The sequence below is a fragment of the Lepidochelys kempii genome, chromosome 21 (genome assembly GCF_965140265.1).
Source record: "Lepidochelys kempii isolate rLepKem1 chromosome 21, rLepKem1.hap2, whole genome shotgun sequence".
In the NCBI taxonomy this organism is placed as follows: domain Eukaryota; kingdom Metazoa; phylum Chordata; order Testudines; family Cheloniidae; genus Lepidochelys; species Lepidochelys kempii.
Genome location: NC_133276.1, coordinates 16,307,727 through 16,447,271, shown reverse-complemented (window position 1 = coordinate 16,447,271; position 139,545 = coordinate 16,307,727). Strand labels below are relative to the sequence as shown.

The 139,545-nt window shown below is 51.5% G+C and overlaps 4 protein-coding genes across 11 annotated transcripts; 1 reads left to right on the top strand and 3 right to left on the bottom strand.

Moving 5' to 3' along the window:
- The first annotated feature begins 2,949 nt into the window (after positions 1–2,949).
- Positions 2,950–30,535, top strand: EPS8L3 (EPS8 signaling adaptor L3). 3 transcript variants are annotated; one of them, XM_073320389.1, is made up of 20 exons: positions 2,950–3,191; positions 4,875–4,936; positions 5,392–5,465; positions 13,758–13,822; positions 14,199–14,357; positions 14,644–14,793; positions 15,171–15,247; positions 15,759–15,940; positions 16,309–16,394; positions 18,149–18,263; positions 19,247–19,311; positions 20,723–20,800; positions 22,003–22,151; positions 22,850–22,958; positions 23,980–24,014; positions 25,229–25,325; positions 27,181–27,300; positions 27,651–27,736; positions 28,445–28,577; positions 29,834–30,535. In XM_073320389.1, exons 2-20 carry the CDS (start codon positions 4,899–4,901, stop codon positions 29,849–29,851), a joined length of 1,836 nt encoding a protein of 611 aa, XP_073176490.1. In that variant the 5' UTR covers positions 2,950–3,191; positions 4,875–4,898; the 3' UTR covers positions 29,852–30,535. The 3 variants fall into 3 exon arrangements, 2 of the variants coding, with proteins under 2 accessions (XP_073176490.1, XP_073176489.1); XM_073320388.1 differs by lacking the exons at positions 2,950–3,191; positions 4,875–4,936; positions 5,392–5,465 and adding an exon at positions 12,515–12,688; XR_012155862.1 differs by lacking the exons at positions 27,651–27,736; positions 28,445–28,577; positions 29,834–30,535 and having other exon boundaries at positions 2,996–3,191; positions 25,229–26,547; positions 27,181–27,269.
- A 6,198-nt stretch (positions 30,536–36,733) lies between these two features.
- On the bottom strand, positions 36,734–58,731 carry LOC140901472 (glutathione S-transferase Mu 1-like). 5 transcript variants are annotated; one of them, XM_073320390.1, is made up of 9 exons: positions 58,565–58,731; positions 52,746–52,824; positions 51,186–51,250; positions 50,613–50,694; positions 50,273–50,373; positions 50,051–50,113; positions 49,540–49,635; positions 49,306–49,416; positions 47,836–48,154 (listed from the first exon to the last, which is right to left on the bottom strand). In XM_073320390.1, the coding sequence occupies exons 1-9, from the start codon at positions 58,598–58,600 to the stop codon at positions 48,059–48,061; spliced, it is 729 nt and encodes a 242-aa protein (XP_073176491.1). In that variant the 5' UTR covers positions 58,601–58,731; the 3' UTR covers positions 47,836–48,058. The 5 variants fall into 5 exon arrangements, with proteins under 5 accessions (XP_073176494.1, XP_073176493.1, XP_073176491.1 ...); XM_073320393.1 differs by lacking the exons at positions 47,836–48,154; positions 49,306–49,416; positions 49,540–49,635; ... (3 more) ...; positions 51,186–51,250; positions 52,746–52,824 and adding exons at positions 36,734–37,045; positions 38,431–38,541; positions 38,624–38,719; ... (2 more) ...; positions 39,937–40,001; positions 41,813–41,888 and having other exon boundaries at positions 58,565–58,704; XM_073320392.1 differs by lacking the exons at positions 47,836–48,154; positions 49,306–49,416; positions 49,540–49,635; ... (4 more) ...; positions 52,746–52,824; positions 58,565–58,731 and adding exons at positions 36,734–37,045; positions 38,431–38,541; positions 38,624–38,719; ... (3 more) ...; positions 41,813–41,888; positions 45,042–45,188.
- Positions 58,732–61,204: 2,473 nt separating this feature from the next.
- On the bottom strand, positions 61,205–78,807 carry LOC140901497 (glutathione S-transferase 2-like). Its single transcript, XM_073320423.1, has 11 exons — positions 78,742–78,807; positions 78,313–78,323; positions 76,887–77,002; positions 72,996–73,204; positions 69,788–69,866; positions 64,555–64,619; positions 63,982–64,063; positions 63,642–63,742; positions 62,907–63,002; positions 62,673–62,783; positions 61,205–61,521 (listed from the first exon to the last, which is right to left on the bottom strand). The coding sequence occupies exons 1-11, from the start codon at positions 78,805–78,807 to the stop codon at positions 61,426–61,428; spliced, it is 1,032 nt and encodes a 343-aa protein (XP_073176524.1). The 3' UTR covers positions 61,205–61,425.
- A 1,302-nt stretch (positions 78,808–80,109) lies between these two features.
- TMEM9 (transmembrane protein 9) lies at positions 80,110–100,986 on the bottom strand. 2 transcript variants are annotated; one of them, XM_073319868.1, is made up of 6 exons: positions 100,879–100,986; positions 96,297–96,398; positions 95,662–95,753; positions 90,708–90,816; positions 89,624–89,755; positions 80,110–82,096 (listed from the first exon to the last, which is right to left on the bottom strand). In XM_073319868.1, exons 2-6 carry the CDS (start codon positions 96,387–96,389, stop codon positions 81,947–81,949), a joined length of 576 nt encoding a protein of 191 aa, XP_073175969.1. In that variant the 5' UTR covers positions 96,390–96,398; positions 100,879–100,986; the 3' UTR covers positions 80,110–81,946. The 2 variants fall into 2 exon arrangements, with proteins under 2 accessions (XP_073175969.1, XP_073175967.1); XM_073319866.1 differs by lacking the exon at positions 100,879–100,986 and adding an exon at positions 100,456–100,769.
- Positions 100,987–139,545: the final 38,559 nt, after the last annotated feature.

The following is a 139,545-nucleotide window of genomic DNA, read 5'->3' as shown; positions in this document are numbered from 1 at the left end:
TACTGCGGAAAGGGATCTGGGGGTCATTGTGGATCACAAGCTAAATATTAGTCAACAGTGTAACGCTGTTGCAAAAAAAGCAAACCTCATTCTGGGCTGTATTAGCAGGAGTATGGTAAGCAAGACACGAGAAGTAATTATTCCACTCTACTCCGCGCTGATTAGGCCTCAGCTGGAGTATTGTGTCCAGTTCTGGGTGCCACATTTCAGGAAAGATGTGGACAAATTGGAGAAAGGCCAGAGAAGAGCAAAAAAATGATGAAAGGTCTAGAAAACATGACCTATGAGGGAAGATTGAAAAAATTGGGTTTGTTTAGTCTGGAGAAGAGAAGACTGAGAGGGGACATGAGAACAGTTTTCAAGTACATAAAAGGTTGTTACAAGGAGGAGGGAGAAAAATTGTTCTTCTTAACCGCTGAGGAAAGGACAAGACGAAATGAGCTTAAATTGCAGCAAGGGAGGTTTAGGTTGGACATCAGGAAAAACTTCCTAACTGTCAGGGTGGTTAAGCACTGGAATAAATTGCCTAGGGAGGTTGTGGAATCTCCAACATTGGACATTTTTAAGAGCAGGTTGGACAAACACCCGTCAGGGATGGTCTAGATAATACTTAGTCCTGCCATGAGTGCAGGCGACTGGACTAGATGATCTCTTGAGGTCCCTTCTAGTTCTATGATTTTTTACTATCAACTTCCCCTTTCTTCCATTTGTTGTTGGGTTTTTTGTTTTTTTGTTTTTTACAACTCCCTTCGCTTACCCTCTGTACCAGGTTGGTTTTTTAACCAGCACATCAGAAGAACCTTCTTCCTTCACTGTGGGATTGTGGCTTTTGGAGCATCTAGTAAGGTGTCCTTAAATGATTCGCAATTATCATTCACATTTTTCTGATTAAATCCTTCCTCCCAGCTGATTTAGCTCATAATTGTTTTCAGCTTTGTGAAACCGACCCTATTCAAGCGTCAAGTATTTATATATTACTGGTCTGGATTTTATTCTGCTTGTACATTATAAATCCGATGAAGTGAGCTGTAGCTCACGAAAGCTTATGCTCAAATAAATTGGTTAGTCTCTAAGGTGCCACAAGTCCTCCTTTTCCTTTTGCGAATACAGACTAACACGGCTGTTACTCTGAAACCTGTCATTATAAATGTGAACAAGTCTTGATCACTTGTACCTAAGCTACCATTAACTTTTAGTACTGTGATCAGTTCCTCTTTATCTGGCAGGACAAGGTCTAATGTAGAGTTCCCCCGTGTTGGCTGCAACACTTTTTGAGTTAGGAAATTGTCCTCTATAATGTTTAGAAATTCCAAGAATGTTTTCGTACTGACAGCATGAGACCTCCAGCAGATGTCACTCAAATTGAAGTCCCCATGGTTTTTTCCCTACACATTATAGATAGGTCTGTAAAGAGGTGGTCATCCTGTTCCCTGGTGTGATTTGATGATCTGTAGCAGACACTAATGAATACCCCATCTTGTGCTTTCTCTGTTAGAACATTGATCCATAAGCATTCAAGATCATTGTCTTCCCAGTGATCAGTGACTCGGAAACAGATAATACCATTTTTGACATAGAGTGCCACTCCCCCGCCGCTTCTGCCCACCTGATCCTTTCTAAAGAGGTTATAACAATTGGTTTTAACATTACAGTCATGTGAATCATCCCACCAGGTTTCAGTAATATTAACTAGATGGAATAAATGAACAGTTCCAATTCCTCTTGTTTGTTACCCAGGCTTCTAGCATCGGTGTATAGGCAAATTCAAGAATTTATTCTCTTCTGCCCTTTGGTGCCTTAATTCATTTTGTTCTCAACATTTTGATTTTTGTGCTGAGCACTCATATCTTTGCTCTTTTTACCCTTCCCTTTTGTGATTAGTTTAACCCTGTCCTGACTACTCTAGCCACAGGAGAGCGAGGGGGAAAGAATAGAGGGGCAAATAGGAGTGGGAAGGGGCAGGGACGGGGGAGGTGAGGGTGAGTGTTATGGGGAGGGACAGTGGGAGGAGAAGGAGAGAGGGTGTGGGACAGGGTCTGCAGTCTGAGGCCAGCCCTCCCCCCACTCTGCAGTGCTACTAAACCCCTGATGGAGAAGCCAAGGCTTCTGTATAATCTGCAGGCGCCCCTGTGGTGCTTTGCCCCTGCCTGTGCTGGGGTGCGGGGGAGGCTGAGTTGCTGGGATTTGTATTTGCTGGTTGTCAGGAGAACAAGGGAGGTGCTGTCCTCACAACTAAACCAAGAAGGTCTGTCCAAGGTCCACACTATCAACAAGGCATCTTTGTGGAGAAAGGAAGGCCAGGGAAGAGCCCTGGACGTGTCTTGAGGGGTGGAGACCAGGAGCCTGAGGGTAAACAGAGAGGGAGGGGTCCTATCCAGGACTGGAGACACTGGATTGCTGGGAGGTGACTGGGAAAGGCAGAGTGAGGAGCGAGCTGTGCTGAAGAACCAGCAGGCAGTGGGGCTGGGTTTGGTTTGGAGAAGCCCCCTCCCGCAGGGGTGAATAGCTTGCCAGGGAGGGGGCTGTGAGCCCGAATTCAGAATAAACCACAGGTGGAAGGGGTCTAGTGAATGAATCCCCGGCGGCGTCACAAAACCAGCATGTGATCCGCAAGCAGCCAGTGCTGGAGTGGCAAAGTGGGTCAGGCCACAGGGGCACTGGCAAAGCGATGCCGGGAGCTCAGCGCTGTGCGAGGAGGAAGCGCTGGAGGGCAGGATGTTCACAGGAGGGGGGCCGGCAGAGCTGTGCATGAGGGTCATGGCATTGTGGGAGGGGAGGGTCTGCTGTGTAGGGATCTCCGGAGCTGGGTTAGTCAGGGTGCTGACAATGAGGGTGGAGGTGCCTGGACAGAGCTGGGTGAGGGTCCGCTCTGAAGCTGCTGTAGCCTAGGATTACTATGCATCGGCAGGGGCCTGCAAGGTTGATGATTTCCCTATGCGAGAGAGCAAAGAGCAGCAGGCGTGGTCCCTGCGTCAGAAGCCAGACGAGATTATTATGATTCACTCCCTCTGGGTCCAGTTACCAAGAGAGTGAGTCCAGAGCTGGGGAGATCAAAGTCTGCAGTCGGAGCTGTAGATTGTCCAAGCCGCAGCTCCTGGCCCCCTCCTCTTCCCCTGAGTTTCTCCAGGAGAGAATGCCCCTGTGATCGCCCACTGGGAACTGGTAGGAGCCATCGCCCGACAACCTGCCAGGTAACCAACTTGCAGTATTCCCTGGACGCCAGCTTCCGGCTCCAAGCCTTAGCGAGGGAGGAGTAAGCAGCAGGCAGGTCCAGGTGATGATGGCTCCCCAGGGAGAAGACTCTGTGAGGAGCAGCTAAAATTGCTCGGGGAAAGGCCCTGGTCTCTGGGTCCGGCGGGCAGGCAGTGGTGGTGTGCTGCAACGTGCGGCTCTGGAAGGGGATCGATGTGAGCTGGGGTTAACCAGCAGCAACTCAGACACATGGTTACTAAGGGGGATCTCCCTCTCAAGCCAGGCGAGTTGCCCTCCCTCCAGCATTTCAAGCCCTGCAGGGAAAATGCCTGACCTGGGGCTTCTTAAAAGCAAGATGGCTGTCAAGGCCGTGACGCCACAAACTTCCTGGTGCTCTTCACCAGAGCCAGGGCGGTGGGGAGGCGGCTGGCCAGGAAGGGCTTGGATTGATCGCAGCGCTTGTCTGATAAGTGGCATTGGTGGCTGTGAGGAGACAGGGCGGGCGAGAATGGAAGCCTGATTAGCCACAGGGCTCAGTCGAGACCAAGATTTGTGACACAGGAGCACAGGGATCAGAGCAGGGGCCCATCTAGCCTAGTCTCATGGCTCTGGCCCTGCCCAGCGCCAGCTACTTCAGAGGAAGGTGCAAGAAAACCCCCCTCCCCAGTGGACAATTGTGAAATAGCCTGACCCCGTTTGTTAAAGGGTAGCTCATGCCCTGAGGCAGGAGAGTTTATAGTCCCTCCAAACATCCAGGGGATCTATTTTCAGGAGGGGAGGCATTTGGGGTAATTGCGGGAGCTGGCCTCGTATTGTCCCTGCCCCTGCGGGGCCGATCCAGCCCGCAATGCAGCAGGTAAGAGTTTGAGGCGTGGAAGCTGGGGAAGAAGACAGGGAGAGAGTTTAGCTGAAGCCCTTTAGTGAAGGCTAAATCATAAGCTTGCCTCCCTGGGCTCCCCCACTGGAAAATGGTGGTTCCAGCCTCCAACCCTCCCGGAGTCCCCAAACCTCACTCTTTGGAAGCCCCTTATTCCCTGCAGCAGGGCTGCATGACTGGGCAGGATCAGGGTGTGCCCATGTACTGAGGGAGGTGATCAGTGATTCGTGTGCATTGGAGCCGAGGGGACGGGGGGTGGGGGGGAAGGAAAGCCGTGCAATTAGGGCTCTGACACTGGAACCAGCACCCCTACTGTGTAGGTGACCATATTTCCCAACGGCAAAATGGGTCACCCTGTGGGGCTAGCCCGAGTCCTCTTGTGGCCCGAGCCACTTGCCCGAGACCCCCTCCCTGCATGGGGCTGGCGTCACTGCTCGCTGGAGCCCTGCCTGCCCCCCATCCGAGGCTGGGACTGGTGTCACTGCTCACTCTCCCCCTGCCTCTCCCCCTGCGTGGGGCTGGCCTCACCACTCACCGCCAGGCACGTTCCTCCGCACCCACGCTTTTGACAGAAGTGGGCATTTGGCCCATTTGCTCTTGCCAACTGATCGGCTTTGCAAGAGCAATTGAGACAAATGCCCACCCTGGCCAGAAAAGTCAGGACGGCTGGGACAGGGCTTACAAAAGGGGCTGTCCTGGCCACAATGGGACATATGATCATCCTACTACTTTCAGCTCCCTCTGCCTTGCCCTCCGGCAGCTGATCCCACCCTTGGGCATGGGCTCTGATGTTTCTGTTTTGCAGGGCCTGCCCTCTGGGACAACGGTGATGGAGCCCTTTGGCCACAGGACCGAGTCTGAGTACAAGTGAGTGCCCGTCTCTCTTAGGGCTCTGGGGGTGCCCCCTACCCTGCTGCGGTGAGCTCTGGGGGCTGTACTCCCCCACCCCACAGGCATACAGTACAATCAATGCTCCATCTGACAACTGCTTCTCTGACCATCCCCAGGGCTCTTGGGCAGAGCAGCCTACCTGGGAGACAGGGAGCATCTTCCAAACAGGGCCCAGGGACTGCTCTCTCTGCATCTCCCCATCTGGGTGAGGAGGCACCCCCTGAGATTCCTCACGGGCCAGTGGGGGCCAGGCAAAGGCCGACTGTCGTCAAACCCCACTCACCCAGCTCCGGAGCACAACCTGGCATGTGCCAGCAGGTCCCTGCACTGGGGAGCAAGGGCCCAAGCTCAGGGGGGAGGGAGGAGGGTCCTTGGGATCCTGGCAGATCTTATGACCCAGGTGTCTGTATGTTTGTCTGTCCTTTCTACAGTGAGTTCAGCAATGGCAGCCCAGACCTCATCAGAGCCAACAGCACATCCAGGCCCAGCAGCAAAGCCATTTACCGTAAGAACAGCGTCCCCCTCCCTTCAGCCTACCCATCCCCTTCCCCTCCCTCATGTCTCCACACCTCCCATCTAGGAGTGCAAGTAGGGTGGTACGCTCCAGTATGCTAGCAAGACTTTTAGCGGGTACGGGGTACCGGAAAGACTTAGCTAGCTAGCCTTAAAGGAGCAGAACGCAGCTAGGGAGAGCATTCATTCTTTATATGGGTTTAACAGCACAATACATATGCTAACAAACTTAAACAAAAGAAAAGGAGTACTTGTGGCAACTTAGAGACTAACCAATTTATTTGAGCGTAAGCTTTCGTGAGCTACAGCTCACTTCATCGGATGCCTACTGTGGAAAATACAGAAGATTGTTTTTATACACACAAATCATTAAAAAAATGGGTGTTTATCACTACAAAAGGTTTTCTCTCCTCTCACCCCACTCTCCTGCTGGTAATAGCTTATGTAAAGTGATCACTCTCCTTACAATGTGTATGATAATCAAGGTGGGCCATTTCTAGCACAAATCCAGGGTTTAACAAGAACTTCTGGGGGGGCAGGGCTTAGAAAAACAAGGGGAAATAGGTTACCTTGCATAATGACTTAGCCACTCCCAGTCTCTATTCAAGCCTAAGTTAATTGTATCCAATTTTCAAATGAATTCCAATTCAGCAGTCTCTCACTGGAGTCTGGATTTGAAGCCGTGACATTATCGGGGATAGTGTTCTTGACGGCTTGTAGTCCATCTTTGGGTGGAATGTTGGTGTAGAGGGGTTCTACATCCATCGTGGCCAGGATAATGTCACGGCTAACCTGGTGGCTGAAATTTGTGACTTTGTCCTTACCCATAACTATTTTACATTTGGGGACAATGTATACCTTTAAACCAGCGGCACTGCTATGGGTACCCGCATGGCCCCACAGTATGCCAACATTTTTATGGCTGACTAAGAACAACGCTTCCTCAGCTCTCGTCCCCTAACGCCCCTCCTCTACTTGCGAGATATTGATGACATCTTCATCATCTGGACCCATGGAAAAGAAGCTCTTGAGGAATTCCACCATGATTTCAACAATTTCCATCCCACCATCAACCTCAGCCTGGTCCAGTCCACACAAGAGATCCACTTCCTGGACACTACAGTGCTGATAAATGATGGTCACATAAACACCACCCTATACCAGAAACCTACTGACCGCTATTCCTACCTACATGCCTCCAGCTTTCACCCTGACCACACCACACGATCCATTGTCTACAGCCAAGCTCTGCGATACAACCGCATTTGCTCCAACCCCTCAGACAGAGACAAACACCTACAAGATCTCTGTCAAGCATTCTCACGACTACAATACCCACCTGCAGAAGTGAAAAAACAGATTGATAGAGCCAGAAGAGCTCCCAGAAGTCACCTACTACAGGACAGGCCTAACAAAGAAAATAACAGAACGCCACTAGCCGTCACCTTCAGCCCCCAACTAAAACCCCTCCAACGCATTATCAAGGATCTACAACCTATCCTGAAGGATGACCCAACACTCTCACAAATCTTGGGAGACAAACCAGTCCTTGCCTACAGACAGCCCCCCAACCTGAAGCGAATACTCACCAGCAACCACATACCACACAACAGAACCACTCACCCAGGAACCTATCCTTGCAACAAAGCCCGTTGCCAACTGTGTCCACGTATCTATTCAGGGGACACCATCACAGGGCCTAATCACATCAGCCACACTATCAGAGGCTCGTTCACCTGCACATCTACCAATGTGATATATGCCATCATGTGCCAGCAATGCCCCTCTGCCATATACATTGGTCAAACTGGACAGTCTCTACGTAAAAGAATAAATGGACACAAATCAGATGTCAAGAATTATAACATTCATAAACCAGTTGGAGAACACTTCAATCTCTCTGGTCACGCGATTACAGACATAGAATCATAGAATATCAGGGTTGGAAGGGACCTCAGGAGGTCATCTAGTCCAACCCCCTGCTCAAAAGCAGGACCAATCCCCAATTAAATCATCCCAGCCAGGGCTTTGTCAAGCCTGACCTTAAAAACTTCTAAGGAAGGAGATTCCACCACCTCCCTAGGTAACGCATTCCAGTGTTTCGCCACCCTCCTAGTGAAAAAGTTTTTCCTAATATCCAACCTAAACCTCCCCCACTGCAACTTGAGACCATTAATCCTTGTCCTGTCCTCTTCTAACACTGAGAACAGTCCAGAGCCATCCTCTCTGGAACCACCTTTCAGGTAGTTGAAAGCAGCTATCAAATCCCCCCTCATTCTTCTCTTCTGCAGACTAAACAATCCCAGTTTCCTCAGCCTCTCCTCATAAGTCATGTGTTCCAGACCCCTAATCATTTTTGTTGCCCTTTGCTGGACTCTTTCCAATTTATCCACATCCTTCTTGCAGTGTGGGGCCCAAAACTGGACACAGTACTCCAGATGAGGCCTCACCAATGTCGAATAGAGGGGGACGATCACGTCCCTCGATCTGCTGGCTATGCCCCTACTTATACATTCCAAAATGACATTGGCCTTCTTGGCAACAAGGGCACACTGCTGACTCATATCCAGCTTCTCGTCCACTGTCACCCCTAGGTCCTTTTCCGCAGAACTGCTGCCTAGCCATTCGGTCCCTATTCTGTAGCTGTGCATTGGGTTCTTCCGTCCTAAGTGCAGGACCCTGTACTTATCCTTATTGAACCTCATCAGATTTCTTTTGGCCCAATCCTCCAATTTGTCCAGGTCCCTCTGTATCCTATCCCTCCCCTCCAGCGTATCTACCACTCCTCCCAGTTTAGTATCATCTGCAAATTTGCTGAGAGTGCAATCCACACCATCCTCCAGATCATTTATGAAGATATTGAACAAAACCGGCCCCAGGACCAACCCCTGGGGCACTGCACTTGACACCGGCTGCCAACTAGACATGGAGCCATTGATCACTACCCGTTGAGCCCGACAATCTAGCCAACTTTCTACCCACCTTATAGTGCATTCATCCAGCCCATACTTCTTTAACTTGCTGACAAGAATACTGTGGGAGACAGTGTCAAAAGCTTTGCTAAAGTCAAGAAACAATACATCCACTGCTTTCCCTTCATCCACAGAACCAGTAATCTCATCATAGAAGGCGATTAGATTAGTCAGGCATGACCTTCCCTTGGTGAATCCATGCTGGCTGTTCCTGATCACTTTCCTCTCATGCAAGTGCTTCAGGATTGATTCTTTGAGGACCTGCTCCATGATTTTTCCGGGGACTGAAGTGAGGCTGACTGGCCTGTAGTTCCCAGGATCTTCCTTCTTCCCTTTTTTAAAGATTGGCACTACATTAGGCTTTTTCCAGTCATCTGAGACTTCCCCCGTTCGCCACGAGTTTTCAAAGATAATGGCCAATGGCTCTGCACTCACAGCCGCCAGTTCCTTTAGCACTCTCGGATGCAACTCGTCCGGCCCCATGGACTTGTGCACGTCCAGCTTTTCTAAATAGTCCCTAACCACCTCTTTCTCCACAGAGGGCTGGCCATCTCTTCCCCATTTTGTGATGCCCAGCGCAGCAGTCTGGTAGCTGACCTTGTTAGTGAAGACCAAGGCAAAAAAAGCATTGAGTACATTAGCTTTTTCCACATCCTCTGTCACTAGGTTGCCTCCCTCATTCAGTAAGGGGCCCACACTTTCCTTGGCTTTCTTCTTGTTGCCAACATACCTGAAGAAACCCTTCTTGTTACTCTTAACATCTCTCGCTAGCTGCAGCTCCAGGTGCGATTTGGCCCTCCTGATTTCATTCCTACATGCCCGAGCAATATTTTTATACTCTTCCCTGGTCATATGTCCAACCTTCCACTTCTTGTAAGCTTCTTTTTTATGTTTAAGATCCGCTAGGATTTCACCGTTAAGCCAAGCTGGTCACCTGCCATATTTACTATTCTTTCAACACATCAGGATGGTTTGTCCCTGTAACCTCAACAGGGATTCCTTGAAATACAGCCAGCTCTCCTGGACTCCTTTCCCCTTCATGTTAGTCCCCCAGGGGATCCTACCCATCTGTTCCCTGAAGGAGTCGAAGTCTGCTTTCCTGAAGTCCAGGGTCCGTATCCTGCTGCTTACCTTTCTTCCCTGTGTCAGGATCCTGACCTCAGCCAACTCATGGTCACTGCCTCCCAGATTCCCATCCACTTTTGCTTTCCCCACTAATTCTACCCGGTTTGTGAGCAGGAGGTCAAGAAAAGCGCCCCCACAGTTGGCTCCTCTAGCACTTGCGCCAGGAAATTGTCCCCTACGCTTTCCAAAAACTTCCTGGATTGTCTATGCACTGCTGTATTGCTCTCCCAGCAGATATCAGGAAAATTAAAGTCACCCATGAGAACCAGGGCGTGCGATCTAGTAGCTTCCGCGAGCTGCTTGAAGAAAGCCTCATCCACCTCATCCCCCTGGTCCGGTGGTCTATAGCAGACTCCCACCACTACATCACTCTTGTTGCTCACACTTCTAAACTTAATCCAGAGACACTCAGGTTTTTCTGCAGTTTCATACCAGAGCTCTGAGCAGTCATACTGCTCCCTTACATACATTGCTACTCCCCCACCTTTTCCGCCCTGCCTGTCCTTCCTGAACAGTTTATAACCATCCATGACAGTACTCCAGTCATGTGAGTTATCCCACCAAGTCTCTGTTATTCCAATCACGTCATAATTCCTTGACATCACCAGGACCTCCAGTTCTCCCTGCTTGTTTCCAAGGCTTTGTGCATTCGTATATAAGCGCTTGAGATAACCTGCTGATTGCCCCTCATTCTCAGTATGAGGCAGGAGCCCTCCCCTCACAGACATTCCTGCCTGTGCTTCCTCCCGGTATCCTGCTTTCCCACTTACCTCAGGAAAGTTGCGATATTACAACAGAAAAACTTCAAATCCAGACTCCAGCGAGGGACTGCTGAATTGGAATTCATTTGCAAATTGGATACAATTAACTTAGGCTTGAATAGAGACTGGGAGTGGCTAAGTCATTATACAAGGTAACCTATTTCCCCTTGTTTTCCTAACCCCCCCCCCCCCAGACGTTCTTGTTAAACCCTGGATTTGTGCTGGAAATGGCCCACCTTGATTATCATACACATTGTAAGGAGAGTGATCACTTTACATAAGCTAATACCAGCAGAAGAGTGGAGTGGGGGAGAGAAAACCTTTTGTAGTGATAAACACCCATTTTTTCATGATTTGTGTGTATAAAAACAAACATTTTCTGTATTTTCCACAGTATGCATCCGATGAAGTGAGCTGTATCTCATGAAAGCTCATGCTCAAATAAATTGGTTAGTCTCTAAGGTGCCACAAGTCCTCCTTTTCTTTTTGCGAATACAGACTAACAGGGCTGTTACTCTGAAACCTGTCATTAAACAAAAGCTTTGTTTAAGTTTGTTAGCATATGTATTGTGCTGTTAAGTTGGTCAGGAGTCATAGAATCATAGAATATCAGGGTTGGAAGGGACCTCAGGAGGTCATCTAGTCCAACCCCCTGCTCAAAGCAGGACCGATCCCCAATTAAATCATCCCAGCCAGGGCTTTGTCAAGCCTGACCTTAAAAACTTCTAAGGAAGGAGATTCCACCACCTCCCTAGGTAACGCATTCCAGTGTTTCACCACCCTCCTAGTGAAAAGGTTTTTCCTAATATCCAACCTAAATCTCCCCCACTGCAACTTGAGACCATTACTCCTTATTCTGTCATCAGCTACCACTGAGAACAGTCTAGATCCATCCTCTTTGGAACCCCCTTCCAGGTAGATAAAAGCAGCTATCAAATCCCCCCTCATTCTTCTTTTCCGTAGACTAAACATCCCCAGTTCCCTCAGCCTCTCCTCATAACTTATGTGTTCCAGTCCCCTCATCATTTTTGTTGCCCTCCACTGGACTCTCTCCAATTTCTCCACATCCTTCTTGTAGTGTGGGCCTCAAAACTGGACACAGTACTCCAGATGAGGCCTCCCCAGTGTCGAATAGAGCGGAATGATCACGTCTCTCAATCTGCTGGCAATGCCCCTACGTATACATCCCAAAATGCCATTGGCCTTCTTGGCAACAAGGGCACACTGCTGACTCATATCCAGCTTCTCGTCCACTGTAACCCCTAGGTCCTTTTCTGCAGAACTGCTGCCGAGCCATTCGGTCCCTAGTCTGTAGCGGTGCATGGGATTCTTCCGTCCTAAGTGCAGGACTCTGCACTTGTCCTTGTTGAACCTCATCAGATTTCTTTTGGCCCAATCCTCCAATATGTCTAGGTCCCTCTGTATCCTATCCCTGCCCTCCAGCGTATCTACCTCTCCTCCCAGTTTAGTGTCATCTGCAAACTTGCTGAGAGTGCAATCCACACCATCCTCCAGATCATTTATGAAGATATTGAACAAAACCGGCCCCAGGACCGACCCTTGGGGCACTCCACTTGATACTGGCTGCCAACTAGACATGGAGCCATTGATCACTACCCGCTGAGCCCGACAATCTAGCCAGCTTTCTATCCACCTTATAGTCCATTCATCCAGCCCATACTTGTTTAACTTGCTGGCAAGAATACTGTGGGAGACGGTGTCAAAAGCTTTGCTAAAGTCAAGGAACAATATGTCCACTGTTTTCCCTTCATCCACAGAACCAGTTATCTCGTCATAGAAGGCAATTAGATTAGTCAGGCATGACTTGCCCTTGATGAATCCATGCTGACTGTTCCTGATCACTTTCCTCTCCTCTAAGTGCTTCAGAATTGATTCCTTGAGGACCTGCTCCATGATTTTTCCAGGGACTGAGGTGAGGCTGACTGGCCTGTAATTCCCAGGATCCTCCTCCTTCTCTTTTTTAAAGATGGGCACTACATTAGCCTTTTTCCAGTCGTCCGGGACTTCCCCCGATCGCCATGAGTTTTCAAAGATAATGGCCAATGGCTCTGCAATCACAACCGCCAACTCCTTTAGCACTCTCAGATGCAGCCCATCCGGCCCCATGGACTTGTGCACGTCCAGCTTTTCTAAATAGTCCCGAACCACTTCTTTCTCCACAGAGGGCTGGTCACCTCCTCCCCATGCTGTGCTGCCCAGTGCAGTAGTCTGGGAGCTGAGGGGAAAGGTGAGGGGACGGAAGGTGTTTAGACAGTGTTTTTGATTCCTGCTCCAGCCTCTGGACTATGAACATATACTGATGGGAGCATTCTAACCAAGGGACTGAGGACTTTAAGGTAATCTGGAGCCTTCATATTTCCTTGATCCTTTGCAGATGGACTTATGAGTTGGATATGGTACAGAGACTGTTCTAGCCTCATTGATTGCTGATTTCTCCCTTGCAATGGACAAAGATCAGATCTCTGCTGACTTTCTCACATGAGTCAGCAGCCTTTGACAGCTGTGATATAAGCAACATAGCCCTTGCTTGAGTGATTTTGTTCTTTCCTCTCCAAATGTCAAAGCCTGTTCCCATTGAACTCAATAGCAAAACTCCTTTTGATTTCAGTGGGAACAGGATTTGGTCCCAAGAGATTAGAGAATGTACTTTTGATCAATTGCTTATCTGTCCAGAGATAGTTCTCATGCACGTCCTGCCAGGCTGATTTTGATTGCCCATCCTGTACGTCATGCTGAGGAAAATAATAAAACAATTTGGGCTGTAGCTCTATCAAGATGTACGTGGCACACAGAGTTCTGTGCCTCTTTTGCATCACACCCAGATGGTGCAGCATCTTTGCTTGCCTAGTGCCTGGCAGAGAGCAATACTTAGGCCTTGTCTACGCTGCCACTTTACAGCGCTGAAAATTTCTCACTCGGGAGTGTGAAAAAACACCCCCCACGAGCGATGTAACGTAGACAGTGCACCAGCGCTGGAAGCTACTCCCCCGCAACTACCCAGCCACGTTAAAGTCACATTAAAGGGAAAGTGGGTGATTGTCCTTCCTATCCTTCTTTCATTAAAAAAGTTTTCAGTTTGGGGTGCTGCTGGAAGTACAGGGGGCACCAGCGGCCCAAAGCATCATTTTACAATCGCATCTGTTTAATGGAGTTGTAAAATTTTAGACAAGTAAGGGGGGTGTCGGAGGGGACGGGGAGAGCGTGGGGGCCCCGGGCTGGGGGTGGGGTGGGGAGGAGTCACATGGAGGGTGTTACGTGGGGAGGTCACGTGACACCCCCGTTGTGTCCCTCCCATGAGTGCAAGAAATGCTTTCTCCTTGCACCACGTCTCCTGTCAGCCAGCCCCTTCTTCTCCCCAGATTTCTGCCTCACCCTTTCATTCCTCTTGCCCCTCTCCGCCTGCAGGCCAGCGCAAACATTACACCCTCTCCACACTGAAGCAGCAAAGCAATTTCCAGCACCGCGTGGAGGTAGGAGAAGCCCAAGCGGCCTGTTTTCCCTCCCTGGAGAAAATGCCCCGTGCACCCCTGCTCATCAGAGCCCGACCAGCTGCCCCCGCGCTGTCACCTCCCCTCAGCGGGGAAGGGCCTTCCCAGCATGCTCCGGTGCGCCAGGATGGGCAATGCAGCTGCATGCTGCTTCCTCTGGGCTTGCACCGTGGCTGGGTTCCCCACCGCCCAGCAAAGCCCTGATTGCCGACGAGACATCCCAGCCTCGTGCTCTGCACGGGCCAGTACCACCCACCGCCACCTCGCTCAGCCACGTCACGCGGTCCCCTCTCCTGTGGTCAGGGGCCGGGGTCGGGGGCACTGGGGAAGGCCTGGACTCTGTACTGTGTGTCCCCAGCACCTGCTCACCGCCCACGTGGACTCCAAGGACATCTGTGGCGTGGACGACTGTGTGGCACAGCTGAAGATGATGGATGCGCAGGGACGGGTCTGGGGACAGGACATGGTCCTGCAAGTGAAGGGCCCCGAGCTGCTGTTGAGCGACATCGAGACCAAGGTGCATGGGGGTCTCCCAGCCCATCTCAGCCTCCCCTCCTCCCAGCAGGGCCCCGCCCCACCCTGCAGCATGCACTCTCTTTAGGGTCCTGGGGGAGATAGCAGAGTGCATCGGGGGGCTTGCTCTTTTCCTGCAAGCCCTATGGGAGGGGATATGCTGCCTCTGGCCCATTGGGTTCCCCTCACACCCCATGTTCATGGGAGAGGAGCTTGGATCCCCAGCAGAGCAGAGACACCCACTGTCCTGCTGATCGGCCCCTGTTTCCTCCCCCTCCCCTCCGCTGCAGGAGGAGTTGGAGAGCTACCCCCTTGAGAGCGTCCAGGCGTGCGCTGCCATACTCAGCCCCTGTGTCTACAACTCCATCCTGGCCGTCACCGTGAGGGAGCAGAGCCAGCATGGGAGCAGCATCCTCCTCTTCCAGTGCGAGCAGCTTGGGGTGAGCAGCATGGGCCGGCTACACAGAACCACCTCGGGGGGGCGGCGGAATGGCCTAAGGACGGCTTCAGCCAGCGGCTTGGCCCCCTCCTCGCAGCACGGGAATGGGAGACTCGTTAGCATGGGGTGCCATGTGACACTGCAGCCCTGTGCTGGATGGAATCAGGACGGCGTTTCATTGTCCCCACACTGCTAGGGAGAGTCTCCTATAGCTCCAGTAGCCGTTGCTTTCAGAACTGGATGCTCTGGGGTCTAATCCCCACTATTGGCAGGAAGTTCTGCGTGGCTGCGGCATGCAGCGTAGGGACTGCAGCTCTCGACTGCAGGGCTGTGGAGGGGAACTCACGGTTCTGCTGTTTCCTCTTCCCTTCCCACCAGGCAGAGCTGATGAAAGCCAACCTGGAGAAGGCCATCAAGGAGTGGAAAGGGGAACGGGAGAGTCAGGACATGCTCAGGTAATGGGGTGCAGAGAGCCTGTCTCCAGCAGGGTAAGTTAGGTGCAACCCTCCAACCACTGTCTCTTGATGGGGCACTTCCAGGTCTGACACAGTCCCACAACCCTGGATTCCCAGGAGCCCCCCTCTCCCCTTCCACACACCCCTGGATTTCCAGTAAGGATCCCCCCATAAAGGTACAAAAAAATTCCCCACCTTCTGAGGTCCCCAAGGGATACAGCCCACACCCCAGCTCTAGACAGGGGCCCTCAGTCCTTCCATAGAGTTGGGGTGCTCCTAGGGTTGAGCCACACAGAGCCCTCGTGGATGGGATGTATCCCCCCCCCACCCCTCTTCCTCGGGGACACCAGGGATTTCTCTTCCAGTGTCCCCAGGGGGTGTAATGCAGTCCCTTCTCTATGGCAGAAGAAGCCTTCTCCCAGCCCCCAGTGACCTGATCCCCCACCCCGTCTGCAGGGATAGCACTCAGTGCTGCATGACTAGAAGACGCCCTCCTTGTTCCCTTTCTCAGGAGCAGTTTGGAGACCATGCTGTCCCAGCAGAGCCGAGGGTCCTTCCACAGCAGCCTCCCACAGATCAGCCAGGATAGGTGGGCTGGACTGTCAGACCCAAACCCCGTTATTCCTCCCACACCACAGGAGTGGCAGAGCCAAGACCAGGTGCCCCGGAATCCTCCAGCCTTCATGGATTATGGTAAACAGGCTCAGGTGTGGCAGGGAGGGGGTGGTGAGTGGGGGAGGGTTGGCGTGGAGGAGGGGCAGGCCAGGGAGGTATAGGTTCGGAGCAGGATTTGGACTCAGGACTCCTGGATTCCCTTCCCAGCTCTGCCACTGACTCTCTGTAACATGGGGCTCCTGATACTGGCTCCCCTTAGCCAAGCTGTATTCACTGATGTCTGCAGAGCGCTGGAGGTGCTGTGGGAGGGTGCAGAGGGCAATGGAGGGGGACAGGGTTGGGGGAGGAGCTGTAAGTCTGAGCCCTGACGGAGGGGGCCATGGAATGGAAACCCCACCACAAACCCCTGCCTGCTGTGACTGACCTCAGCCTCCTGGGTATTGCAGGGCCTGGCCAGCCGCAGCCCCCAAAGCCGAGAGATGAGTGGACGGATCCCAGCTTGCAGGCAATGCAGGACTTGGACAAAGACACTGTAAGTGCCCCAGGACTGCTCCAGCTGCTTCCCTGACACCAGCTTTTCCTGGGACTGCTGCAGCCCCCCTCATCGCCTGGTGGAGCCTGCCCCCAAGGATAGGCTTGGCCCCTGGTGCATCACCAGGCAAACGTGCAGTAGGGCAGAGCTTGTTTGGGTTTGGTATTGACACGCTTCTGACCCTCTCGGGGGCTGCGGTGCTGGGCTGGGACCTGCATGGGAAGGAACTCTCCAAGCACCCTGCCAGACCCGAGAAGAATGGCCTCTGCCTTAGAAAGGCCTAGAGAGCAGCTGGCAGAAGAGGGAGAGGAAGTAGCTGCCAGGGGGTAGCTGGGTGGATTTTTAGCCTCTGCAGTTCTGCTAGCTGGCTTAGGGGACAAGATGTGTCCCAGCCCTGCCCAGAAGGAGCTGTGGGCCGGCCAGCGAGTGGAAGTGGGGATACAGCCAAAGGAGGAGCTGGGGAGATCAGGTTTGCTCGCCTCAGAGGTTCACAGCAGCCCTCAGTTTGGCCACTTTTGCTAGTGGCTCAAACCTGCCATTCACTCAGCTAACCTCATCACTGGCCAGCATAGGGAAACAGAAGGAGAACAATCCCCACAGTCTCTGCTGATCCACCTAGTAGGTTGGGGGACAGGCCAGGGACCTTCCCCTCTGGTGGGACCCACAGTCCAGGAGAACTCCTCCTCTATCCAATAGGGGGAAGGGGGGAACCCAGGCCCACCCTCTACTCCGGGTTCCAGCCCAGGGCCCTGTGGATCACAGATATCTACAGTGTTTCTTGTAACAGCTGTGTGACAGCTACAACTCCCTGGGCTACTTCCCCATGGCCTTCCCCCCAACACCTTCTGTATCCTCACTGCAGGAACTTCCTCCTGACGCCAGATAGCATTTGTACTCCTCAGTCCTCCAGCAGCACGCCCTCTCACTCTCAGCTCCTTGCGTGCCCCTCACTGGCTGGGGTGAGATCCTTTTCAAACCAGATGCCCTGATTAGTCTGCCTGTCTTAATTGATTCTAGCAATCTCCTGATTGTTCTGGAACCGCCCCTGTTACCTTATCCAGGGAAAAAGGACCTGCTTAACCTGGAGCTAATATATCTCCCTCTGTCACTCTCCTGTAGCCATCTGGCCTGACCCTGTCACAAGCTGATCACTCTTGGCTATGGGTGGTGTTCCGTCCAGGGAGCTCACAATGCAATTAGACTGCTTCAGTATTTTGGATATCAATCAAGGACTTATTACTAGAATTGGTCTGATAATTGCTGAGCTGGATGTGTGCAGGCATGGGTTCATTAACATCTGGAGCAGAGATCCCCCAGGATGCAGTGCTTCCCTGCTTTTCTGGTCCCAGAGTTCAGTGCAATTCTTGTCTTGGAATCTCCGTTCTCCATTCTGTATGCTAATGAGGATGCCTCCCTGTCCCATCTTTGATGCAGATGAGGCTGGGGGAGTTGCCTTAATCTTGTCACCCTTGTCAGGAGGGGTCTAGGTGTGTCTCCCACCGCCCTTCACTGCTCTCTGTAAGTCTTTTCTCTGATCGGTTTTGGTTCCAGCAGAGGCTTGGGGGGGGGGTGTCCTTTCATGAGTCAGATAGGCTGGATACTGTGCCCTGGTTCCCCAAGAACACAGAGCAGACTGGTATCACCTTGCTCTGTGCTCTGGCTGCAGTTAGGCCTGGGCGTTCTCCCCAGAGATAGAGGCTGGCCTGGGGCCCTGCCATGGCTCAGATACATCCCGGCTGCTTCTGTGTCGGCAGGAAATCCTGAACCATGTGCTGAGTGACATCGAGCTCTTTGTGGGGAAGCTGAAGGAGACGAGCGGCTCGGTGAGCAGCAAGAAGAAGTCGAAGAAAAAGGACAAGGAGAGAGGAGGTGAGGGAGGGAGGGAGAAAGGTTCTGTGGAAAGAAGGGGGCCTGGGACTCCTAGGAGAAGCAGGGTCAGTCTCTGCGTGGTCCCTCCAGGGGAAAGGTGACCTGGGGAGGTCTCTGAGGGGACATCTCCGCAGCTGTGGAGTGAGCCTCCCAGCCTCGGTAGGCAGATGCACGAGCTCTGCTTCAGCGAATGCGCTTCAGAGTAGCCATGTGCATGTTGTGGCATGAGCATGGCACAGGTTGCTCACCCTATCGTGGAGCCAGGGGCTCGGGCAGGCTTGGACTCCATGTCCCGCCTGTGCTGAGCATCCACAATGCTATTCATGTGGTATGTGTCCGTCTACCCGGGGTGGGACACTCACTCCCAGCTGTAGTGAGTGTAGACACACCCTGTGATGGGAGAGGAGGGTCTGGGGGACAGGTCTCTGTGGGGGCCCCCAGGGGAAGGAAGTGTCTCATGAGGCTAGGATCTGTGCCCCTGGCTAGCATATCCATATCTCCAGCCTGCGGTGGGCAGCGGAGAGCATGCGGCTTTCATGACATTGGGGCGGGCGAGGAATTACCCCATGAACAGAGCTCCGTGCCCTTTAGCACAGTCTCTGCCCCTTCCGAATGGCTAGGTGGGGTCCCGAGGCCTGGGCTGCTCCTGCCCTGGCTCAGTCCCCAGGCCTGTTCTGCCTCTCTGAGAGCCAGTTCCAAAGCTGGGGCTGGGGCCCATCTCTTGAGGCTCTCTGCTGTTCTCAGCTGTTAGGAGGTGGGATGGGGAGGGAGGCGGGACAGTGGATGGATGGATGGATGGATGGACAGGGCCCACTCCTGAGAGCAAAGCTGCCTGCCCTGAGAGGCGTGGGTGGAGAGGCTGATCTGTCTCTGGGCATCTGGCTGTCTGCTTGCTGTGGTGTGGGAGAGATGGGCGAAGCGCCCAGCTACCAGGCTGACAGCTCCCTCCTGTCTCTCCCGTCTCTCCCTCCCATCTCTCCCAGTGCTGCCCCCAGAGCCTGAGTGGGAGGCCTGCTTCCAGAAGATCAAATACGCCTTAAACCTGCTGGTAGGTCAGGGCTACTGGCTGGGTGGGCAGAGCTGGCTGGGGATTGAAGAGGGGTGCCCATGGCAGCACCACACAGGGCCCATTGACACCGCCCGGCCCAATTAGCAGAGGGCACAAAGCCAGCGGGGGGACCTATCCCCTCCCCGCAAGAGGCTGAGCACTGGGATACAGTGGAGATGAGCATGGTATAAATGCCTGGATGCAGAGACCCTGTGCACCCAACCCCCTGTGGCCCACTCCCCTCAGCGCCGCCAGGGAATCACGTTAGTTATTGAAACAAAACAGGATCTGGGATGGAGGGATCTGGGGGTGGAGGGTGGGGTCAGAGGGCCTATAACGCCGGGATAAATCTATGGCTACTTGGCAGCCTCCTGGAGCCAGGAAATCCCTGGCGCTGCTCGGGCCCTATCGCTTGAGTCGAAGAAGTTTCTGTCAGCCGCCATGGGACTAGCGGGGTCATTGGTCTGACCTGGCACAAGCAGTGAGGGCCAGGGGACTGGTCTGGTCTTGCAAGGCAGTTCCCGTGGGGTTCCTCTGCTGAGGCGCTCAGAAACGTTGGTGATGAGTGTGGCATGAGAACCGATATAGAGAAGAGTATCTGGAGCTGACTGTGTTGTATGTCCCTGGCTGTCCCTCCTGCAGGATCGTAAGCCAGGGCGGTGGGGGTATGGTCGGGGGGTGCATATGTAGGCTTGGCAGAATTCAGGTTTTATTGTCTCTAATTTTGAAGATTAATAATGATTTTTTTCTATTTTTAGTTATTTTAATTGTTACGGTTGCTGTAAATTAAGTGGGGGGCCTGGCTGGAGCTAGGGCTAGGGTAGTGCTGGCAGTGGGGCTGCAGGGGGCTCCCCACACAGCCAAGGGGCCCAAGACGCCAGAGCACAAGGTGCTGGAGAGGCTGCAGTCATCTTGGCCTGGAGGGGCAGAGATCCCCAGCCAGGCCTACAAGGAGGAAGAAGAGTCCCCAGCCGTAGGGCAGGCCATCTGGTTGCTGAATGGCTCCTACCTGGGACAGACCATTGGGTGGACTCCCCCATGGCTGGGGTACTCATCCTCTAGTCCTCACAGTCCTGGCCAGGCCTCTCTGCTCTGCCCTGCCAAGATCGCAGCCTCCCCCACACTTTGCACCTGCAGGGGTCAGGTGTCTCAAAGAACACTGCATATGGCATAGGTACGGGTTTGTCCTATCCATGCAGCAGGGAGATCCTGGGTGCTGGGGGCTCTGCGGCCAACTCCCCTGCTCTACCAGGGCCAGCCACACTTGTTACAGAGCACATGCTGCAGCCAAGTTTGCAACCTCTCTGCATTGCTCCTCCTTGCGTTAGCCGCCCAGGGTGCAGCTACCTCCCTGGCGGTGGGGCCAAGGCAGAGAGGTGAAAAGCTTCACCTGTGTTTTGTCTCTGCCCAGGGGAAGCTGAGACCTAAGCTGCAGCAGCAGCCCAGTGCCCCGGAACTGGTTCGACTCGTCTTCTCCACCCTCTCCTTTGTGAGTATCCCAGACCGTTCGGATCCATCTCATTGACCCCCTTTGTATCCATGCAGCCAATGGGCTGGCAGGCTGGGCAATACCAGGATGCGAATTGTAGTCTCCGAATGACACCATTGTTCCAAACTGATCCTGCTCTCCTTGGGAAGTGCCTACGGGAATGCAGGCCAGATCCGCAACTGGTGTCAGCTGGTAGAGCTTCATCAGCTTTGGGGGAGCTGCCTCCATCTCCACGACTTCAACGGCACTAAACCAGCTCATCCCAGGTGAAGAACTGCCCCCGAAACTCCTACTCTGGGAGTTGGATTGAGGGCTCCAGAAAACCTGATCGTTGGCTGAGCCCAAAGCCCAGGTCTCTGAGCCTCACCAAATAAGGAAAGCTCATACGCACAGTGCTTTCCTCAGCTGCAAACCTCCACAAAGGGAAGGATCTGTTTTCTCTTTGCTGTATCCCACATGCGCATTGCAGCAGCAAAGAGAAACCTTGGGAGACAGAGTGCCAAACACTCAGCCTAGGGGACGATCAGATCCTTCAGCAAGCAGCAGCATTCTTCAGGGGTAGGTGTAACGACTGCCATTGTGGCTTCTGCCAGAAATTCCAGATCTAAGCCCCTTTGTCCTATGTGGGCACAGAGTGGGATCGGCTCACAGTGGACAATGGGTTGCAGGCAGATTTTTCCCCACCACAGGAATCTGAGAGACCCCAGATTTTCTCTGGCAGTAAAATTCTCAGGACATAGCCTTGTGGCTACCAGGAGAGGGCATGGGCTAGTGATTCAAGCACAGGCCTGGGAGTCAGGACTCCTGGCTTTTGTTCCCACCTTTGCCACTGGCTCGCTTTGTGACCTTGAGCAAGTCACTTCCCCTCTCTGTGGTTCCATGTCCTGACCTGTAAAACTGGCATCCGCCCGCCACCCCCAAGGGCTGTGTGGATGGGCTCTGTTCATAGAGCACTTTGGAGCTCCGCTGCACAGTGATCGTGTGAATCGTTCTCCTGCACCCAGCGCTGTGCGCTTCAGAGTTGCAGATCCCCCTGCAAACATCTGACCACCAGTGACTCATCACCCCCAGCTGCACCCAAAGCTGGTGTGAGCAGGGCACCCTGACAACGCAGCTGCCCTCGGACATGACCGCCAGAGCGGGGAGGTACTGGGCTGACCTGACTTATCACTGTCATTCCTCCCCATCTGCCCAATATCCAGATTTTGTCCAACTGTCCCTGGCCCAGCCTGGCCTCCTCCATTGTTTCCCCTCTGCTGACCGAGGCAGCCATCGACCTGGTGGACGAGTCTTTGGAGAAAAAGGATTATGACACCTGGAAGAGTCTGGGCAAGGCTTGGCACACCACGAGGTGAGGAGAATCCCTCGGCCATCCAGGCCATTCCCTCTGCCAAGCCGGCAGGGCGTGGAGCAGCCGCTTGGAACGTGCACCGTCCGTTGCTGTTAATGGGGAGGATCTTAAGCCGGCGAATGTGGAAAGAACTTGAACTGGGATCCAGTGGAGCCATCTCCCCCTTTAGCGTTAATCCAGATTGTGGTTGCTGGTCTGAAGTCTACTCTTTAGCCCCAGGCAGCAGCTTCCCCGCATTACCCAGCCCTGTCTGGATCTGAGAGGAGATCTCGAGCCCCATTGGGCTGAGATGGGGAGAGAAGCTGTGCTGAGGGCTTCTGTGTCAGCTCCTCCCAGACGGACATCAGACACCCAGGAATGCTGTCTGTCTCGCTTCCAGCCCGAGCCGGATCCGAACCAGCAGCCTCCACTGGGGTTGTAAGAGACTGTTCTCCCCTTACCAAGTCACTGAGCTTTCCATCGTCCCCTCCACCCCCACATGTACCTTCCCGCAGGGCTATGACTGGTACCTCCCTTCCCAGCCTGAGCCCCTTGACCTGTTCTTTGCTCGCTGCAGCCATTGCTTGTTGTCAGAGCTATGGATCCCCCTTCGAGTCGCTTCTACCCACCCTGTGCAGCTGCCGGTGGTTAGAGAGACGTGTTTATGGTCCTGTCTGGAGACCAGCATTGCAAAGTCTTCTCTTTCTTCCCCACCCCAGGGCAGAGTACCCAGACAGACAGTTCATCCCTCCCTACATCCCCATCTTCTCAGATGGGTGGGTGCCCCCCCTGCCGACCCAGAGGGCGACTGCCACTCATGTGGAGAGGGTGAGTCTTGACTGCCAGTCTGTTCGTGGCGGCACAAATTAAAATTTGAGCTGGGTGGCTGAGGGGCGCACTTTAAATACTGTCTTCCCAAAGCTGCTGCTCCCTGATTATGATTGATTCCCCTCACATCACTAAGACCACTTTAAGCACTATCACTGGGAATGGGGAATAGCACAAGGGACATCTAATGGGCTCATCTCACAGAAGCAAAGCTAATGAGGCAGTTTGGCCCCAGACCCCTTGTAAGAGAGGGAGGGTTGTCTAGTGGTTAGAGCACTAGCCTGGGCCCTGGGAGACCCAGGTTCAAGCTTCTGCTCTGCCACTGACTGCCTATATGATCTTGGGCAAGTTACTTAGGCACAGAGGCTCAAAGGTATTCAGGTACTTAACTTCCATAGGTGTTAGGTGCCTAAATACCTTTGAGGACCTGTGTCTTCATTTTCCATCTGCAAAATGGGATAGTAGCACTGCTCGGTCTCACCATGGGAGTCTTAGGACAGCCTCATTAATGGTTATCAGGCACTCAGATGTTATAGGGATGGGTGCCATAGACAGACATCGGAACTCCGAGTCCAGGGGAGGGGAAGATGATTTGCACTGCTGTAAGCCCATCCTTCCCTTGAAACACTGAACAGTTGGTTGTAGCCAGGCCGTGACTTGGCCCTTTGTGCAATCTGGGAAAGGATTACGTCCCCTACCAGGGGATTTAGTGCATGCAGACTTTGCTGTGTGTGGACTGCTTCCTCCTGCCTCCCCCAGGGTCTAGCAGTGATAAAAGCCCTACCATTGCTAACAGGTGAGGGAGATTCTTCTGTAACTTGGAAAGACAGGCTTATGTTTGCAGAGCAGAAGCTGCTGGGGTCACACGTGCTGCGTCGCCTCTCCAGGGTGTCTCTCTGGCTCTGGGGGTTATCACCCGTCTGTTCAGTGGGAGCCATGAAGGGCTCTTGTGCCACCCTCAGCTTCCCTGGAATGCCCCCCTCGGATGTAACTAAAGCATGTTTGTCTTCTCTCCATGCAGCAGCCCCTGGGAAGCCAGAACCATGCCACGTCCAGGTACGTGCTCCTGTCTCCAGGCTGGCCTGGCTTCCTACTGGGGTTCTGAGAAATGTCCCAATGTGCTGTATGCAGGGAGGCCCCTTGGACTTCAGTGTGCATGAATGAACATGGGCAGCACAGGGTCCGTGGCTATGAGGGGCAAATAACTCCTGCTCAGAACTTGCTGGGATCCCCTCTTGAGACCGCACGTGCTCAACACAGTCCCTGTTCCCCAAATCCTACACACGCTACACACATACTCCCACTGCTGTTGCTACACACACAAGGTTCTTTCTGACCTACCAGCAGAAGAATCTGCCACAGCTGACTGGTTTCAGCCTGCCAGCAGAGCCGGGCTTCCATTCTGGGATGTCTCTGAGCCCGTGGGTGGGGGCAAGGGCAGCTCATTACAAAGGGGCCCTGTTGTCAGCCCTGCTGGCACAGGCTGCAGTGATGCCAGGGAGAGAAACCCAAGGTGGGGGCTTTGGCCACCATTGGGTTCAGCAGTTCACACTGTGTCAGAAGTGGGGGAAGCATCCCTGGAACAAAAGGGGGTCTGTGTGAGACAGGAAGGTCAAACCCGCTGGAGACAGCAAATGAGTAGCTCATTTGGCTCCCTTGTCAAGTATCTTAATTGCTCACTGCATTATTGCCTCTGAAAGTGGGTCACCCTGTCCTGTCCCCCACATATGGTCTGAGAGCTCTCTCCATGCCAGCCTGCCACTCCTGACTGCTGTCTATGCCATCTCTGTGGGCACAGCCCCTCCCAAGCCCCTGCTGTTCACCTTTGGGCCACCTGGCCCCAGCCGGTTGCTCTTTCCCCTTGAGTGTGTCAGGGTAGCCGAGTGGCTCTGTTCTCCCAACAGTAACAGACTATGGGCCTGACCCTGCAAGGCGCTGAGCACTTCCTGGGGGCGGGTGGGGGCAGCACCCGCAACTCCCATGGCGAGAGTGACGAGAGCTGAGGGTGCTCAGCGCCCTTCAGGATCAGGCCCTCTCGCTGTGTCTAGACAAAAATCCTATGGGACTAGACCTGCTCTTGGTGACTGGAGTAGTACTGAAATCAACAGTTACCTGCCCTGCAGAGCTTTGTGAGAGAGGTCAGGATGGGGTTCTCTTTTTGTAAGCAGCAGCTGGATCTCTTAGCTGGGTCCCTAGGGATCTAGGACTGAGATGGTCACAGATCTCCATTCTCCTGGGCTCTAACTCCATACATGGTCTCCTCCTTCCAGAGCTCCTTCTAGTCCCCCGCAGCTCATGCAAGCCATGTACGAATTCCAGGCCAGGAACAACAAGGAGCTGACTGTCATGAAAGGGGAATTGCTGGAGGTAAGGCAGGAACTGTCCTATGAAGCCAGGGAATTGTTCACAGTCTCTGCTAGGCGATCTCAGCACCAAAACTTAGATACCTTTGGGAGGAAACTGGGTCTCCATTCTCTCTATAAAGCACAGTGCATTCCTCTGGGACTATTTACAGATATAGAGGGAGGGCGGCTACTAGGGACTGGTGGATCAAGGTGAATGGAGATTGGACAACAGGCAGAGAGGGCTAAAAGCACCAAGGCACAGAAGGACCTTTGATTGCTGACTATGGCTAAATGCCACCAGCCCAGAGGCTGCACAGTGATCAAAGCACAGCAGTGGCATATGGCTGGGAACAAGGACTAAATATCATGCACAGGATCGGCCTGTGGGGGGTTGCTTCTACCGACGGTACTGTGCCCAGTAGAAGAGTTGGGTTTTCAGACATCTACTAAAATGAAGCCCGCTAATAATGCCCATACTGTAATGATGCATGCTCAGGTCTCACGAGAGTGGAAGTTAGATGTCACAGATTTTGGGAAGGTAGGCAGGGGATAGGAAGGAAATGTCGCCCCCTCGCTGGGCACGTCTGGCTAGATGCAATCTTGGGGGAGGCTCTTTGTTTTCATCTGGAAACAGAACACTGGACTTGATGGCTGTGACGAAGTGGGACTGTTCTTAATGTTTCCTCTGAATAGTGTGGGGGTGCCTCAGTTTCCCCTATGCAGTTCTTAAGTATCTAGGTGGGGGGATAAGGGTGTATGATCATTGCAGAGCCCTAGAGGGCAGGTGTGTGCAGGGGTCGGGACATAGAGAATGGCCGACACCCTGTTTCCTGGCAACTGATGGCCTGGGCCCCTCCCCCCTGCAAGGTGAGAGCTAAAGGGTTGGAGAACAAAGGAATCAGGTGACCTCCTGGCCCGGGAAAGGGACAAAGCCCAGAGGAGGAGGGGCTGGAGGGTGAGTCAGTTTGGGGCGGGCCGGGGACCAGAAGTGATGTGCAGATGTGGTTGTCTGGCTCACTGCCCCCCAAAATGGACCCAGCTGAGGGGTCCTGTTCTCTGCACCTGCAAGCTCTGTGTTAGACCATGTTCCTGTCGTCTAATAAACCTCTGTTTTACTGTCTGGCTGAGAGTCATGTCTGACTGTGAAGTTGGGATGCAGGACCCTCTGGCTTCCCTAGGAGCCCGCCTGAGTGGACGCGCTGTGGGAAGCGCACGGAGGGGCAGAGGATGCTGAATGCTCCGAGGTCAGACCCAGGAAGGTGGAAGCTGTGTGAGCCGTGTGTCCTGCAGACAGGCTGCTCCCAGAAAGGCGACTGCCCCAGAGTCCTGACTGGCTTCATGGGGAGCAGTTCCAGAGCCCAGGGACTCCATGACAATGGCCCAGTAGTGTGACACATTACAGCAGGGACTAGACACTGTGCACAATTCTCTGGGCTGGGCTACGAAGGAGGTCAGACGATGGTGAGAGGGGGCCTTTCTGGCCTTCGGATTGATGGATCTATATAGCACACAGTGTCATGTGTGGGACGATAGCACTGCATTACACAGCAGGCACCTGGAGTCGTCTCCCCAGGAACCCAGTCCAATCAGTCCAGAATCTTGTGTGATATTTATTTAATTTGATCCTCAGCTGGTGTCAGCCAGGAATCAGGGGGTGACCCTCTCTGGCCTGTGCTCTGCAGGAGATCAGATTGGGTGATCAGAATGGTCCTGTCTGGCCTTAGTCTCTAGGACTCTAATTGCCAAGAGATGCCCTAGACAGTCCCCGTGCCATGAGGGTGATCCCCTGCTCTGGTAGCCAGAGTGATGGCTTTCACACATTTCACCTCCTCAGCTTCTGGGGGCGGATTTGAATTATGCTGTGTCCTTTGGCTCAGATTCTAGACCAGCGGAAGAAGTGGTGGCTTGCTAGAAACAGAGCAGGTGAGAGGGGCTATATCCCGAACAACATCGTGGGGCCAGTGGATCAGAAGCCTGCAGAGAACAGCATGAACCAAGTAGGTCACCCTGTTCCACTCCAAGATGCAGCAACGCACTGACCTGGCTGGGCCTTTGCCCCCCCTGAGCTGGGGATGGGGTTATGGGAACTAGCTTGCTCTCAGTTCAGCGCATGCCGGCTGTAGAATAAAGGTTTACTGATCTCATCCCCTGCACTGAGCTAACGGCTCCTGATCTCCCAGACACCAGCTCTGAGATGAAAGCTTGTCCCCTGCAGGCAGTGGCTTGCGGGGTGGCTGGGAGGGGGAAGAGGGAAGTGTTCCCTTGTCTGTTTTGGGGGATCGGTGGTTTGATTAGCGCTCTCATTTGCCGTGAGACGCCTCAGTCCCCTCCTCTCTTTTGGATCTAGGCGCCAAGCAGCTCCCCTGGTCTCCAGCAGAAGTCCACGCCGGCGGAGGTGACGGCCTGGCTGAGGAACATGGGCTTCTCCAAGATGTAGGTCACCTCAGTCGTTAACCCTGGAAACTGGCCTCTCTCTGAGAAAGGCCCTTCCCTGCCATCACCCCCTGGTCTCCCTGAGTCACATCGGCCCAATCCTGAAGCCCTGGGGGCTGATCCTGTGCCCATGGACTACAATGGCACAGAATTGGTAAAGCCACCGTTGGGCAGTTTGGAGTTAGGCCCAGAGCTGTGTGGGTCAAGGACACTGATACCTAGCCAGGGCGGGGGGGGGGGGGGGAGGAGGAACAACCCCCCCCCCCTTCCAACCCAGGGGAAGGAAGCACGATCAAAGAAAATATTCTCTTCTTATGCCCTAGAAGGGGCAGGTGGCCACTCCCAGGCATGAAACTGACTAGTGCCTCTTGCCCCAATGAGTGCTTCCCTGTGGTCCTGGTACCAGCTCGCCACATCTTGGATCGTACATTTCAGCAAACGCCCCCTCCCCCCACACCGTCAATCTGCATCTCCCCTGGTGCAGATCTGCCTGTGTCCAGCTCCAGCTGCTGCTAAAACAGAGACCGCGCCCACCAGGCCAGTCTCCCCTGCTGATGGTCTGACTGGGGAGCAGATGCCATTTCTTCAGTCCATGGTTTTTCTTTGCAATCCCGCCCTTCACCAGGGAGCTGATCTCCAGGGGTTACTTCCCCTGAGCACCCATTGACCCCTCCCTCACCATCTGTCTGTCTGTCTGTCTCCCCGCAGCACCGTGAAGTGCCTTGGCGTGCTCAGTGGCAACCAGCTGCTGGGGATGAGCCAGGAGGACATGAAAACTGTCTGCCCGGAAGAGGGGAGACGTGTCTTCTTCAAGCTCTCTGCTGTTAAATCGTCCCTGGGGGTGAGTCTGCTACAGGCTTGCTAGATACATAGCCAGCATCCCAGGGCCCTGCCTGGGCCATCACTGAACACTCTGTAGGGGTCTCCCCAAACATACAGAGGGCTAGTGTGCGGGGGAGAGATGAGCATAGGGGGGCCTAGCTCAGGTATTCATATCTGACTTATGGGAAGGCCACAGTCTTCCAAGGTTGGGTGCTTTGGGGTTCCTTTTGAGACCCTTCAGCCCAGATCATAGAATCATAGAAGGTTAGGGTTGGAAGGGACCTCAGGAGGTCATCTAGTCCAACCCCCTGCTTGAAGCAGGACCAATCCCCAATTTTTGCCCCAGATCCCTAAATGGCCCCCTCAAGGATTGAACTCACAACCCTGGGTTTAGCAGGCCAATGCTCAAACCACTGAGCTATCCCTCCCCCCCAAAGGTACTTATTGCCCAGATCCACAAAGGTACTTATTGCCCAGTTTTAGGCACCACTGCACTTTACAAAACCCTGCTTGGCAGCCACCGAACCCCATAGGCACCTAAACTCAGAGCCTAAATTTTTGCTGTAAAAGTTCCCTAGGCCTTTAAGTTTCTGCCTCTGGGCATATGCACTGGTGTCTCCCTCTAAGCTCTGGCCTAGCTCCTGCCTGCACCCCGGTGCCATCTGCAGACCCGGGGAAGGCAGGCAGAGGAGTACCTAGCATAGGGGGCGGTGAGGATACTCTAAGGAGTGCGAGGTGCTTAGAGTCTCTGCTGCTAGGGGCTAGGGAAGTACCAGAGCTAGCTGCCTGAAAGCTACTGAAGATCAGCAGCATGGAACTGAGCAAAAATGTTCAAACACTATTTGTCAGAAAAGGGCTTTTCAAACCCCTGAACAAGTTTCCATTTAGAAAATTAATTTTGATAAACTAGAAAAAAAACGAGCAGCTTTTCCAGTTGTTTGAAATGGGGGAGGGGGAAATCCAGTGGTAAAATGCAGTTGGTGGGGGGGACGGAAAACCAAAAAAAGAGACAAAACTGGGGAGCGGGGTGAAGGAAGTTTCCCAAAATGTGCAGGGGAGGAGAGGGGCACATCCGTGAAAGGTTCCCCCTGAAAACTGGAGAGTAGCACCGACTGACCTTTTCTTCCCACTCTGCTAGCTCTGCGGGGACCAGTCCCGCTGCGCGGAGCGCTAGCCTGGCCCCTGGGCTCCGCAGGGCACAGCCTGAGGCCCAAGGTTTGTCCATCCAGCCGCCTCTGGAACCTCAGCACCCTGCACTTCTCTTCCTTGTTGCAGATTGGCCCTCATGATTAGCTGGCTCCCTTCCACACCATCTCCGATCTGGCAGAAGCAGCACAGGGACCAGAGACTGAACAGTGGGACAGCAGGTCTCTCCCAGCATTAGCCCTCCTGCTCTTCTGGGAGTCTTCTGAGTCTCTTCCCCTGCCTCTTGTGCCCAGTGCAGAGAGTGGGTGCAGTGATCCCCGAAAGCCATGTGTCACCTACTTGTCATGGACTGTTTTTGTTCAGTGTTTGTACAGCACCTCACACAGAGGGGTCCTGGTCCATGACTGGGGCTCCTAGATACTCCTGCACTACAAATCATGCTATTTATTCTTAGAGCTACATACGCTCCAACTAAGCATGGACTTCAGCAGTCTGGTCAAAGGCAGATAAGTTTAGCTCCCCAACAGGCTTTGTCCGATTCTCCCAGTTGTACAGCATCTGCACTAGAGTTTAAATCATATCACCCCAGAAGATACACCCCCTAGCATGCTTGGCTTTCTTTCCCTACTATTCTTCCTTTGCAAGTCTCACGTAGAAAGTTTTTCTTGTAGGTGCAATAAGATCAAGCCTGCAGAGCCAAGATGCTCCCCAAAAGCATGTACTGTTCTCCCAGGTTCTTCTAGCCAGGAGCAATGTAAGCAGTTATTAGGTAAAGGTTGTTTAATGGTCTGTAAAGAAAGTTCTTGACTACAAATAAAGTGATTGAATCAACAGCTCTTTCCTAGCCCCTTTTAGGAGCTGACTTTGGAAGAGTCTTGGGACTAGGGGACAGCCTCTTACCCTCCCTCTTCCACGGACACTGGGGATGGTAAAATGGTTTTGATGCAGTGGAGATTACGATGAGGAAGGGGAGATGGGCATGTGTGTGTCAAGTTGTTTGGCACCCATCAAGCTGAACATTTCAGTTTGGGGAAAATTCACAACCTAGTGAAGTGACTGACACTGAGCTAGCCACTAAAGAACTGGGTTATGAACTGCACAGAACCAGAAGTCCTCAAGCCTTGAGTAGCTTACGCTCTACATTGTATGTGAAGCACTTTGTATTGGATGAGTGACCTCCCTCCCCGTTGGCTCTGTGTGTATGGTGGCTGGTGGACAGCAGCCTCTTTAAAGAGGGCATTTGTCTGTGCAACCTTAATCCATGCAGCTACTTAGGGTATGTCTACACTATGAAATTAGGTTGAATTTATAGAAGTCGTTTTTTTAGAAATCGTTTTTATATAGTCAATTGTGTGTCCCCACACAAAATGCTCTAAGTGCATTAACTTGGTTGAGTGCTTCCACAGGACCAAGGTTAGCGTTGACTTCTGGAGCATTGCATTGTGGGTAGCTATCCCACAGTTCCCGCAGTCTCCGCTGCCCATTGGTGCTAATGGGGCAGGTTCATGTGGTGGAACGCTGATTCTGTGCCTGGGAAACAAGCACAGACTGGTGGGACCGCATAATGTTGTAGGTCTGGGACGATTCCCAGTGGCTGCAAAACTTTCACATGTGTAAGGGCACTTTCATGGAACTTTGTGACTTGCTTTCCCCTGCCCTGAAGCACCAGAATACCAAGATGAGAGCAGCCCTCACAGTTGAGAAGCGAGTAGCGATAGCCCTGTGGAAGCTTGCAATGCCAAACAGCTATCTGGTCAGTCAGGAATCAGTTTGGAGTGGGCAAATCAACTGTGGGGCTGCTGTGATGCAAGTAGCCCATGCAATCAAAGATCTGCTGCTATCAAGGGTAGTGACCCTGGGAAATGTGCAGGTCACAGTGGATGGCTTTGCTGCAATGGGATTCCCTAACCGTGGTGGGGCCATAGATAGAACCCATATCCCTGTCTTGGCACCGGAGCACCAAGCTGGCGAGTACATAAACCGCAAGGGGTACTTTCCAGTAGTGCTGCAGGCTCTGGTGGAGCACCAGGGACGTTTCACCAACATCAACGTGGGATGGCCGGGAAAGGTGCATGACGCTCAGGGCTTGAGGAACTCTGGTCTGTTTCAAAAGCTGCAGCAAGGGACTTTCTTCCCAGACCAGAAAATAACCATTGGGGATGTTGAAATGCCTATAGTTCCCCTTAGGGACCCAGCCTACCCCTTAATGCCATGGCTCATGAAGCCGTACACAGGCAGCCTGGACAGTAGTCAGGAGCTGTTCAACTACAGGCCTAGCAAGTGCAGATTGGTGGTAGAATGTGCATTTGGATGTTTAAAAGCGCGCTGGCACAGTTTACTGACTCGCTTAGACCTCAGCGAAACCAATATTCCCACTGTTATTACTGCTTGCTGTGCGCTCCACAATATCCACACCTAGGGAGGTGGTGGAATCTCCTTCCTTAGAAGTTTTTAAGGTCAGGCTTGACAAAGCCCTGGCTGGGAAGATTTAATTGGGGGTGGGTCCTGCTTTTGAGCAGGGGGTTGGACTAGATGACCTCCTGAGGTTTCTTCCAACCCTGATATTCTATGATCTGTGAGAGTAAGGGGGAGATGTTTATGGCGGGGTGGGAGGTTGAGGCAAATCGCCTGGCCACTAGTTACGTGCAGCCAGACACGAGGGTGGTTAGAGGGCACAGTGCACATCAGAGAAGCTTTGAAAACCAGTTTCATGACTGGCCAGGCTACGGTGTGAAAGTTCAGTTTGTTTCTCCTTGATTAACCCCCCCGCCCCTTGGTTCACTCTACTTCCCTGTAAGCTAGCCACCCTCCCCTCCCCCCTTCGATCACCGCTTGCAGAGGCAATAAAGTCATTGTTGCGTCACATTCATGCATCCTTTATTAATTCATCACACAAATAGGGGGATAACTGCCAAGGTAGCCAGGGAGGGGTGGTGAAGGAGGGAAGCACCGGGTGGGGTGGTGGAGGAGAGAAGGACAAGGCCACACAGCACTTTAAAAACTTATTGAATGCCAGCCTTCTCTTGCTTAGGCAATCCTCTGGGGTGGAGTGGCTGGGTGGTCGGTGGCCCCCCCCCCACTGCATTCTTGGGCATCTGGGTGAGGAGGCTATGGAACTTGGGGAGGAGGGTGGTTGGTTACACAGGGGCTGTACAAGCGGTCTGTGCTCTAGCTGCCTTTCCTGCAGCTCAACCATACACTGGAGCATATTAGTTTGATCCTCCAGCAGCCTCAGCATTGAATCCTGCCTCCTCTCATCACACTGCAGCTGCCTATCATCTTCAGCCCACCACCTCTCCTCTCGTTCATTTTGTGCTTTCCTGCACTCTGACGTCTGCCTCCATGCATTCCTCTGTGCTCAGTATGGGAGGACAGCATGAGGTCAGAGAATATTTCATCACGAGTGCGGTTTTTTTTGCCTTCTAATCTTTGCTAGCCTCTGGGAAGGAGAAGATCCTGTGATCCTTGAAACACATGCAGCTGGTGGAGAAAAAAAAGGGACAGTGGTATTTAAAAAGACATTTTATAGAACAATGGGTACACTTTCACAGTAAACCTGGCTGTTAACATTACATACATAGCACATGTGCTTTCGTTCCAAGGTCACATTTTGCCTCCCCACACCACATGGCTAACCCCTCCCACCACTGCGTGGCTAACAGCGGTGAACATTTCTGTTCAGCCACAGGCAAACAGCCCAGAAGGAACAGGCACCTCTGAATGTCCCCTTAAGCAAAGCACCCTATTTCAACCAGGTGACCATGAATGATATCACTCTCCTGAGGATAGAGAGATAAAGAATGGATGTTGTTTGAACGCCAGCAAACATACACTGCAATGCTTTGTTCTGCAATGATTCCTGACTACGTGGAACTGGCCTGGCATGGTAAAAAGTGTCCTACCATCGTGGACGGAATAAGGCTGCCCTCCCCAGAAACCTTTTGCAAAGGCTTTGGGAGTACTCCATGAAGCTCTCCTGGATGATGTCCGCTCCATCCCCAGACATGTTAACAGACTTTTCCAGTAGCTGTACTGGCCGTGAATGCCAGGGCAAATTAATCATTAAACATGCTTGCTTTTAAACCATGTATACTATTTAAAAAGGTACACTCACCAGAGGTCCCTTTTCTGCCTGGCAGGTCTGGGAGGCAGTCTTGGGTGGGTTCGAGGGGTACTGGCTCCAGGTCCAGGATGAGAAACAGTTCCTGGCTGTCCGGAAAACTGGTTTCTCTGCTTGCTTGCTGTGAGCTATCATCTTCCTCGTCCCCAAAACCTGCTTCCATGTTGCCTCCCCCTCCATTGACAGAGTAAAAGCACATGGCTGGGGTAGTGGTGGCTGAACCCCCTAAAATGGCATGCAGTTCATCATAGAAGCGGCATGTTTGGGGCTTTGACCTGGAGTGGCCGTTTGCCTCTCTGGTAGGCTTCCCTCAGCTCCTTAAGTTTCATGCAGCACTGCTTTGGGTCCCTGTTATGGCCTCTGTCCTTCATGCCCTGGGAGATTTTGACAAATGTTTTGGCATTTCGAAAACTGGAACATAGTTCTGATAGCACGGATTCCTCTCCCCATACAGCGATCAGATCCTGTACCTCCCATTGGGTCCATGCTGGACCTCTTTTGCAATTCTGGGACTCCATCATGGTCACCTCTGCTGATGAACTCCGCACTCACCTGCAGCTTGCCATGCTGGCCAAACAGGAAATGAGATTCAAAAGTTCACGGGCCTTTTCCTGTCTACCTGGACAGCGCATCTGAGTTGAGAGTGCTGTCCAGAGTGGTCACAATGGAGCACTCTGGGTTAGCTCCCGGAGGCCAATACCATCGAATTGCATCCACATTACCCAAAAGTCGACCCAGCAAGGCCAATTTCAGTGCTAATCCCCTTGTCGGGGGTGGAGTAAAGAAATCGATTTTAAGAGCCCTTTAAGTTGAAAAAAATGGCTGTGTCATGTGGACGGGTGCAGGGTTAAATCGATCTAATGCTGCTAAATTCAACCTCAACTCCTAGTGTAGACCAGGGCTTAGAGCCTTGATGCAAAACAAGGCCATGCCCAATGCCTTATCTCTGGCTGCTTGTTAAGCCAGTTGCATGATTCTAGAGAATTAGGGTGAAGCTATGTAATCAGGCCACTTGATGTTTCCTAGACAGGGTGGATAAAAATCAATGATTAAAAAAACCTTTTGATTTAAATCAGCTTTTTTTTGATAAAATGCTTTTTTTTGAGGGGGAGGGGGCGGAAACTATCTCAAGATAATATTAACTAAGATACATTAGAGTTCATATCTCATCATGGAAGAGGGATTATAAATTCTAATTCTAGAGTATGAGACAATATATTCATGTAATGTTTAAGAAGAGTTTTGTAAATGAGTTCCAATAGATCGTGGATTAGAGACCCAATTTTATGGGGTTCCAGGAGCTTCTGTATAGAAAGATTAACCTAAATCATTTATCAACCCAATGGGACTCAGTGCTCAGTCTAGAAGATACCATCAGAGATGCTTAGTTTTGCAGTTCTCAAACTGGATTTGTGTCTCCAGAGGTAACATGCTTTTTAACAGCAAAAATGTTTTTAAATAGAGAGGTGAGAAATAACAGACCTCAACTCTATTTGTCCCTCTGCAAATTTGTGTACAAAGAGTCAGTCCTTTACCTATCTCTAAAAGGTGCAAAGTTTCAAAAAGTTCAATGAATAGAAGATTGTTGGGGGCAGAATAGATCTGGACAAGGAGAAGAAGTCTGGATATAAATGTGAGAAGCGAGGGACTTATGCTTGTTTTGTTAAATTATATATCTGCTGTTGAAGAAAAAATCCAGAATACTTAATGTTGTTTTAGTTAAATAAAACAATTTAAATGTCTGGTGATGTTCTCCTCCTAATACAGCATGGCAAGAAAATCCTCCAAATATTAATAATTAACCTGTTGAATTGGAGATATTTATGAAGTCATTGGGAGGTGAACTATCTGCTTCAATTACTTTTGGTAAAGGAAATAACCAAACAATCGTTCGTTTTCTGACCCAGTATAGCTGTAAAAAACTAACCTGAAAAGTTTTCAAAATAAATTACTGTTTAAAAATGTAAACATTTTTACCTTCTAAAAATGAAACCACAAGTCAGATTGTAGAAGAATATGTGTGAAGGTTATAACCACCAACAAGAATGCACTTATGTAGAAAACCATGATTAAATCAAGCCTTCCTGACTAGTGGTTTAAATCAAATCCACCCTGTTCCTAGACCAGTTCATCTACACCCAGGCTAGACATAGCTTCCCTTCTTCCAGAACATTAAAGCAGATCTAGATCACTGGGGCCTTGACAACCTGTTTACTATGTAGTATTAAGTCTTTCACCAACAGCTGGACTTTCCCAAACCCCCAGTTTACTAAAGCTACCTAATGCTATTTAAACTAAGTATCTGCAGAGGAATTGATGGGGCACAGGAAACCTCCCCTGCAAGTTCAGATGATGCTGGTCCTTGAGTTGCCAGAGCCATGGCAACCCAGCCTGCGGCATCACTCCCCCACATAACCTCTAAGGCCAGGGACATCAGGGCAGAGTACCGCAGGAAAGTGGTTGGTTGCCAGGAGACAAGGCTTTTAAGCACCAACAAGGATGGAATGGGAAACAGGCCAGAGCCTCTTCCCTTGGAGAGGATCTACAGTAACAGCAGCCCCCTAAATCCACTAAGCAACACGGATCGGCACCAAATGAGTCTCAGGCGGTTAGCTTGGTTCAGACACCTCTCGGCCTAAAGTTCACCCTTGCCACCCAGGCAGGTGTATCACCAACACAATTCTCCCATGAGCAGGGGTTGGAGGAAATGGGGTCGTGTTCCACCTCTGCCACTCCACTGACAACTGCAGAAGCATAAAAGCCAAGGCAGAATTTGGTCTTAATGCCCTGTAGGAGACGTGATGGGGTGCTGGGTACGTGGCTATTCCCAGCTGTGTTAACTGAACAGACACGGGGAAGAGGCTGGTTTCCTCCCAGGGAGGCTACAGCAGTTCAGCAAGAGGGAGCCATTGTGCAATTACTAAACATTTTATTGGCTGGGCGTTTCAGAGTAGGGTTACTACACACGTTTAGAGATGGTTCTACTGAGAGCAATTCACTAAAGCTGCCACTTAACAGAGTCAACCGTTCACCCCCTCACAACATCCGATCTGAGGGAGTCCATACACAAACAGCAAGTGGGGGCTCTGGATTATTCCTCTCCAGCCCCTCCCCTCCACACAAATCTACTTCTTCTGGTTGCTCCATTTGGCCATCCTGTTGTTGATGGGAGTCTTCATGAAGCGGCTAGAGCTCATATAGACTGCAATCTTCTCCAGGGCCTGGGGGGGGAGGAGAGAGCAGAGGAAGAGCCCTGAGCAGAGGGAAGACACAGTCTGCTTCCCAGACCACCTCACAACACAGCCTCAACCCCCTGAAACATGAACATGAAGCCTAAGCCTCTTCTGGGCCACACCAAAGGAGGTTCCCTTTGCCCCCGGGTCAGGAGTCTGATCAGTGTTATGTCTAGCAAGCCTCTGAGGAACCAGTTATACCTGATGGCATGGTTGGACATTTTCTGCCCTACTCCCTTTGTGCTGCTCAAGGAGTGACCACACGCCTAACTAGATAGGGTTTCCTCCAGCACTGAAGAGTGGTGAACCTCTGAGTGCAAAGTTGGCTCCTGTACTTCCCCCCTACAGTCCCCAGGGCAGGAGTGGCCAGAGCACGTCCTCTGTTTTAAGATAACCTTTTAGGGACTATTGCCTCCTGCCACAGGTTAGAGAAGCCCCAGTGCTGCTCTCTGCTCTGGCCAGGCCAAAGGTAGGAATCCATAACCAGCTCCTGGATACTGCCTTGTACCTTGGCAGGCTGGAGGCTGGCCCATTGCTCCTGATCCACATACGAGGACTCTCTTGCTTCACCAAAGCTATGGCTGAAGTCAGGCAGGAATAATACAGCAAACTACTAATGGCAGGTATGGACTTTCTGTCCCAGCGCCTATTTCCCCCTGGAGCCAGTGCCTGCCACTTCAGCCATTTCTAGAGCAGCTCATGACCAACAACCTACGGAGCAAGGGCTAAGCAGAACAGGAGCAAGTGCGCTTTGGGAATCCCACGAGACATTGCTTAGGAGAGCTCACAGGGTAGGAGTGTCCTGTCCCAGCTTGCCAGTGCCACCTGAAGAGTGTCTGCCAAGATCACCAAGCAAGCAGGGCACCAAGAAGTGGCTACCTCTCCATTAGAGAAGGAGGTAGCCAGTCCTCAGAGGCCAGCAGAGAGGCCAGCAGATACATGGCCAAGGAGAGAGACTCCCTTTCTCTCAGAGGAAGGCCTCAGAGTCAGGGCTGAAGCACATCTATAGAGCACTGGGGAGGGGGAGAAACCTGTGTGGCTACAGAGCAGAGGGGACTTCACTCTCTCCAGAGTTGTCAGACTGCCCCTCTCTGGCACCAATAGAGCAGACATCTCGATTACCACCAGAAGCACTAACAAGTACTTGATAGCAATAACTCCGGCAGCTGCTGTATCTGTTAGAGAATGAACTCTTTGCCTGTTGCTAGAAGCTTGGGAGGCCAAGTTCTCTGCAAAGGAGTTAATGTTTGCAGCTGGAATGGAGAAACTGGTCACACCAAGCGGAATGGGTCACAGCCCCATGCCCCCGCGGCAAGCTGGGCGTTCCCTGGGTAACCAGAGTCGTGCATTACAGGAGTCAGGGCAAACCTCACCTCAAAGCGGTCTAGAAAATCCTTCAGGTTTTGGAACTGATCCAGGCACTTGGGCTCAAGCATGCGGTTCTGGTCCAGGACGTCGTACATGAGAAAGTCAACAAAAGTGATCTGGAGACAGAGAGACAGAGGTGATACAGGGCAGTAGAGTTTGTTCCCATGCCCCTCCCCCAATCACACCCCCACCATGTACCTTCTCCCCAGCAAACCACTTCCTCTTCCCCAGGAACTGGGAGAACAGCTTCAGCTTCCCGGGCAGCTGCTCCAAGTAGCCAGGCTTCAGTTTCTCCTGCAGAGAGGAAGAGGGAAAGATTTCAGAGACAGCTGTGGATTAGACCAAGGCAACCCTGTGCCCACCCAAGCTACAGTAAATTCTTCTGGTGGGAAGGGCACCTAGAGTTTGCCATTGTCATAATAGGAATCTAAGGCCCGGTCTACACTGGGGGGGGATCGACCTAAGATACGCAACTTCAGCTACGAGAATAGCGTAGCTGAAGTCGACGCATCTTAGGTCGACTTCCCTCGTGTCCTCCCAGCGCAGGGTCGACGGGCCGTCTCTCCCCCGTCGACTCTGCTTCCGCCTCTCGCCGCGGTGGAGTACAGGAGTCCACGGCAGAGCAATCAGGGATTGATTTATCGTGTCTACACTAGACGCGATAAATAGATCCCCGATAGATCGATCACTACCTGCCGATCCAACGGCTAGTGTAGACGTACCCTAAGGGTGAGCAGCATCAAGCTTCAGGGCAGGTCACCTGGGAGGGCCAGGAAGGAATCCTCCAGGTACAGCATTATGCAAGTGACAGAGACCATTATTCACTTTCCCTGAAGGATTAAGTATTGGACCAGAAAAAGAATACCAGCTAAAGGGACCCGATCTAGTAAGGAAAACCCTGTGGTGCCAATAGCATTGTGCTGGAGTGGGATTTGCGTGGCATCAACAGGGTCTTGTTGCAGCCCCCCAGGACACCATGGATGAACTCACAAAGTCGGGATTGTAGCAGATCATTACGAGGCTCATACGGAAATCCATAGCCTGGTTCTCCAGCATGTCCACTCGCAGCATCTCCTCCTCTGTCTCGCCACCTGTGAGACGAAACAAATGTCAGTGCTCACTGGCAGCTACCCAGCCAAATCCCAGCCCCTTGATCATTAGTGAGGTCCAGACCTCCCCCACTGATACTCACACAACTTGTGCTTGCGGGCAATGTACCGGAGGATGGCATTGCTCTGCGTAAGCTTGTTCTTGCCATCAATGAGGTAGGGCAGCTGGAAGGGCAGTCAGAGGCAGGGTTAGTAAGCAACCTCTTCCCACTTCTCCGGCTTCCACACTCCCCATCTGGACACACTCCCTGACTCTTCATTGCCTCCCTGCTACAGCTGCACAAGAACCCCACTGATACCCCGGCATTGGTCCCCACCCAGAATCCATCTTGATCAGTGAAATCCCCAAACCCACCACACCCCCAGGGTGCCTGCCCACCCACCCAGAGCAATTCTACATACATTTGGGAAATCCAGTCCCAGCTTCTCCTTCTCATTAATCCACTGGCTTTTGTCATAGTCTGGAGCTGGAAGGAGAACAGAAGGTCGATCACAGGCCACTGCCAAAATATCCACCTAATTCCTTCCCCTGGCATCTTAGGGCAGCATGCCACACACTTGTGGTGCAGATTCTTTGTGGTGCTGAGCAACATCAGCTCACTGAAGGTGGAGAACATACCAGGGGCTCAGCACTCGTGAAAGTCAGGTCCTAAGTCAAAGATGGCCTGAGCCTGAATCCTTCCAGGCCAGCTCTCTTCTAGCCACTTGCGGTTTAACCTGGTGTAGGTTAAACTGGTGCAAAAAGCTGCGTGGCTCCCCTTTACTTTGGTTTAAGTCAGGTATATTTCATTTTAGCATAACTATAAGCCTGGTCTGAACTGAAGTCAGAAGGTCTACATAGCCCTTTGCACCAGTTTAGCTAAGCCAGTTTAAAAAAATTGCACCCTAAGACAGATACAGTTTTCTTTAGAACAGGTGCACAGTTTCAGGACCTGTTGTAATTTGAACCGGCTGCCAATTAACTTGAGTCCACCCTGTTTATTATTTACAACTCTGTCAATAACTTAACTCAAAGTCCACTGTCAGCCAAACTCAACTTGCAGTGCATCCAAAAACTCTGGCCTGGATAACAAGCGTGGAACTACACCTGCTGGGAATACAGGTTAAAAGAGCCTACACCAGATAAGAGGAAATAAGCCTTCTCGGTTTCTAGAGGGCAATGTTGAGTACAAAACCTCACAGCCAATTGGGGCTTTATTTGGCAGATAAGAGCACTCATCCATGCACACTTACTGCCCCTAGCGTGAGATGGGGCAGCCCCATGAGCTCTCCACAACCCTATGCAACATGTTAGAGCACAATGCAGGGCATTCTCCATCTAGTTGGTTGTCCTCTGCGGTTTCAGCTTGGTAGAATGTGGAGACGAGTTAGAATTTGGCCAGGGCAAGAGGAGAACACGAAAGGTGTTTTCACACCAAGAGAAAGTGTTCTTACCACAAGTTAAAATCCTAGTGACGACAGACATGGCAGTTGTAGTTTTAACTCAACCTGTCGACCAATGGTAAAGACTAGAGGGGAGTCTGGTGTTTAAGTCTATTTGTTACTTTACATTAGGACGACAACTGCCTTAACTAGGAAGTGAAGGCAACTAGAGTTAGCCAACCCAGACAAACACTTTTTGCAGGGTGACATGCCCAAATCACTACTGGCACTCAGTGGAGCACTTGGGATTTGCTGAGAGCTAGGAGTAGGTGTTTGAGCAGAATGGTAAAACAGGACGCAGTCCTGAAATTAATGAATTAAGAGTCATCTCTAATGACCTAGCCACTAGGAAACACCAGGCTAGACATCAGAGGATTAGCAGCTCTACGCTGGCTCAGGCCTCATTGGTACATTGGTTAATCCAGCCCTGACTACATGGTTTGTCAGATACCAATCCAACAGCCAAGGACTGTGGGATCCACTCCCTACTTCCTTAGCGTAAACATTACCCCATCAAACACCAGGTCAGCATGTTGCAGCACACGACCCTCTGGAATGCATGGCACGCCACTGAAGGAGATTCATGCTAAGAATTTCTTGTGGGACCAGGAAGCCCCTTTACTCTCTGGAAACTCAGACTGCACAGAGCTGGGACTAGTCCAAGTCAGCCTGGCAAAAAGCCCTCAAAGCTACCAGCAGGCTCACTACAGCCTTTTGCCTAGGCAAGGGAAAGGGGTGCCTCTGTAGAGCCAGGAACAGAACTCCTACACAAACCAGCAATTCCTGGCCCCTTCGCCTGCTTTCCACTCAGTGAGCCAGGGGAGGGCTAGCTTTGCTCCCTGCCTGCAGCACTCACCTTCCCCACAGCTGTACATCTTGTCCTCATATGCTGTGCCCGTGTATTCCAGCAGCAGTCGGATGGAGTGAGCAAGCTGCAGGGAGAAGACCATGGCAACGTGAGAGCCTGCATGTATCCGTGTTAGAGCAGGGAGGTTCTGACCTCAGGGGTCCAGGAGTCAAGTTAGCCATCAGCTTTACCCAGAAGAGCCACAGGGGTGTGAATGCATGATTTCATATACTACAGTACTAGAGAGTCATACTGAGACAGTGTGACAGGAAACATCTCGTGACTATATTAGTCTCACAGCAAAATGACGGTGCAAGTATTAATTTATCGACTACAATTGGCTACCATAGCAGGAGCACCCTGATTGGTTAATAATTAAATCGGTGTTTTAATAATGTGCTGCAAAGAGCCACAGAAGACACGACAAAGAGTCACTGGCAGCCTGCAAGCCTGAGTCTGAGTCTTACTGGTCTAAAGTAATTAGACTAATAGAAGATTAGGGTTGGAAGAGGCCTGAAGAGGTCATCTAGGCCACCATCCCCACAGACTCAGATCTGGCTCCCTGAGCTAGGGTCTCTGCAGCTTATAACATCCCACCACTTTCATCAAAGGAATCTCTTGGGGTTGAATTTCCAAGCTTTTTGGGGGGTGGGGTACAGGAGGCAAGGACCCATCACAGAGGGCAGCACTCATGTCACCCCTTGGTTTGTCTTTCAGGAGCCAGGTCACTGTGGTTGCAGCAACGAACGGGGAGCAGTGACTTCTCCTCTTTAACCTGTCAGTACCCTCCCTGGTGACAGTCACTACAGCTCTTGTCCTCAAGTGCCTTAGACACCTCTTAGCCCATACAAAAGGCAGGTCAGTCTCACACACCCTTTACAGAAAGGAAAACTGAGGCACAGATTAAGATCTAGTGTCTAAAGAATGGTCTCTAATTTTGGGTGCCCAACGGGCATCACCTGAAGACCAGACCCCAGCCGTCACAAATCGGGAACTCAAACAATGGGAAAAACCCTGCATGAAGCCAACATTCCTGCCTGAGGACATGTCGTCAGTGAGAGGAGCCAGATTAGAACTCAGCACCCTGAGCAGCACCCTGCCCGCAGAGACAGGCTGCTCCACATTCCTGTCAGCTGCCCAGAAACATTACACCAGTTCCACCAACACTGAAGAGGCTGCATAACTCGCGGAGCTGTAGTAAGATGAAGCCCTGAAACAGAAACCCTTGGTATCAGAGGCCCAGTGGGAGGCCTAAAGCCTGAGCTAAAGGAATGGTCAAGACTCTGCTGACATACAGCAAAGTTAAGCTGGGAGCCAGAGGCGGGCCCTGCTCACAGATGCTGGCAAGGAAAGGGCTGATGCTGCAAGAAGATACAGACCTAGAACGTCCTGGAGGCTAGATACCAGAACACTCTGATACTTGCACGTTCCACACACATAACAAGGAACAGGCCGACCCATCCTACAGACAGGGGCAAAAGGGTACTATGATGGATGGGGTTATTTTGTTCAAACCAACATGTACAAGGTGAGAGGCGGCACCTTGCTACGTAGAGGGGATGCACCTCAATACGTCAGGAATTATGTATAACTTGTTTGTACCTATGTATAAGATGCATCCCTGGGGCAGTGTCTTTGTCTGGCCTAGGGGGCAGTGGAGAGTCCCACCACTGACTGAGCCGGTCCACTGTCAGGGGGCACATATTCATAGTATGTCCTGTAGAGTCTACGGGGAACTATTACTGTGCTTTGTTTGACAATAAACCTGGCTAGGTGCCTTCGTACCTTATTGGAGTCTGTGGTCATTGGGGGTTCTCTCGGGGTCTGCTGGGTCAGCTATCTGCAGAGCCAGGGCAGCACACAGAGGGAACACACGCATGCAGCCAACTGTTATCAACACTGAACAGAGCAGAACACCACACCGGTGGTGTCTGACAACACAAGGCAGGCTCAAACAAGCCCAGGCAGAGCAGTTTGGTGCCCAGTGCCAACCAAGCCTCAAAACCTACCACCCCCAGCTGCACGCAGGGCTTGTACGTGTAACAGTTTTGCAATCCAGCCCTTCCCACATGGACACCGTGCAAGGCACGAGGGCTACAGCGCACGGCGCCACGTGCATGGGAGCAGGAGATGGCATGCTCAGGGGTAAGGCCGTTTCTGCCTTCCAGTGGTGTGGAACAGCTTGAGACCATCCCTGTTGTGAGCAGCCAGTTGTCCCCTTGGGGTGGGAAGGGAAATAGATAATGGCGCGAGATCTACCCAACCTCCAATCTTGAGTCAGGTGCTTTGGCCCTCTACTTGCCCCTTCCTCACTCTTCACTGTGGCGAGCGAACAGAGGCCACTTCCCCAACACCTGTCTCACTGCTCTGAAGCCGCCTATAGATCCCGAGAGACCCCTGGGCCAAAAGTGCAGGGCAACCTTATTTGGTTTTTCTGGGTGCTCATCTACAGAGACTCTTGCAAAAGCAGAGGGCTCTGTTGAAAGCCATGCAGGAAAGCAGTGGGGCCCACAGGCTGCGTTCGCTGCAAGGAGGGGCAGGTGGGCTTCAGGGCATAATTCACAAGCAGGGGCAGCATCAGCTCCATCAAGAGGGCCCAGCCAAATTCACAGCCCATTTTGGTCAATTTCACAGTGCTAGGATTTTTAAAAACTGCAAGTTTCATGATTCCAGCTGTTTAAATCTGAAATGTCACAATGTTGTAGGGGTCCTGATCCAACAAGGGGGGGGGGCAGTGGCTGTCACAAGGTTATGGTGGGGTACTACTTCTTCAGAGCTAGACAGCAGCCCAGAAGCAAGCATGGCACAGTAGGGCATGGCCACCCCTCGGTCTGCACCGCTGCTGGCAGGGGGCTGCCTTCAGAGCTGGGTGCCCAGCAAACAGCCCCCGCTCTCCGGCCACCCAGCTCTGCAGGCGGCTCAGAAGCAAGGGTGGCCATACCGTAACCCCTAAAGTTCCCTTGTGACCCCCCCTGCAACTCCCCTTTGGGTCGGGGCCCCCAGGTTGAGACGCGCTGGTCTCCCAGCGAGATCTGTGGCGTGCAGGGGAACAGCAAGCGCACACAGTGACACGCTTTTCCTGGCGGTGAATTTGGCGGGGCCCCACGCAGAGACAGGACCCGGAGAGTCAGGCCCGGGGGGCCCATGGTTGCCCAGGGGAGGGAGAAGTGAAATCAGCAGCTTTTGCTAGACAGCCCCCCCGGAGCCGGAGCCTGGGCTGCGGCACGGACTGACTCACCCCGCGGATGTCCCAGTACCCGAGAACCGCCGGCATCCTGCACTGCGCTGCGCTGCCCTCCCTGGCGCTTCACGCTGCTGCGCCGGCGGCTGCACCTGGCAGAGAACCGCTCACACGGGCGCCGCGGCACGTTTAGAGCCTGCCCAGCAAGGGGCGCGGCTGCGGAGCAAAACCGAATTGGGCGGAAGGAGGGGGAGGGGTTTAAAGGGGACGCGCCGCCCGAATCGTTCTCGCCCGGCTTTTGTTTTACACGGGGCAGTACCTTTTTAAATGAACCAACCCCCGGCAGGGGGGAGCCTGGGCAGAAAGGGAGGAGGAGGGAGCGGCTGGAAAACGGCTCGAGCCGCTGGCAGAGGAGATGGGGCTCGAAGCAAGGGGACTGCACGGAGAGTTAATCCGAAGCCGAGCTCGCGCTCAGCCTCCCGGAAAACAGCGGGCCCGAGTCTCCTCTTGTTCACCCAGTTTAGCACCAAGGCAGCTCCCCTGACCTAAATGGAGTTACTCCTGGCTTCCCCCTGGGTGAGTGAGAGGGGAATGGGGCCCAGCGGGGTTACTCCTGACTTCCCCCTGGGTGAGTGAGAGGGGAATGGGGCCCAGCGGGGTTACTCCTGGCTTCCCCCTGGGTGAGTGAGAGGGGAATGGGGCCCAGCGGGGTTACTCCTGGCTTCCCCCGGGTGAGTGAGAGGGGAATGGGGCCCAGCGGGGTTACTCCTGGCTTCCCCCTGGGTGAGTGAGAGGGGAATGGGGCCCAGCGGGGTTACTCCTGGCTTCCCCCTGGGTGAGTGAGAGGGGAATGGGGCCCAGCGGGGTTACTCCTGGCTTCCCCCTGGGTGAGTGAGAGGGGAATGGGGCCCAGCGGGGTTACTCCTGACTTCCCCCTGGGTGAGTGAGAGGGGAATGGGGCCCAGCGGGGTTACTCCTGACTTCCCCCTGGGTGAGTGAGAGGGGAATGGGGCCCAGCGGGGTTACTCCTGGCTTCCCCCTGGGTGAGTGAGAGGGGAATGGGGCCCAGCGGGGTTACTCCTGGCTTCCCCCTGGGTGAGTGAGAGGGGAATGGGGCCCAGCGGGGTTACTCCTGGCTTCCCCCTGGGTGAGTGAGAGGGGAATGGGGCCCAGCGGGGTTACTCCTGACTTACCCCTGGGTCTGATCAGAATCAGGCCCCTGCTTCCCAGCTAGGGGAGATGTCTCTACTGTGTGCTGCAAGCGTGAGAAGCAAGAGGAAGAAAATAAGCGCCCCTGAAATTGAGAGGGGCACGGCCCGTGGCACCAGTGGACCTCAGCCATGGTTGCACTGAGCATCAACTGCCAGGGCAAAGAGGGGATTGGGCCGAGCTGGCATCCTTCCAATGCAGTACTCCAGGAACAGAACTCTGGGCAGGCAATCGATACCTCCCCATCCCCACGCAGGGGTTTCCAAAAGGCCCAGGCCCCACTTACCTCCCCCAAGGTTTTTTTCTCCTCCCACCAGCATCACTTCTTCCCTGCTGCTCCCCCTCTCCTTCCCCATTGGCACCTCACCCCCTGCCCCCCTGGGGTCACCATTTCTCCATGCTAGTGTCAGGGTAGCTGGCCCTTGTCTTTAGGCACAGGGGAGAGCCATGTTGTGTGATCATTGCAGGGAACAAAGGGCGTACACTCCTAGTTTGCTAGAGATTGGAGGAAGAAACACAGGGAGCCCCTGGCTCACACGGTGCTCAGCAAGGGAGCTATAGTCACAAACGTTGCCATGAACACTGGCGCTCACTGTGTAAGGTACTGGCTCTGTGTACCCAGGAGCAAGTGTGTGATGGTGTCCTCGAGTAGCTGAGCCCAAAGGAAGATAAAGGACCTATTACATCTGCCAGCCAGGGGAGATCTCCTTTAGCTTAAGCAGCAGAGGCCTGTGGCTTTGGAGGTTGAAAGGTCAGGCACTTATGTCAGCCTCAAACCCTCCACCTGATTGGAATGACTGGGTCCCTCTCTGCTACTCCCCACAAATTCCCTGTGCGTTCTTTGCAGTTGCACAAATCCAGACTTCTTCCTAACCCTGCTCACAACTGTGGCTCCCAGTACATACAAGCATTGCATTACTTGTTCTCACAGCTGTGTGCAAGCCGGCAGCAGTTCAGTGCTTTGGACCCCAGCTTCCAGACAGCTCAGCTCTGTTGCAGGCACCTAAAGGAGGGCCCAGACTGAGTTCTCTTGGGGATCTGGCCCTCTGTGTCAGACAGGGGCTGCAGTACACTTAGAAACCTGATTGGGTGCGTCCCGCTTTCTCTCCCCTCTACCTGGCTGAGCTGTCCTGTCAGAGGGGAGGATCATGATTTAATTAGTACCTTGATTATGCATTGGATATGACAACAGGGCTTTCTCACAATGGCCCCCAGGAACTAGCCAACTTTTTATACGTCTCTAGTCACAAAAGGGACTGAAGATTTCCCCTTTGGAACATCATGTTCTTTCTGTGTGTGTGATCACAAGCCGGCGTGTGTAGGGTGGCTCCAGGAGAGAGCAGGTGTAAGGGGATGGGAGAATTATCCTTCTATTTATATTTTCAAATGCTCATGGGCTCAAAGGAGTGATGGGTGTTCAACACCTCTGAAATTCAAAGCCCTTTGTCAGAGAGCCACTTGGCCATCTGGAGAGCACCAGTGGAAGCAGGAATTGGCCTGCATGCTGGGATAAATGCTGAAACTCAGAAGAGGTTCAAAAGTAGAACTAAGGCTTGATGAGTACCTGCTAATCAGAACTCCCGAGAGAGCTACTTGTTTTTAAAAAATAGAAACCAGGAGAGTCAATAAGCGGAGACGACTCTACAGTCACCAAAATGTTTTCATTAGCCAGTAACTGGGAAGTCGCACAGCTAGCTTAGCGGGAAGGATTATGACAGGGCTTGGGGATTTCAGCTATTGCTGATTTGCTGTTCAATGGGACTTTGCAAGCTAGAGGGATTCCAGGGGTCTCCAGCTCCTTCTCAGATGCTGCAGTGGGTCCATGCCAAGAGACTTGTTTGACATTTGCTGAGCTCCAGTTGAGCCTACTCCTTTCTGTTGCTCCACTGGGCAGTTCTCCAGAAAACGGGAGCCTTCATGTACCGGCCAGAACTCATGTAGGCAGCGATCTTCTCCAGGGCCTACAGGGAAAGCAAAAGAAGATCCATCAACGTAGAGAGACATCATCAGTGCCTCACGTGCCCCCTACCTGTCGTCACAGCCAGAAATACAGCAAAGGCCGCAGCCAAACAGCTCCTTGGGAATCGCTCCCCATGGCAAACCAGAAAGGCATGCAGCCACGGCTTGTCAGACATGTCCCTATGGCCCAGTTCAAAGAATCATACAATATCAGGGTTGGAAGGGACCTCAGGAGGTCATCTAGTCCAACCCCCTGCTCAAAGCAGGGCCAATCCCCAACTAAATCATCCCAGCCAGGGCTTTGTCAAGCCTGACCTTAAAAATATCTAAGGAAGGAGATTCCACCACCTCCCTAGGTAATGCATTCCAGTGTTTCGCCACCCTCCTAGTGGAAAAGTTTTTCCTAATTTTCCTCCCCCACTGCAACAGTTCTTCTGGGGCCTGAGCCAAAGGGTGCTGAAATCAATGGGAGTCTTGACACAGACTTCACAAGGCTTTGGATCAGGTCCCGAGCATGTGGTTTTTCAAAGCTGTTGACCATTCACATCTCCGATTGATTTCACTCGGAACTTCTAAAAGCCAGGCCCTTATGTTGCTGAGCTGCTCTAGGTTTAGGAGCCCATAAAGCACTTTCTAAGAGCAGGAAGTCCTGTAACTTCTCAAAGCTCCATCTCTCAAAAACAGTTTGTCTGGTTCCAACCTCACTCTGCTCTTCAAAATCTCCTCTGCCCAAGATCCAAGCTTGAGAAATTCAGGACTGTAAATGATGTGCACTTGCAATATATTATTCAGCTATTAGCTGTTCACCAGTTCCCTGTCTGGAGTGCTTCACAAGGGAGACAATGCTGGAATTTGAGCTGTGTGGAAACTTGTTTATGTGTCTTTAGTGCGTGATTGTCTTCTATCGTGAACACCTCCTTTTTAAGGTGAACTCTGATTCCATATATTGTGAAAAGGACCAAGAGGTGGGTTATTGTTTTGACAAGACAAAGGGTGCAGAAGGCTTAGAATGGAAACCGTTTATTAATCTTAATTGGGAAAAGTAACTTGACCAAAGGGCACGTGCTGCAGACACTGCAGACCTGGAACTAGCTTGGCCAGCCCTGGAGATCCAGAGAGCAGCATGTCACAGGGGAGTCAGGGCCAAGCTCACCTCAAATCGGTCAAGAAAATCCTTCAGGTTCTTCAGCTGATCCAGGCACTTGGGCGCAAACATGCGGTGCTGATCCAGGACGTCGTACGCAAGGAAGTCGACGTAGGTGAGCTGGGAAATTAGAATGAAAATAAGCAGAGCGTCAGATCAGAACCATCCAGATCTGCACTTCCCATCTCTGGCCTCTCTCTAACACGGAGCAGCTCCGTCCTCAGTCCCTCTGTAGCCACATACCTTCTCCCCAGCAAACCACTTCCTGTCCCCCAGGAACTGGGAGAACAGCTTCAGCTTCCCGGGCAGCTCCTCCAAGTACTCCAGCTTCAGTTTCTCCTGCCAAAGGGAAAATAGAAGCAAGGGAGCTGTGGGTCAAATCCTCACAATCCTCACCACCCTGGAGCAACTCAGAGTTTCGGCTTCCTAGTGCGGCCGAAGGCAGCGACAAGGGTAATTCAGTCCCAGCCTTTGGGGCAAACTGATCATCTGAAGGGATCTCCCATCCCAGACGCTCTCTTCCCTCCCATGTCAGTATCGGGTAACTAGTCAGGTGCACGATAGAAATTATTCACCTTCCTTTAAAGGAAGAGGCTGTGGCTAAAGATGGGCCGCGGGTAATAGACTTCCCAGACTGGTCTGCTCTGACACAATCCCTGTGACCAGCAATCCCACCTCTCTTGGTCTGTGAGGCACCGTGGGTTGGGGGAACAGGCAGTGTTGAATCTAGGGAGGTCTCAAATTCTAATCCTACCTCTGCTACTGGTTTACTGTGGGTCCTCAGGCAAGTCACGTCACCTCTCTCTCTCCCCCGCCTCTGTAAAATGGGGATAACAACACTTCTTCCCAGGTAATTAATGGAGGCTTGTAAAGCTCTGGATTATATCTACACCTGTTATCCCCATGTGACCCTCCAGAGCCATTTGTTGCACTCCAGCTCTGACCCACACCCCCAGGGGAGCAGGGATGCACTCACAAAGTCAGGGTTGTAGCACACCCTTGCAAAGGCCAGGCGGAAATCCATCACCTGGTTCTCCAGCATGTCCACTCTCTGTATCTCCTCCTCGCTCTCGCCAGCTGGGAGTCAGAAAACACACAGGGGCAGAGAGGCTCAGCAACCCTGGTTTAAATCCCAACTAGCCTCTAAGGGCTTGTCTTCACCAGAGGGAATTGTCCAGCACAGCTATTCTGGAATGACCTAGGTCTTCTAGAATAATGGCCCATCACTTTTACTCTGGACTAGGGACCTATTCCAGAAGAGCTGGTCCTGTCAACTTCCCCGTGCAGACAAGCCTTCGACTTGCAGCGATACTCACCCATCTTGTGTTTGCGCGCTATGTAACGGAGGATAGCATTGCTCTGCGTGAGCTTTGTCTGGCCATCAAAGAGATAGGGGAGCTGGGAGGGCAAAGACAGGGTGTCAGGGGATAAGTTCTCCCCACCCATTTATCCTGCTCTCGGAGGGCACTGCAGCCACCAAGTTACTTGTGCCGCCTAGTCGGCGGGAGGTCAAAGAGCAGAGCCAAGTGTCTCATGAGCAGGCCCTGCACATTGCTGGAGTCCACCTGTGCTCAGAGACAGCCTCTCCCTGCCCCTTTTTACCCTGCTTGGGAGAGCAGGTGGACACCAGGGCCCCAGATTCCCTGTTCAGTGCCTCACGGCCATGCACAACCACTGATCCCACTGAGGCTGGGCACGGCTGCCGCCGCGAAGACCGCAAGGCCTGAGACTCCTGCGCCAGCCAAGGGGGCACTGGAGAGCCGGGAGCTCTTCTCCAGCCAACAGCCTGGCTCCACCTGAGAGCCAGCTGCTAGTCTCCAACCACGTCCCCCTCTGACCCTGTCCTCCCTGGTGACACACGGGTGAGGGCAGAGGAGGCTGCTACATACGTTCGGGAAATCCAGCCCCAGCTTCTCTTTCTCGTTAGTCCACTGGCTTATATCATAATCAGGACCTGGAGGTAAAGAACAGGATGGTAAGTCCTATGGCACGGAGACCTGCCCCTCACCCCCCCACACACACACTGCATCTCCCTCACCACCAACCCCCCGCCCCACTGCATCTCCTAATCACATCACCTCCCCACCACTGCATCTCCCATCCCACTCCCCACACCCACTCACTGCATCCCAACCCCTTCACTGCATCTCCACCCAGCACTGCCATCCACAAACAAAAAAAGGTGGGAACTTAGTCCAAGCCAAGAGAGTCACAGACTCTCTCTGAAGCCACCGAAGAGTTAACCCAAGCCCATGGGAGAGCGGAGATAGGAAGTGGCTCTTACAAAGCTGCCTTCTAGAAACAGGCTGGTGAAGGTTGAGCAACACCCCCAGCTCCCATTGACTCCAGCTGGCATTGGGCCCCTCAAAGTCCATCCCTTACCGGCACAAAGGCCAGCTCGGAGAGAGGGCACTGTCCCAATACAGGGCAGATCCCTGCTCTCGCTGAAAGCAAGGGGAGTTCTCCTATCAACTGCCGCAGGAGCAGGACCAGGCCCTGTAAGCAACAGCAAATAGAAGCCGATACAGGCCAGGCCGAACCAGACTTTGGAGGAGGAGCGACCTAAGGCAGGAGGGAGAAGAGGGTCTGACCCTCCTCCCCATTAATGCACCTCCCTTCCAGCCATCCTGCCCCACTCCGCATCATTCCCCCACCCCCACTGCACGCGCACACGCCACCTTCTTGAGTCTAACAGCCCAAGAGCCAAATACTTCACCCAGTCCCCCCAGTGCTGACTGTAAAAGTGGCACTGGGGTAATCCCGGAGGGGCTGTACAGACGGGCCTCCAGAACTGACCTCGCTAGCTGACAAATCCTCACCTCCCATTCCCAGCTAGAGAGTAAAAGGCAGTTTCTAACACAGCTGCTGAAACCTGAGCACCTCCAGGGAGCTCATTGCTAACAACAAGTCTAAGGATACAGCCTGCTCAGAACTGGTTTCTACCCCTAGCCCGGCAGAGTTCTCCTGCCTGGTGCGATCTGCAAACTGCAACTTGATCGATTTTTGCCGTGGAAAAAATCTGGCCTGTGTCAATGATTTCCTTGCAATTTCTAGCAGCGATCTGGGCTTGATCCAGCATCAGCCTCTCTATTGCCTTCAACAAGTTTAGACCCCAAGTCAAGGGCCTGCTCAAAGGTGACTCGGGATCCAAGATGGCATCATTCAGTGCTGTTAAAGGACCTGGACACTTATTGCTATTTAACACAGTTCAGCATGGATCTTAAAGCATTCCCTAGCCCTAACGATAACAGCGCAGCCCTCTCTCACAATGTGATCTCCAGTGCACTGATACAGACCCAACTACTTCTGTATCCTTCCCCAACACCAGTTCTGATCACCACACAGGTTCCCTGCCAAGACTGCAAAAGACAATGCACGTTGCAAGTGCCCGTCTCATACACCACAGGCCAAGGCAGCCCGGGGTGTGATCTCCACCCATGACACCTTACCTTCCCCACTGGCGCAGTATTTCTTGTCCTCATAGGGAGTGTTCGTGTATTCCAACAGCAGTCGGATGGCGTGAGCAAGCTGCAGAGAGGAGCAAGAGAGCATTTACATCCCAGGACCCCTCCAGTTCCATTGGGTGAGCCCAGAGCTTGCCCCTCTCCAAGAAAGCAAGATAAATTGACCTTCCTCCCAATTCTACTCACAGCTGCTGGAGCCTAGAACTATACACAGATCAATCATGACGGCTTCTATCTTAGCCAATGCACCAAACAGGATTGAACCAGGGAACCTCCGTTGCTCAGACTTGAAGACCAGAAGGGACCATCACGATTATCTAGTCTGACCTCCTGCACATCGCAGGCCACAGAACCTCACCCACCCACTCCTGTAACAGACCCCTAACCTCTGGCTGAGTAACTGAAGTCCTCTAATCATGATTTAAAGACTTCAAGTTACTGAGAATCCACCATTGATACTAGTTTAAACTTGCAAGTGACCCATGCCCCATGCTGCAGAGGAAGGTAAAAAGAACCACAGGGTCTCTGCTAATCTGACCTGGGGGGAAATTCCTTCTTGCCCCCCAAATATGGTGATCTGTTGAACCCTGAGTATGCGGTAAGACCCACCAGCCAGTCACCTGGGAAAGAATCCTCTGGAGTAACTCACAGCCCTCCGCATCTAGCGTCCCATCTCCAGCCATTGTGGATTTTTGCTACTAGCAGTTTCAGATGGGCCACTGTAGTCAGCCTCATCACATCATCCCCTCCATAAACTCATCAGGCTCAGTCTTGAAGTCAGTTCGGTGTTTTGCCCCCACTGCTCCCCTTGGGAGGCTGCTCCAGAACTTCACTCCTCTGATGGTCAGAAACCTCCATCTAGTTTCAAGGCTCAGCTTGTTGATGGGCAATTTATAGCCATTTCTTCTTGTGTCCACATTGGCGCTTAACTTAAATAACTCCTCTCCCTCCCCAAATGTATTAATAGAGAACGATCCTATCTCCCCTCAGCCTTCGTTTGGTCAGACTCAACAAGCCACGGTCCTTGAGTCGCCTCTTGTACAGTGAGTTTTCCATTTCTCTGATTATCCTAGTAGCCCTTCTCTGCCCCTATTTCAGTTTGAATTTATCCTTCTTAACCACGGGAGACCAGACCTGCACAGTGTTCCAGGGGAGGTCTCCCCAGTGTCGTGTCGAATGGCACTGAGACTTCCCTGTCTCTACGGGGAATACCTCACCTGATGCATCCTAGGACTGCACTAGCCTTTTTCACAGCCACATCACATCGGGGGGCTCATAGTCATCCTGGGATCAAGCAATATACTCAGGACTTTTAGTTCCTCTGTTGATTCCAGCAGATAAACATCCCCAGCTTATAGCAAATATTCTTGTTGTTAGTCCCTAAATTCATGACCTTGCACTATTAAATTTCATCCCGTTTCTATTCCTTCAGTTTTCAAGGTCCTCCAGATCTTCTTGTGCGATATTCCGGTCCGCCTCCATATTGGCAATACCTCCCAGCTTTGTGTCGCTCACACATTTTATTAGCACACTCCCGCTTTTTGTGCCAAGGTCATGAATGAAAATGTTAAATAAGATCAGTCCCAAGACCGATCCCTGAGTGGGACACCCCTAGTCACCTCCTGGCAGTTCACCTTTCAGTATGGCCAGTTCTAGACTCCCCTTTAACCAGTTTTTTATCCACCTTTCAATTAATCCCCATCTTCTCCAATTTAATGAATAATGTTCCCATGTGGAACTGTAAAAGCACAAGTGGCTGTAGCTTGAGCTAAAGCTCTATCAGACTCAAATCCACCATGGAGCGCATATGTATGTGTGAGGGGAGACTGACAACACACCTGCCCCACGCCGTTAACATGCTCCGGGGAGTTTCAGTTGCCTGAATTTGTTTCTATTCATTGGCTCTGGGGTTTCAGGAGCCTGCGTTAGGTGCTGCCAAGCTTGGAACCCTGCGTTGCACTGTGGACCCCAAGAGGGACTTTTTTGATGAGACCATGTGGCAACTAATGCAAAATTGCAATGGGGCTCCTTTCCTCAAGCCCCTGGGGGGACTATACCCACCAGTGACGTTCCTCCCCTCCCCCAAGACACCTGCTACTCAGAAACAAAACTTTTTGGGAAACAAAAAACAAAACAAAAAATTCTCAAACCAATTTATCTGAGCATAAGCTTTCGTGAGCTACATCCGATGAAGTGAGCTGTAGCTCACGAAAGCTGATGCTCAAATAAATTTGTTTGTCTCTAAGGTGCCACAAGTCCTCCTGTTCTTTCTGCAGATACAGACTAACACGGCTGCTCCTCTGAAAACTTTGAAAGACTGTTAGAAATGAAGCGCGCAGTCAGGGCCTGGCAGTGGTACGGGTCCATCAGGGTTTCCCTGCAGAGAGGGGCAGGAATGTGAAGGGCTTTCTGCAGGGACGCACATAGGCACTGGCTGGGGCAGTGTCCCCAGCCTTGCTGTGGGAATAGCATATTCCTATTCCTAGGAGACTGTGGTGGATGCCAGACACCCCGCTGCAGAGAAACAGCAACGCATTCCAGCGGGCGGTTCTGCAGGGGCCACGCCTGGTGGCAGCCTTGCGGTGTCCTGCTGTCTCACACAACGGCCCCAGCGACCACCTTGGGGACCCCTGGGCTAGCGTGACCAGACAGCAAATGTGAAAAACCGGGAGGAGGGTGGGGGTTAATAGGAGCCTATACAAGACAAAGACCCAGAAATTGGGACATCTGGTCACCCTAGCACTGGCTGCCCTGCAGGGACGACTCTCCCCCAGCCCCACCCTTGGGGAGGGGATGAGGGTGGGGGAGGGACCGGTTCACAGGATGGAGCCCTGCTCTGCTAGGGCTCACAGCAAAAAGTCAACTGACCTGCTTGCCAGAGCGCATTCCCCTCTCCCAGGGAAATCTTGGCTACCATGACACGTGACCCCAAGGAAACCTGATAGAGCCAACCCATACATTCCGCTACAGAGACCTCCCCCATAGCTAGGGGGCTGCCTGCCCCTCTCTTTTACCCCTCCCGCATAACTAGGGCCGCCTGCCCCACTCCTGCACCCTCACCACTCCCCTATAGCTAGGGCTGCCTGCCCCAGTCCTTTACCCTTCCTCCATAGCTGGGGGGCTACTTGCCCCGCTCCGGCACCCCAGCTTCTCCCCCATAGCTGGGGGGCCGCCTGCCCCACTCCTGCAGCCACACCCCTCCCCACGGCTGGGGGGCCGCCCGCACTCACCCCGCGGATGTCCCAGTAGCCCAGCGTGACCCCCAAGCTGCCCCTGCTCCGCTCCCGCTGCGGCTGCCTCGACGCGATGCGCTCGGGTGGGGACGCAGGGGCGGGGATCCGAGTCCAGCCCCGGAACCCGGTTACTTGCCCGTCCGGCCAAACTCGCTTTCCCAAGCCCCAGCCGGTCGCGCAGGGGGGACGACGATGGATCCTGAATCCTGTGGACCCCCTGTTAACCCTGCCCTGGCGGCCTGCACTCCGGGCAGCCCCCCAGGCCCCTCCCCTGGCCCCCCAGGGGGACCGACCCCCCCACTATCTCTGGGGGGCTGGGCTTAATTTAGCTGGTCGCTGAGCTGGCAGCACATATTCATAGTATGTCCTGTAGAGTCTACGGGGAACTATTACTGTGCTTTGTTTGACAATAAACCTGGCTAGGTGCCTTTGTACCTTATCGGAGTCTGTGGTCATTGGGGGTTCTCTCGGGGTCTGCTGGGTCAGCTATCTGCAGAGCCAGGGCAGCACACAGAGGGAACACACGCAAGCAGCCAACTGTTACCAACACTGAACAGAGCAGAACACCACACCGGTGGTGTCTGACAACACAAGGCAGGCTCAAACAAGCCCAGGCAGAGCAGTTTGGTGCCCAGTGCCAACCAAGCCTCAAAACCTACCACCCCCAGCTGCACGCAGGGCTTGTACGTGTAACAGTTTTGCAATCCAGCCCTTCCCACATGGACACCGTGCAAGGCACGAGGGCTACAGCGCACAGCACCACGTGCATGGGAGCAGGAGATGGCATGCTCAGGGGTAAGGCCGTTTCTGCCTTCCAGTGGCGTGGAACAGCTTGAGACCATCCCTGTTGTGAGCAGCCAGTTGTCCCCTTGGGGTGGGAAGGGAAATAGATAATAGAGCGAGATCTCCCCCACCTCCAATCTTGAGTCAGGTGCTTTGGCCCTCTACTTGCCCCTTCCTCACTCTTCACTGTGGCGAGCGAACAGAGGCCACTTCCCCAACACCTGTCCCACTGCTCTGAAGCCGCCTATAGATCCCTAGAGACCCCTGGGCCAAAAGTGCGGGGCAACCTTATTTGGTTTTTCTGGGTGCTCATCTACAGAGACTCTTGCAAAAGCAGAGGGCTCTGTTGAAAGCCATGCAGGAAAGCAGTGGGGCCCACAGGCTGCGTTCGCTGCAAGGAGGGGCAGGTGGGCTTCAGGGCATAATTCACAAGCAGGGGCAGCATCAGCTCCATCAAGAGGGCCCAGCCAAATTCACAGCCCATTTTGGTCAATTTCACAGTCCTAGGATTTTTAAAAACTGCAAGTTTCATGATTCCAGCTGTTTAAATCTGAAATGTCACAAGGACCTAGGGGTGACAGTGGACGAGAAGCTGGATATGAGTCAGCAGTGTGCCCTTGTTGCCAAGAAGGCCAATGGCATTTTGGGATGTATAAGTAGGGGCATAGCGAGCAGATCGAGGGACGTGATCGTTCCCCTCTATTCGACATTGGTGAGGCCTCATCTGGAGTACTGTGTCCAGTTTTGGGCCCCACACTTCAAGAAGGATGTGGATAAATTGGAGAGAGTCCAGCGAAGGGCAACAAAAATGATTAGGGGACTGGAACACATGAGTTATGAGGAGAGGCTGAGGGAGCTGGGATTGTTTAGCCTGCAGAAGAGAAGAATGAGGGGGGATTTGATAGCTGCTTTCAACTACCTGAAAGGGGGTTCCAAAGAGGATGGCTCTAGACTGTTCTCAATGGTAGCAGATGACAGAACGAGGAGTAATGGTCTCAAGTTGCAGTGGGGGAGGTTTAGATTGGATATTAGGAAAAACTTTTTCACTAAGAGGGTGGTGAAACACTGGAATGCGTTACCTAGGGAGGTGGTAGAATCTCCTTCCTTAGAGGTTTTTAAGGTCAGGCTTGACAAAGCCCTGGCTGGGATGATTTAACTGGGAATTGGTCCTGCTTTGAGCAGGGGGTTGGACTAGATGACCTTCTGGGGTCCCTTCCAACCCTGATATTCTATGATTCTATGATTCAATGTTGTAGGGGTCCTGATCCAACAAGGGGGGTGGGCAGTGGCAGTCACAAGGTTATGGTGGGGTACTACTTCTTCAGAGCTAGACAGCAGCCCAGAAGTAAGCATGGCACAGTAGGGCATGGCCACCCCTCGGTCTGCACCGCTGCTGGCAGGGGGCTGCCTTCAGAGCTGGGTGCCCAGCAAACAGCCCCCGCTCTCCGGCCACCCAGCTCTGCAGGCGGCTCAGAAGCAAGGGTGGCCATACCGTAACCCCTAAAGTTCCCTTGTGACCCCCCTGCAACTCCCCTTTGGGTCGGGGCCCCCAGGTTGAGACGCGCTGGTCTCCCAGCGAGATCTGTGGCGTGCAGGGGAACAGCAAGCGCACACAGTGACACGCTTTTCCTGGCGGTGAATTTGGCGGGGCCCCACGCAGAGACAGGACCCGGAGAGTCAGGCCCGGGGGGCCCATGGTTGCCCAGGGGAGGGAGAAGTGAAATCAGCAGCTTTTGCTAGACAGCCCCCCCGGAGCCGGAGCCTGGGCTGCGGCACGGACTGACTCACCCCGCGGATGTCCCAGTACCCGAGAACCGCCGGCATCCTGCGCTGCGATGCGCTGCCCTCCCTGGCGCTTCACGCTGCTGCGCCGGCGGCTGCACCTGGCAGAGAACCGCTCACACGGGCGCCGCGGCACGTTTAGAGCCTGCCCAACAAGGGGCGCGGCTGCGGAGCAAAACCGAATTGGGCGGAAGGAGGGGGAGGGGTTTAAAGGGGACGCGCCGCCCGAATCGTTCTCGCCCGGCTTTTGTTTTACACGGGGCAGTACCTTTTTAAATGAACCAACCCCCGGCAGGGGGGAGCCTGGGCAGAAAGGGAGGAGGAGGGAGCAGCTGGAAAACGGCTCGAGCCGCTGGCAGAGGAGATGGGGCTCGAAGCAAGGGGACTGCACGGAGAGTTAATCCGAAGCCGAGCTCGCGCTCAGCCTCCCGGAAAACAGCGGGCCCGAGTCTCCTCTTGTTCACCCAGTTTAGCACCAAGGCAGCTCCCCTGACCTAAATGGAGTTACTCCTGGCTTCCCCCCGGGTGAGTGAGAGGGGAATGGGGCCCAGCGGGGTTACTCCTGGCTTCCCCCCGGGTGAGTGAGAGGGGAATGGGGCCCAGCGGGGTTACTCCTGACTTCCCCCTGGGTGAGTGAGAGGGGAATGGGGCCCAGCGGGGTTACTCCTGGCTTCCCCCTGGGTGAGTGAGAGGGGAATGGGGCCCAGCGGGGTTACTCCTGGCTTCCCCCTGGGTGAGTGAGAGGGGAATGGGGCCCAGCGGGGTTACTCCTGGCTTCCCCCTGGGTGAGTGAGAGGGGAATGGGGCCCAGCGGGGTTACTCCTGACTTCCCCCTGGGTGAGTGAGAGGGGAATGGGGCCCAGCGGGGTTACTCCTGGCTTCCCCCTGGGTGAGTGAGAGGGGAATGGGGCCCAGCGGGGTTACTCCTGGCTTCCCCCGGGTGAGTGAGAGGGGAATGGGGCCCAGCGGGGTTACTCCTGGCTTCCCCCTGGGTCTGATCAGAATCAGGCCCCTGCTTCCCAGCTAGGGGAGATGTCTCTACTGTGTGCTGCAAGCGTGAGAAGCAAGAGGAAGAAAATAAGCACCCCTGAAATTGAGAGGGGCACGGCCCGTGGCACCAGCGGGCCTCAGCCATGGCTGCACTGAGCATCAACTGCCAGGGCAAAGAGGGGATTGGGCCGAGCTGGCATCCTTCCAATGCAGTACTCCAGGAACAGAACTCTGGGCAGGCAATCGATACCTCCCCCTCCCCACGCAGGGGTTTCCAAAAGGCCCAAGCCCCACTTACCTCCCCCAAGGTTTTTTTCTCCTCCCCCCAGCATCACTTCTTCCCTGCTGCTCCCCCTCTCCTTCCCCATTGGCACCTCACCCTCTGCCCCCCTGGGGTCACCATTTCTCCATGCTAGTGTCAGGGTAGCTGGCCCTTGTGTTTAGGCACAGGGGAGAGCCATGTTGTGTGATCATTGCAGGGAACAAAGGGCGTACACTCCTAGTTTGCTAGAGATTGGAGGAAGAAACACAGGGACCCCCTGGCTCACACGGTGCTCAGCAAGGGAGTTATAGTCACAAACGTTGCCATGAACACTGGCGCTCACTGTGTAAGGTACTGGCTCTGTGTACCCAGGAGCAAGTGTGTGATGGTGTCCTCGAGTAGCTGAGCCCAAAGGAAGATAAAGGACCTATTACATCTGCCAGCCAGGGGAGATCTCCTTTAGCTTAAGCAGCAGAGGCCTGTGGCTTTGGAGGTTGAAAGGTCTGGGATTTACATTAGTCTCAAACCCTCCACCTGATTGGAATGACTGGGTCCCTCTCTGCTACTCCCCACAAATTCCCTGTGCGTTCTTTGCAGTTGCACAAATCCAGACTTCTTCCTAACCCTGCTCACAACTGTGGCTCCCAGTACATACAAGCATTGCATTACTTGTTCTCACAGCTGTGTGCAAGCCGGCAGCAGTTCAGTGCTTTGGACCCCAGCTTCCAGACAGCTCAGCTCTGTTGCAGGCACCTAAAGGAGGGCCCAGACTGAGTTCTCTTGGGGATCTGGCCCTCTGTGTCAGACAGGGGCTGCAGCACACTTAGAAACCTGATTGGGTGCGTCCCGCTTTCTCTCCCCTCTACCTGGCTGAGCTGTCCTGTCAGAGGGGAGGATCATGATTTAATTAGTACCTTGATTATGCATTGGATATGACAACAGGGCTTTCTCACAATGGCCCCCAGGAACTAGCCAACTTTTTATACGTCTCTAGTCACAAAAGGGACTGAAGATTTCCCCTTTGGAACATCATGTTCTTTCTGTGTGTGTGATCACAAGCCGGCGTGTGTAGGGTGGCTCCAGGAGAGAGCAGGTGTAAGGGGATGGGAGAATTATCCTTCTATTTATATTTTCAAATGCTCATGGGCTCAAAGGAGTGATGGGTGTTCAACACCTCTGAAATTCAAAGCCCTTTGTCAGAGAGCCACTTGGCCATCTGGAGAGCACCAGTGGAAGCAGGAATTGGCCTGCATGCTGGGATAAATGCTGAAACTCAGAAGAGGTTCAAAAGTAGAACTAAGGCTTGATGAGTACCTGCTAATCAGAACTCCCGAGAGAGCTACTTGTTTTTAAAAAATAGAAACCAGGAGAGTCAATAAGCGGAGACGACTCTACAGTCACCAAAATGTTTTCATTAGCCAGTAACTGGGAAATCGCACAGCTAGCTTAGCGGGAAGGATTACGACAGGGCTTGGGGATTTCAGCTATTGCTGATTTGCTGTTCAATGGGACTTTGCAAGCTAGAGAGGTCCCAGGGGTCTCCAGCTCCTTCTCAGATGCTGCAGTGGGTCCATGCCAAGAGACTTGTTTGACGTTTGCTGAGCTCCAGTTGAGCCTACTCCTTTCTGTTGCTCCACTGGGCAGTTCTCCAGAAAACAGGAGCCTTCATGTACCGGCCAGAACTCATGTAGGCAGCGATCTTCTCCAGGGCCTACAGGGAAAGCAAAAGAAGATCCATCAACCTAAAGAGACATCATCAGCTCCTCACGTGCCCCCTACCTGTCGTCACAGCCAGAAATTCAGCAAAGGCCGCAGCCAAACAGCTCCTTGGGAATCGCTCCCCATGGCAAACCAGAAAGGCATGCAGCCACGGCTTGTCAGACGTGTCCCTATGGCCCAGTTCAAAGAATCATACAATATCAGGGTTGGAAGGGACCTCAGGAGGTCATCTAGTCCAACCCCCTGCTCAAAGCAGGGCCAATCCCCAACTAAATCATCCCAGCCAGGGCTTTGTCAAGCCTGACCTTAAAAATATCTAAGGAAGGAGATTCCACCACCTCCCTAGGTAATGCATTCCAGTGTTTCGCCACCCTCCTAGTGGAAAAGTTTTTCCTAATTTTCCTCCCCCACTGCAACAGTTCTTCTGGGGCCTGAGCCAAAGGGTGCTGAAATCAATGGGAGTCTTGACACAGACTTCACAAGGCTTTGGATCAGGTCCCGAGCATGTGGTTTTTCAAAGCTGTTGACCATTCACATCTCCGATTGATTTCACTCGGAACTTCTAAAAGCCAGGCCCTTATGTTGCTGAGCTGCTCTAGGTTTAGGAGCCCATAAAGCACTTTCTAAGAGCAGGAAGTCCTGTAACTTCTCAAAGCTCCATCTCTCAAAAACAGTTTGTCTGGTTCCAACCTCACTCTGCTCTTCAAAATCTCCTCTGCCCAAGATCCAAGCTTGAGAAATTCAGGACTGTAAATGATGTGCACTTGCAATATATTATTCAGCTATTAGCTGTTCACCAGTTCCCTGTCTGGAGTGCTTCACAAGGGAGACAATGCTGGAATTTGAGCTGTGTGGAAACTTGTTTATGTGTCTTTAGTGCGTGATTGTCTTCTATCGTGAACACCTCCTTTTTAAGGTGAACTCTGATTCCATATATTGTGAAAAGGACCAAGAGGTGGGTTATTGTTTTGACAAGACAAAGGGTGCAGAAGGCTTAGAATGGAAACCGTTTATTAATCTTAATTGGGAAAAGTAACTTGACCAAAGGGCACGTGCTGCAGACACTGCAGACCTGGAACTAGCTTGGCCAGCCCTGGAGATCCAGAGAGCAGCATGTCACAGGGGAGTCAGGGCCAAGCTCACCTCAAATCGGTCAAGAAAATCCTTCAGGTTCTTCAGCTGATCCAGGCACTTGGGCGCAAACATGCGGTGCTGATCCAGGACGTCGTACGCAAGGAAGTCGACGTAGGTGAGCTGGGAAATTAGAATGAAAATAAGCAGAGCGTCAGATCAGAACCATCCAGATCTGCACTTCCCATCTCTGGCCTCTCTCTAACACGGAGCAGCTCCGTCCTCAGTCCCTCTGTAGCCACATACCTTCTCCCCAGCAAACCACTTCCTGTCCCCCAGGAACTGGGAGAACAGCTTCAGCTTCCCGGGCAGCTCCTCCAAGTACTCCAGCTTCAGTTTCTCCTGCCAAAGGGAAAATAGAAGCAAGGGAGCTGTGGGTCAAATCCTCACAATCCCCACCACCCTGGAGCAACTCAGAGTTTCGGCTTCCTAGTGCGGCCGAAGGCAGCGACAAGGGTAATTCAGTCCCAGCCATTGGGGCATAAACTGATCATCTGAAGGGATCTCCCATCCCAGACGCTCTCTTCCCTCCCATGTCAGTATCGGGTAACTAGTCAGGTGCACGATAGAAATTATTCACCTTCCTTTAAAGGAAGAGGCTGTGGCTAAAGATGGGCCGCGGGTAATAGACTTCCCAGACTGGTCTGCTCTGACACAATCCCTGTGACCAGCAATCCCACCTCTCTTGGTCTGTGAAGCACCGTGGGTTGGGGGAACAGGCAGTGTTGAATCTAGGGAGGTCTCAAATTCTAATCCTACCTCTGCTACTGGTTTACTGTGGGACCTCAGGCAAGTCACGTCACCTCTCTCTCTCCCCCGCCTCTGTAAAATGGGGATAACAACACTTCTTCCCAGGTAATTAATGGAGGCTTGTAAAGCTCTGGATTATATCTACACCTGTTATCCCCATGTGACCCTCCAGAGCCATTTGTTGCACTCCAGCTCTGACCCACACCCCCAGGGGAGCAGGGATGCACTCACAAAGTCAGGGTTGTAGCACACCCTTGCAAAGGCCAGGCGGAAATCCATCACCTGGTTCTCCAGCATGTCCACTCTCTGTATCTCCTCCTCGCTCTCGCCAGCTGGGAGTCAGAAAACACACAGGGGCAGAGAGGCTCAGCAACCCTGGTTTAAATCCCAACTAGCCTCTAAGGGCTTGTCTTCACCAGAGGGAATTGTCCAGCACAGCTATTCTGGAATGACCTAGGTCTTCTAGAATAATGGCCCATCACTTTTACTCTGGACTAGGGACCTATTCCAGAAGAGCTGGTCCTGTCAACTTCCCCGTGCAGACAAGCCTTCGACTCGCAGCGATACTCACCCATCTTGTGTTTGCGCGCTATGTAACGGAGGATAGCATTGCTCTGCGTGAGCTTTGTCTGGCCATCAAAGAGATAGGGGAGCTGGGAGGGCAAAGACAGGGTGTCAGGGGATAAGTTCTCCCCACCCATTTATCCTGCTCTCGGAGGGCACTGCAGCCACCAAGTTACTTGTGCCGCCTAGTCGGCCGGAGGTCAAAGAGCAGAGCCAAGTGTCTCATGAGCAGGCCCTGCACATTGCTGGAGTCCACCTGTGCTCAGAGACAGCCTCTCCCTGCCCCTTTTTACCCTGCTTGGGAGAGCAGGTGGACACCAGAGCCCCAGATTCCCTGTTCAGTGCCTCACGGCCATGCACAACCACTGATCCCACTGAGGCTGGGCACGGCTGCCGCCGCGAAGACCGCAAGGCCTGAGACTCCTGCGCCAGCCAAGGGGGCACTGGAGAGCCGGGAGCTCTTCTCCAGCCAAGAGCCTGGCTCCACCTGAGAGCCAGTTGCTAGTCTCCAACCACGTCCCCCTCTGACCCTGTCCTCCCTGGTGACACACGGGTGAGGGCAGAGGAGGCTGCTACATACGTTCGGGAAATCCAGCCCCAGCTTCTCTTTCTCGTTAGTCCACTGGCTTATATCATAATCAGGACCTGGAGGTAAAGAACAGGATGGTAAGTCCTATGGCACGGAGACCTGCCCCTCACCCCCCCACACACACACTGCATCTCCCTCACCACCAACCCCCCGCCCCACTGCATCTCCTAATCACATCACCTCCCCACCACTGCATCTCCCATCCCACTCCCCACACCCACTCACTGCATCTTCACCCAGCACTGCCACCCCACAAACACCCTCACCACTGCATCTCTCCCCTGCCAGCCACCCACTCACTGTATTCCTTTCCCTCCCATCCTCTTCACCCCGACCCTCCATCTTCCCTTCCCCTCGTCTCCTTCCCTCCCCATCCCCCACCGCGGCTGTAGGCCGAGAGTCCTCACTTTTAGTCAGATGGGCAATTGGAGATTGAGTCTTTCTTCCAGTGCAGAGCTTCCCTGCTCTCTCCCTCTCCCCACACCCCAGGAGCGGAGGGGAGAAGGCCCTGGCCCATGACTCGCCTCTAACCAACACTTCTCCAAGTCCAGGGCTAGAAAAAGACTTAGGTCCCCAAGCTGGCCCCTTTTCACCACTTGAGCAGCAGAAAAGGGCCAGAACCCAGACAGAGCTTCCCACCAGGGAAACCCCTGGACAGCTCTATGCTTGGGACAGCAGGTTTGTATAATTTTTGGTGGTGCCCAGAATGGGTCCAAGTCCCACCCCCACCCTACCCCTACCTAAGGCTCTGGGAGGGAGTTTGGGTGCGGGAGGGGTGCTGGCTCCGGGAGGGGGTTTGGGTGCAGGCTCTGGGCTGGGGCAAGGGTGCAGGAGAGGGTGAGGGGTCTGGCCAATGGGAGGTGCCGAGTCTGCGCTCGGGGCCGGGGCAGCGCACGGAGACACCATCCCTCCCCTCCCAGGATCATAGGGCCATGCCAGCCGCTTCCAGGAGTGCAAGGAGCGAGGCCGGGCAGGAAGCCCCACTGCACGGCTGATGGTGGTGGCAGCAGCCGCCAGGGTCCCCCAGACCCTTTTAAATCGTCCGGGGGCAGCAGGCAGGGCCAGGGGAGAGACCCGGCCCCAAACATTGGTGGAGCACAGCCACCATGGGCCCTGAATATTCCTGGAGCCCGGGCACCACGGGCCCACACAACTCATCACCCCTGCCCTATACCACACTTCTGCTCAGCTCCTGGCACGGGGCATGCCTGTTCTGACATAACAGAGCAGCCACTCAAGGCTGTGGCAGATCAGAGCACCCTCTGGGCTGCTCTAACACTGTGGGCCAGGCCACTTTGAAAGTCACCTGTGTTCCCCCTCCCATTCCTGAGCTGTGCCATTCCAGACATGCAGCTTGGCATCTGGGCCTAGAAAAAACAGGGAAAAGCCCCAGGACATCTAAGCATGAAGGAGCAGTGCTGCAGCGATAGATACTTAACGGCCACAATTTTCACCACTGGCCTCTGATTTTCAGAAGTACTGAGCACCCCTTGCTCCCATCGAAATCCCAGGGAGTTGCAGCTGCTCTGAGAAAAGTCACGCTCCTCATTTACGTGCCTAACATCAAGCCCCACATCTGATCCTTTCGGCCAACACTCCCGCCCACGCTGGCCTCTCGTTCCCTGACAGTGCCATTTACCAACCTTCCAGAAACAGAATGAAATGGCTCAGTGCCAAGGCTAGACACCATGATCACAATATGGTGCTTCTTACTTGAGTGTCTGAGGCTAGCTGAGAATGGAGGTGGTGGGGGAGTGGTTCCATACAAACACAGAACCAAAGCCCTTCTCTAATAAGATGGTCCAGTAGTTAACAGCATGAGCCTGGGGAGACTGAAGTTCAAATCTCTGCTCTGCTCCAGACTCCCTGGGTTCCCTTGGGGAAATCACAAAGCCGCTCTGAGCCTGAGTTCCCCATCTGTAACACACAGATCCAAGACTTGCCGCAGTTCCCTACCACACTGGGGGATTGTGAGGCTAAATACGGTCAAAACTGTGAGGTACTCAGATACTGTGATTCTGGGGGCCATATAGGCCCCCAGGATAGGTGGTATTAACAGGGATTTTCTATGGATCCTACAGAAACCTCAGCTGTATTTGGATCCCATAGAAACCTTGCTCTAGGCCGCCTTAAAACTGCACTTTCCTCCTAGGACTTGGCAGCTAGTATGAATAGTCCAGCTCACCGTGCTCTGCTCTGCGTCTGGATTTAACCGCTTCCCTGCTGGCTCAGGTCCCCTTTAAAATCAGGCAGGGTGCCCGCAAGCCCGAATGATATGAAACCCTCACCACTTAGTCTGACATGGGGCGATAAGTAAAGCATAACTGGCCACATGCAATCCAGCTTTGCTTATCAGTGCTCAAAGGTCTATTTACCTGCAGGTGCCAGCTATGAAATAAAACACGCAGCAAATCCATCCCTACCAGTGCAGCCTGAACTGGGATATAAGCTGGCTGTCCTCCAACCCCTGGGACATAGGGTCTGTCTGGAGCGCAATCTAGGGCTGTAACTGCAACACATGTAGACACAGCCGAACTAGCTCTGATCTAGATAGTGCGGGTACCGATAGCGGAAAAGCTGTGTCAGCATGGGCCAGCTGCCCAAGTACCTACCCAGGGTCCCAGGGGAGCTTCTATAGCTGGCACTGCTATTGGCATGCAAACTAGCCAGAGGCACATGCTGCAGTTACACCTCCAACTGCAGACTGCAGCGTAGACAGACCCTGAGAGGATTTACTGGGAGGGCAGGGGGAGCATAAGACCAGCCGAATCAGAGGGGAGAGGCAAGGCACGAGTTCCTGAGAATACTCATAGGGCCCCATGGGCCACTTACCCTGATACAAACCTACGGTCTTACCCTCAGCTTCTGTAAATCCATGCAGATTCGTTTACACCAGCTGAGAATCTCCCTCTCCCCAGCCATGAAAGGCAGGTATTGTAATTCTTACGGTCGTGAATCAAGACAAATGATGCTTGTGCTTGTGACAAGCCCCTCCTGGTACAGGTTCCAGCCAGGGTCCCGCGTCCCAGCCAGAGGATGGGCTCTGTGATTGTTCTTATACTGAGGACTATCTGCAAGAACTGGATTTCCCTGTCCAGTGCACAGCTAGTTCTCTTCCAAAAAGAGAGCACAGTCTAGTGGTTAGAGCACAGACTTGGAGTGAGGACACCTGGGTTCCATGCCCAGCTCTGTCACTCACTCACTGTGGCTTGGTCTTCACTGCAAGAAAGGGTGTTTTTACACAGCGATAGCTGTCTTGATGCAATATTCTGGTGGAGCCAAGGCACTGCGGTTCTTACCTGGATGGAGCTCAGTGGTTCTCAACCTGTGGCTCAATCAGCACAGAGCTGCGGCCCATGTGCCATCCTCAGGGCCATACAGGTAGCTTTGGGATGTGGCCCACCATGGTAAACAGGGTGAGAACGGCTGATTGAGGCCTAGGTGGACTACAGGGCAGACCTTAACTAGCTGCATCAAGGTAAAAACTCCAGGCTCTTGTCTCCGCCCTGAGTTTACAGCGAGTGAAATAACTATGTAAAAACCACACCTTTTTGTAGTGAGGACAAAGCCGCGATGACCTTAACGCAAAGTCACTCGCCCTTTCTGAGTCTCAGTTGAAAGGGGAATTTTACTTTCATGGTGCCCCGGGAAGTTGTGAGGGGGAATTTTATCGTGGTTCTAAAGGGTCAGAAATGTGGAATGTCATTGTAATAAAGCATCCGTGCCCAAAAGTAACCTGACTTCATCACTCCTCACCTCGCCACTCCCTGCCCCTGCACTAAGCCAGCTCGGGGAGAACATGTGGCTTTGACACAACTGGGGTTTCTTATCGCTCACTGTGACAAAGAGCAGCCCTGTGACCTTCAGAATTATATAACCAAATCTGGGGATGCGTGACTCAGCAAAAAAAAAAAAAAGGTGGGAACTTAGTCCAAGCCAGGAGAGTCACAGACTCTCTCTGAAGCCACCTAAGAGTTAACCCAAGCCCATGGGAGAGCGGAGATAGGAAGTGGCTCTTACAAAGCTGCCTTCTAGAAACAGGCTGGTGAAGGTTGAGCAACACCCCCAGCTCCCATTGACTCCAGCTGGCGTTGGGCCCCTCAAAGTCCGTCCCTTACAGCGGCACAAAGGCCAGCTCGGAGAGAGGGCACTGTCCCAATACAGGGCAGATCCCTGCTCTCGCTGAAAGCAAGGGGAGTTCTCCTATCAACTGCCGCAGGAGCAGGACGGGGCCCTATAAGCAACAGCAAATAGAAGCCGATACAGGCCAGGCCGAACCAGACTTTGGAGGAGGAGCGACCTAAGGCAGGAGGGAGAAGAGGGTCTGACCCTCCTCCCCATTAATGCACCTCCCTTCCAGCCATCCTGCCCCACTCCGCATCATTCCCCCACCCCCACTGCACGCGCACACGCCACCTTCTTGAGTCTAACAGCCCAAGAGCCAAATACTTCACCCAGTCCCCCCAGTGCTGACTGTAAAAGTGGCACTGGGGTAATCCCGGAGGGGCTGTACAGACGGGCCTCCAGAACTGACCTCGCTAGCTGACAAATCCTCACCTCCCATTCCCAGCTAGAGAGTAAAAGGCAGTTTCTAACACAGCTGCTGAAACCTGAGCACCTCCAGGGAGCTCATTGCTAACAAGTCTAAGGATACAGCCTGCTCAGAACTGGTTTCTACCCCTAGCCCAGCAGAGTTCTCCTGCTTAACTTCAGAGGTGGCAGCAAAAGCTGCTGTTCTCCTGCCTGGTGCGATCTGCAAACTGCAACTTGATCGATTTTTGCCGTGGAAAAAATCTGGCCTGTGTCAATGATTTCCTTGCAATTTCCAGCAGCGATCTGGGCTTGATCCAGCATCAGCCTCTCTATTGCCTTCAACAAGTTTAGACCCCAAGTCAAGGGCCTGCTCAAAGGTGACTCGGGATCCAAGATGGCATCATTCAGTGCTGTTAAAGGACCTGGACACTTATTGCTATTTAACACAGTTCAGCATGGATCTTAAAGCATTCCCTAGCCCTAACGATAACAGCGCACCCCTCTCTCACAGTGTGATCTCCAGTGCACTGATACAGACCCAACTACTTCTGTATCCTTCCCCAACACCAGTTCTGATCTCCACACAGGTTCCCTGCCAAGACTGCAAAAGACAATGCACGTTGCAAGTGCCCGTCTCACACACCACAGGCCAAGGCAGCCCGGGGTGTGATCTCCACCCATGACACCTTACCTTCCCCGCTGGCGCAGTATTTCTTGTCCTCATAGGGAGTGTTCGTGTATTCCAACAGCAGTCGGATGGCGTGAGCAAGCTGCAGAGAGGAGCAAGAGAGCATTTACATCCCAGGACCCCTCCAGTTCCATTGGGTGAGCCCAGAGCTTGCCCCTCTCCAAGAAAGCAAGATAAATTGACCTTCCTCCCAATTCTGCTCACAGCTGCTGGAGCCTAGAACTATAACAGATCGAGCATGACGGCTTCTATCTTAGCCAATGCACCAAACAGGATTGAACCAGGGAACCTCCTTTGCTCAGACTTGAAGACCAGAAGGGACCATCACGATTATCTAGTCTGACCTCCTGCACATCGCAGGCCACAGAACCTCACCCACCCACTCCTGTAACAGACCCCTAACCTCTGGCTGAGTAACTGAAGTCCTCAAATCATGATTTAAAGACTTCAAGTTACTGAGAATCCACCATTGATACTAGTTTAAACTTGCAAGTGACCCATGCCCCATGCTGCAGAGGAAGGTAAAAAGAACCACAGGGTCTCTGCTAATCTGACCTGGGGGGAAATTCCTTCTTGCCCCCCAAATATGGTGATCTGTTGAACCCTGAGTATGTGGCAAGACCCACCAGCCAGTCACCTGGGAAAGAATCCGCTGGAGTAACTCACAGCCCTCTGCATCTAGTGTCCCATCTCCAGCCATTGTGGATTTTTGCTACTAGCAGTTTCAGATGGGCCACTGTAGTCAGCCTCATCACATCATCCCCTCCATAAACTCATCAGGCTCAGTCTTGAAGTCAGTTCGGTGTTTTGCCCCCACTGCTCCCCTTGGGAGGCTGCTCCAGAACTTCACTCCTCTGATGGTCAGAAACCTCCATCTAGTTTCAAGGCTCAGCTTGTTGATGGGCAATTTATAGCCATTTCTTCTTGTGTCCACATTGGCGCTTAACTTAAATAACTCCTCTCCCTCCCCAAATGTATTAATAGAGAACGATCCTATCTCCCCTCAGCCTTCGTTTGGTCAGACTCAACAAGCCACGATCCTTGAGTCGCCTCTTGTACAGTGAGTTTTCCATTTCTCTGATTATCCTAGTAGCCCTTCTCTGCCCCTATTTCAGTTTGAATTTATCCTTCTTAACCACGGGAGACCAGACCTGCACAGTGTTCCAGGGGAGGTCTCCCCAGTGCCGTGTCGAATGGCACTGAGACTTCCCTGTCTCTACGGGGAATACCTCACCTGATGCATCCTAGGACTGCACTAGCCTTTTTCACAGCCACGTCACATCGGGGGGCTCATAGTCATCCTGGGATCAAGCAATATACTCAGGACTTTTAGTTCCTCTGTTGCTTCCAGCAGATAAACATCCCCAGCTTATAGCAAATATTCTTCTTGTTAGTCCCTAAATTCATGACCTTGCACTATTAAATTTCATCCCGTTTCTATTCCTTCAGTTTTCAAGGTCCTCCAGATCTTCTTGTGCGATATTCCGGTCCGCCTCCATATTGGCAATACCTCCCAGCTTTGTGTCGCTCACACATTTTATTAGCACACTCCCACTTTTTGTGCCAAGGTCATGAATGAAAATGTTAAATAAGATCAGTCCCAAGACCGATCCCTGAGTGGGACACCCCTAGTCACCTCCTGGCAGTTCACCTTTCAGTATGGCCAGTTCTAGACTCCCCTTTAACCAGTTTTTTATCCACCTTTCAATTAATCCCCATCTTCTCCAATTTAATGAATAATGTTCCCATGTGGACCTGTAAAAGCACAAGCGGCTGTAGCTTGAGCTAAAGCTCTATCAGACTCAAATCCACCATGGAGCGCATATGTATGTGTGAGGGGAGACTGACAACACACCTGCCCCACGGCGTTAACATGCTCCGGGGAGTTTCAGTTGCCTGAATTTGTTTCTATTCATTGGCTCTGGGGTTTCAGGAGCCTGCGTTAGGTGCTGCCAAGCTTGGAACCCTGCGTTGCACTGTGGACCCCAAGAGGGACTTTTTTGATGAGACCATGTGGCAACTAATGCAAAATTGCAATGGGGCTCCTTTCCTCAAGCCCCTGGGGGGACTACACCCACCAGTGACGTTCCTCCCCTCCCCCAAGACACCTGCTATTGGGAAACAAAACAAAACAAAAAATTCCCAAACCAATTTATCTGAGCATAAGCTTTCGTGAGCTACATCCGATGAAGTGAGCTGTAGCTCACGAAAGCTGATGCTCAAATAAATTTGTTTGTCTCTAAGGGGTCACAAGTCCTCCTGTTCTTTCTGCAGATACAGACTAACACGGCTGCTACTCTGAAAACTTTGAAAGACTGTTAGAAATGAAGCGCACAGTCAGGGCCTGGCAGTGGTACGGGTCCATCAGGGTTTCCCTGCAGAGAGGGGCAGGAATGTGAAGGGCTTTCTGCAGGGACGCACATAGGCACTGGCTGGGGCAGTAGCATATTCCTATTCCCAGGAGACTGTGGTGGATGCCAGACACCCCGCTGCAGAGAAAGGGCAACGCATTCCAGCGGGCGGTTCTGCGGGGGCCGCGCCCGGTGGCAGCCTTGCGGTGTCCTGCTGGCTCACACAACGGCCCCAGCGACCGCCTTGGGGACCCCTGGGCTGGCGTGACCAGACAGCAAATGTGAAAAATAGGGATGGGGGTGGGGGGTAATAGGAACCTATACAAGACAAAGACCCAGAAATTGGGACATCTGGTCACCCTAGCACTGGCTGCCCTGCAGGGACGACTCTCCCCCAGCCCCACCCTTGGGGAGGGGATGAGGGTGGGGGAGGGACCGGTTCACAGGATGGAGCCCTGCTCTGCTAGGGCTCACAGCAAAAAGTCAACTGACCTGCTTGCCAGAGCCCATTCCCCTCTCCCAGGGAAATCTTGGCTACCATGACATGTGACCCCAAGGAAACCTGATAGAGCCAACCCATACATTCCGCTACAGAGACCTCCCCCATAGCTAGGGGGCTGCCTGCCCCACTCCTGCAGCCCCACCCCTCCCGCATAACTGGGGCCGCCTGCCCCACTCCTGCACCCTCACCACTCCCCCATAGCTAGGGCTGCCTGCCCCAGTCCTTTACCCTTCCTCCATAGCTGGGGGGCTACTTGCCCCGCTCCGGCACCCCAGCTTCTCCCCCATAGCTGGAGGGCCGCCCGCCCCACTCCTGCACCCGCGCCCCTCCCCAGGGCTTGGGGGCCGCCCGCGCTCACCCCGCGGATGTCCCAGTAGCCCAGCGTGACCCCCAAGCTGCCCCTGCTCCGCTCCCGCTGCGGCTGCCTCGACGCGATGCGCTCAGGTGGGGACGCGGGGGCAGGGATCCGAGTCCAGCCCCGGAACCCGGTTACTTGCCCGTCCGGCCAAACTCGCTTTCCCAAGCCCCAGCCGGTCGCGGGGGGGGAGGGGGGGCGGATCCTGAATCCTGCGGACCCCGTTAACCTTCCTCTGGCAGCCTGCACTCCGGGCAGTCCCCCAGACCCCTCCTCTGGCCCCCCAAGCTCCCTGCCCCCCCGGGGGGACCGACTCCCCCATCTCTGGGGGGCTGGGGTTAATTTAGCTGGTCGCTGAGCTGGCGGCTCCCTGCAGTTTTATGCCCTGGTGCTGGCCAACCTGCGGAGCTCCCTGCAGCAGGATGGCGCTCTCTCCATCGCGTCCTGATTGTCAGTGGGGCAGTGTGTGTGTTGTGGGGGAGGGGTTGACTTGGCAGGACTCTGAGCTGGGTTACTGACCCTTCCTTCCCTGGTCACCTGGGCCCCTTCATTCGCACCCTGCCCATCCAGCTTCGGGCAGTCGCTTTGCTCAGCTCCGCTGGGTGCAGAAAATAGAGCCCAGGAGACAGCGGAGGTGGCTCTGGCATCCATAACCACTGTCCCCTCCTGTCGCAGATAGGGGGACAGTGGTGAGACTGGGACCAGAGAAGAGGGGGCACCAGAGGCACTAGGTCCTTACCTCCTGCTGAAAAGGGCCTGAGTGTAGCCGTTGAAGGGATCTGGTGGTCTGGAGCCCCTGAGAGGGACTTTTTGTTACTTTACTTGTTCATTTCTGTTGGGTCCATATTGAAGGTGTGGGTGTACCATGGATTTATACAGAGGCATTATGATATTTACTGTTTTATTATCTATCCCTTTCCTAATGGTTCCCGACATTGTGTTAGCTTTTTGGACTGCTGCTGCACACTGAGTGGATGTTTGCAGAGAACTATCCACAGTGACTCCAAGATCTCTTTCTCGCATGGTAACAGCTAATTTAGACCCCGTCATTTTATATGTATCGTTGGGATTATGGTTTCCAATGTGCCTTACTTTGCATTTATCAACCCAGTCCTTTCGCCAGGGATGCATGGAAGAACATGCAGCCTCTGGGCCAGGGCCAGAAGACGCTTTTTTCTGCTTTAAATGAAATGGAGACAGAACATGTAGAAAATCCAAGGGTATTTGACGTGGAGCCTGGACTCTCTGTGGACATGGATGAATGAAGGGGACCCCTGCTTACCCCTTCCTGAGGTTAGAACTTCATCTGTTTGGCTTTGACTCAGTTTCTGCCGTGAGAAATGTAAGGCCTTGCTATGTCCACTGAGCCCCGACACTGGTGTCTGTCCTAGCCAGCCATCAGCGGAAGATGTCACAATAATCAGATTTGCCCCAGTGCCAACTACATCTGAAATAATACAGGTTTCCCTAATACTCACCTTCTAGGGTTTTAAAATCTCATTCCCCCTCCCCACTTTCTGCCTAAAACTCCTACCCCCCTGTCACGGAGTGTGGGGGAGTCCAGGCCCTGCACCCCTCTTCCTGGGATTCACTGAGACTCTCAGCCAGCCAGTAAAACAGAAGGTTTATTGGACAACAGGAACACAGTCCAAAACAGAGCTTGTGGGTACAACCAGGACCACTCAGTCACGTCCTTCTGGGGGAGCAGGGAGCTTAGACCCCAGCCCTGGGGTTCCCTGCGTTCCTCCACCCAGCCCCAAACTGAAAACTAAACCCACCCAGCAGGTTCCCTGCTGCAGCCTCCCTCCACATTCCTGGGCAGAGGTGTTACCTCCCCCTCCTGGCTCAGGTGACAGGCTCTCAGGTCTCCCATCTCTAGTCTCATATTCTCTGTGTATATATAAAGTCTGCTGTAGTTTCCACGATATGCATCTGATGAAGTGAGCTGTAGCTCACGAAAGCTTATGCTCTAATAAATTGGTTAGTCTCTAAGGTGCCACAAGTCCTCCTGTTCTTTTTGCGAATACAGACTAACACGGCTGTTACTCTGAAACATCTCTAGTCTGCAGAAGAGAAGAATGAGGGGGGATTTGATAGCTGCTTTCAACTACCTGAAAGGGGGTTCCAAAGAGGATGGATCTAGACTGTTCTCAATGGTAGCAGATGACAGAACGAGGAGTAATGGTCTCAAGTTGCAGTGGGGGAGGTTTAGATTGGATATTAGGAAAAACTTTTTCACTATGAGGGCGGTGAAACACTGGAATGCGTTACTTAGGGAGGTGGTAGAATCTCCTTCCTTAGAGGTTTTTAAGGTCAGGCTTGACAAAGCCCTGGCTGGGATGATTTAACTGGGAATTGGTCCTGCTTCGAGCAGGGGGTTGGACTAGATGACCTTCTGGGGTCCCTTCCAACCCTGATATTCTATGATTCTATGATCTCCAGGGCACATTCCCAGGTCAACACTCCCCCCTCCGTGCTGCGTCACATCGTCACCCCCCCCACCCACACTTTTTAAAATGATTATTGAAAGGCATGAAATGTAAAACTGAGTGAAGGAAATAGTCTTTTTACACTGTGCATAATGAGACCCTGCAACTCATTGCCACAATATGCAATTGAGGCCAAGACTGCAGAAGGACCCAAACCAGGATTATCCGTTTTTGTGGCTAGTGAGACCATCCACAGTTACATTACACAGGGTGACTACCTCCTGCTTCTGGGCACAGACCATCCTCTGACTGAGGGGGTTTAGGAAGGAGAAGCTGCCTCTAGAGCAATTCTGGAACTGCTCAGCTCAGGATTCTCTCCCCTTTGCTCGGAAATGTCTGGTGTTGGCTAGCGTCACAGACAGGACACTAGCTCAGATGGCTCACGGGTCTGATCCTGCCCGCTGGACAATCCCTACACTAGAAGCCCTTCTGGGGAAGTGGTAGAAAACCCCACATCCTAGTGCACCCTTCTGCCCTGACCCAGGATTTCCAAGGCAAGGAGTGGAAGGGTCCTGAGAACAACAACAACTATAAAACCAAGAGCCAGGGGAACACTGGAGAACTCGGACTTTCATCCAAAGGGTGCTTCTATTGTATATGGAAAGGAAATCAAATAGTACAACCTCCAAAGCCAAGGATCTTTGACCTGGAGTCCGGGTTCCGTAGATGGCAGTGAGCTTCCTATTCCAAACTCTAGAGCTCTAACTAACTCTGCTCAGACTCTAAAACTCTGCAGACTTGAAGGTATTTAGTTCTCGCCAAGCTCTCTGGGACTCAATTCCTTGGCTCAGCTTCCTCCAGAGACAAATCCAAGCCCCCTGCTCTGTCAGAGTCAAACCTGACACAGACATTGTTGCCACACGAAGCCCCTGTCGTGGGTCGTACTGTAATAGACGGCTTGCTACAGCTGACCTGAAAACTAGCTAATGATTCTCCCAAGGGAGAAGAATTGACCGAGTTTGGAGTAAATCAAGTTTCCCTAATACTGAATTTTACTGGATGGTTCAAATCCCATAGGTGCTGGAAGTAGGGGTGCTGGGGGTGCTGCAGCGCCCCTGATTTTAAGTGGTTTCCATTCTATCCAGGGTTTACAGTTTGGTTCAACGACTCTCAGCGTCCACACTATAAAAAACGTGCCAGTACCACTGTCAGATCCTGTCCTACCCTAGGGCAGCCTTCTAAGACCTTCAGGGGTCACAGGAAGCCCTTTTATTCCCAGCGGTTTCTCTGGTTCCCATTTGCAGTGCTGCTGACAGGGTTAGTAGGACTGTCAGAGGATCCTATTGATTCACATTCCTCCATCTTTTGCAAGGGTAGAGCAGGGGTTCCCAAACTGTCTCCATGTGTGATCCCAGAACCATCCAATAGTGAGGATTCCATGGCCCACAATCCTCTGCACCCTTACTCCAAAGTTTCTCACACATCCAGAGAGCATTAATGCACTTCACCCTCCACCTCTTCCTCTCTTTCCTCTTCTGCATGAAGGAAAGTTCAAAGGTGTAGTCGTAGACCCCAAAATGCCTGTAGAAAGGGACCCAAGAGAGCTTACTGCAATAAGTGTCAGAATAGGCTGAGTCAGTGTTGATGGGGTGGAACCAGACCAGGATGCTGGGTCAAAGCTGGGCTGAAGGAAGATGTGAATGGCCATGAGAAGGGGAAATTACCAGTTGCATGCAGCGGTGGGTAGCCATTGTCCTCCTGTTGACCAGTGCTCTGCAGCAGCTGCTGCTCATGGTTGGCTAAACAAATCTTGCTTCTCAACTTGGCTGAGTGATCCCGAGCAGTAACCAACCTCCAGCAGCAATCCCAGCTCCCTGAGGTGTGGACAGCTAGATGGTACTCCCGTTGATTGCTTCCAAGCCTCTTGTATCGGCCTGGAGTTAAAGAGGAGTGGAAACAGAACCCAGCTCTCCAGACTCCGCCCTCTCCACTGGCCTGCATGGCGTCTTGTTATCCTGAGCTACTTCGTCATTGTAGCCAAGCCACAGCAAAAGGTGCGATTGGCTGGCATGTGTTTGGCAGCCATAAGATGCTGAGCTCAACATTTTCCCTTATCGTGGGGTCAAGTCCTCACCATCTCTGTCCAGCAACAGCTGCTCCCAGGGCCTCTTCCTCGTACCGCTGGCAGAGCCGTGTACCGATGTGCAGAGGTTAACCCGCAAGTGGGGGACAGCCTCAGTCATCTGCAGGCATCCCAGCTTTGTGGGAATCTACTTGGTGTCTTATCCCACCCTCATCCTGGTGGTGTCGGAGCCCTGTGCAGCTGTGCATTAAGCGGTGTGGATCCCGTGTGTTTTGTTCTCTCATCGTCTCCCCAGGGGGAGGATCGAGTGTGCAGTGTCGTGGTTTGTTTTGGTAGGGCTGGTTGGCAGTTGAGTTCTTGAACAATTGCACTGCTCTGTACTGATGTTCGAGGGGGCCGGCTGGAGATGTGTGCCTGGTACTGGGAGCAGGAGCTGGGGAGGCCTGTGATGGTCCTTGGCTCCTGGACAGGGGGTTCCACAGTCTCTGAGGGGCCCTAAGGAAGCTCTGCCTCCTCCACCAAGGAGCTTTTGATGGTCCCTTGTGGTGGACGGCTGGATGAGCAGAGCTATTGACCTTTGTGCTCATTCTGGAGCTTTACTAGAGAGCTTGGGCCCAGGCTGTTGAGCGCCTTGAAGGGAAGGACTGAGCCCTTGACATTGACTTGTTCTATGGCGAGCAGGGTTGAGCGCGCTGGCCAGATGAGGGGTGTGATGGTCCAGTGACTAGACCCCTGGAGTGGGAATTGGGAGACCCTGTCAGTGCCACTGACCTACTGCATGACCTGGGGTAGGCTGGCGTTAACTCACCCGTTACACCCCTGCGGGACAATTAACACAGGGTTCTGGTTAGCTGGAGCGTATACGGTTACTCAGTGTTCTCCTGGGTATTAGCTTGCAGAGCGTCTCTCTCCCCTGGTTAAACCAAGTCCCCATCCTCCCCGCCTATCTGCCCCATGTTCCAAGCCTAACCCATCCCCCACGGTGCTTTTTATTCCACACAGCTGCTGAGGCTGCCTGAAGACAGGGAGGGGGGAAAACTTCTGAACATTCACAGCTGCAAGGCCTCCACGGGACTGGGTTCCTCTGGCCAAAAGCAGATTTCTCCTGAGACCAGAACCGAAGTGTTCTCGGGCGGCGTCCTGGCTGCGAATACAGCTGTGGTTACAGGTCAAGCCAAGAAGCACAATTACCACAGGCCCCTGTTTATTTTCACAGCTGCTCCAGCCGGGTTGTAACCTTCGGGATCTCCAGCTGCTTGTCTCTAGGCTCAGGGACGCTCTTAGGCTCCGGATCCTGCTGCATCCCAGGTCTGAGCTAGGTCGTGCCACTGTTTGAAGCCTTCATTTCAGAGGCACCATTCACCTTGGATTGTCCTCCGCATTGCGGCCTCTGTGGTGAGGGCAGGAAGTGTCCGGCTGTTGGGATGCTCACAAAGCATGTTAGGGGAACGGGGTGTTCACTGAAAGCATCGCTCCCCATCCATAAGGGATTCCAGGAGATTTGAGGGCCTCCTGTATGTTGTGCCACCCAGCAGTCTGCAGTGAAATAAACACCTAGCCTGGACTGGCAGGGGGCCATGAACCCTACAGCTTCAGCACTAAAGCACGTTTCTACACGTGAACCATAGGGGTAACTCAATTAGCTGATTGCAGCAGGTTCTCTCTGGCCACTAGCTGGATCCACAACATTAGATGGAACCATGCCGCTAAACCCGGGGGAGTTCTGATCCAGGATATTTATTCATGACTCTCCATAAATTTTAAATAGATTTATTTTGCTGCAGCAACAGACTAGCCTCAGGGAACAGATACAGGGCAGCGGTGGTGAATTTCACGCTGAGGACGCAGATGCAAGTACAGGAAAGAAATTTAGCTTGTAAAAGACAGGTGCGCCTGAGCCTGCGAGTAGGATGATATGAAAGCCTGTTAGATCGATGGGGCCATATTTATCCCTGGTGTAACACCAAGCCATGGCTTCCTGGTGCCCATGGTCCCCAGAAAAGCGCTGATGAGCCCTTTGCTGTTTTTTTGTGGGATCCAGGCATGCAGGCCCAAAATAAACCAGGAGGGCTCTTTATATTTTGGGTAAAAAGAAAAGGAGTACTTGTGGCACCTTAGAGACTAACCAATTTATTTGAGCTCACGCTCAAATAAATTGGTTAGTCTCTAAGGTGCCACAAGTACTCCTTTTCTTTTTGCGAATACAGACTAACACGGCTGTTACTCTGAAACCTTTATATTTTGGGTGACAGTGTATATTTCGATAGCCCTCTGCAGGATCCAGTCCTAAGTACCCCTGCGAGGTATTCTCCCACCCTCCAGTACCACTGAAGTCAAAGCAGTTTCTCAGCACCTTTTGGGATTAGGCCCTTAGCCAACAGCCTAGAAGCTGAGGTCAGAAGGCGCTCTTCTGATGATTGAGTGTCCCCTGCAAGACATCAGCTGAGCCTGGGCAGACGTTTCACATAAGGCTGGGAGAGCACAGGGAAATGTTGGGTTATATTTATATTCCCTTCCTCCAGCCGCCAATACCACCCATTGCCCCCCCCCCCTTCTCCTCTCCCCCTCCCACCCAGCCACAATTAATTTTGCTCTGAAAACCTGCTGTCCATAGCCTAGCACAGAATATTTTAATTCTTACATAGCAAAAGTATCCAGTTAAAAAAAGCCACTCAAGTGACACACTCCCATGATAACAAAACTCAAGCACTTAGCAAACTCTCTTGATGGGAAAAGAAACTGGAATAACAGATGAATAAATACCCTAATGAATTACTTTGCTTTCTCATGCTCAGCAGAAATAGTTACCATAGTCAAAGATCTCAGACAGTTTTTTTATGCATTACAGAAACTAAAGTGCATCTTTAGTACATGTTCAGGGCTCTGTGATCCAGCGAGCAGGAGGGACTTCAGTTCCAGACCTGCTAAACATAGCGAAACCTTTGTTCTAAAGTCTCATTGACACTAATGGCCCCGTGCCTCGCTCTGCCAGTGTAAACGGACCTGAAAGTGGATCTAAGTGTAACTTACTCCCACTGTGCAGGGGCAGGGCTAAAGTGGAGTAAAATGGCCTCAGTGTAAATGAGAATCAGGCCATTTTTCCTCCGTCCACCCCTCCGGGGCTTCTTGGGTTGTTAGTACCCAACACTCCTCAATTTCACAACGCTCAGTTAGACAGAAGGCTCAGGTGCCAGACTGTGATCTCAGCAACGTGGGTGTAGATCTGGAGAGACCCCACTGACGCCAGTGGAATCACTGTAGATTTACACCAGAGTAAATGAGAGCAGCAGCTGAATCCAAAGGCCTGGATTCTCCTCTCATCCACACCAGTGCAAATCCTGAGACTGGTGCCAATGAGAGGAGAACCAGGCCTCTTGTGTCCAGAGCAGTGTCCCTACAGAAAAGGCTCTGGGACCAGATCTTCCACGGATGTCAATGAAGGTAGCTCTACTGAGCTTAGTGGAATGATGCCAATTTACACCAGGTGAGGGTCTGGCTCCCTGTAGTACACGGTAGAATGTTTGGTACCCTGCCATGGAGTAGAACTGTGAGACAATGTAAATAATATTTAATAAATAATCCCGCCTCCTATTGAAAATGAGCTCTATGGGAGGACAAGCTGCATCCTAGCTCCCACATGTACAGAACTGGCTTATTTCATGCAGCACAAACACAAACTTTCTTCCCTTGTGGTTTCTCTGGGTTTGCAGCCCCTCAGCTAAGGCCAGGGGGCTCTGTGTCTTGACGGCACAGTGGCCGAACAGGTTTGGCAGAAGCCAAGTGCTGAGGTATCTGTCTCCCTGTGTAAGCCAGGAATGGGCTGAAACCAGCTTTGTTTCAAATAGTTTAAATAGTTTTGTTTTAAATAGTTTTCTCTGAATTCTCCAGGCTGCAGATTGTTACACAATAGCTCAAACAAAGAGACGAGGGTCGAGGATTCCCTAGTGAATACAATGCCCTCGCTCAAGGCTATTTCATGCCACGTGACATGCTTCAGGAGAGGGGCATGCAAAGCGCCAAATGCAGGCAAGGGTGTTCGAAAACTGGGTCCCACATTTGCCACATCTTGCAGCCAGCAGAAGCGACAGGTCCCAGCATGCAGCGCTCTGTGTCAAGCTAGAGCAGTGCGCGCCAGGAGCTGTAGTAAGGATGGCAGTGGCTGCACCGGGCTTCCTCTGGGGCCATTTGAGGGCAGTTGTCAATGGGGCCCTCAGCTGGGCAAAGCTCAGGGTGCCTCTGGCTTAGGCTGCAAAGGGGGCAGGGGGCACAGTCATGGGCAGACACTTTGGCCTTGTTTGCTCTATGAAAGCCAATACACTGGGAAGGATGGGATGGGGGGCTCAAACCAAACACTGAGGGGGTCCTATTGGGTGAGATAGACAAGGCCTATCCCCGCTTCGCTGCCTGTCCCCAGCAGACCGTCACTGCAAGCCTGGCTTGCTCTAGCTCAGCATCTTGTGCCTGTCAAAAACTGTCTTCCTCTGCTCCTGCACCTGGCGCTTCCACCGCTGCTGGGCTCCTTCCACCCTCTCCAGCACCGTGTTGGCTTTGGCGCCGGCGGGAGCGGGAGCTGCTGCCAATGAGCGGGCCTCCTGCAATGCAAAGAGAAGGAACCAGGAGGTCAGAGGGGTGAGTGGGGTGGAGGAGTGATATCTCTAATACAGAAAGAGGCTGCTCAGCATTGGGAGACACTCTGACACGAAGAGCTATTTCGGGACTGAGTTTTCCTTGCAGAGAGAGGGCCTGGTTTTCAGAGGTGCCCAGCTCCCACTGACTCAAACTGGAGGGGTGGATCCTCAGTGTAACTGGGCTTGAAGCTGGGACCATCCGTGCTAAAAGCACAGGCCTCCAGCACTGGAGCTAAAGGAGCAGCTCCTCTAGGAGGTAGCTGCAGTAGGCTCTTATCCTCTCTTGTAGGCCAGCAACTAGGAGGGCCAGCGCTCCACACTGCTAATGTGAATTGCATCAGCACCGCTAAAAATTTGGCCCATGCTTACCACTTGTGTGTGGGGGGACCCACTCATACATCTGCGGGGTGAAATTTCAAACCAAAAGGCAATCATTATTGGGTTTGCGTCCCACTGAGAGGGAGAACGTAACAAAGGGCTGGAGCAAGAGCTCCTTATGCCAAAGCACAGGGTCAGATCTTCAGCCGGTGTAAATTGGTGTAGCCAATTGGTGTAGCTCTCAGTGTTTATCGTGCACCGATTCCCAGCTGAGCTATTGGGGCTGATCTAACCATGTGCCCTTGTCATTTAGTATTTATGCTGCAGCAGTGCCCAAAGGCCCTATTGTGCTAGGTGCTGTACGACTGTGGGGGAAGACAAAGAGCTTACACTCTAATGTCCTGGTATTTATATCATGCTCATCACGGGGTTAGCAAAGTGCCTTAAAGAATTATGCAAATCTGTATTAGTGGACTACATGCAAAACCTGATTCCCTCTCTCTCATCCTGGGTGTAAACCAGGAGTAACTCCATTGGCCCTGATCCCTCCCTCCCTCACCCTGGGGTAAATCAAGAGTAACTCCCCTGGCCCTGATCTCCCCTCACTCCCCCAGGAGTAACTCCCCTGGCCCTGATCCCCCCTCACTCCCCCAGGAGTAACTCCAGTATAATCCGTGAAGATCTCTGATGAGGTTTTGCAAACACCAAATCAACAGCCCCCTCAGCCCAGCCCATTTCCGTTACTGAACCTGCCCAGAAACGGCCTGGCAGAGCGAGCGAGCGAGCAATGCTGTTACTGAGCTACCGTCCACCCGAGCCCCTCCCATCTCTGCTGGACATAACAGAGAGAGAGCAGTGTTAGGAGAAACCCCAATAAAAATACCTATGGGGAACAGCTGTCCCTCAAACCAGGCACCAGGAGAAGGAACAGCCTGAGGACTAGCTGGGAGAGCAGTGGAGGGAGATGGAACTGATTTCCCTCCCCTCAAACTCCTCGCTTTCCATTCCCTTGCAACCAGTCCACTACCCTTGCTGCCCTTCCCCTCCCAGGAATCTCCCCCTGCCCTCTGTGTCTTGGGACTGCTGCATTTCAGTCCTTCCCAGCCACATCTCTCCATCAAAAGGGAGCGTTACTTCCTGTAACTGCAGGGAGATGCCGGGGCTGGCTCTGTGCTGAAGTTCAGCATGGCTCCCCAGTTCCTCGAGGGATTTCCAAAGGGCTCTGGGCCCCTCTCCTCTGCTGCCACATACCTCGAAGGGATTACCATGCCTCATTCGCCTCGCTGAGAGCCTCCTGCTAAATGCACCTTCCTTTGCAGCGCCCTGAGCTGGCAAGCTTCTAAGGCCGCAGAGCGGCCATGCTTAGCAGGGAGCAGAGCAGGGGTGTGCGGGGAACCAGCCAGTGATTAACTCCTGGGCTTCAGCCCACTGTCAGATCCAGCCGATGGTCCACTGTGCTCACAGCAGCACAGGTGCTGCCGGACCAGCACGGAAGGGGTTGAAGTGCCTGGCTGTTCATCCCGGCTTTGCACCCAGTGAAGTCAGTGATCCAACTCTCGTTTGCGCTAACGGGACCAGGCGTTGCTCCATGCTCAGTGTGTTGCTCATGACTCTGGAGGATGTCGTATCAGCAGGAAGGAGGGGTGGACCCGCAACCAGGGCTATCCCACCAGCAGATCCAGATGCCCTCTGAGCATGTGTCCAGCTGCACCCTTGCTAGCCAGACCCCTCATGCTCTGCAGCAGCTGCTCTCCAAGCTGGCCTCTTCCCCAGCCAACAGGAGCTGGGCTAAACTCCTCCCAGGTGTAAGCAGCTGGAAAGCAGTGCAAGTGACCATGGCCCTCTGAGCCACAGCACTGAGCCTGCTGCCATTGTGGGTTCAGTGCAAGTGCAGCATGTTACAGAGGAGACACACACACTGCGCTCGCTCGCTCTCAGATCTGGTGCTTGTCTTTCCGCCGTTAGAAGGAAGCACGTGTCTGGTTTTTGTGGGTGAAAGGCAGCTTCAGAGTTTAGGTGCAAAAAACCCAGTGCTGGGAGAAGGCAGGGACAAAGCAGAGCTGGAAAGGGGCTAGGGGATGGGCATGAAGTCCTCTGGGTTGGGAACTTGGGACAGGGAGTCGTTTCTGGCTGTCTGCAGACTCAGGCAGATATCACTGCACTGGTTACACTTGGGGCCCATATGAAAGGTTCATGCAGCCATGAATCCTAGACACTTACTGGTTTTAAAATGAAGGATTCTGGACAGCTGCATAGGTCATGCCGGCCACGTAACTGCAGCGTACAAGTTGGATCTGGCCTACAGGCCATATATTTGACAACTCTGGCCTCAGACACCCAGTTCCAGTGACAGTGCTTTCCTGCAGATCGAGGTTTGTGTCCTACGGCTGCCACTAGCCTGATTCTGGGGTGGGGAGCCGGTGACTAACAGGTTTTCCACTGGTGATATTGGCCTGATTCTCCTCTCACACCAGTATCACACCTATGTGATTACAGTGAGGTCAGCAGAGTTACTCCTTATTTACACCGGGTGAGTGAGAAGGGAATCAGGCCCCATGGAGTGTGGAACAGGACACAGAAGGCTCCATGCAAGGCAGGAAGGGGTTAATAAACTCCTGGCAGCCCAATTAGCTCAAACAGAGTCACCTGGAGCAGAAGGGAGGCATCCAGGGAGGGGCTGAATAAAAAGAAGAGCCGTGAGCAGCTGGAGAGGTATGAGGCTAGCAAAGGGTCAGCACTGGGATTGGCTGATGCCTTGCAGATCTCCTGGGACGAGTATGTGTGGTTTCACACTTGTTTTGGACTTTGAGAGCTCTGGGAGAAGTAAGCCACATAGGAGCCCGGGCGGGGGGGCTCACCCTCTGGAAGCCAGAAGGCTTTGGAGATAGAGCAGCGGATGGGAGGGATGACAAGCTGGGAAATGGCGGTGGAATGGCTGTTGCACTGGGGGGTGCTCTGGAAAGGCAGTGGGGCTATAACAGTTACACCAGTGTGTAAAGGAGAAGAATGGGGCCCCGTAGTCGCAGCACTGAATAGATGAATAGATTTCTGGGCTCTGCATAGACCAAATCTTCCCCCATGGGTGCTTCAGTCAGTCACCATGTGAGTGCCCCGTGATCAGTCCCAGGGCGGGTGGAGTGTTTCTGAGCATGTCCAGGCCGAGCTCAGGGCTCCCTTCATCACACCCCATCTCTGCAAACACACTGGCTTCCTCTCTTCAAAGCGTGTCTGAGCATCTGGATTACAGCTAATCCTTGGGGTGGTGATGTGCCCAGCGGCTAGGCTGGGGCCCTGCCTAGCCTGCAAGCTGGTTGAAAGGAAGGCAGGTGTCTTTTATCTTGCTCCTGAGAGGCGCCCTCCTAGCGCACAAGGGCAGGTACAGCGAGGAAGGTCCCCTCAAAGCAAACAGCTTCAGGGACACCTGGGCAAGAGCCCATGAGCTCTACCGAGTGCTTGGGGCACATCCTGTCCTGTAGAACCATCCCTGGCTGGGACAGGGAAGGGGGCTCTCTCCCAAGTTCCCCTGCCCCACTGAAGACCAGGCTGTGCTCTAAGGGCACAACTGCCATCACGGGGAGCTGGGCTTGTGTCCTGCCTTCAGCCATCAGTGATAGAGCCTGGGTTCGAAGCTCTTCCTCCTCCCGCCTGACTCCTTAAGGCCCCATATTCTGATAATTCTTTGCCTGACCTAGGGTTGTTGGATCATATTAAAGAAGTTCTGTATTAAAATCACAAATGAGTTTGCTTCCCCAGAGTTTAAATTCCAGGGTATTACTAATTAAGAGGTCTCTCGGTTTTTGGTACTGTTTCTCTCCCTCTATGTGTGAAACTTGCAAGCTGCTAATTGAAAAGGAGGACTTGTGGCACCTTAGAGACTAACCAATTTATCTGAGCATGAGCTTTCGTGAGCTACAGCTCACTTCATCGGATGTATCGGATGCATCGGAAGTGAGCTGTAGCTCACGAAAGCTCATGCTCAAATAAATTGGTTAGTCTCTAAGGTGCCACAAGTCCTCCTTTTCTTTTTGCGAATACAGACTAACACGGCTGTTACTCTGAAAGCTGCTAATTGTGTTAGTACATTCTAAGACAGAGTCTGTTCTCAAAGCAATTCACAGAGAGAGAGACTCAAAGCAATACTCTGTAACAACAGAAACAGCACCCAGAGACTCCCCGCCCTTTTGTTGTATTAACAATTGTGATTAAAATAGAGATAGAGGATGTATGTGGATGGATGCTTGGTGTGGATAATAACTGAATGATCAGGGAGGTGCCAGCCTAAGAATCCAGTGTCCATCGGCTGAAGAAGGCGTCAAGTGGAAATAATCAGAGGATCCCCCCCGCCGGTGGGCAGACTGGAATCCACCCAACAGCCTCAAGAATGGGAGAACCAAAGAACAAGATAACATCTTGGAGCCGTCAGGAATGTGCTATCTGCTGATTGATTCAGCAACAGCATGATGAAGCAATTCCCATAGACTGGCATAGGAAGAAATTCCTATAAAAATAGACTCTAAAAAGTGAGAACTTTGGGGTCTGATTCTGCAAACCAACTTCCAGGAGCATCAGATGAGCATCTGACAAGGCCCTGCTCCCTCCTCATGTCCAGGCCACCTGGCCAGTGGCTTGGCATGAGCAACTCTAAGTCTGGTAACTATGATAACAATCTTGCAGAACCTGTGTGTGTGTGTGTGTGTGTGAATAAATATGAGATTGAATGGAATGTTATAGCTATAACTAACTGCTTACTATGATTCTTTCTGTATTCACAATAAATGTGGTATTTTGCCTTTTTCCCTTTAATAAGATCCTGCTGGTTTTTATTTTATTGGTATAACAGGGTCGGCTTCTCCAGGGCCTGTTAACACTGAGGCGAGGGTCCTGGACATGCTGCATGCAATCCATCCCTCGGGCCGTTCCCCCTGCAGGGCTGGGAGAGTGACTGGTGAATGCCGAAGGCCCAGTGCCGCCGGTGACATGCAGTATCTCACACCAGAGTTCAGCATGGCTGGGCAGATCCAGCTTCCGCTGGCCTGGGGGCAGAGACTCGCCTCTGGCTGAGGGCAACTGGGAGCTTTCAGCCCCCGGGGCACAGCGAGTTCTGCCACCTCTCAAGGTCTCGGCACCATCCCTTCAATGGCTGTTCTCTCTCGCCTGTCCGCGTCCCCTCCCTATTCTCCTTGTGCCCCTGCTGGTAGTAACCAGGCCATTGGCTGAGGAGGGTGGCTGCCTAGGGAACCCAGAAGGAGTTGTCTGGAAGAGTCCGAAATGGCTCCCCCTGCCAAGGGGGCTGCCTCACCCCACTTCTCTGCCTTGTCTCTCTCCTGGGAGCCAAGGCCTGACCTCAGAACCTGGGCATGCACCATGGCAGTGAAATGGCGAGCCGCTAGGCTCCTGGGCCAGCACTTGTTTGGGTAGTCTGCTCAGGACTCTGCTGGCCTGGAGACTGCAGACAGGTGGCTCCTAGAGGCCATGATGACCTCAGCCCAGAAGCTCCACTGATTGGGAAGGGATCATCTAGCGATCAACACAACTCCAGCTTGTCCAGCACCATGGTCCCAGCTCACGGAGCAGCTCCAAACAGCCGACACCTAAATGAAATGCTGGGTCCCAGAGCTACATGTTCCACCTTCCATAATCAGCCCCCTGCATCTCTCAGTTATAGCATGAGCCAGGGCTACAATTAGCTCATCGCTGTGTGTGCATCAGCTCCACTACCCTGCCACCTGGAATACCATTACCGCACTCTAACCAGCTTTATCTGCGTTTCCTCTGGGAGGCCACCACGTCCCAGCCCCCTGCTCAAGCGCTGGGAGCTGGGGGGACAGACAAGGCAGGATAGATAGGGCCTAATCCTGGTGCCCTTGCTCTGAAATCCCCATGGAAGTCCATGGAAGCGTTGCCTGAGTCCGGAACTGGGGCTCAGGAGAGGATCAGTGGCTTTTGGACAGAGGTGTGGCAGCAAGACCATGTGTGACCTGATAGCTGTTTGCCAATCTCAGGCATGCTGATCCTTCTCTAAAATCCACCTGAGCTAATGGAGGTCCCCCTGAGCTGCGAGCAGTAGCAGGTCTTTTATCCTCACGTCACTCCCTGGCTCATACACAAAGCTAGGACGTTACCGCGGGAAACACCCAAAGCCGATTTGAAAACCAAGCCCGTGTGTAGGGCTAGCAAGACCAGGCAGCAGTCAGAGTTGCTGAGGGATGGGCGTTCCCTGGCTTAGAAAGTCACCTCCAAAAGGAAGAACAATTGTATTAATGGGGCACACGCATCCCCTCACCCCGGAGCCCAGGGCACTGTATGGATGCAGGGATCTGGCAGGGGAAAGATTAAACAATACAGGGCTTGGCCGTGGGGAAAGAGTAAAAAACCACCAACCCTCTCCCCGGCATGAGACAAGTTGAGGTGTGAGTGAAAGCGGGCAGGTGTGACTGGATGTTAAGGGGGAGTCAATGGCCAATTGAGGCCTATCAGCACAAAGGCCCAATCAACTGTTGACCCCTAAGATGCAACAAAGTGGGATCTGTCAAAGGTGGGTGTAGTCTGAGTGCAGCTCCTAGTCCAGAGGGGCCCATGGAGTAGGGGCTCTGGGGTGCAGCCCTTGGCACCCCTGCAGAATCAAAAGGCACCATCTCTAGCTTTAAGTCAGCTCCTCTATGCAGCTCTCCTGCCTCCCAGCGCTGTCTGGGCCTTCACCAAAAGGCCATCCTCCTGCACCCCTCTAGATGGGTGTTGCCAGGCGGGGGCTGCCAGGGCTGCACACAGATGGGAACAGTTTGCATTTTGTTTGGATCTGATCCACAATTCAGTAAATGAAAATGAGTCCTATCAGGACCACAAAATTCCCCTGCTAACTGCCCCGGGCAGGCCAACTCTGGGCCCCGGGAAACCTGCAGCTGCAGGCTTCACATTTCAGAGCTTCATGTGGACCAAGATCAGGGATTTAAAAAATAAAACAGAATGAAATATTCCACATTTCTAGTTGGCATGTAAAAAGGGCCAGCCCCAGCAGGACCCAGGTGGGATGGGAGATGAGAAACATCAGCCATAATGATCCCTGGGGCCTGCCTGCCCGCCCTAGTTCCCAGGAGCTAACCCTGCTCTCTCTCCTCCTCTAGGTTTTCCTACCATGCCCATCACCCTCCATATCACCCGCCGCAGCCCCCTTACCTCGTTCTCCTCTTGGTTGTGCAGGGGCTGGGTGTAGGCATCTGGCTTCCGGATCAAGGGGTCGACCAGCATGAGGAAGGCCATGTACAGAAGCAGCACCCCCACCACCGAGAGGTAGATGATGATGATGATCTGTGGGCACATCAAAAGGGACTCTGAGCCATCAGGGGCGATTGCAGGGTTGGGGGCCACCCAGCCTCCTCCCCAAGCCAAGCCAAGCCAAGCCAAGCCAAGCCAAGCCAAGCCAAGCCGCCGACTGATGAGCTCAGGAGGAAACATCCCCCCCACCATAGGCAGCTCAGTCCATAACTATCCACAGGATGGAGGGCAGGGGCACTGTCGGAGCCAAGATACCGGGCTAGAGGGGCCCCTGCTGTACTGCAGTCTGGCAATGTCTCAGGGAGGTGGACTGGGACTCCCGTCCCAGGCTCCACCCTGGGCTCCCTCCCAGACAGCTCCGCTGGGCTGGGCTGCCTCCCTGTACAGATCTGTCCCTGTCTGCCCAGCTGGGGCATGACAGTGGGGGAAGCAGGGGAGGACCCAGCAGGGTGGCTGGCAGGCCTGAAAGCAGGCATCTGGGGATGGCCCGGAGCAGGCAGGTGCTAAGAGTGGAGGGGAGTGAGGCTGGGCTGATTTCTTTAGGGAGGAAAGGGGAGCCAGGAGGACAGGGGGCTGTGCATGGAGGGCTCGGCAGGGAGGAGGAGGAGACTGGCGCAGTGTTTGGGAAAGGGGGCCATGGGAGGAGCCTGGCCAACCTCCCAAGCTGCCCCACGGCGGAGCTCCCTGCTCCATCTCCCAATGTCGACGCCCTTCGCAAAAGGGAGGGGGTCAGTGTCGTCATCCCCAGACCAGAGCCAACGAGGGGAAGGGGTGTGGAAAAGGGGGGCAGGGGTGTGGAAAGTCTTTGCTATGCCCCTCCCCAAGCTGGCCGCCACGAAAGAATCCAAGTGAGGAACCCTTTCCTCCCCCATAGCATGGAGAACTGGCACCAGGCCCCCAGCGCAATCTCCTCCGCCCCAGGTCCCGCCCCCGCGGTTCTGCCCCAGGCCTGGGTGGGGCCGGGGTGGGAGCGGCCCAGCTTTACCTTGATGGTGGTGGTGCTGCGCTCCTCGTACTTGCACTCACACAGCAGGCAGTAGGCTTCCACGTCGTTCCCCGGCACCGGCATCGGCTCCACCACGTGCAGGCAGTTGCTGCATCACAAAGGAGCCGATGTCAGTGGCGGGGTGGGGCAGGTGGCTGTATCCTGGGGCCCGGAGCGCGGTCAGCGGTCATGGAGAACCCTAGTGGTGACGCTAGGCAGCGCCGACAGCTTGGTGGAGAACCACCAGGCCGGTCTGCATCCAGCAGCCCCCTCTGCGCTCGGCCCAGCTGGGAGAGCTCAGCAGTTGCTCAGATCAGTTTACACGGCAGCGTGGGAGGCGGCCGCTGGCTGGCTAAAGCTCTGGGTGCTCCAGATACTCGCCCCCGGAGCTGGGGCTGGAGGAGGGTGGTCAGCTGGCTGTGCCTCTAAAGCCACCCCAGGCTAATTAGCCCTCTGAGGAAAGAGGCCAAGGACTGAATGGGCCCTGGAAGCTGATCTCCCCCAGAGGGGGGCTGGGCTGAGGCGCAGGGGTGGCTTGGGGGGGAAACTTGCCCTGTTCCTGTCCCTGTCCCTGCTCCGGGGTTAAACAGATCCCTCAGGCTCCAGTCAGGCCAGCCATGTGACTGGCTCCACTTGCTCAGAGATCTGAGCCTGCTCCAGCTTCTAGGCACCCCCAGGAGCACACAGGTGCAAACCCTGGGTTAGGTCACAAGTGCAATGAGTTTTCTGGCCCCAGCCTAGTCAATGAATGATTCATAGATTCATAGATATTTAGGTCAGAAGGGACCATTATGATCATCTAGTCTGACCTCCTGCACAACGCAGGCCACAGAATTTCACCCACCCACTCCTGCGAAAAACCTCTCACCTATGTCTGTGCTATTGAAGTCCTCAAATTGTGGTTTAAAGACTTCAAGGAGCAGAGAATCCTCCAGCAAGTGACCCATGCCCCATGCTCTCCCCCCACATACACACAACACACTCCCTGTCACACTCCACCGCCCCCCCTTTGAAAAGCACGTTGCAGCCCCTTGCACACTGGGATAGCTACCACAATGCACTGCTCTTTGTGGCATTGCAAGAGCTGCTAATGTGGCCACGCCAGTGCGCTTACAGCTGACTGTAAACACACGGCAGCGTTTTCCCTGCTGCAGTCTCCGAAGGCTTGTTTAACTCCCAGCCCTCTACATCGGCAAGTGTAGCCAAGCCCTTATTCATAACATACAGTACCAGCTGGCATCTTCATCAAAAAGTGTCCATGTCTACTTCCAAGACAATAAGCACATGCAGCATCTTGCAAACCTTCTTTCCCAAAAGCACCTGCTTGAGAATGATGTATGGTCACATGACACAGCACCATGACACGACAGTCTTTTGGGGGAGAACAAGGCCTGGCACTGTAGCTTATGTGGGGACTGAGGGGAGAGCAATGTGTGTGGGGAGTGGGGTGGAGTCCAGGGCTGGGCTAGCAGGGGGGTTGTGGGGCAGGACTGAAGGACACCGGCAGAGCTGTATGGCACCATGCAGACAGATGCGCTGTGCCCTGCTCTCGTCAGTGCAAGGGCCTTTAATTCCCCATCCCTGACAAAAGCATTAAATTCCAGTGCACTGTAGAAAGAGAGAAGCGGCTTTGGCAGGGCTCCCTTTGCTCCCTCGCAAACAAATGTTGAAGCCTAGCTGTGGCCCCAGATTATCACGTTAGCAGCACAGAGTGGGGGCAGACAGCCTGGCGCGTCACTTTCCGCTGATTCCCACGAACCAATAAGCACGCACACCGGGAAAAAGCCTTGACGGTGTCCAGTCGCTGCCGTCTGGCATTTGGGGAGGAGCACGTACTTCTTGTACATGGTGGGTTGCAGGGCTGCTACTAGCAGGTGTCAGATATGGACTGGCTGCAGAGCTTCCTCCTCACAGAGAGCCCCACCAGCTGTGTTCAGTGCCCGGGCCTCTCCTTCCCCGCCGCACCAGCCTCGCTGAGGTTCGGTTACATAAGGCATGTCACACACTGCGGCCACCTGGTACCTGGACAGTATCACACCAATCAGCATCCCATTGCCGGGAGGAGAGGCCGGGGGCAGACCCTCAGCGGGTGTAAATCAGTAGAGCTCTGGTGATCGCCACAGAGCTATGATGATTTACACCCGTTGAGGCTCTGGCCCAGAGCCATTTGTTCTGGTCTCTCGTGCTTCTTCCTGTTTTGTTCCGTGCACCCGGTGTGGCTGCCGCCCTCTCAGGATCAAGGTGCGTGTATTGATATAGTTATGTCCCTACAAGAAAAGGAAGAAGCTACCCACCTGTACAGCTGGGTCTACACTAGGGGTTGCTCCGATTTAACTAGCTCTGGAGGAAAACACCCTCTTCCCCCTTGTGGAAATAGTCAAATCAGTGAAAAGAAACTGTAGATGTGGCCTATGCCAAGAGACAACTGGTGCAGACAGACAGGCTCCTGGTGAGAAACCAGCTTCACTGAACTGATGAGTAGAAACGATGAGGCTGAGTAGCTCTAACTTACTCTGTTAATGGCCCATCATTGTAATTTTCAGCTCCCCTGTCCTGTCGCTCTCCTGAGATAAACTAACCGATCTCTGTGCCAGGCTTGGCACCATTTAATGTTTATTTTTTTATAATCTTGACAGATAATATCGATGTTGATTTTTTTCAATTTTAGGGATGTAAATGTTAACAGGTGTGGGAAATCCTGAAGGGAGGCAGACAATAATTATTTAATGACCGTAGATGTTGAGATTCAAAAAGTTAAAGCTACCTAACTGGTGCCCGCTCTAACTCCAGCGTCACAACACAGTGTAAGGTGGGACTCTAATGAGTGCTCTAGGAGAATTTTTCTTACTTTGCCTGTCTCTACATTTCAATTACTATGGATGGAAATATTTTGTCCTTGGTGTGTGTGTGTGTGTCTGGCGAAACTGATGTTTCCTTACATTTACTGAGAAGAACTGACATTTACAGATAAGCAAAGTAAGAAAAATGGCCCTTGAGAACGGATTAAAGTCCTGCCTTCTGAATGTGTATAAAACGTGTTGTAAAGCTGGAAATCAAAGGAGACGGAATGACAAGGAAATGGAAATGATTCAGCAAAATGCCTCCCTATAAATGATTCAGCAAAATGCCCCATATTTTAACAGAATAAAATCTCACCCCACGCCCCCAAGGCGTGAAATATACACTGCTATGTAAACCAGCCTGAATGCAAGCACAAAGAGGTCATTAGGAAGGAACAGACTGCTCACTGATGCTTAAGGGCCTTTGTTCAATCCAGGTTACAGCTTCAAAGTGATCAAGGCCCTGTGCAGACACCCACAGAGGACACCCCCGCAGCGCGGACACTTTCTTCATAGCCCTGGGATTTGGCAAATGGCCTTAGCGCTCAGGAACGAGCCAATTACAGATTTGCTGAGAGTGCAGGTATGGGTTGGTTAGGTTCTCGGCTGGTTTTTCCTCTTCCACCCCCAGCTCCGCCAGTGTCCCAGCCCACAACCCCCCTGATATGCCAATCATGGGCCATTGCAAGACTGCAAAACCCACAGATGTGCATGATCCAAACAAATGGACTGCAGGGAAAATGACTAATTCTGAACATAAGCAAGGGAGCAGATCTGATTCTCTGCTCAGGGTTACTGAAGTCAGTGGAGTTACCCCTGTATTACAGAGCAGAGAGCCAGGCTTGTGGCAAAGCGTGAATTGCTCCTGAAAGCCATGAATTTATCTCTCTCTACTTGTGGGATCCTCACAACTGTAGCATCTGTCACGCAGGGTGAATGTAACCCCACTGTCATCTGGGAGGTAGGGAAATATTATCCCCATTGTACAGGTGGGGAACCAAGGCCCAGAGAGATAAGTGACTTGCTCAAGGTCACCAGGAGAGTCCGTGGCAGAACAGAGACTTGAACCCTGATTTCCTGACCCGCCCGTGTAGGGTGTTTGGGGATCACCAGTGATTAAAGTGTTTGCAAGAGCTGTACTTTGTTCAGCATCCAGTTCCCAGCCCTTAGAGGCACAGCCTCAACCACCACACAATCTAGCGCCTTAATCACAATGCCATGAAGAAGCTGAAGTTGGTTCTTTGCTTCCTTACTTCACCTCCCGTTTGCAACAGAAAGCTGATGACTTCAAGTGGGAGGTGATTCTTCTGCTGTTGTAGAGGGCACCCTGTGCACAGGACAATGCCCTGCAGCTGTGTAAGACAGAGATGCTGGGGAAATGGCCAGCCTGCCAACTTCAGTAACCAAAGAGCAACCCAGAGAAGGAAAGGCCCTGTGGCTTTAGGGTATGGCATAGATACACTTATTGTAGTGGTGCATTGTGGGTATTTTAAACCAATCAAGTGGATGCATCTCACATGTTTAGGTTCTTTCTTCTCTCATTCTTTATTATGCAAGGTGGTCTAGTGGTCAATCCAGGGGGATTAACACTCAGGACTCCTGGGTTCTGTTCCTAGCTCTGCCACTGACTCGCTATGTGACATTGGCAAGTCACTTCCCAGCTTAATGCCTCAGCTTCCCTATCTGCAATATCTGGCTAATGATACTTTGTAAAGTGCTTTGAGAACTACGTTAAGAGCTCAGTTGTTCCAGGGGAGGGGGTTAAAAAGGTACTAAAGCCTTTCCTGTTGTCATCCTCAGCAGGGAGTAGACAGAGCTGCAGAGCACAAGGACAACAGGTTACTAGACTCTCCAGAGGGTGCAGGGCCAGCCTCCTATCTCTCCCTAGATGAGCAGAGTGTCCATCACTATGCGGTGCAGAGACGTAAATAGCTAGCAAGGGCTCAGCTAAGCAGCTCCACCCAGCACGAGCTGTTACGCATGATCTCTGACCTATTTCCATTGCAGAAGGACAGAACCTTGGGGTGTCAGATCCAGGTCCGGGCTTCCTGGGTCAAGCCCCTCGGTATTTTGACAGGGGAACCCCACAAGCCTCCCAGAAGAGGGTAACTCACCAGTCTTTCTGTGACACATTCTTGTTGTAAATGTGCCCACTGATGTTCCGGTAGGGGGGGCAGATGCACTTACAGCGGATGTCCTCTGAGCTCTGCATGGGGAGAGGAGTTGGCATTAGTGACTGGCACACGAGCCGCTGTTCAATGAGTCCCCCCACCATGGCGTGAGAAGGGCGAGATGTTCCCAATGGGCGTTAACTTTCCTTCATGTCTCTTCTTCCTGCTCTGCATGTTTCACAGCAATGACGTCTTTCAGCCAGATGCCAGGAGCTCTCCAAACAGATTGTTCTAGGGACTGAATCGCCCACTACCCTGGCCGTTCAGAGCTTCAGTGACAGTGGGGCTAGAACGCAAATCCTCCAGCTCCAAAAACGCAGGCTGAAGGAGAATCTCCACTAGCTGTTTGTGGTACAGGGCACATGACACAAAAGGTGACTAGCTCCAATTCCATCCTGAAGAAGGCAGTGCCATACACCCCTCCCCCCACCCCCCGCACAAGCCAATTTGTTGCAATACCCACCACCTTTCCAAACTTCCATAAAAAAGCACCCTCCCTATCGTCCCTGTTTCGGTCACATGTGGCAGCTTAAGCTGGTGACTGCATCCGTGGCTGCTCCCCACTCTCCACCCCTCACCTTGCTGGCCTGCCCCAGAGGTGCTAGGACACACCACGCCACCGCTGCCAGCCACAAGATCTTCATATTTTCCCAGCTGTGCCGTGTCAACATCCCAAAAGCCTGAAACGAGGAAATAAAAGAGTGTGTTGGGGGAAGGATTCCCATCTTAAAGGGTTTCAGAGGAGCAGCCGTGTTAGTCTGTATCCGCAAAAAGAACAGGAGGACTTGTGGCACCTTAGAGACGAACGAATTTATTTGAGCCTCAGCTTTCGTGAGCTACAGCCCACTTCATCGGAGGCATTCTTAAAGGGGACAGCTACGCTGTAGTATTTAGTTCCCTCATCTTCCCCAATCTCTCCACCCTGCTCCCAGACTGCAGGATGTCCCCAGATTAGTTTTTAAATTACAGTAACACCCAGATCAGGGCCTCGTTGTGCTAGGTGCTGTACATACACATCGAGACAGGCGCTGTCATGAAGAGCTTTTACAATGTCAAACAGACAAGAGAGGCTAAGGATGGGAGGGAAAACTGAGGCAGGGCAGTGTGTCCAACTTTTGTGACTCTGTGGCAAGCCTTGCAGTATTTGGTGCTTCTTACAGTCCCAGCTCCTGTAGTCCTGGGATGATGAGGGGCTCTCAGTTTGCTTTTATTATAAAGGGAAGTTCTGAGCCCTTGAGCTCGTGGAGAAAAACTCAAAAATGTGACCCCCTAAAGTCTCTAACTCCAGAAACAAAACAAAAAATCATTTAAAAAACATCATGATTTTAAGCCAACCTCATTTGGGAGAGTGGGGGCAGGGGGACCTGTCTTGTGATTTCTGAACACTTGTGTCACGGGCTGGCTAGTTCCTTTAAATGATGCAGGTCCAGCGCTCCTGTACCTGGACAGGTGCTCCCAGTTTGGCCAGTTAAGAAGGAGGGGCAGCACCTGGGCTATAAAGGATCAAGGAGCAGCAGACAGGGAGAAGGTCGGGGGGAGGAGGTTGAAGAGCAGTAAGAGGACCTGACCTGACGGTAGACTAGTAGCAGATTTGTTACCTAGTGATGTCTCTGTGCTAGAGGAGGCTGAAGGCCAGAGGGACAGTGGCAGGGTCTCCTGCTGGAGGTGAGATCTTAATAGAACAGGGGCAGTGAGGGATGGTCTCCTAGGGAGACTAAACTCCCAACAGAGAGGCTGGGGTGGGTTCCTGCTGGGAGGAATGGGGCACATTCTAGGTGGAAGGACTGTAGCTGAGTCCACGTGTGGTGAAAGACGTTGGAGCATGGTATGTGCTATGCTGAGGGAAGATGGTGTGGGGTTTCCGAGGGCTATATGCACTGGAGATGATAAATGGACTGTGTTTGGGGACTTTGGTTATGGATAATGCGCACTGTAGTTCAGTAATAAACTGGTCCCAAAGAGGGATATTTATTGTGGTGGAGCCCTCTGGGGCTCAAGAAGGGGGGTGGGATGGTAACCCTGGTGTTAGGGTGCCCAGTTGCTAGGCAGTGCCCTGGGATGAGGGGGAAATCATTCACCATGGGACTGGTGGTTCTGAACGTGACTGTACCAGACGAGGTTGCCCTGCTGGCCACTGGCAGGGTGAGGAATAGAACCCAGGGTCTCTGGTCTCCCACTAGACTGCACTGCCTCCCCTGAGCCACTCTGTCTCTAGGAGATGTTCAGGAACCCAGAACTAGCTCTGAGTCCAAGCCCTGCATCTGAACTGCCACAGGCTTGGGGACCATTTGGACCTAGTTGCCAGTAAACTCTAGCAGAGTCCTAACTCTGCTGTAGTTAAGGCTAAGAACTCCTTTCTGTCTAAAGACTTGCTCTTCTCGGCACTCTAACATCACTGTGGAATTGCAAAGTGTCTCCCAACTCCCCGTGGCAAGGAGGGTTCTTGCTTCCAAAAAATCTCACTCCACAGTTTCCTGACAGGAGTTGCCTGTGGGGTTTGTTTTAGGGCTGCGAAAACAATGCAACCCTGCAGAGTTTGCATTATCAACCCGGTGATGACCAGTCACCAGTGGCTTCACATGTAAAGACTCTTTCCCACAGACATGAGAACTGGACTAGGAAGACCAGGAAATCAGAGTAAAATAAGCTAGTTCAATGGGGCTCCTACCAGGATGGCCTCCAGCTGCTACTGCAACAGACATGTTCAATATGGGCCCAGTCCTGCCACTGGGCTCCTTGACTGCAGATCCAATTGCAGGAGGGAGACCTACTCTCATACTGCATTGATCATACGATCAATGGAGAGCCAGAGCTGAACATATTCTGCTTACATCAAGGTCCTGTGATCGTTCATACCCCAGAGCTGACACTTGGATCGGTCGCCATGATTCTGTATTGGTTTAATTTGCTGTCTTGTTTCTCGTGACTCTCTATTCCAGTTGCTCTCCTCACTAGTGATGTCTATAGCATAGCTTAGCAGAATAGTTTATAACACAACCTCCCCCACGCTAGCCAAGCAGACCGCATGAGTGATGTGGGCCTGATCTATCCCTATTACAGCCACGGGGAGTCTTTCCGTTGGTGTTGTTGGATTTTGGATCAGGGCCCCCGGCAGCACAGAACTGCATTTAACGTGGTCCGACATGTATGGGAGACACAGCCCTGTGAATTAGTGCCACAGCCCTGATCCATCACCCACCAACTTCCCTTCCTCCTTTAGCTTCCAGGCTTTTTGCAATAATCGCTGCACAATGCAGCTAGTGTTTGAGTCTCTGCTTAAGTAACACTGAAAGTCTTGTGTCCCTATGAAAGTTAGTCAACTCCCCGGGGCATGAGAGGCACCAGCACGGCACCCCCCCCAGCTCCATGCTGAGATGGGCTAGGTACTAAGTTACCCGCACTGCTTGGTACATGGCTGAGCTTTCTTGGGAGGTCTTACATCCACATAATGACCAGCCCTGACCTTCCTTAGTCTCTGGTTTCTCCTTTAAAATCCATTGGTGTTTCCTAGAACCTCAGACTCCCTGGCCATTGAGTAAGGGAAATAGATCCCACCAACCAGCGTGGATGGACCACACAGTGCTCGCTTATTGCTGGGGAGGATTTTTCTAGAAGGGACGATGTGGACCCAAAATGGCCAAGTTAGAAACATTAACACACGCAGGAGGAGGCTGTGAAGCGTAGCAGGAAGAGCCAGTGGCTGTGACCTTGGGGCCCCAGCGCAGACTCACTTGCCTCTTTGGACTCAGCCTGCCAGATGGGAACCTGGGGGCTGCACCCCTGTGCGTGCCAGGCTGTGCTCTGGCTTACAGCAGAATGTCGGGCAGCTGGGAGCAGCCTTTGGCCCTGCCTGTCTGTGCTAGGGATAAGCAGATGCCAGGGATGGAGGAACCACCCGCCTTGGAGCAGGGTTCTGTATCTCTAGCCTATTAAGTTTAGTCTTCTGTCCCTTTGATTAGCAGGTGCACAGCATCCTGATAAAATGCTGCAAGACCTCCCAAGGGAAGGGGCGAGCATCCATGTGGTCGCACCTACTCAGACAGGAAACCAGTCCCCCCCTCGCCCTTTCTCCACTCTATAAAGTGAGGTGTTGCCCCAGCCTTATCAGCCAGCAGAAGCAGGGAAGCCATTGCTTCCAAAGCCAGAAGGGACCCTTGTGATCATCCAGTCTGACTTCTTGCATAGCATGGGTCAGAGTAGGGAGCCCACAGCTTGCAGCTGAATGAAGCGCCCCCCCCCCCCAAGCAATGAGGTCTAAAACAGACTGGCAGCTGAGCACCTCCCTGCAGAGAGCCACAGGGTGCTGCAATGCAACACCAGAGCCTAGAAACTGAACCCTTTGTTCCTTGTTCAAATGTAGGTCACTCTCCCTCACTTGGTGCTGTGGGGGCTATTATGCCCCTTCTCCCCCATTTAATAAAAGGTAGGGTGACCAGATGTCCCGTTTTTAAAGGGACAGTCCCATTTTTGGGGACTTTTTCTTATATAGGTGCCTATTTCCCCCCCGTCCTGTTTTTTCACAGTTGCTATCTGGTCACCCTAACAAAAGGGGCCTCTCTCACATTACAGAAATTGCAGCCTTCATCCTAAAAAGCACTGATCGGCTTTGGGAAAAATCTCCAAGCCGGGTGGCGTTGCATCTCTGAAGATTGTCTAGGCTGCGTGTGCTGTCAGGAAGGAAGGCACGCTCACAGGCCCTGAGAATCCAGTCCACGTGACAGCTAACAAGAAACTCACCTGAGCAATGACCATGGTGTACATAGCGATCCACAGACCTCCGTTGCAGAACCTGCTCTACAGCCATTAGACAGGTATCAAACCGCTATCAATCCTTGTGCCTTTGACGCATGAGTCCCCTGCTAAGCAAGGACCTACCCTGCGGTACTTCTGGCAGGGAAGTGCAATGCCTAACAAAGGCAGCAACTCCAGCTAATAAGTTTGCAATTAACGTGCAGATTAAAATTCTACTTGAATCCATTACATCCTCCTGCACAATCCCACCAGACAGTCTGCAGGTGGCTCAGCACAGCCCACGGTGCAGGCCCGCTGTTATCCTAACCAGCAGTCAGCATTAAGGATTGCAAACCAAAATGCCAAGCGCTGTACACAGGTCTAGTTTGCATTTTTTTTAAAAAAAAAAATTAGGATCATAAGACTCACCTTGCAGCCGAATTGATACCCACCCCAGCAGCTGCTCCTAGCAATGATGGAAGCCTCGCTCCCCACCACTGATTGGCTCCCTGCACTGATACTCTCTGGTCTGTGTCATAACAGACATCATCTGCTACCAGCCAGAAGTCCCGGCCTAGGGCTGAGCTAAGGGACCATGGATCATTTCTCAACCCTCGTGTGGCAAGAAAAGGAATAGCTGCAAAATGTGAAGCACCAGTGCAAAAGCGCCGTGTGAATGTAGATGTCCAAATGCCACAAGGGGAGCGGGAGGACCAATCATCAGGGAATCGTTGCATGAAGGGTGAAAGGATGGTCTTGTTAAAGCACCAGCATGGGAGTCAGGATGAGGCTCGCCACCTGTCCAGGTTTTCCCCTCATCCCTTTTTTGAGGTAGCTGTCCTGGGAACTTGGTCGGGATGCTCAATACACAGTCCCCTGGCCAGTTCTATGGATTCAGGGTCATTTCTGCTGCCCCAGCATTTTGTACCTCAGAGGTGGCAAGTCCAGTCGTGACTCATAGATGCTAAGGCTCAAGGGACTGTGTGATCATCTTGCATGTAACGGAGGCCAGAGAACTACCCTGGATTAATTCTTGTCTGAGCATCTGGCTTCTACTCCCAGCTCCGCTACAGACTCTGCGTGTGACCTTGGGCAAGTCACTGCCCCTCACTTCCCTCCTCTGCACAAGAGGAGACTGATCCTGAGCTACTCCCAAGGGGCAGGGTGTGAAGTGATCTGTGCACCTGCTTTAAATGGGTGCAGAATCTGCTTCCTTCTGTGGCAATGGAGAGTTTTCAGCCCAGCTCCTCAAAGGTATTTAGGTGCCTGACATCAATGGGAGTTAGGTGCCTAAATACCTTCGAGGAGCTGGGCCTTAGTGCTTGAGCCAGGGCTGGCTGACACTTGCAGAGACTGACACCTCCCACCTCTCGCACAGAACAGGGACTAGCAGAGGCCCCTTCCCACCCCACCAGTTAACCTCAGCCCCGGCCTGGCAGGAAGGGGGAGAGACAGCTGGTAGTTTCAAAGGAGTCGAAGGGAGTTAGCCCCCACCATCCTAGGGAAAGTCACAGGGAGTTGGGCTCGCTGTGTTTACTCTTGTGTCTTTGGAAATCCCACTCTCCATGGTGCTCCTGGCCTCTCCGCTGTAGCTAAACCAGTGCACTAAGTGAGGGGGTAGGAAACGCCGCCCCCCCCCCCCGCACAGGAATGGGACTGAGCCCCACCAAACTCCGTCACCCTGTGGCCAGGAAACAGCTCTGGGGTGGGACCCGCGGTCGTCAGCGCCCAACTAGGCCCTGTCTGTGTTGGTTGCCTAGAAGGGAAGGTGCCCAGAGCCCCTGTCCCAGGGAGTGCAAATGGGGGACCTGGCCGGGGGGGGAGGGGGAGGCCAATTCTCCACGCTCTGGGCAAGCTGCCTGCTGGGGGCGTGCGAAGGGTTAATGGTGCTGGGAAGTGATGTCACCCAGCTGGGGTGGGGGGCAGGGGGAGAGTGGGGGTGGGAGTGGCTGTGTGTGGGGCAGGGCGGCTCGGGGGGCCATGGCTGCCGCGGGAGCTGCATCGTGGTGCACGGAGCAGGGTCGGAGGCGGCCCTGCCAGGGTCCAGGGAGCTTGCCCGGCCCAGTCCGGCCCCGTTTTCACCCATCCCAAGGCACAAACCCCAGTGAGCTCAGCCCAGCGCGGATTCGAGACAGGGAACGAGTCTCGGTCTCAAGGACATGGGGGGCTACAGGGGGCTCCCCATTGCTGATCCCAGGAACACCCAGGATGGCGAGACATGAGAGCCCCTAGAGGAGGGAAGTGTCTCTGTTCCTTGGTCAAGCTCACGGCAGTCCCCTGTGGAGGCAGGTGTCTACACTGCATTACACACGTGTCTCCATGTAAGAATCACAGAAGCATAGAATATCAGGTTTCAGAGTAGCAGCCCTGTTGGTCTGAATCCTCAAAAAGAACAGGAGGACTTGTGGCACCTTAGAGACTAACAAATTTATTTGAGCATAAGCTTTAGTGGGCTACATGGTTGGAAGGGACCTCAGGAGGTCATCTAGTCCAGCCCCCTGCTCAAAGCAGGACCAATCCCCAACTAAATTATCCCAGCCAGGGCTTTGTCAAGCAGGGCCTTAAAAACCTCTAAGGACGGAGATTCCACCACCTCCCTAGGGAACCCATTCCAGTGCTTCACCACCCTCCTAGTGAAAATGTTTTTCCTAATATCCAACCTAGACCGCCCCCACTGCAACTTGAGACCATTGCTCCTCGTTCTGTATAGAGTTGTGTATAGAACCGAAGAGTCCTGATTCCTTGTCCCACGCGCTAACTACTAGTCACTTCGCCTTATTTTATTGGAGCGTGTGTTCTGACTTTATCTGCTAGAGATTTTTAACTTTATCTTAGTTTCTATGAGGTGGGGGTCATGATTTGCCCTGAAACCTGTCTCCCACTCCCTTCTGATTTACCTTCTTTGCTTTACATTCCTCCCAGAATTTAAAACACAATCTCACCAAAAATCAGCTCCAGATGACTTCTGGAGTCAGTCTTGCCTCACTGGCAAGAGGGGTTGGTTATGTGGCACCATAGCCCTGTAGCTCTTCCAGCTGTGCTCGACTACAGAATAAGAAGAAACTGAAAATAAGCAAACGCCTTCCTTATCATAATGCCTATAGCCATAGAGTGAGTACACATGTTTTAAAATACTGACCAAGAAAACCAGCGTGTTTACATTCAAAACAAACCCACCAAACCAAGACTCTAGTATAAGAAGACCAGACAATACATTGGGTTAATAGAGTGGCCTTCTGTCTTGAGGCCTGGGTTCAAATTTGTTTTGCTTTGGGTCATTTGTGATAAGCCTTTAGTGGTGCCATCTTAGGTTGTTTGTACATAGAATCATAGAATATCAGGGTTGGAAGGGACCTCAGGAGGCATCGAGTCCAACCCCGGGCTCAAAGCAGGACCAATCCCCAATTTTTGCTCCAGATCCCTAAATGGCCCCCTCAACAATTGAACTCACAACCCTGGGTTTAGCAGGCCAATGCTCAAACCACTGAGCTATCCCTCCCTCCTGGCATAATGGCAGGGAGGGTGTCCCTAGCCTCTGTTTGCCAGAACCTGAGAATGGGCGACAGGGGATGGGTCACTTGATGATGACCTGTTCTGTTCATTCCCTCTGGGGCACCTGGCACTGGCCACTGTCGGAAGACAGGACACTGGGCTAGATAGACGTTTGGTCTGACCCAGTATGGCCGTTCTTATCCAAGCATCCACAATTCATTGTAAACCCAGGGTCTGCAGGACCCAGGCTTGTGGAGTCCGTGTTTCCAAGCATCCACACTGCATTGTAAACCCAGGGTCTGCAGGACCCAGGCTTGTGGAGTCCGTGTTTCCAAGCATCCACACTGCATTGTAAACCTGGGCTTACATTTGCCAGGCCTAGGTCTCGAAGCTGTGCTAATGCATCCACACTGCACTACGCAGATCTCGTGACTCGGGTCTGCGGTTTGACCGATGTCCACACTGCAAAATGACAGAGCTCGGCCCTGAGTCACAGCGGGACTCACACTCTGACCACCCCCTGCAGCAAGCTCCTAGGACCAGGGTCCTGAGTGCTTGCTGACCTGAGTCAGACTAATCTGTGTGTGGATGGAAGGGTGACTGGGGCTCCACCGTGAACCAGAGCTGGGACTCAGGGTGCAGTGTAGACATACCCTGAGTTAGGTCACTGTGGTGTGGGTCTCTCAGGTCTAAGGAGCTTTGGATGGGACCTGAGGGTAGGAGTGGACAGTGGAAGGGGAGGGATGGACATAAAATTAGTTATAAGGAGGCTTGGGGACAAAGGAAGGGGATTTTTGGATGAGGGAGGCTATTCCAGAATAACAAGCAGTCTGAAAAGAGGCTTGGAGGTGGGAATCTAGACGTCAAGGTTGAGGGGCATCAGTGGAGCAGTGGGATGGAGTGAGCCCAAGCTTACCATGAAGTAAGTTTGTATAGGCAAGCCTTAAGTGCTAGAGAACTGGATGCTGTGATTGGGCAACTTCTCCATAGCCAGCAGTGTCTGCCCACTGTTACCTCTGTGATAGCAGCCTCCAGACAAACCCTGGTGATGCAGGCTCAATACGCTGAACGCAACATCCAGCTCTGCTCGGTGTTCCCACCAAAGACAATATGCTCTTGTGGCACTAATGCAAAGGTAGACATTGCAAAGCCCCTGTCATAGTAGATGGGCCCAGGAGTCTAGCCAGCCTAGCTATCTGTAAGGCGCCCAGTAACTGCAACCCACGAAAGCTTATGCTGTAATAAATTTGTGAGTCTGAGGTGCCACAAGTACTTCTGTTCTTTTTGCAGATACTGACTAACACGGCTGCTACTCTGAAACAATACTTAGCCCTGTATCCTGCCCTGGTCAGCCCCCTCCCGCCGGCTCTGGGAAGCTGGCTCCACAAGCTGCCAGTATCTGATATTCCAGGGGAAGATGGCACCCCTTGCCCAATGCCAGATCGCTGGCAGTGCAATGCTGAAAGGCAGGCATGAAGGAGGGGATCCATCTCTGCCCAGTGGTTGTCAGTCACCGTGAGATGGAGGCTAGAAGGGCGCTTGGACCCTGGCATACCCAGGCTTGTCAGGTCTGCTTATCTCTGGGTCACTGGAAGGGTGACCGCTCATGCAACAACATCTACTGCACTGCCATGGGTTGGGTGCTCCCCTGTGTGCGGCTGGCAGCCAATGGCTCAGGGCACTTGCCCACCATCCTGCTATGGGTACACCACGTGTGTCAGTGTGGGCATCTCCTCACACTGGGCATGCTGGGTTGAGGAATTAGTGGGACTGAGTGGGATCTAGCCTGCCCTTACCCCCTCACCCTGGGCCTTCTTACTACTCCGCTTCTTCTATGATTTTCCTGGACCCAGCATGTTCCTTTCTGACTTGGCACAAGTGGGAGGGAGGTGCCAGAAGTGACTAAATCCTGCAGATGCCTCTGGGAGGGTGCCAGGCCCTGCCAGCCAGATGTCTGGCAGACTCATCGCAGGATGGCATGGGCACTGCGCACTGGGGAACTGGGTTGAAGTGAATAAATTGAGCAAATGGGCCAGGTGTATCTTGCTCTGAACATTCTAGGGTCACATTTTTAGTGGCCTGCAGCCATTTTGCCTCAAGCTGCAATCCAGAAACCTTGCAGACTGTGTAGGGATGGGCTGGGTTAGGACTTGGATGGGAGGCCACCAAAGAAAACCCAATGTGCTGGTGAGTCAGGAGGGGACGTTCTTCCTTTTGTTCCAAGATTGGAGCAATGCCCCGGGGGTGCCGCCCTTTGGATGCACTGTAAAACCAAAGCCCTTGTGGTCATTACAGATCCCTTAGTACTTTTGGCAGGAGTAAGGGTGTCAGGCCAGGTGTCCTGGCCAGATTCCACCTTGGGCAGTTGCATTCTGCCTCCCTACAATCCCTGTGTGTTTCAGTTGCATACGGAATTTTTCCTCACTTCTTCCCCGGTCCTGTCATGATGTCTTGCTGTGCTGTACCAAACTGCTGCCCCATCTCCGGGCACTGGCTTGGGTAAGGACCTCAAGGACTGCCAATCATCATGCTTCAGGTCATATGCTAATCAGCAGCCGGGATCAGGAACTAATACTTCCTGCTGCACTACATAATACACAATTGATCAGCTGTTTTATAGGGGTTTGGCTGAAGCATCCAAGGGTGGCCGTGTTTGGGAGCAGGATAACAGTCTAGATGGGCCATTGGGCTGTTTCTTTAGGATGATTCTGATGTTCCTGAAATTGTTCTTGGGATTTTCACCCTTCAGCAAATGTGTTATGCTCTGGCTCTACCACAGCTTTAATAGACAATAAGAACACGCTTTGCACATCTCTAGCCTAGTGTCTTCCAACATTAATGATCAAATTTGCAAGTCTGCCATCCCCACTGTGTGTGTGAATTCTCCATTATTCTCCAGCGTGTGGTATTGTTTTGGGATTTTCTATTGATCTTAATGAGAGCTCCTGGATGCTGAACTGTTCTTGAAATCGGGCTCTAATGAATTAAGCAACATCATCCCTAGTCCATTTGCCACTAAGGGAGTTGGTGGCAAAGACATGTTAAGAACCTACGATTTCTTGGCTCCTTGTCCTATAAGCATCCACTTAATGCATCCTCTTAATCCACTTTTTCTAGAATTCATGGGCTAGATTTGCAATTGTGTCCAGTGGACACAGGGTCCAGCTGTGGTAGGGGCCCAGTGGATGCAGGGTCCATTGGAGGTAGTGGAGGCCCTGTGGAGCCATTTGTGACTCTCAGATCTCAGAGCTGGTTCTGCCGTGGCCCTGCGGTAATATGAGAGCAGCTTTGAGGCTACTGTGAAGTATGCTGGTGGGTAAGGTCCTGGACTGGGACTTGGGAGATAGAGGTTCATTTCCAGGCTCAGCCAACAAGTGGCTCCTTGTGTGACCTTTGGGCAAGTCACTAAATCTTGCTGTACCTCAGTTTCCTTTTCTAGTGGGAACTGGGAATGATACCACCTGCTTTCTCCCACCTTTTGTCTGCTTTGTCTCTTTAGACTGGAAGCGCTTGAAGGCAGAGACCATCTCATGCTGTGTCCTTCTCATCTTGCGGAGCAGCATGTCCATTCCTCTCTTTCTAGGGTAGTTTTCCAGTAAGGCAGTGTTATTATTTATGGGTTGGGCAACCAACAACAGGCTTAGAGCTGTGCATGGAGGGCCCTGCTCTGACGCGCTCGCTATCCAGAAGACAGACACCGGGGCCTCAGTGCTGCTGACGCTCATAATTTTACTGCAAGTCTTTTGCTTTTTGACAGTTTTCTTAAAGGCCCAGCTCCTGGTATCATGTGATGATGTGAGCATCTCTGCTTTTGGTTAAAAACTGAATTTCTGTCCCTTGTGGTTCTATAGAAAAGGTTGAAAATGTGGCCCAAGTGCACTAAAAAGGTTCAGAAATCAAACAGCAAAGGAAAAGGCTTACAAAAATCAGGAAATCCGTAGAAAAGCAATCTCATGATTTCGGAGGCCTGACTAATGAGTTTTGGCAGTACTGAGTCCTGGGCCATACCAGCTTATCCATATAGTTAAATCAGCCTCTGAAGGCTTGGTGCATTTAGACTGATGTAAGGGTGCTCATCTTGGTAGAGCCGATTCCTGTATGTTTCAGAAAGATGAACTGGGAATCTCAGAGAAGGGTGTCCCATGAGAGAACCCCTTATTTCCCTTTATTTATTTTTTTCCAGCTAAGCTTTTCATCAGAGATTTTCCTGTGCCGTGACAGTGCCTGTCATTTGACTGGTCAATGCAGTTAACTGTTACCTATAAGTTTTAGAAGGGAGTGTGACCTAGTGATTAGAGCAGGGCCCCAGAACTCAGGATCCTTGGGTTCTATCTGTGGTTCTGGGAGGGAGTGTGTTCTAGTGAGTAGAGCAAGGGTGTTGTGTGTCAGGGCCCCTGCTTCTATTCCCACCTCTGGGTGGCAGTGTTGTCTAGTGGTTAGAGAAGGGTCCTGGGAATCAAGACTCCCGGATTCTAGTCCTTACTTTGTTGCTGTCATTGCCTCAGTTTCCACACCTTTCAAATGGGAATAATGACACTGACCTCGGAGGAGTATTCTGAGGCATAATTCACTCACTGCAAAGTACGATGAGATTCTCCTATGAAAACTTCTGGGCAAATATTTCAATAACCGTGGCAATGATGCTTAGTAAAGGCCCCTATCAGTCATGTCAGCAGGGCCCTGCCACAGAGGCAACCATGTGTGGGTGGCAGGGAGCATGTGCAGGGTCACTCATTGCATTCTCTGCATGGCGCAGCCTTTTTTAAGCACGAGGGACCATTGCAGCTTCCAAAACTCCTGTCTCCTGGGGGTTTATATCTCTGGGCTCGTCTATGCCGGCAACGCTAAAGCACTGCTGCGGAAGTGCTTTAACTTGGCTTGTGTGGTCGCGGCAGAGGGCGGGGGGAGAGCTCTCCCAGCGCTCTAAAAACACCACCTCCATGAGGGGCGTAGCTACCAGCTGGGCACTGGGAGGGCAGCTCCCAGCGCTAGTGTGCTGTCTACACTGGCACTTTACAGCGCTGAAACTTGCTCCGCCCAGGAGGGGGGGGGGTCACACCCCGAGCCAGAAAGTTGCAGCGCTGTAAATTGCCAGTGTAGACAAGCCCTCTATTACTGACATCTTTCTGGGCAGCCAAGCGTACCAAACTGCTAGAAAGCAGACGCGACGGGGGTGGGGGGGTGGGTCTTTGATAAGTTACTATTTAAAGAGGTGTTAAAACTCACTAGCAGTAATTTACACTCTCTGTCCACTCCACAGCCGCTTTAACTCTCCTAACCCTGGCATTCCTCCAAATGCATAGGGAGGGAGGCTGGATCCCCTGCTCCCTGTTGGATCAGGACCTTCTGCAGTGCCACGAGCCCTAAGGCGAGCATCATAGACACTAGGCCCTGTCACACCCTACAAAATGCTCATGCACCCATGTCTCTTGGTAAAGGACTCTTTACTATGGTTGGCAGAGGGGAAAGGCGATGGACATAAGCTATAGGAGAGGGTAGTTTGTGAGATATCTAGCTAAAGCAGGGGTGGGCAAACTACGGCCCGGAGCAGCATCTGGCCCTTCAGATGTTTTAATCTGGTCCTCGAGCTCCCGGCGGGGAGCAGGGTCTGGGGCTTGCCCCAGTCAGCGCTCCAGCCGGGAAGCAGGGTCAGGGGTTGGTCCTGCTCCGTGTGGTTCCCGGAAACAGTGGCATGTCCCCCCTCCAACTCCTACATGTAGGGGCAGCCAGAATGCTCTGCACTCTGCCCCCGCCCCAAACGTGGCCTCTGCAGCTCCCATTGGCTGCGACAGGGCAACACGCAGAACTGCCTGGCCATGCTTCTGCGTAGGAGCCGGAGTGGGGGACATGCCACTGCTTCTGGGAGCTGCTTGAGGTAAGTGCTGCCCGGAGCCTACACCCCTGTCCCCCTCCCGGGCCCAACCCCCTGCCCAGCTCTGATCCCTCTCCCGCTCTCCTCTTGGTCCCAGCCCACAGCACCCTCCTGCACCCCCAACCCCTCATCCCCAGCCCCACCACAGAGCCTTCACCCCCACCCCAACCCCCTGCCCCAGCCCAAAGCCCCCTCTTGCACCCTGAACTCCTTATTTCTGGCCCCACCCCAGAGCCCGCATCCCCAGCTGGAGCCCTTATCCCCTCCCACATCCCAACCCCCAATTTCGTGAGCATTCATGGCCTGCCATACAATTTGCATATCCAGATGTGGCCCTCAGGCCAAAAAGTTTGCCCATCCCTGAGCTAAAGGATATCAGGGCTGGTTGGTGGGAGAGAGAAGGATCCCCTTGTTCATCAGAGTTGTTTGCAGGCAGGACCATTTCTCGTGTCAGGTGTCAGGTTTGGTGCTGTGCTGTCTTACTGAAGCCCCTGTCTTGTCCTCTTGCTGTGCCATGCTCCAAGTTCTCCCCTCTGCTCTAGTGTGGGAGGATGCTCTTATGGGTACTGCACTGCAGAAATAACTGCACGGCAAGCCATTCCCAGCCCCTAGCTTGCTGCCAAGGGGTCCCCTATGTGGCATCTCTGAGCCTTTCTTCCCTGTGATCTTGGCTCTCCACCCTTTCATGTGCAGCCCCCACCCCTGCACCAGGAACTGGATCCCAGAAGCAATAATGGGAGCCCTGTCTTTTTAAAGGTGGATCAGCCTTGTGGGCCACATCCTTTTAAAAGTGATCAGGAGGTGGGGGAAAGGCAATTTGGATTTTTAAGCTTTCTTCTTTCTTCATAATTTATGAAGAAGCCCTGAAAGGGGCTTGTATTAGAAAAAAAACCTGGATTGTTTCTTACCCTGTGAATATCAGGAGTGTCCATTCCGGTCTTCTCTGTTTTGCTGGAGGTTTCACTGGAGGACCTGGATATGTAGAATAGCAGCTCTGTCAGCCCTCAACTGAAGGTGGTCAAGGTGGTTGATCTTTAACTCAGATTTGTTTCTCCCAACTGTTTCTCAGGCATATGAGTTAAATAGGTGCCACTGAAAAAAACAAAACAAAGTGCTTAAAAATCTGAGTAAATCCATTCCCCACTCAGGTATCAGGTCTTTCTTTGTTGCTGTCTGTGAAGTCATCATCCTATTAGTTCCCAACTGTCCAGGGAAAAGCCAGGTAAGTGTAGACCCGAACTTCTAATGTAAAAAGCAAGCAGAAAAACTAGAAGAATGTTCAGACCGTCTTTATACATTACAAAGGAGCAAAAATTGTATACATTACAAAGGAACAAACAATTTCCCCCCTTTGTCCATAACCACTAGGAAGTGATAATTATCTTACATTTATATGACAGCCCCCTAGCTTACATTAAAAGAATATTAAGTTTGCAAAGTCAAGCTCTCAGAAGTGAGGAAAAGCCAGAAATTACGCTGCCTGTTGTTGATTAATAGGGTAGCCAGCTGACTGACTATGCTTGTGGGTCGTTATGAAGAACGTTCAAGAGACAAAATAACTAAACTCAGCTGCCGTTATTGTCTAAAGACAAAATATACAATATGAAAAGGAGACATACATGCCCTCCTTCTGAGAAGCAATTCTTATCTCGCAGCATGTTTCATAGAATCATAGAATATCAGGGTTGGAAGGGACCTCAGGAGGTCATCTAGTCCAACCCCCTGCTCAAAGCAGGACCTATCCCCAATTAAATCATCCCATTGTCAAGCCTGACCTTAAAAATATCTGTAACCCTTCTGCCTGTCACAGTTGGCAGCAACAAGGGCCGGGTTCAGTATCTAGGGGCTCCATTCCAATAACACAATACAAAACCGGCTTGAGACCCCACCCAGTGACCTGGGACAAATATATACCACCCCTGCCGGGCGCCTCCAAGAGGCAATCCTTCCCCTCTCGCAAGCACAGAGTCTGAGTGTAGCAAAAAGCCTTTTAATAACCGAGAGAAACAATGTGGCATTATGTTGGGGAAACACCACCAACCGGATTCATAACACAACCCATGAGCAAAAACCCACCCCAAGCAAATTGGGACATGTCCTTTCCCTTTGGTTCTTGAGTCCAGCAGCCCAAAATCACCCAAAGTCCCAAAAGTCCAACGACCCAGAAGTCTCTGTCCTTGGTCAGGGCAGCCCCAGAGTTCAAAAGTTTATCTGAAGAGTTTTACCTCCGAACCTGGGTGGAGATGTGTGGGGGGGGGGAGTTTAAGGGGCACCTTACATGGTCCAACGCTGATGGCCCCACCTCTCCATGGGGCTCTGCTCCGCCAGCCGCTCTGCTCGCCGTCCCGCAAACTGCTCCACCATATAACTTCAGGTTCCCCCCACTACGTAACACAACGCTCAGTGATTTCAGCTCTTAGTCAGTTTAGCTCTTTTGTGATTTCAGCTTGTAGTAGGGGAGCCCGGTGCATCATTAGCACAAAGTGAATTCAGCTCAGCAGCCTGTAACTAGACTCCTAATGGAATCAAAATTAGCTCTGATATTCCACAGTGGAGAGAGGAGGAAGTGCAATTAGCATGTAAGGCCCTCACGGGGGCAGGCCATGCCACCAAGTATTAATACCTGTTCCCAGCCTCTCTCAATTCACAGAGTTTTGGAACCCATGTCCCTTGCCTAGCGAGTGTTACTTAGTTGACGGCGAGTCCCTCCATCATAACAAAAGGCCAAGTGCAGTTCCACTGTCCTTGATTCCCATGATCAGGGTAATAACAATTTATTCTTCCTGCCCCAATAACAGAGACATTGGGGATCCCATAGCAGCCAAAGTGACCATTTGGGCAGCTATGGCCTCATTCTAGGCGGGGTGGGTGTACCTATGCAAATGAGATCGGCCCCTGAAGTTCTTTTCCACAACTTGCCACACCTCACCACCAGATGTCAGGGTGGAGCTCATCCTGACTCTGCTTACATCTCTAAGGGTATGTCTACACTACGGAATAAGGTTGAATTTATAGAAGTCGGTTTTTTAGAAATCGGTTTTATATATTCGAGTGTGTGTGTCCCCACAGAAAATGCTCTAAGTGCATTAAGTGCATTAACTCGGCGGAGCACTTCCACAGTACCGAGGCTAGAGTCGACTTCCGGAGTGTTGCACTGTGGGTGGCTATCCCACAGTTCCCGCAGTCTCCGCTGCCCATTGGAATTCTGGGTTGAGATCCCAATGCCTGATGGGGCTAAAACATTGTCGCGGGTGGTTCTGGGTACATATCGTCAGGCCCCCGTTCCCTCCCTCCCTCTGTGAAAGCAAGGGCAGACAATCATTTCGCGCCTTTTTTCCTGAGTTACCTGTGCAGACGCCATATCACGGCAAGCATGGAGCCCGCTCAGGTAACCGTCACCCTATGTCTCCTGGGTGCTGGCAGACGCGGTACGGCATTGCTACATAGTAGCAGCAACCCCTTGCCTTGTGGCAGCAGATGGTACAGTACGACTGGTAGCCGTCATCGTCATGTCTGAGGTGCTCCTGGTCGCCTCTGTGAGGTCGATCAGGAGCGCCTGGGCAGACATGGGCGCAGGGACTAAATTTGGAGTGACTTGACCAGGTCATTCTCTTTAGTCCTGCAGTCAGTCCTATTGAACCGTCTTATGGTGAGCGGGCAGGCGATACGGACTGCTAGCAGTCGTACTGTACCATCTTCTGCCGAGCAGCCATGAGATGTGGATGGTATGCAGTCCTTCTGCACCGTCTGCTGCCAGCCAAAGATGTAAAAGATAGATGGAGTGGATCAAAACAAGAAATAGACCAGATTTGTTTTGTACTCATTTGCTTCCCTCCCTCCCCTGTCTAGGGGACTCATTCTTCTAGATCACACTGCAGTCACTCACAGAGAAGGTGCAGCGAGGTAAATCTAGCCATGTATCAATCAGAGGCCAGGCTAACCTTCTTGTTCCAATAAGGACAATAACTTAGGTGCACCATTTCTTATTGGAACCCTCCGTGAAGTCCTGCCTGAAATACTCCTTGATGTAAAGCCACCCCCTTTGTTGATTTTAGCTCCCTGAAGCCAACCCTGTAAGCTGTGTCCTCAGTCGCCCCTCCCGGCGTCAGAGCAACGGCAAACAATCGGGCATCTGAGAGTGCTGTCCAGAGCAGTCACAATGGAGCGCTCTGATGGGGCTAAAACATTGTCGCGGGTGGTTCTGGGTACGTATCGTCAGGCCCCCGTTCCCTCCCTCCCTCCGTGAAAGCAAGGGCAGACAATCATTTCGCGCCTTTTTTCCTGAGTTACCTGTGCAGACGCCATACCACGGCAAGCATGGAGCCCGCTCAGGTAACCGTCACCCTATGTCTCCTGGGTGCTGGCAGACGTGGTACGGTTTTGCTGCACAGTAGCAGCAACCCATTGCCTTCTGGCAGCAGACGGTGCAATACGACTGGTAGTCGTCCTTGTCGTGTCCGAGGTGCTCCTGGCCACGTCGCCTGGGCGCAGGGACTAAATTTGGAGTGACTTGACCAGGTCATTCTCTTTAGTCCTGCAGTCAGTCCTATTGAACCGTCTTATGGTGAGCGGGCAGGCGATACGGACTGCTAGCAGTCGTACTGTACCATCTTCTGCCAGGCAGGCAAGAGATGAGGATTGCTAGTAGTCGTATTGTACCATCTTCTGCCAGGCAGGCAAGAGATGAGGATGGCTAGCAGTCGTACTGTACCATCTTCTGCCGAGCAGCCATGAGATGTGGATGGCATGCAGTCCTTCTGCACCGTCTGCTGCCAGCCAAAGATGTAAAAGATAGATGGAGTGGGTCAAAACAAGAAATAGACCAGATTTGTTTTGTACTCATTTGCCTCCTCCCCTGTCTAGGGGACTCATTCCTCTAGGTCACACTGCAGTCACTCACAGAGAAGGTGCAGCGAGGTAAATCTAGCCATGTACCAATCAGAGGCCAGGCTAACCTCCTTGTTCCAATAAGAACGATAACTTAGGTGCACCATTTCTTATTGGAACCCTCCATGAAGTCCTGCCTGAAATACTCCTTGATGTACAGACACCCCCTTTGTTGATTTTAGCTCCCTGAAGCCAACCCTGTAAGCCGTGTCGTCAGTTGCCCCTCCCTCCGTCAGAGCAACGGCAGACAATTGTTCCGCGCCTTTTTTCTGTGCGGACGCCATACCAAGGCAAGCATGGAGGCCGCTCAGCTCACTTTGGCAATTATGAGCACATTAAACACCACATGCATTATCCAGCAGTATATGCAGCACCAGAACCTGGCAAAGCGATACCGGGCGAGGAGGCGACGTCAGCGCGGTCACGTGAGTGATCAGGACATGGACACAGATTTCTCTGAAAGCATGGGCCCTGCCAATGCATGCATCATGGTGCTAATGGGGCAGGTTCATGCTGTGGAACGCCGATTCTGGGCTCGGGAAACAAGCACAGACTGGTGGGACCGCATAGTGTTGCAGGTCTGGGACGATTCCCAGTGGCTGCGAAACTTTCGCATGCGTAAGGGCACTTTCATGGAACTTTGTGACTTGCTTTCCCCTGCCCTGAGGCGCATGAATACCAAGATGAGAGCAGCCCTCACAGTTGAGAAGCGAGTAGCGATAGCCCTGTGGAAGCTTGCAACGCCAGACAGCTACCGGTCAGTTGGGAATCAATTTGGAGTGGGCAAATCTACTGTGGAGGCTGCTGTGATGCAAGTAGCCCACGCAATCAAAGATCTGCTGATATCAAGGATAGTGACCCTGGGAAATGTGCAGGTCATAGTGGATGGCTTTGCTGCAATGGGATTCCCTAACTGTGGTGGGGCTATAGACGGAACCCATATCCCTATCTTGGCACCGGAGCACCAAGCCGCCGAGTACATAAACCACAAGGGGTACTTTTCAATAGTGCTGCAAGCTCTGGTGGATCACAAGGGACGTTTCACCAACATCAACGTGGGATGGCCGGGAAAGGTGCATGATGCTCGCATCTTCAGGAACTCTGGTCTGTTTCAAAAGCTGCAGGAAGGGACTTTATTCCCAGACCAGAAAATAACTGTTGGGGATGTTGAAATGCCTATATGTATCCTTGGGGACCCAGCCTACCCCTTAATGCCATGGCTCATGAAGCCGTACGCAGGCACCCTGGACAGTAGTCAGGAGCTGTTCAACTACAGGCTGAGCAAGTGCAGAATGGTGGTAGAATGTGCATTTGGACGTTTAAAGGCGCGCTGGCGCAGTTTACTGACTCGCTTAGACCTCAGCGAAACCAATATTCCCACTGTTATTACTGCTTGCTGTGTGCTCCACAATATCTGTGAGAGTAAGGGGGAGACGTTTATGGCGGGGTGGGAGGTTGAGGCAAATTGCCTGGCTGCTGGTTACGCGCAGCCAGACACCAGGGCGGTTAGAAGAGCACAGGAGGGCGCGGTATGCATCAGAGAAGCTTTGAAAACCAGTTTCATGACTGGCCAGGCTACGGTGTGAAAGTTCTGTTTGTTTCTCCTTGATGAAACCTCCCGCCCCTTGGTTCACTCTACTTCCCTGTAAGCTAACCACCCGCCCCTCCTCCCTTCAATCACCGCTTGCAGAGGCAATAAAGTCATTGTTGCTTCACATTCATGCATTCTTTATTCATTCATCACACAAATAGGGGGATGACTACCAAGGTAGCCCAGGAGGGGTGGTGGAGGAGGGAAGGAAAATGCCACACAGCACTTTAAGCACAGCACTTTAAAAGTTTACAACTTTAAAATTTATTGAATGACAGCCTTCTTTTTTTTGGGCAATCCTCTGTGGTGGAGTGGCTGGTTGGCCGGAGGCCCCCCCACCGCGTTCTTGGGCGTCTGGGTGTGGAGGCTACGGAACTTGGGGAGGAGGGCGGTTGGTTACAGAGGGGCAGCAGTGGCAGTCTGTGCTCCAGCTGCCTTTGCTGCAGCTCAACCATACACTGGAGCATACTGGTTTGGTCCTGCAGCAGCCTCAGCATTGAATCCTGCCTCCTCTCATCACGCTGCCGCCACATTTGAGCTTCAGCCCTGTCTTCAGCCCGCCACTTACTCTCTTCAGCCCGCCACTTACTCTCTTCAGCCCGCCACCTCTCCTCCCGGTCATTTTGTGCTTTCCTGCACTCTGACATTATTTGCCTCCACGCATTCGTCTGTGCTCTGTCAGTGTGGGAGGACAGCATGAGCTCGGAGAACATTTCATCGCGAGTGCGTTTTTTTTTCTTTCTAAGCTTCACTAGCCTCTGGGAAGGAGAAGATCCTGTGATCATTGAAACACATGCAGCTGGTGGAGAAAAAAAAAGGGACAGCGGTATTTAAAAAGACACATTTTATAAAACAGTGGCTACACTCTTTCAGGGTAAACCTTGCTGTTAACATTACATACATAGCACATGTGCTTTCATTACAAGGTCGCATTTTGCCTCCTCCCACCGCGTGACTACCCCCTCAACCTTCCCCCCTCCCTGTGGCTAACAGCGGGGAACATTTCTGTTTAGCCACAGGCAAACAGCCCAGCAGGAATGGGCTCCTCTGAGTGTCCCCTGAAGAAAAGCACTCTATTTCAACCAGGTGATCATGCATTATATCTCACTCTCCTGAGGATAACACAGAGAGATAAAGAACGGATGTTGTTTGAATGCCAGCAAACATACACTGCAATGCTTTGTTCTACAATGATTCCCGAGTATGTGTTACTGGCCTGGAGTGGTAAAGTGTCCTACCATGAAGGACGCAATAAGGCTGCCCTCCCCAGAAACCTTTTGCAAAGGCTTTAGGACTACATCTAGGAGAACCGCAAATGCCAGGGCAAAGTAATCCTTTCACATGCTTGCTTTTAAACCATGTATAGTATTTTAAAAGGTACACTCACCAGAGGTCCCTTCTCCGCCTGCTGGGTCTAGGAGGCAGCCTTGGGTGGGTTCGGGGGGTACTGGCTCCAGGTCTAGGGTGAGAAACAGTTCCTGGCTGTCGGGAAAACCGGTTTCTCCGCTTGCTTGCTGTGAGCTATCTACAACCTCCTCCTCATCATCATCTTCTTCGTCCCCAAAACCTGCTTCCGTATTGCCTCCATCTCCATTGAAGGAGTCAAACAACACGGCTGGGGTAGTGGTGGCTGAACCCCCTAAAATGGCATGCAGCTCATCAGAGAAGCGGCATGTTTGGGGCTCTGACCCAGAGCGTCTGTTCGCCACTCTGGTTTTCTGGTAGGCTTGCCTCAGCTCCTTCAGTTTCACGCGGCACTGCTTCGGGTCCCTGTTATGGCCTCTGTCCTTCATGCCCGGGGAGATTTTCACAAAGGTTTTGGCATTTCGAAAACTGGAACGGAGTTCTGATAGTACGGATTCCTCTCCCCAAACAGCGATCAGATCCCGTACCTCCCGTTCGGTCCATGCTGGAGCTCTTTTGCGATTCTGGGACTCCATCATGGTCACCTGTGCTGATGAGCTCTGCATGGTCACCTGCAGCTTGCCACGCTGGCCAAACAGGAAATGAGATTCAAAAGTTCGTGGTTCTTTTCCTGTCTACCTGGCCAGTGCATCTGAGTTGAGAGTGCTGTCCAGAGCGGTCATAATGGAGCACTCTGGGATAGCTCCCGGAGGCCAATACCATCGAATTGTGTCCACAGTACCCCAAATTCGAGCCGGCAACGTCGATTTAAGCGCTAATCCACTTGTCAGGGGTGGAGTAAGGAAATCGATTTTAAGAGCCCTTTAAGTCAAAATAAAGGGCTTCATTGTGTGGACGGGTGCAGGTTTACTTCGATTTAACGCTGCTAAATTCAACCTAAAGTCCTAGTGTAGACCAGGGCTAAGGAAAGAGATTCCACCACCTCCCTAGGTAACGCATTCCAGTGCTTCACCACCCTCCTAGTGAAAAAGCGTTTCCTAATATCCAACCTAAACCTCTCCCACTGCAACTTGAGACCATTGCTCCTTGTTCTGTCATCAGCTACCACTGAGAAGGTGTGCTTCAAAGATCCACCCCCAAAACCACTTATATTTATATCATGATTTTCCCATTTAAAAATAATTTATATGGTATCTAAGAGCAACCCACCAATGCCTTAACTTGTTGTTCGGTACCTTTCTACATTCCAGACCAGTTGGGTGTAGAAGTATATCCCAGCCTGTGCTAGGAAACACCATTCATGTATCTGGGCTTTAACAGGCTTCCTGTTTTCTAAGCCAAAGCTGACTTCAGGTTTACAAAATGTTGTGGGATACTCGACATGGGTGAACAGAATTGTGAAAAGAGCCTAATACATTCCGTTAATACAACTTCCCAATCCTTCTATCTATAATGTATATTATATTAATACCATGTGCATTATACCTACCTAATGTGATGTATACTATGTCTACCATACATGTGTTGGCTAACACTGTAACCTTAATTCAGCCTCCTTGTGCATATGCCTTTTGATACCGTCTTTAATTATATGGGCTTTTCTATGGTGCTTATCACTACAGTACTTCAGTGTGGCACAAATATTAATGAATTTCTCTTCACAACACCCCTCTGAGATATAGAGAGGTTATTAGTCCCATTTTTCAGACGGGGAACAGTGGTATAGGGAGATTAAAGCCAAAATTGTCAAGTGTCCAACTGGAGCTGCACTCAGCCAAATATTTGGGGTTGCTTAGCATTTTTATAGCACATGATATGTTCAGAGTTGCAGCTCTAATTGACTTCAGTTGCAGTTGTGAGCACCCAACCCTTCTACAAATCAGACCCCAGGGGGCATATTTATAAAGACATTTAGATGCCTAAAGACCTTTAATAATCTTTCCCCAGGGTCTCATGTTGGGCATCCAGAAAATGAGGAACACGGTTAGTGACCACCTTTGAAAAGTCTGACTATATGATTTCTCTGGCAGGGATAGAATCTGATTCTCCAGGCCAGCATTCTACTAGGTCAACCATACACCCATCCTTTCTCTCCTTGCAGTTCCGTGCCTCGTTCACTACACATCTCCCAGCTTCTGCAATGAATGAGGCAGGGATCTTATGGACAAAAGCCTCCTTCACTACAGAAACCTGATTCATTCCCAAACCATGGACCATCTGTGCACTGAATGAGGCACGGGTCCTTTGAAGTATGTGATCATTAGAGAGACAAAGTGGGTGAGGTAATATTCTGTATTGGACCAACTTCTGTTGGTGAGAGTGACAAGCTTTCAAGCTTACACTGTGATGTCTTGGGACCAACACGGCTTCAACAACACTGCATACAGTATGTAATCATGTACTTAAAGACTATCTCATAATGCATATGTACAAGGGGGCCCAATTAAGATTGCACAGGCAACCTTAATTCTGGCATTTCCTACCTTCTTCATGCTTGACTTTGTAACCTTAATGTTCTTTTGATGTAGTTTTTATCAATGTAATTTCCTGAGTATAAGCCCCCCCCAAAAAAAACCCAGAAATTCAATCAAGTGGCATCATATTGACACCCACAGGGGTCTTCAGCAGGGTTGGAACCTTTAGATCCACCACACAGCCCTCTCCCACTTGCACGAACTGGGTAACAGCAGAAGTAGGTTGCTTTTGGACCATACGAGTATCATAGGCATGGGACACACGCTTTGCCAGTGGATTTCACAGCTATTTGCCGACAGCAGAGGAATGGTGAGACCCAAGTCTCCTGACTTTAATTCCAGATTCTGGGGGTGGGTGTATGTAGTGGTTACAGACCCTTTTACCCCTGTTCCTCCAGCCTGTCCTCCTCTGCTGTCATCTCTGCTCCTGTCCTCCTCTGCCTCTGACTCCATTTGCCTGTCACCTGTCCCACACTGCTCCTGTCTCTCCCTTCCTCCCCCACCTCATCCGCTGTCCTCTTCTCCTGTTTCCCACTCCTACACACACGACTCCTAGACCTCTTAGTCTAACCTTGTCCTCTCCTCTGCTGCTCATCCCTCTGCATTCCAGTTGTGCTGTTCCTCCTCCACACTGCCTAGGCTCTAGCAGGGCTGGGGAAGTATTCAGGGCATAGGAGAAACTATCTCCTTGGCAAGTGGGATGAGCAGTTGCAGGGAAAATTCTGCTCAGCTCAGGGTGGAGCATGCTCAGTGCTGAAGGAAACTTCAAAGAATTTAGCTGCCAAACTCTGTCTCTACTGAGCATGTGCAAACTGAGATTTTCATAGATGTATTAGTTGGTCAAATTTGGGCAGATTTTCAAGAGATCAGCAGAAGGCACATCCCTGATACCAGGGTCAATTGCCTGTGAAATGTCAAGTCCCTGCTCCAAAGCACAAAGGCTTTAGAACAGTGGTTGGCAGCCTGCGGGCCACATGCAGCTCATCAGGGTAATCTGATTGCGAGCTCAAAGACATTTTGCTAACATTGACCATCCACAGGCATGGCCCCCTGCAGTTCCCAGTAGCCGGGGTTTGCCATTCCCAGCCATTCTTGTTTTTGGAAATGGCTGAACTGTTTCTCTGAAGTTTTCCAGACCAAAAAATCATAGCCTGACGCAGACATCTGGCATAGAAAATTTCAGCCTGAACAGTTTAAATTTGGCACTTATAAGACTCTGAAAATACGGTCCAATAATGGAAAGTACTGGGCCACCTTAACTTTCGACATTGCAACCAACTCTGCCTGGTGTAGCATGTCTTCCCCACAGTGCTCTGCGAACTTGTTAACTTGCAGATTTTATAGCTATGTATTGCTATATGGATATGGAGAACAGCAGCATCATGGCAAATCCCAAAGGAATATAGCCTCCTTGTAGATCGAGCTCTGCCTGGACGGATCTTTAACTAGGTCCAGTTGGATATTCAGTTTATGACCATCACTGGTGATCTTATCATGCCACCGACGCTTTTAGGCAACCTTGTGATCGCTGGCCAGATAGCAACATTTCTTGGAAAACAACTTTCTAATTCATTGATCTTCCATCTTACTGTCATGTCCATACCAAGAAAGCTGCTGGATATAGAGACACCTATATGCAAAATTAGTAACAATACACTACTGAGGCTGAGAACTTACACAGCTAAAATTCAGGAAATACAGAGTTAAGGATGCAGTCTCAGCCTTAACTTTGGTCCCTTGTGCTTACACTTTAAAATGCACTTTCTGTTTAGTTCATTATAAATGACTTGCCAGTCAGCACCATAGGGGATATAGTGTAATCTATAACTTCTTATGCAATATAATATGTTTTATAGACATTGAGTTTGATTTCCATTTAAACTACAGCCCCGCCACACCATTCTGGGGGTATAAATGTAACTTACTCACACTTTCAGGCCCCTGTATACTTCCAGAATGGTGCAAAGGGGCCCTCGTGTAGTTGCAAATCAGGATCAAGAAGTTATAAAATGATGGTACATGTATTCTTCAGACTTGGCTTGATTTTTCAGATTTGCTGAAATCTACAAAATAAGTCAGATTTGAAGGAAATACTCTTGGTAGTTTAAAAACTATGAATGTGTAGAGTTCGCCTGTTGAAACTTGTATTTGTTTATTTTAAGGATGGCTCTGTGTCAGAGCAGCTGAGGGGCCGTGATATGCTTTAGATTCAAGTCATTCTCACTTGTAGGTGCTGAACGTTTCAGAGGGTGACCTAAAGGGCAGGGAGCATGAGGTATTGGATAAAGGGCAAGGCTGGGAATCGGAGAGCGGAGCTCGGTCGTTGTCTCAATGCCTGACATGTCGAGCAATCACAGCTGTGTTTTCCCAAGCAGCCACTGACTTTAAGGGGCTCAGCTTGAGATAAGAGGCAGCCACAATCAGATGTTGGTCCTGATGCTTAGACTGAATTACCGAATTCGCTGCCTCCCCAAGTTCCCCCTCCACTAAGCCTCCAGCTGCCTGTAGCCCAAGTTCTATTGCATTACTCTGCAGTCAGACCTGCTCTTCTGGCTCCTTGCTTCAGCCTCTGAATTTACTAGTCTGCTCTTCTGGATCTGAGGCCCTGCTTTCCAGATTCCCTTCTGGCCTTTGGTAGCTTGTGCAACCACCTGCCTGCCGCTTTCCATTCCCTAGATTGGACTCTCTGCTCCACTTAGGCCTACTGAGCTGCCTCTGTGAGCTCCTGTCTGGGCCTACTCCTGGCTTTCACATCACTTGCAATGCCGAGTTGCTATTTCCTACCCCAGCTTTTTCTCAGGAACACCACCTGCTCCCCCATCTCTACGGCTGAGAGCCCTTCCCTGCATGTGCTACTGCCTGCAGCCCCAGCCTTGTCAGATACTCATGAAAGTGAAGACAGAGGGGATTGCTCATGTGTCTGGTGGTATGTCCTTACACAAGTAGGGCTGGACCACAGGGCTGAACCTATGTAGGGTCCAGGAGGCATCTGCCCAGGTGGCCTCCCATGGGCCAGGTGACTGATGTGGTCTGGTACTCTGACCAAGTCCTGCCCCCACCCACCAGGATCATTTTGGCAGGGGATCTTAGAGTGATGAGGCCACAGAGTCACTACATTTTATTTAATTGCTTATGTAACAGGATCCCAGGGTGCAGCCTGGGACTGTGGGACCACTGTGCCCCCTGAACTCTCTCCAGCCTGGGCTGTCTCTCACAGGTCTTGCTAGTGACCAGCAGCAACCCCTCCAGGTGCTGTTATCACTCAGCACCACCACATGTGGAGACCAGCTGGATTGCATGAATGGTCCCAGAGCCACTCATGAATCACACAGAGAAAGGCACCAGAGCCAAATCCCCCCAGTTCCCAGCCTTGTACCTCAGGAATATACTGTCTAGCACTGCTCAAGATGAGCAATGCAGATTTATTAATTGGTTCAGTTCACCACTTCATCAATGGAAAGTGAACATACACCAGCCTTTGCAAACCTGAGCACATTTGCCACATGCTTCAGGCAAACTCACTGGTAAAGATAAACAGTAAAAGAAGTTTATTTTAAGTGATATTAAGTGATAGGCAAAAAGTCAGAGTTAGTTACCAAAAGAAAGTAAAATATAACCATGCAGTCTAAACTCTCAACCCTATTAGACTGGGCAACACCTAGATTAAGCAGTGTGGTGGAAAATTAACCACGCGTTGTGTTTGGATCAGAACAAAGCATGAGGTCCATTTATTCAAGCATGCGCATACAGGGAGAGTCAGCTGAAGCTGCTCTGAGTAAACAGAAAATATAGGGGTTTATATAGCTGAAAACCACAATTTGTTAAGCACATTTCCTTTAACAGCATTTTCCCTTATTTGACATATAGTGCAAGCTTTAACAGCAGCTTTCCTTATTTGGAATATAGCAAAACAAGTTTTCCTGTTATTGACAGGTTGTTCTTTGCGGTTAACGGGTCTTTCCTAATTTCTAGCTGTTAGGGTTACATTTCTTAAGCTGTGCTGTTGCAATTGCCTTACAATGGAATTTTCCTGACTCTCTTCTCATGCTCTATATACACACTTAGCTTGACCAAAGTTTTAGGCCTACTTGGGAAGTTTAGGCCTCCTTAGGTCCAGTGGATTTTTCCTCCACAGCAGTTTTTCTCACCCCACTGGATATTGCAGTCCATGGTATACAGATCTCACACTTGAAATCTGGGCCAGTCCCCTCAGTTGGAGTTTTCAGAGTATCCTTGTTGCTTGTAGCATAGGAGGGTGAAGCAGAAAGGCCCTGCATGTGTCCACTGTGTCTGTTTTATACCCTCAGTTCATGTGTTTGGAAACACAAGTCCAGGCACGTCTGGTGGTCATTGCTGAGTCTCCAAGCAAGGTTGAGGAATTCCCCTGGTGGGGCCTCATGCAGGTGAGTCATTGCATTGTAGCTCCCTTGCTGGATAATGGCTGTGGATGGGCTGTTTGACACCCTGCCCAGGCATTAGTTACTTTCCTTGCCGTTGCCTCTGGGGAACTAATGTCTGGCTGATTCCCCAACTTACAGTATGTTTTAGTGACAACCATACAACACAATTCTCATAACTTCATATGAATTAATGATATACATATACGGATAGTGAAATAACTCAGCAAAACATAACCTTTCCCCTGATACCTTACAAGGCATGCTTTATATGCAAGGTCACAATCATATACAAATGAGGAATATGCGGGTTACAGGGTGCTCCCCCAAGGTACAGAACGTCACAGTTTATTTCACCACAGAAATGCAGCCACATCTGGGGTAGAACACAGCAGCTGTGTCTCGGGCACTGCACCACAGATTAGGACAGGAAGTGAAGGCTGTGGACCCTGGCAGAGGTAAATGGAGTGGCATTGCCTCAGTCCTTTCCTCTCAGAGCGATCCCAGGGAATGGGGTTGGGCAATTAGTCTTCTGTTTGCTTGCGTAGGGTACTGCAGGGTTCTACTCTTACCCCTACCTGCTCAGTGCGTATCTGAAGGGAGAGAGTGGAATGGTCTGGGCTGAACTTCCATCACCATGTGGAAAACACTCAGCCCTACAGCTCTGTTCCATCTGCCTCAGATGGTGTGGCTTCATGGCTCTCCTGCCGTCTAACCACAATAAAGTCATGGATCAGAGCTGTGGCCTCTTGCAGGTTGTCGGAGACAGGTGATGGGGCAGACAATACCAGCATCTTTGACTTGGGGGTCTGTCCATCTCTTGTTGATAACGTTAATACTCAAAGGGCCCTTTGGGATCCTTGGCTGCTCCTGGGTCCCCAGGTCACAGCAGTGGTTAATATTTTTATTTGCAATTACAGACTCCACCTCAGGAATCCTGCTTTCTTTTACTTCCAGACTGGATTAATCTGACAGGCTTTCCTTGGGGCTACCCCAGAACAGCGCTTGGGAGCTTTGTCTGGTGCAGAATTCAGCTGATTGTTTCATGAGCAAGCGCTTCGTATGAGGAACATATTTTCCTAGTGCCCTGTGGTCTGCTTTGGCTTCCAGTTTGTTGCTAGGACACTTAGATCCATGGAGCCCTGTATTGATAGGGTCCTGGCTTCCTTAGACACAACTTCTCTCTTCATGCTCCAGCCTAGCACTTGAGATCAGCTGAGATAGCTACGTTGACAGCCCCTGGATCTATATGACTGCATGCTGGGGACAGAGCAATGTTAGCGGAGGGCCTTTGACCCTGGCATTCACTTCCCCCATTCGGTCGGTTGGCCTTCATGTCATGTGGCAAGACCGCTGAATTCTGGCCTGGTTCAGGGAGGTTTCTGTTCTCAGTGATAGCTGATGACAGAACAAGGAGTAATGGTCTCAAGTTACAGTGGGGGAGGTTTAGGTTGGATATTAGGAAAAACTTTTTCACTAGGAGGGTGGTGAAACACTGGAATGGGTTATCTAGGGAGGTGGTGGAATCTCCTTCCTTAGATATTTTTAAGGACAGGCGTGACAAAGCCCTGTCTGGGATGATGTAGTTGGGGATCGGTCCTGCTTTGAGCAGGGGTTTGGATTAGATGACCTCCTGAGGTCCCTTCCAACCCTGATATTCTATGATTCTATGATTCTTTGTAAGTTATATTGTCTCATGTTAGCAATGGTCAAGTTGTCCTGTTTTTGTACGTGCACGTTGAGAGATAGGAAAGAGGCCAAAGCTCACCTGCAAAGAGGGACGGTAGATGTTGGTCTTTTTGTTAAATGGCATGCATGTGCTTCGAGCTGTAGAGGAGCACTCCCATTCTTATACTAAGATAAGCACAGAGAGAGCGGAGGAAAGAAGGAAGATGCATAGACAGAGAGAAATAGAAAGATGGCCAAGTTAGGTAGATGCGGTAGAAAGGAAAAGAAAGAAGATGCTGTGTCCAGGGAAATCCCAGTGCAGGATTTAGGGACATGGAAATGAAATAGTTCTGTTGGAAGCTGGGCAGGAACCTAGGACACAGGGCACCCCTGCTCTTGCTGGAGCTCTCACAATCGGATCTTTAATAACCGTCTTGTCCCTTGCTGAAGAATGGCAGCTGTTGTTATTTATTTACATGATCCAGGCTCTTCAGAGTTCTTTATTTTGGCACTTTGGGCTCCTGGCATTTTGGGGAAGCACCCTCACTTCCCCCCCTCCACCCAGTATGAGTCTCTCTCAGTGATTAGGGCACTAGCCTAGGACTTGGGAGACTCGGGTTCAATTCCCTGCTCCATCACAGACTTTCTATGTGACCCTAGGCAAATCACTTAACTTCTCTGTGCCTCAGCTCTCCATCTGCACAATGGGGATCACCAACCTGCCCTGCCTGACAGGTGTTGTGAGGATAAATACATTAAAGACATGAACTGCTTGGGGATCTACTGATAAAAAGCGCTATATAAGCAATAGATACAGAATTATTAATATTCCCTAAGTGATCCCACTTTGCTGCTGCCACCAGTTTGAGCCTGGATTGAAGTTCCTTGCCTGCCCGCTGCTAATGAGAACATCCAGGAGTGGTCTCTCTTTAATGATGCAAAGATATTCCTCCCAACAACCATGCCCAAAACTGTCTCCATGATCCTACAGGCCCTGGGGGAGGGAAGGGCAGTGCCCAAGCTCCTGGGGGAGTTGTTGGATTCAGGACAGGCCCGCAGCTGATAAACCTGACTGGCTGCCCCCACCGTTATGCTGCCCAATTTCCCCTGCACAGCAGGTATCTCTGGGAGAAGGATGCCTTTGTAACACAAATTGGTTAAGTTCCTTTCAAAACAGAAACAGCTGTTGGGGGTGAAAGGAGAGAAGCGAAAGGATATGGAGCACAAAACCAGATATGCCTGAAAACGACACATGACTGGCCAAAGGGGAAGAGGGATTCGCCATTCTCTGTCATGAATGTCAATGAGTTAGAGATGGCCCCAGACTGTCTGGGGACATCCGATACGCCAGTAAAAGAGATTGACAGGCGCCTGCTGGGCTTCATTAATGCCCCAGATGGAAAACAATTTGCTGGCCATCATCTTTGCCTCAAAGTTACAGAACTGAAAACCAGGCTTGTCTCACCCTGCTCTGCTTCGGTCACTGCTGGATTTATACTGCAAGTTCTATTCATCAGCCTGTCCACGTATATATACATCCTCGGCCCCACCATGGCAGCCACCTGTGGCCCGTTTCCCTGTAGATCACATCATAGTTTCTACCCACAGTATTTATCTCACCGTCACATGCATCCGTCCATCCATCCCATCTCACTTGATCTTCCTTCCATGGAGCCATCCAGTCATGCGTCCACCCACCTATCCCTCTGCTGCATCCACCTGCAGCATCTATCAGTCAACCTATTGTATTCCCTCCAGCCTTTTGTCCTGCAACAGCCTATCTGTCTGGCTCAGTGTAACCAAAGGGAGCTTGTGTCTGATGCCTGTGACATCTAAAGGTTTGGTCCAGGTGGAAATGTGTCATGCGGGTCATGTGGTAGTAAGGTGTGTCCATGGAGATGGTCAGAGACAGTCGCATGGGGCTCCAACTTAGTAGCCACCTTTCCCACTTCTTTGTTAGGTAGAAACCTGTGCTGAGTAAAGGTCTGTGAGAGGTGATAGGTCCAATTCATTTTAAACCTCTAGGAGCCTAGGGGCCAGGAGCCTCTGGGTGTCTTTGCTGGTCCCAGTCACACCCCTAGCCTGGTGTGTGGGTGATACTGGATGTACAGGTGCAAGCTGCACAATAATATTTAGGCAGATTTGTAACCAGTCATTGGCCTGGTTTGTATTCCCACTAGGTGTGGTGAGTATTTAGTTTGTAATCGTGGGAGCTGTCCAGGGGTTGCCAACAGACTAGATGGAGCCATGGTTGTCATCCTCTTGTGGGTTTGTAGCACGGTGCTTTGCTTACCCTATAAGTGTGTCTCTGTAACAGACTTGGCCAGTCTTTCTGCCTCCCGGCTGTCTGTGACTGGACATCCCAGAGTGTTTTGCTCACATGCTGCCCTTGGTGTGTGTCCTCTGGCTACGCTCGTGTCATCGGCGGCACTGTAACACCCAAACTCAGACAGCCAGTGATATTATATTAACAACCCCTTGGGATTTTTGCTGTAGGCTTTGTCAGTTGCAGCATGAAGAATGGCATGGTAGGGGCTGAAACGTTTTGTGGCCCATTTGACATTTAAAAGAAAACAAAAAAACAATGTCTTGTTTGCTATCAGTTAACTAAAACTTTGAAACAAAAAGTTTTTTTGACCCAGAAAATGAAACTTTTCACTTTGCAAATGTCAAATGGGGGCATTTTGAGAATTTGGAAATTTTTTTTTTTTTTTTTTTTGATTGGGAGATTTGTTGTCACCAGCTCTTCCAGTGAACAGTTTCTGTTTTGTCAAAGGGCCAGATCCTGGGCTTGCACTCTCCACAGCTCAAGAAGGGGGGACCCAACAATTGTTTTAAACAGCTCATTCATTCCCCCAGTCCTGGACCATCATAGTGTCAGACTGGTCTCTCAGTACATCGTAGAGCAGCCTTGGGTCTGCTCTAAGTTACACCTAGCTATCCACAGCTATGAGGGGCTGTTCCAGCAGTCAGGGACTGCCAAGGTGTAGAGGTGCTCTGGTCACACCCCCTCAATCCCAGTCCTATGGATCAGAAGGGGACCAGAAGGTGAGAATAAACCAGGAATCTCTCTTACACACACGGGATCCTGAGGGACCTGGGGAAGCCAATTTTCCAGCTTCCTAGAGCATCATGGGGCCTGTGTAAAGTTTGTATCTGCTCTGTTCAACTGAATCTTTTCTGTCTGCCCTGAAGTTCCCTATGAATAAATGATACAGTCTCAAGGGCAACAAAATAAACGAATGCTTGAGACTGTAAAGCAAGAAAATGTGTATGTACCTGCTAAGGCCTGTCCTATGGTACCTTGCAGCTGGGCCACCTGGAAGACCTATAGCCTTCCACTGGTTTAGGTGTGAATGATCTCCGAGAAATGCAGAACTGTCAGGTCTTGTCAGGTAAATAGAGGAGGGACTGGTTTGCAGCTCTCTGCAATTTTTAAGCTTGCATGCGTATTATGCAAATCATGTAATTTAATAAGAATAATAATCCCTTTATGTAGATGCCTTTTTGTGAAGTATCCCAAAGCATTTGCAGAACTTAATGAACTGAACACAGGGTGTAATGCAGCCACCTCCAGGGTGAAATACAGCTGTTCCCTAACTTCCTACCTACACCAAATCTAGAATAGGAAAAGTTAATATTGGAAATTGCAAGGGGATATTTAAGAAAGTGAGGCATAATACATGCCCTGCGGATGGTTAGCACCCCTATCTATGTAAAGAGTAGCATGGAATCTCTGACTACAAATGGTCAGGACCTCTCAGATTTATGTCTTGTCTGAAGGAGGCACCCCAGCAGCTTACAGCTCCTTAACATTGTACAGTATAAGGATTCTGGTTCAGTCCTGACTCTGCATGAAGGGAGCCACCTACTGGGTTGACTTCTCGATGGAGTTGCACCTTGTGCAACGATTTGCTCCTGTGCAAAGGAGCTGTAAAACGCTTCCATTGGACAGGGTGAAGAATTCTGATTTGTTAGCATTTTATATCCACTTTGCACAGCCATGTATGACTCGCAAGGTGCAAAACAGGGGTGAGGCCACTGTGCAGCATTTCCAGGCAAAGAAAGTGAAGATTAAACAATAGTGAGTCATGTAGTGTCACTTCCATAATAACCCACATGGAGAAAAGCCACATTTAACAGTGGAATATCAGAAGAAAGGGAAAGTAAAGAAAAAAGAGAAGGCAGGGGAGGAAATGCAAGAAAAGAGAGGGGGGTAGCATGGTCTAGTGGACTGGGGACTGAACTGGCCAGGAGACCTGGATTCAATTCCAAGCCCTGCCACTGACCTTCCTCTGCCGCCTCTCTCTGCCTCTGTTTCCCCTCCCACCCTTTCTGTCTTGTCTATTTAGACTGTAAGAGTTTGGGGAAGGGACTGTCTCTCACTATGTGTTTATGAAGCACCTCTCTGAGATGCAGAGAGATTAAGGTCAGACTTTTCAAAACAACTCAGCGCCCAGTATTGGGGACGTTTTTTCTAAAGAGCTGAAAACCCGCTTTTGAAAACTGACCCTTACTAAACAGAAAAAAGTATCATCCTTAAGTTATTTTCCAATTTTGCAACTTTTAAGGTCATATTCACTGGTGTGCGCTGGCTGCTTTATGCCACTCTGGAGCAGCACAGAGCAGCCAGAATTTACTGGCTCGCTAAATAGGTGCTTTGCATTACCACAGCAGAGCAAAGAAGGTGGAGTGTACACCTCAGATGTCCTCTGCTTCCTGCCCTCCAAATTCCCCCAGCCTCTTGCACCCCATATTTCTCTGCACACACACATATAGAATCATAGAATCATAGAATATCAGGATTGGAAGGGACCTCAGGAGGTCATCTAGTCCAACCCCCTGCTCAAAGCAGGACCAATCCCCAATTTTTGCCCCAAATCCCTAAATGGCCCCCTCAAGGATTGAACTCACAACCCTGGGTTTAGCAGGCCAATGCTCAAACCACTGAGCTATCCCTCCCCCCTATATACTATAATATACTTTCCCTCTTCCTCCAACCCCTTCTGTTGAGTAGATCTTTGCAAAGACTGACTTTTGAGGAGAAATATTTAGGGTTAATGGTCATTTTTGGCCACACTTTTTCATAACGGAACATTTTTGGTCAACATAGATTGGTGCATAAAAATCAGGAACTCACAAAGAACTGCCCTCTTTCAAAACATGTCTGCCATCTTCCGCTTCTCACTGTAGTTTTCACATGTAAGAGTGATCGAATCCATGCTTTCCGTGCCAGACGCAGCTCAGCTGCAGCTATCGAACTGCGAGTGTCCTTTCCATAATAACTAGAGCTGAGATTAATTTTAGATAACAAACTCAGACTCTGATGAAATTTGGCACTTAAATATTGTAAAAAAAGTTAACTCTTCTCCTTACATGGGCAATGGAAGTTTGCAACCATGGTAGTCAGGTCTGTACTGTCCTCTGGCAATTTCTTCGTGGGTGAATCGTCCTCCTGATCCACCCATAATACCACATCGTTCATGATCACCCTCTGAACCCCTTAAAATGTGCCCTGCAAATTGAATCTTTCTTTTTATAAGACCTCTGATTGGCGTTTGCTGAGTTCAGTCATCTCCAATACTTTTTCGCTGGTTATGCGGTCTGGCCGCGATGTCTTCAGAATTCTTCCATCACAACATAATTCGAAGGATTCTAGTTTCTTTATTATTGGTTGTTTGAATGTCTGTGAGAGTATAATCTGGCCCATACCAATAGGATATATTTGAAATTAGGACATGACAAACATTTGGACAGGTAAGATTTTGCAAGGGCGAAATACAGGCAGAAGAAAAATGTGTCAAATGTCTCAAAATATTGTTACAAATAAAATTCCATGCCAGTGATCATAGAATCATAGAATCATAGAATATCAGGGTTGGAAGGGACCCCAGAAGGTCATCTAGTCCAACCCCCTGCTCAAAGCAGGACCAATTCCCAGTTAAATCATCCCAGCCAGGGCTTTGTCAAGCCTGACCTTAAAAACCTCTAAGGAAGGAGATTCTACCACCTCCCTAGGTAACGCATTCCAGTGTTTCACCACCCTCTTAGTGAAAAAGTTTTTCCTAATATCCAATCTAAACCTCCCCCACTGCAACTTGAGACCATTACTCCTCGTTCTGTCATCTGCTACCATTGAGAACAGTCTAGAGCCATCCTCTTTGGAACCCCCTTTCAGGTAGTTGAAAGCAGCTATCAAATCCCCCCTCATTCTTCTCTTCTGCAGGCTAAACAATCCCAGCTCCCTCAGCCTCTCCTCATAACTCATGTGTTCCAGTCCCCTAATCATTTTTGTTGCCCTTCGCTGGACTCTCTCCAATTTATCCACATCCTTCTTGAAGTGTGGGGCCCAAAACTGGACACAGTACTCCAGATGAGGCCTCACCAATGTCGAATAGAGGGGAACGATCACGTCCCTCGATCTGCTCGCTATGCCCCTACTTATACATCCCAAAATGCCATTGGCCTTCTTGGCAACAAGGGCACACTGCTGACCTGGAGGAGGAGTAATAATACATGTGGCTGGTTCTTACATCAAGGAAGTGTACTGTTTATACAGTGCATTCTTCACTGGCGTCCTTTCAGCAAGACGCACTAGGGTACAGGAGGGGATTGCTATCATGTGAGCTGCAGCGGCTCTGGGTCTGGTGCAACAAGAACTGCAACTGCAGGATGCAACAACTGAAGACACAAGGCAGGCGGGGAGAGCTGCAGTAATGGATGTAATTTTGTGGGGGGATGGGGCAGGAGTACGGGTATTCCTCAACTTTCAACCCGGGATGGACAACAACGTATTTCCCTCCAAATTTCACCCCCTCTTGGAGGGAAGGATGGCAGCAGAGGGGAATCTGGGGCTGTTGCTTTATTGTAACGACACGATTTCTCCCAGCCTCCTCCAGCTCTGCAGGTGGCTGCTGTCTAGAACCTGGAGGTGGCTCAGTTCCAACATGCCTGCTTCCATCTGCGATAGGGTGTTCACCCCACACTTACCCTGAGAGGGTTCAGGCAGACTGAGAAGGGGCTTAATTAACCCAACAGGCCACAGTGGGAAGGAATCAGGTGGCTAAGCAATCCTGGTTGAATGAGGAGGCCCAGCTGAGGAGGAAGGAGTTGGGTTGGGACTATAAAGGCAGGAAATTGGCAGCAGAAAGGGGAAGTCTGCGGTCCCTCTGTGGTAGAAGGGAGGAGTGTTTGGAGGCTACAGGGACAGTAGCCCACAGTTACTCCCTGGGAAGGGGGAGTTACGAGGTTGGCAAACCCAGCTAGTAGGGAGTGCTAGATGGTAGGAGAGGGCTCAGAGACAGGCAGTAAGGTCTAGAAGGGAACAGGCCTTGGCTACCAGCTAGAGAGTCCCCAGAATAGAAGGCAGGCCCTGGTTCCCCTGTGGCACTAGCAGCCAGGGAATGGGAAGCCTGCCTAGGAATGCTGGCGAGGAAAGATTTCCCAGCCTCCGAAGGGGAAGGTACGTATAGTGACCTGGCTGGAGGCTAAGTCACCAAGAGGCAGCAGCAACTCGTGGCGCGAGAGAGGTGCTGCAGAGGCAGAGCGATGGCATGCAACTGCAGGAGGGGCCTTGACATGGAGAGCTATTCCTCAGAGTGACCAGGAGGAGGCGCCATCTGAGTGGAGCACCCCCTCCCATCCTCTCCTCCCCTCCCAGCTCTCTGTGTAAAGGAGGGCATCCTAGTTGGCCACAGAGGAGTCTGAGCTGGTTATAGTGGAGACTGGGCCCTGCCAGGTTGAGATACAAGGGAGAGGAGCTGGGAAGACCAGGCCTTAGAGAGGGGAATGAGGGGACTTGGTCACTGAGGGAAGCTCGGGGGACACAGGCTTGGGAGAGCTTTAGGAAGGACAGCTGAGGGGCAAAAGCCCAGCAGGGAGCCTTGAGGAGGTGAGTTGTGGGTCTAGGCAGGGATGGGGGGGTTGGTGTGAGAAGGAGCATTTTGTGGGGAGAGGCTGGGAGGTTGGAGGGAGTGAAGGGGGGGTGTTGTTTGGTGTGAGGGGTGGGTGGAGTCCTGTGGGTGGTGGAAACAGCTGGTTGCAATTTCTGAACCAGAAAATTTTCCCCTGGAAAAAATGGTTTTGTTGAAAATGATTTTTTCTCCCCACAGGAAAATGTTTTTGGTTAAAAAAACCTGCCAATGGAAAATTTTGAAACAAAACAATTTTAGGAACAGAAAAAATTTAAAATGTCCTTGTTTGCACTCTTCTGTTCTCCACTCTCTGACTTTTCAGATCATCAGCTCTGGGAAAATCACCAAGTGGCAAAAGGAAAATGCAACTGTCACTCTGCGGCTTGTCTGACTTGGCCAAAGTAGAAATTTTGAAAAGCTACAGAGTAAGCAAAGAAAAAAAGGGGGGTGGGGAGAACCCCAATCCTCACCATTATTCATTTTATTGCAGTGAGTGGCACAAATGAAAAAAGGGAGAGCCAAGAGGGGGAAAGAAAACTTCAAAAATTTTTGGAAAAAAAAAAAAAACAATGGAAAATGTTCAGTTTCAAACCCTTGGAAATGGAAACAACCTAAGGTGTAATTTAGTGCAAAAGGCTGTGTAGACACTCTTCTTTTGGTGTAAGTAGGCTTACTGTGGTTTAAGTAGGCTAACTGAAATAAGACGCTCTTAAACCAGAATAAGAGTGGGCAAACAGGTAGAGTTAATAGATGCTTGTGTTTTAAGACCCGAAGAGACCATTCTAATCCGCTAGCCTGAGCTCCTGCATGGCACAGCCCGGAGAATCCCCTCCAGTGATTGCCGCACCAGGCCCGCACCTGGAGCGAGACTGACCAGACCAACGTGTGTTCTGGAACGAGTCATTGTGCAGATTTTTATCCTGTGTATAAGTCTTTGTATGTTATGGGTAAAATAAGTTGTCACTTTTAGGAGAAATGATGATTTAATATCCATAGCTACTCAGGACACCACACAAAAGCAGCAAATTATGTGTTCTAAATGTTTGCAATATGTTTTATTTCACAGCAAAGAGGCAAATCTTGCATCCATACAGCAATGTGTAAATATGCCATACCCTGCCTGGCTAACCAAACACAGACTGATGTGATGATTTCATGACATGTTTTCAGTGGGAAAAGTCACCCACCTTGTCTCTTACAATAGTCTGTTTTATGAGAGACAGTTGGGAAAATCATTGTTTTGCAGCCCAATTAAAAAAAAAGTGGTAACTCATGTCTGAAACACCAGGTCATGCTTGTACTGTTACCTGATATACTTGCATTTGAAGAAAAGAAAAACTACAGTAAGCTTAAAGTTTAATACTTAAAAATACATTAAAAGGATTTCAGGAAGTGGCTGTGACTTGGCCCATAAAATATTTGACATTTATAGCACATTGAGTTTTTTATCTTCAGGCCCTTAGCACTTTGATTAAAATTTCTACAGTCCTTTGATTTTCAGAAGAGCTCACCCCTTGATTTCAACTGGGATCGTGCGGTGCTCAGCACCTCTGAAAACCTGACCCGAATTAATCTTACTGTTTCCAAAGCAGACAATTATGCTGCACTTTGCTTAGATTGTTCAAAGGTTTAGTGGAACAAAAGCTTTCAAGGTGATGCTTTGAAGAAGGTTTCAGAGTAACAGCCGTGTTAGTCTGTATTCGCAAAAAGAAAAGGAGTACTTGTGGCACTCACGAAAGCTTATGCTCAAATAAATTGGTTAGTCTCTAAGGTGCCACAAGTACTCCTTTTCTTTTCGCTTTGAAGAAGAAAGATGATCTGCAGAAAATCAGCCCTCCAAACTGACTTTAGAAACGTCAAAGAATTAAGTTAATCTCAGACTTGTCCAGTGTCGTCACTGGTATTTACTGAAATAACGATGAACAGGAGACTGGTGCATCAGGTTCCCATAAAAAAATTGTTTGGACTTATCACAGGCTGTCACCTCCCAAGGGGAGAGGGCAAGAGGGAGATTAGGTCAGTGAGAGGGAGAAAGTGAGAGCACAGAGAGCAGCAGCAAAGGCTCATAGTGATCGAATCTGCTATTTGATATCCGAGTTTAGACTGGAAAGGCAACTCTTGCAAGCAGCAGCTTTCACAGCATCCTGGAGAGGAAGGGAATCAAGGAGACGACAGAACTGTAGGAGGAAGACACATACACAGGTGAGTTCTAAGCACCAAGTGCAGAATGAACTGTGATTCCTTGCATATGGTAGGAACAATTGATCTGAGTCACTCCTGGTTGCCTTGACATTGCACAAAAGATAATTGGTGGTAGGTTCTGCTAACCTCCTCTTCACACCAAGGAAGAAAAGTCATGGACTCCTAAATACCCTTTGTAAAGCCACTAAGTTCAAAAAGGTTTCTAGGATGCAAGTCAGCTGCAATGGGCATGTGGTTGGGAGTGATTCATAACCTACTCAGTTATTTCTGGGGTGGGTGCTGGGGTAACGTTCTGGTTTTATTCCTCTGTTAGGATGCTGATTAAAGATGGACTTTGCTGGGGAAATACAAATTGCAGGAGTGGGACTTAAAATCCCAGTGACTGGATTCTTCTGTCACATTTCTGCTCATAGCAGCTACTGGCTTTGTTTGGGCCAGGCCAAGTTCAGTCAAGGCAGCCCTAGAAAGATGTAGAAAATACCATGCAACCCAAAATGAAGGGAAAGAGAACAAATGGGACTTCACTGTAGATTAACTGGATTCCAGGTGATTTTCTGCAGCATTTGTTTCAGCCATGGACTCTTAACATGGTGGGGTGGGAAGGTTACAATGCAGCCTCTCAGACAAAGATTTTATTGCATATTTTGTTGTTGGGAAAGATCCTTAGCTGGAGTTGTTTTTGATATGCTAAACTGGGGGGTAGGTCAGGGAGGTGTGGTGGTAGTTGAAAAGGTTTCTGTTAGTGCATTGAAAAATATGGGGGAAAAGCACAGTCCTTGAAATCAGGAATTCTGTATTACACCTGGATTTTATGCTGCATTATTTTAATAAAAACAGCAGTGTTTTATTAACCCCATGGGTGCCTGGCAGTAGTGCATGCAGCGTGGCTGGGACCGCCTATTGCCCTGATGCTAATTTTAGCTAGAGTGAGAAGACATCTGACAAAGAGCAAGGACCATATAGGGCCATACAGGACCAGTGGTGCTGAGTGCATTTTCCATGCCCATTAAGGTGCAGGATGGGTTAAAATGTCACTTTCTTTACCATACCTGGGAGAAAGGGAAGGGCGGCTCTGACAGTGAGTCAGGGTTTCATTAATTACATCCTTAAGGAAGGAAAGGGTAAGCATGATCCAATGCTGGCCAGCCAGGAGTGGTCAGGGACTGGGCATTAGTCAAAGTGCAGCAATCACAGGGGTATGAGTGCCAGATTGATAAGCAGCCAGTGCCCCATCTAAATCATGGATGGAGTTGACAAATATCCCCCGTCAGTTGTAGATGAAAACAAATTAGTGTTGAACGAGAGAATTCCAGGGATTCTATACATCATAGAAAGGACAGGGGCTAATTTACAGCATGAGAACTGGGTACTGCTACTCCTTGCAGTCGCTAGGCCTGATTCTAACCTTCTCATGCTGAGCAGCAGCTTAATCAGTTGATGGCAGCTGGACTAATCATGGCACTATGATGAGGTAAGAATCTGGCCCATTGCTGGTGAAAGTGCCAGACTGAGAATCAAATTATCTAACCTTGGTGCCTTCAATTAGGCCCCTAAATCCATATTCAGACGTCTGAATTCCAGACCTAATATTCAGAGGGTCTGAGCATCCTCCACTGAAGTCAATGGGAGCTGCAGGTAGTTGGCATCTCTGCAAATCATCCATAATATTTAGACACCTAAATAAGAGACTGAAGGGGTCTAATTTTAGGCACCCAGCTTTGAAAATGTTGGCCTGAAGTCCTCTGTCCACAAACTGAGTATAGAATGAAGACCCTACAGGGTAAGCGCCCTCAAACCCCACACCCTATACAACGTTCTCAAAAGCATCTGTGTAGATGAAAGTAAAGTTCAGTCTGCATGGCTAGTTCAGTCCTTAGCCTCTGCAATGAGACTACCAACAAGGTCACTAACTTACGCAAAGGACACTTATCCAGCCGGAATGGGATTGAGACCATTGGTTAATGATCACAAGGGAAAATGACTGTCATTACCCAACCATTACTGGATTTGAGCTGGCGACACAGAAGAAACCTATCCTAGTCTTAGTGCCCATAATGTTCTTTAGCCTAGAGTGATATAGTTCTAATATTTGTGTCTCAAAGATATTAGAAATGGAAAAAATACTGAGAAGGACAACAAAAATGATTTATGGTATGGAACAGCTTCCCTATGAGGAGAGAGTAAAAACACTGGGACTATTCAGTTTGGAAAAGAGACAGCTGAGGAGGGAAATATGATTGTGGTCTACAAAATCATGACTGGTGTGGAGAAGGTGAATAGGGAAGTGTTATTTACCCTTTCACATAACACAAGAACCAGGGGTCACCCAATGAAATAAATAGGCATCTGGTTTAAAACAAACAAAAGGAAGTACTTCACACAACACATAAGAATGGCCATAATGGGTCAAACCAAAGGTCTATCTAGCCCAGTATCCTGTCTTCCGACCGTGGCTAATGCCAGGTGCCCCAGAGGGAATGATCAGAACAGGGAATCATCAAGTGATTCATCCCCTGTTGCCCATTCTCAGCTTGAGGCAAACAGAGGCTAAGGACTGATAATAGCCTTATTATGGCTAATAGCCCATCAAAATTCCTTCCCCACTCTGAACTCTAGGGTACAGATGTGGGGACCTGCAGGAAAACCTCCTAAGCTTACTTTTACCAGCTTAGGTTAAAACTTCCCCAAGGTACAAACTATTTTACCTTTTGCCCTTGGACTTTATTGCTGCCACCACCAAGCGTCTAACAAATATATAACTGGGAAAGAGCCCGCTTGGAAATGTCTTCCCCCCCAAAAAAAATCCTCCCCAAACCCTACACCCCCTTTCCTGGGGAAGGCTTGATAAAAATCCTCACCAATTTGCATAGGTGAACATGGACCCAAACCCTTGGATCTTAAGAACAATGAAAAAGCAATCAGGTTCTTAAAAGAAGAATTTTAATTGAAGAAAAAAATAAAAGAATCACCTCTATAAAATCAGGATGGTAAATACCTTACAGGGTAATCAGATTCAAAACAGAGAGAATCCCTCTAGGCAAAACCTTAAGTTACGAAAGGACAAAAACAGGAATATCCATTCCATTCAGCACAGCTTATTTTATCAGCCATTTAAACAAAACAGAATCTAACCCATCTTTAGCTAGCTTACTTACTAAGTTCTAAGACTCCATTCCTGTTCTGTTCCCAGCAAAAGCATCACACAGACAGAGAGAACCCTTTGTTTCTCCCCCCT

What these genes read in the sequence shown, in the direction of transcription:
- TMEM9 (XM_073319866.1), bottom strand. Translation starts at nt 100,479, where the DNA reads ATGTACACCATGGTCATTGCTCAG. An exon ending in CTCTGGGGCAGGCCAGCAAG is followed by an intron (nt 95,754 to 96,296) that starts GTGAGGGGTGGA and finishes CTCCCCATGCAG; the next exon opens with AGCTCAGAGGACATCCGCTG. An exon ending in ACAACCAAGAGGAGAACGAG is followed by an intron (nt 82,097 to 89,623) that starts GTAAGGGGGCTG and finishes TTTGCATTGCAG; the next exon opens with GAGGCCCGCTCATTGGCAGC.
- LOC140901497 (XM_073320423.1), bottom strand. Translation starts at nt 78,807, where the DNA reads ATGCAGCAGGATCCGGAGCCTAAGAGCGTCCCTGAGCCTAGAGACAAG. An exon ending in GATGTGTGAGAAACTTTGGA is followed by an intron (nt 73,205 to 76,886) that starts GTAAGGGTGCAG and finishes CGGGGTCCGCAG; the next exon opens with GATTCAGGATCCGCCCCCCC. An exon ending in AGTGGTTTGCTGGGGAGAAG is followed by an intron (nt 62,784 to 62,906) that starts GTATGTGGCTAC and finishes CTAATTTCCCAG; the next exon opens with CTCACCTACGTCGACTTCCT.
- LOC140901472 (XM_073320390.1), bottom strand. Translation starts at nt 58,600, where the DNA reads ATGCCGGCGGTTCTCGGGTACTGGGACATCCGCGGG. An exon ending in ACAGTAAACCAGTAGCAGAG is followed by an intron (nt 49,636 to 50,050) that starts GTAGGATTAGAA and finishes TCCCTTTGGCAG; the next exon opens with GAGAAACTGAAGCTGGAGTA. An exon ending in AGTGGTTTGCTGGGGAGAAG is followed by an intron (nt 49,417 to 49,539) that starts GTATGTGGCTAC and finishes CTAATTTCCCAG; the next exon opens with CTCACCTACGTCGACTTCCT.
- EPS8L3 (XM_073320389.1), top strand. Translation starts at nt 4,899, where the DNA reads ATGGAGCCCTTTGGCCACAGGACCGAGTCTGAGTACAA. An exon ending in AGGACCGAGTCTGAGTACAA is followed by an intron (nt 4,937 to 5,391) that starts GTGAGTGCCCGT and finishes TCCTTTCTACAG; the next exon opens with TGAGTTCAGCAATGGCAGCC. An exon ending in AATACGCCTTAAACCTGCTG is followed by an intron (nt 19,312 to 20,722) that starts GTAGGTCAGGGC and finishes GTCTCTGCCCAG; the next exon opens with GGGAAGCTGAGACCTAAGCT.